This window comes from Myiozetetes cayanensis, unplaced genomic scaffold (genome assembly GCF_022539395.1).
Source record: "Myiozetetes cayanensis isolate MyiCay16 unplaced genomic scaffold, myiCay2020 scf4, whole genome shotgun sequence".
Lineage (NCBI taxonomy): Eukaryota > Metazoa > Chordata > Aves > Passeriformes > Tyrannidae > Myiozetetes > Myiozetetes cayanensis.
In genome coordinates this window covers 11950672-12087308 of record NW_026087631.1, presented here as the reverse complement: position 1 = coordinate 12087308, position 136637 = coordinate 11950672, and the positions used below count along the sequence as shown (strand labels likewise).

Sequence of the window (136637 nt, the reverse complement as noted above, 5' to 3'; positions counted from 1 at the left end):
ATGCTAGTACAAGGCATTAACCATGGTGCGAGCTAGACCTCCACCCAAAAGATTTAGAAAATGTCTCCTTGGCAAAATCCCAGCTTTCACAAGATGTAGGTCACACCAGGCACCAGGCTGAACCATTTGCTGCTGTTGCAGATGGAGCAGCATATATGGGGAAAGAGGTGAGAGGAGAGAAGGCACTACTATTTCCAAGTTCTCCAAGCCCTGAAAACCTATACTAAGAAAAATCTATCTGGCAAAAAAAACCCAAAATAAAACCAAACCAATCCAAACCAAAATACAGCAAAACCCAGCGTGGAAGCTAGTGGTCTCATATATGCCATGATTTCCAGGTGATGGTCCATTAAAAGCCCATGGACTGAAGGGTGATATGTGACCCCTTGGGGCTGCAGGAAGTGCACAGGGACAATGTGAAGCCAACATGTCATAGGCTAAATTTTCAAGGTCAGGATGCCCAAAGTGTGCAGCTGTGGATCATGAGTGACACACAGTGGAGGGATTTGTGAGCAGAGAGGGGATGAAAAACAGGGTGCAACTGAAAAAAAAAAAAAAACAAAACAGTGCCATGGTGTATGCAGAACTTGAGAAGATGGTGTGCAGCTGCAGGACCACTCCACAGCGATGCCCCCACCCAATGCTCCTGAGCTCTCCCAAATGGGACTGTAAACAAAGGGGAGAGAAACAGAAGGGAAAGAAAATCCAACATCTTTCTCAAGAGAAATTTAGCTAAGAAAAAGCAATATAGCAAAACAAGAGCTCCTCTCTTCAGCCTACAGCTGATCACAAGTTGGAGGAAAAGCCCTTCTCTTTCATGCTCCCCAGAATCCAACAAGAATACTTCTCCTCCTGATTTTCAGCCCTCATACCAACCTTTGCTATTAATCCCTCCCTTGTCACAGTGGGTCTCTGAAGGTCCTCACTGGCCAGCTGGATCCTTGGTACTTTGCTGTGATAATTCAGGATGGTTAGTCCTTAAAAAGTTGTAGTGCACCCAGCTGTGTGGAAAAAAAGTTGGAAACTAGTTTACCCCTAAACACCTCTTCGTGAGGTTTCCACAGAGTGTTTTCTAATAATCTGATGTGCAGAAAATCTGACTTTCTAATTGGGTGATGGGGTTTTTCCTACCTTTGTGAGCCAAATTATTAAAACTACCTTGTTGCCTTCTTTTATGTTCTTTCCCTCTGTAACAGTGAACAGGCTGCTTTTACTTTACTGCAGATCAGTGAGGACAAGGCAGGGTAGGTTTAACGAGTTAGTCAGAGTACAGATGCATTTTCCAAGGCCAAGGCAGGTGGTTTTGTCATCTGGAGAAGTGTATATCTGCTGCTGCCTATGTGCTTGGCAGGCATAATGCCTCACCCATCCTGGCTCTGACTTCTGCATTGCAACTGTCTGAAAACATCTCATACTTGCTATCTCCCCATGAATCTGCAGCCAAGTTTCCCCTTCTTTATTAAAAAAAAAAAATCCTTTTTTTAGCATAACAGGGATTGTGAGATAGATTTTGCCTTCCTTCGTCAGTGTAAGTTTTATTTTACTTGGAGAAAGATTCCTTTGAAATCAGTGAATCATGCCATGAGCAATTATTTGTTGCAAAACCAGGGCTTTTGCAGATTAAGAAGGCTTAGAAATGAAACACTTGTCGTAGTTTTCATGGAGGCTTTTATACAAATAACCAAAAAAAGTTTATTAATTGGTGCTTAATAGGTTGCCTTAGTGATGGCTAATCAATTTTTAAGGACCCCAAAGGGCAATCAGTTGTCTCTAGCCATAATTTATTTCAGAGTTACTTGAAATCCTTCATGACACACATTAACCATGAAACATCTGAAATCTTCCATTAACCTATAATAAATCTTTTTCAGCATAACTTCCATGCAAGTTATGACTGAAATTGTTCTGAAGTGCATGGTGCCCCTCCTGTCTGGTTAGGTGTTTAGAGAGACCTGTAGAATAGATCTATGCTATTAGGATGACAAAGGATAAGATGACTTGCCTTTCCTGTGGTCTTCTCCAGGACAGAATCTCAGGTTTCAGAAACTGAAGAGTGACTTTGATGGGGCTGTGCTGATTAATAGGAATTGTGGTTGTAGCTCTGCAGCAGTTTTTCATTAAAAGTAATAGGGGTTATTACCAAACCTGCTAATGATTTCCTATAGTTTTAATTTCAAGGCATGTGACTGTAAGGACTGACTTGGTATGAGGTAATTTTACTTTTTCCCTTATTTAGAGTCACTTTGGGAAAAAGTTTTCATCTTTGCATATGTTTGTACCGCTGCAATGTGATAAAATTCCCATACCAGTTCTTTGCTCAGGAAATTTATTTCTGACTAAAGGGCCTCTGTGACTAGCCAAAAATTCATCCCAGAACAGTTTCATGGAAAACAGTTACTAGCTCAGAGTTTTGATTCATTAACCAGACTGCTGATAGGAAGTGGGCTGGGATTAGTCTTGAATGAATTTTATGAAGTAATCCTCAGACTTTCCCTCTTATTTGAACAGTCACTGTGTGCACACAGCCACTCTTCTGCCTTTGATTACAGGAGTGACTCCACCCTTACAGCAGGGACTAGCTGCAAGTCCTTGCCCAGGTCTTTCAATTGTTCTTATTGAACTTAGCTGTTCTTGCAGTTCCAGTACAACTGGCTGACACAGACAGTCAAATGAATCTGATAAATGGGGGATATTTATATTATCATTTATGCAGATATTTATTCTGAGGCTGCAGCATCTTTGTTAGTAGCATACAGCTACAGAAGAGGAAAGCTTAAGCAATACAAAAGGGAAAAATTCTAATGTGCACAAACAAAATGAACAGACCACTGTGGGGAAAAAATGTCCAGGAAATGCACATCTATAATCTATCTTCCCAAACTCAACATTACCTGCTCCCCACAGTCCTGACTTAGTTTTTTCCAGCAAGATTATTTCAAGTTGTGGAATCCAGAGAGCATCAGGAAACATCTTGCCTTACTCATATATTCACTGATCCAAAAGACAGTTTTATAATTGAATCAGAGTCCTTGGAGGAGTAACTGTCTATTTGTTCAAAAGCATTTTAAAGAGCTTAGCAACTCCACATGTGACACTCCAAACCACTGAGTACACAGCTCACGAGTTTAGTGTGCCATTTCTCTGACAGCAGAATTTTTGTCTCACTTTCATATGCAAGGACAGGCATACAAGAGGCTTCCAGATACTCCTTTCTGTAAAGTGGGCTTATTTAGGATAAAAAAGGGCATAATTTTGCTATGATCATTACACATGTGCAAAACTCCAATATTTTATTTCTTCCTGCTGGAACAAATCCTCAAAACATATCCTTTTGCCCTAACTTAAGAGATACATATTTGCTGCAAAAATCTCAGTGGTATCCAAGGGCTCTCTGTAAAATTAGGACTTCGTGGTGCTAGGTGCTGCAGAAGCATTCAGGAAACAGGATATTTTTGCCCTGTATCTATGACAACATGCAACAGATGGGGGAAACAAGATGCCAGGGAGAGAGAGAAGAGAGTAAGATAGCAGTATAAGCATGTTTTCAGATAGACAAGAACAGCTAATTTGTTGAGAGCTGTCATGGGAAGTCAGCCTTCTGCAGCTGTGTTTCTTCCTAGATGGTGTAAACTGCTTCTGCTCTTCTCACAACACTTGGACACAAAGAAATGCTGAGACTGAATGTTCCTGAAGAATTGTGCTTGGGACATCCAGAGCTACAGCTGATTTTTTTTTTCCACAAGACTAAGAGTTGACCTCAAAATGGAGAAATGTGTCCCTTAAGTGAAAGTTCTGAAAGTCAGAAATATTGAGTATTGCTTCATCTTCAGGTCCTGCTTTTGCACGCGGTATTACCCAGAAATAGAAAAAAATTGCTAATGGAAAGTAACCTGAAGGAGCACTGGTCAAAGCAGGTAATGTAACAGGGAGCATCACTGAGTCAGGAAGCATTTGGAAAATGGGGAGTATGGTCAAAGAAAGAGCAGTGGAGAGGGAAGAGCCCTGTTTTGTGGCAACAGAGCTGAAGCAATCAGCATCTCCAGCTGGTGGAAAATGAGGAATTCTCTGTTTTTAAGGAAGACACTTCTGCAGTGATCAGGCTAAGTTGTAGCCCAGAGTTCTTCCAGGCATTTAGATTTTTCCAGACCACCTCTAGATTTTTATGAGAGAAAGGTCACTTAATAACACCCCTTCTTGCAAGAATCCATCCCACAAGAATTTCCAATAATCCCTTGGCCATCACATTGCTGAAATATGTATTTTCCAGCTGCAGGAAGAGACTTGTTAATGCAAGGAGTCACAAATACTGGGATAGCTTTTTACAACACAGCTCTCATGCCTGTAGTGCTTTGTGCAGTTTCCTCAGAAGCACATGCTTTGATTCACTTTAAGATAATTTAGACTAGGTGATTAATCTGCCTGTTCTGGACAGAGAGCTAAGGTATGCAATGTCAATGGGTTTCCATATTGCTGTTTCACCAGAGAGACATCAGCTGTGGATCCTCCTACACACAAGGCTTGGTATGTTTCTTCCAACATTGGGGGGGGGTGGTTTTTGGCATTCAGGCAAATGGTTTGTAAAGGGCTTTAGAGTCCTCTGGGTTGCAAAGACTTCTCAGTAGAAGATGGTGACATTTTCTACTTGCTGCATTGTTGTTTCTTTTTATCTCTCAGGTGCCTCAGGACAGATGCCTTTCTGCTTTTTCCCCTCTTAGGTCTGCTGGAAGCTCAGATTTCAGTTGAGTTCAGAAGCATTTCAGGGCCACTAGTGTTTCGGTTGTGTCAGCATAGGAGTTAAAAGCTATTTCCATCCTATTGTAGTGATGAATGCTACTCTAAACAAACAAACAAAAATCCTTTGTGCTGGTTTTGCTGTTTTTCTCACTTGTAGTGGAATTTTAGCACCTATTTTAGAGATAGGGTAGTGCAAAGTCCTGTGGAAAAAGACACCTGTGAAATCATGAGGAAGTTGTTTTAAACAACTGTGAGAGACGTTGGCTTCGGTGCAAATAGTGTGTGCACTGGATTGAAATGTCCAAAGCAATATTTCTCAAACCATTTTATAGAGACACCATGGCCTGTACCAGAGAGAAAAATCCTCCATCTATGTGGGCTCTGCTTTCACTTTCCATTTCTTCCTTAGAGGTTCCCGCACTTCTTTTTCCCAGGAATTTCCCCTTCCTGCCATTAACACCTCTCCATACTGTGGATGTTGTAATGACATCCCTTGCCCAGAGTCATCATTCAGTTCATTTCTGCTCTTACCACATCAACTACTAGTGCTTATTCACAAAATAATAGGAAATGCAGTCAGCTCTCCTGATGTGTCTGTGCTAATGTATGATGGATCATTCCTGGAAGGACCTCCAGCAGCCCACCGTCATTCAACTGTGTTATTTCTGTTTAATCTGTCAGAGTTTGCTGTTTTTTGCTTCAGAGTTTTCTGCAGGCAAGTCATCACAGAGTGGGTCTGTCTCCTCAGCCCTCCTGCTGCAGCTGGAGATGGGAGAGGCATTTTTTGGGATTTTGTAAGGGCTAGTGGTATACTGGGACCTTCCTTCTAACTCCCAGAATTAATTCTTGGAGGTCAGAAATTCTAGATATTTTCTAAAGACAGCTTGTCTTCATGCCTTGAGCTGTGAGCATTCTTCATCTGATTAACTTCATCCCTTTGGCCGAAAGAGCACATGCCAAAAGCATCCTTCAGCCAGTCTCCTGTACATTCCCTAAGCTTTCCTCTCTCTGCACCATCCCATGACCTCATGGGATGGACCCAGTGAGGATGTTTGCACAAGGGAGTGAGTTGCCCCTCAGCAGATGTACAGACTTTGGAAACGCCTCCTGAGAGGTCATTCCATAGTCAAACTGGAGGTGGAGAAGGAACTTACATGCCAAATACTGCACTTGTATTTCTGGTAGTCCTTTTTTCCCCTTTACTTTTGAACATCAACTTATTCACTGAAAATAAATACTCCAAAGAAAACCACTGTATACCAGTATAAAATTTATTGTAGCTGGATACCTGACCATGTAGGATGTAAAAAGGGTGAATATCAAACTAAATGGTATTAGTATTGTCCTCAGCTATTCTTTTGATTTCCAAAAGAATAATGGATAGTGAAACACCTTTGAAAAACTGAAAAGTAAATGCATTTCAGTATTTAGCTTCCAGGAACACGAATTTTTAAATGTTGACAATGTTTAAAAACAATTGCAGGAAAAGCAAGTTGATCCACTCACTCTGAAACCTACCTTTGATAATATTGACAACCCTTCTGTCTCTTGCCAAGGGTGCTACCATACTACTGGGTTAGGATTCTGACTGGTTGTGAACAAGTACAATTTTTCTCCATCATTAACACTAATTCTGTCTAAAATAATGTGGAAAGCTTTTCTTTGAAAATCTCAGCCACTGCATCAGTATGATTTCAAACTACAAACTTCACCTTTATGTTAAAAAACACCCCAAAAACCTAAAAAAAAGCAGAAGTATTATGAGGATAATGATTACGACAATAGGAAATTAAGGTTCCAGGCTAACGTTTACCCAACTATTATCTGTGACCCACAGCCATGTTTTCAGCCTTCTATGCCCTGATCACTTGCTGTCGTAGAGATAGCTCAGAGACTTAATACCACTCCTTGGCACAGGAGAACTTTGCTGAATATTAGTATGGACTTTAGCCTTCATTTCTATTTTCATGAGTTTTCAGAGATTACATCAAAGACAGGTTTAACTCCCACTTGAAAAAGAGTAGAAGCAGTGCCCAAGCTTTGATCTTGGTCTTACAGACACACATCTGGAGTTGATTTTCTGATTGCAGTAGGATCGTCTGGCATTTACAGAGAAATGAGACAAGAGATACCAACACCACTTTCTGTATTTCATCAAGTGTGGTTCTGTAAACATTTTAGAGGATCTATTTTAGTAAGAATTGAAACCTGTGACAATTGATTTTTTCAGAGTATGCCATCTGCAAAACTGTACAAACAAGTAAATGATCCTATTACAGAAGCAGTTCCCACCAGTGCACCAAACATTGCAGCAAACCTGATGGAGACTTCATGAAAGAGAAATACTGCTTCCTTCCTAAGAATGGCCACTGGCCTATCTGAAGAGCATTTGTTTGCTCTAATGGACAAGTGCTCTTATAAAGTTGACACAAATGGCTGGCATTGTGCACTCCAGTTAAACACCTGGTGTGGCACCTTGTTTTCTGCTTCTAAGGAAATGTCCAAGGACTGAGTGGGTATTGACATCTGGTACATCCTGAACATCCCATGTGGAGGCATGGTGTTGAACCCTGTGGGAAACTCTGTGCTGGCTTCAGCCCCTGGGACCATTTGTGAGACTCATGCTTCCCCTCATGGCAGGGATGTTCCCACCCAAAAGTCTCTGAAGTCAGCAGGACTTCCTTTCCATCACCTTTAGTGGCCTGGGAGAAGGCAGCAAGCCCCTGAACTCAATGACCTTGTAAAACAAATGTGCCCTTGCTTTTATGTGCTCTGAGACCATTAAAACTCTGTATCTTGAGTTTTGCTGGGAGGCAGTGCCTTCCAATAGTACCAACCTTGTCTCTCTTGGATGCCCCATTCCTATTCAGTTATGTTTGCACTTTCGGAGGAGATCCACTCTGTCTCTACAGAGAGACATGAGCAGTCTGTCATGAAAGCTGATTTTGAGGGACTATTCTACCTTCTTTCTGATCTTGATTGTTACAACAAAATTCAACAGGAGAGTGTCGGGTTGAGTGTTTCAGCAAAACATAGCTGTGGCCATGGCCTTGGCTCTGGTGATGGAAGCAAGGAACACATTTCCATCTGTCACAAAGGGGAGGAAACAAATAAGTCCAACTGAACTCAACACAACAGGAAACAGAGGGTCTGGCAGCTGGATGGCTTGGGTTCCATCCTGCACACAGTGTGATGGATATTAGCCCCAGTGAGCTTGCAGCTGGCCCACAGAGGGTCAGTTCAACATGCTCACCAGAGTTCTTCTCTTCCCTGGATTAGACATTTCACCTCCATATTTATGAATGAAAATTCTTAGTTGCCCCTGGAGAATTACCATGTCTGAAAGGACTGTAAACCCTGGAGAGAAAACCAGGGAAAATTCAGGTCCTATTTTTCCATAGAGCGTTGCAGATTCACACTCCCATCCAACAGCCATCTCACCCACTAGTGAGTTTGATGTTGTGGGTTCCAGCCAAGATCCTCCATAATGGATTGCTTGTTAACTAAGTCTGCTCCAACAAATGCTGATCTGTGTTTCACTTATATTTGAAGTTGAATGGCTCTGCTCCCTGTTTTTCTGGCAAAGCCCATTCCCTCCTCTCTCCTCCCAAGCACCACAGGCTTCACTTTAACACCACTCCACAGGACCTCAAGGTCCCACTGATTTTCCATAACCCTCCTCAGCAGCTGTTGGGGTCTGGGTTTGTTTAAGTAATAAACCTGCTGACTAACTCAAGCCTTCCAGATTTTCAGGAAGCATAGCTGTTTCCTGATGGACACTACTTTAGCATCCTACTTTTCAGCAGGTCCTTTGATCGCTTCCTCGTCTCCAGTCCTGCAGAAGATAAAGCCTTGCAGCCCATTAGTTTTCTGGATGTGGTTCAGCAAAGCTTAACCACGAGGAGTTTTTTTCCCCTTTACATTTAATCTGTTACTTTTACCTTTTTTCTACAATTCTCCTCTTAGTTTATAATCATTGAACATACATTTTGCTTTCTTCCTTCATTACTAGTTTTTGTTCTCCAGCTGCATTCATATGTAATTCCCTCTTTCCTGTCTAAACTCTTCTAGAAGAATGAGGTAAATAGATTACTAACCAGTTCACGCCTGAGTTGACACCCACTCAGCTAAGTGACTGAGTTGTTCAACTGAGTGACTCTTGGAGATCTGATCCAGAAATGGCCTCATTTGCTGGTGTAAATGCATTCCCATGAACATGTTCATTTATTTCTCTGGGTTCTGCAAAAACACATTACAAAGTGGTATTTCCCATATTGTGGAATTCATGGTGGAAAGGAAGCAGAGAGCACAAACGCCTCACTGTAATGGAAAACTTAGATATTGAGGGCTAATTGCCTAGTTGTATACAACCTGTGGTAGAGTAAGGCATAACTTCTATCTCTGGAGTCTTTGCACAATATTTTATTTGGCTGGCTGTATTTTCTCTCTCTCTCTCTCTTTTTTTTTTTTTTTTTTTAAATATTTTCTTTATATTATTATTCCTTGTATTTGTTAACTGTGTCCAGGGTCTCTGGGTTAGAGGCAGCACCAGAAAGGAAGGTGCAGGATGGTACAGTGACTCCATTGCATCATCATGTGATGGCCTTGTGCCCCTAAGAGAGGGGCATGCACCCAGACCACAGCCATAGCCCTTCTCAGCACAGTGCTCCACTGCTGACTCTGGGGGCAAATCCAACTGTGAATGGGCTGGGCATGGTTAGGGAAGAAGAAGGAGGCAGAAGACCACCCAGACTGGCAGTGTGACTGCAAAGGTTCATGTATATTTATTGATGAACAGTTCTTTGATGAATGACTGGATCTGCTTTGTTTTTCATTGTATGCTTGACTTACACACAGTGTTAACTAATGAAATCATGGTTTTCTTTATTAAAATCACACGTATGTCACTGTTAGTTCATAGGAAACAACATGGCTTCATAGTAAATTTATATGCTGTGTAATTTTTTTCTACTCTTAATGGAAAACACACTGTTTTGTTTGGACCATCTCCAGACTTTTCAGTTATGGAGTTACTCACTGAAGGTGAAGCGTGTGGGAGGTTGCATTAAGGAACATTACTAGCAAAGCCACTTACTCCGAATATTGGCTGCTCTTTTACTTTATTTGGATGAAGAGCAATATTTTCAAAAGTGTCTGAGCTACGTAGGAGTCCATGGCCTACACCAGAAAAATTTCACTGGTGCATGCTGGACTGGATGTGATGTTTTTCCTTCAATGGTTGCACCTTCAGACAGAAATACAAGACACAGCAACAAAGGTGCCTTTTACTGGTGCAATTTCTTTTAGTTCCTGAACCAGATTAAACTGGACTAGCACAAGCAATGGTAGACTAGCACAGATATCTTGACACAAGCTGAGTTGTGTCTCTTAAGTTAAGTTGTAACTTAGCAAAATGAACGCAGCCACATTTGTGAGTGATTTAGGACTTGTGAAAAAAAGTCTTATTGACTTTCAGCCAAATTATTCTAACAAAACTTCATGCTTCTTCAGCTATGCAAGTGCTTTGGGGAAATGCTAGCCTTGCAAGTAAAGGAACAGAGCACTGACATTCAGAGAAAAAAACCCCAACTGTGTTACAAAGACTTCCTTTTATACCAGTGTTCTCACTGGAACATGAATAGAAAAAGCAAGAATTTGAATTTTGCATAGATGGCTTAGATTTTTTTTTTCCCCACTGCTTGGTGTCTGCTCACTAATAAAACATCTAGCTTGGCTATAGCTGTACTGCAAGAAACTTTCAAAATGCTATTCAAATACTAGAGAGAAAGAAAATCACACACCCTTCTATGTGCAGGATACACACATCCTGATACACACCATCTCCCATGGAATGGATTCTGCTGCCACAGTCAACCTTCTGGCCAGGCAATGCAATCCAGACATGTCCACTGTTTGGGAGCTACTGGAGAAGCAAGAGGGCCAATCAGGCTGCCATTTTTTCCACACTCTTGGGAAGACTCTCTCAATGCTGTCACAGCCATATACATGTGTAATTTGACACATCCTTTTTAGCTGAGTTATAACCACAGAGCATAATTTAAGGACAGTGCAGAGGAGCCCATCCTGAGTTCATTGTGGAGCACCATGCTGCCTACTGACAAGAAGCCTCATCCCAGACAACATTTATGTCCTTGCTCTCTGGACCAGGTCTGCAATCCTTATAATCCACTTTATGGGTTCATTATAACCATATAATTCTTTCAGCCACAATTTAGCGGTGTTCCACTGTATCCCCACAGAGATTTCACCTCTTTGTAAAGTGCTAGAGGCAGGAAAGAGTGTAGTCCAGCCTGGCTCTATTTCATATAACTGCTTGCAAAGATTTTTTTTCATGTTCCTCCCGCAGCATGGCCCTGTGGCTCACCTGTGGCTGCTCCTCCTGGCAAGGCTCCCTGACACAGCTGCCCACCTGGGCTGACTTCACACCCCAGAAAGACAAGAGCTCCTCCTCCTTCCCAAAGTCCGTTTGGTCCTTGCTTCCCTCTACACCTGCAGAGCCATGGCAAGGCAGAAATTCATGAGGGTGAACAAAACCTCCCTGAGCTCAGAGGGTGCAAGTCAGGTTCAGAAGCTGGCAGTTTTCAAGGACAGTAACCCTTCTGTAGCAGCTAAGTTGACATGGTTGGTTCCAAAAAAGGAAGCTGTTATCTGTGGATGGTGATACAAAAAAAAAAATAAAATCATAATTTCTCCCTTTGTAGTTGCTCTTTGTGCTTTATCAGGATTTGGGAACACTTAGATTCAGGGTATGTTCTGCTTAGAAAAAAATAAAGTAATGCTACCCAGTATTTGTCAGTTTTATGTGCTGAAATATAAAATAGAAACCCCTTTAAAGTGAAAGTCTTCTAATCCTGCAAGTTTTCATGGAGTTTGTCTAAGTAAAATCATTGCCTGTGTCGCAACTGGGCTTTATGTGTGCACTTAGAATAAATCATTAAACGTGTCTGATGTTTTCAGACCAATATATAGACATTGTAACACAGACTATGCATGTGTCCAGCTGACAAGAAAGAAGGTCTTAACAGTCAAGGGCCCCAGTTGCTGCTTTACTTTGCTGTGCACTCCCTCTGGAAGATCAACTGTGAATGGCTTGTGCTTTTAAGCATTTGGAATGAAAATCAGGTTTTCCACTGTATAGAAAATATGGAGGCTTTTTCTTTTTTTCCCTACCCCCTATACCCCACCCCCTAGTTATGTTTTTGAGGAATGAATCCACAAGAAACACTGGTGCTTCTGAACCACCAGCACCTACCATTTCCAGCAAACTCCCCCACTGGACAAGTCTGTGCCAGCTTGATGTGGTCATGCCCAGCTGCCCCAGCCTGGCCACCCCTCCCATGCCAGAAGGCTGCCCTCCATTGCAGGTGTTCCTGAAGAGCTATCAGCCCACCTGAAGCAACTCTGCCAAGCTGCACCTGTGGTATCAGAATGACCTTTCCTCCTCCAAAACATGAAAGATCTCCCTCTCCCCTGAACAAGGAAGGAAAAAGGCATAGGCATGTCAGGTTGCTGTTTCTCAGCCTGTCACCATCACAATTCCTGCTTCTGAGCATAAGATGCTTTGACCAACAACCCAAAAAATCTCAGTTTGCTGCTGGGCCCCTTTGGGCCTGGTACCTTTTATCCCCGGAGGGCTGTCCCCACCTGGACATTTGAGGTAAAATAAATGATGTGGGAAGAAAAAAAGAGAAACAAGTAAAAGTAATGCGAAGAATAAGATGTCTGCAGATGTCCACAGGAGCACAATTTCACCTTCACTTCCTTAAGCATGGGCTGGGAACTTCCTTGTCCTTCCCAGTGTGTTGGTCACCTCCAAAATGAGTGGTTGGCACTGCCCCACTCGGGGGTCAGGAGCCCACAGGGCATTGCTGACACCAGTCAGTCAGTGCAAATCTGTGCTGGCGAGAGTTGGACCATTACTGAGTATTTTGACAGACCTCTGCTCCTTCTGCCCCTGCACCTGTTCCATGCTGAGCACTTCTCATCTCAGCCCTGTTGCCACTGACAGTTCTGGGGGTATCAGGGCCACAGATGAGCGTGCGCATCTCTGAACAGTAGGAGAAAGGGTAGATGATCTGGAGACTAAACAACAGCTCACCCCTAAGCATGTTCATGCAAAGATGTAGGAATGATGTTTCAAAAACAAAAGAAAGGTCAGTCACCTTTTTCAAACCCTTAACCCAGTCCAGCTCAGTAAAGTCTGTTTTTCTGATGTGTCTGTTGAAGAAACACCATGGGGCAGCCAGCTTGCCTGCAGCACATTGAATTAGCTGTAGGGACAGATACACATTATTGACGTTTCCTCTGAGACAAGAATTTCTAAACAAAATAATTGTCACTTGCTAGCATCTAGCTGTGGCTCAAAATTAGACCTCACTGTGAGCAAACAAGAGAGAGGTCTGGAAGGCTGCAGCAGCTGGACTAGCTCAAACCAGGCACATTTTTGAGTAATTCCCTAGAACTAAGGAGTGTTTACATATTTTGAAGAAGCATGATTGCAAAGAGACACTTGAGGACAAGAATAATGTGCAAACTTCAAAATCTGTGGCAGAATAGGCTGTAAAATATCCAGATATCATGAACTTTGGAAAAACAGAAGTTAAAAAACCCCAATCTGTATCATGCCTTGAAGCATCCTTCAGTCTTTGAGTGGTAAAACACCATTTATATAAAAACAGTTTAATTTTGTGCTGAGTGTGGGTGGTAAATGAGAAGCTTTTCCTTGTTTCAGCTGATCTTTTGAATTCTTAATAAATTAAATACACCTAAACCAACAATCAGACAAAAAAAAAAAAGTAATGCTGTGGAAGAGGCATTATTCTTTCCTTTTGAAAAAGACCAACAACCCAAAATTCTTTCCTGAACTTGCGAGAAAGTCTTTGAAAAGATCATAAACCAAATCCTGCATGAAAGGTAGGGGAGTCTCTTCTGTGTGGTCCCTTCCTCCCCACAATTATTCACTTCCTTGTTCTCTATATATTGTATATATTTATTTATTTATTTCCCTTGCAATCGTCAAATTGTTTGGGTTATAAAAGGTCTTTAAGATCATGGAGTATAACCATTAACCTAGCACTAAGCCCACTAGTAATCCATGTCCCTAAAGGCCACATCTACACATCTTTTAGATATCTCTAAGGATGGTGACACCCACCAGACATCATTGATAAAGATATTAAACTGAACTGACTCCAATACCGTGCCCTGCGAACACCACTTGTGACCAGCTGCCAACTGGATTTAACTCCATTCCTACCTTGTCCTCCAAAGGATTTGCATCTGTGGTTAAAGCAATTGGCATTTACCTTGCAGTTTGACACAAAGCTGGTTCAGGATGCCTGGGGGAGGCACAGAGAAAGGCAACGAAAATGAGACGCTGGACAGACTCTTTGAGGGGTGACAAGAATTTTAAGCAAGAGGTTGAGCTTGCAAGGACTAGAGGTGGGAGCAGCAGATCCACAACTGTGTGAAGCCTAAGCAGTTAAGAGGAGAAATGCTTTGGACTTGCATCTGCTTCTGCTGGGACCAGCTCATGTGCAGCAGACCTGTCCACCCAGGCATGCCTGGCCTGAAGGGGCACAAAAAGGCACAAAGCAGAATGGGACTTCTGGCCCATGCAATGCAGGGAAGTGCACTGCAGGCTCTGAGCATTGTGATCTCAAATGTGCTGGCTCTCTGCTCTCAGACCTCCTGCTCTGTGTGCTGCCTACTGCGTGCTGAGGCTGCGGTTGCGTCGCTGCACGTGCTGTGTATTTAATGTTAACAGATCGCCATATAAACAGTCGGACTTTCCCAGCAAATGGTGATCCAGGGCTTAAACAGAAAATCCCAGAGGCACTGCAGTGCATTTTCATGAGGCATGATTTATTTAGCAATTGTGTATTTTGGCTTTCTGATCATTATGTCCAGCACTCAAGCTATACGGGGCTGCCTTACATTGCACATGATGTGCCACAGAAAGCCCAGCACCAGGGCATTAGTCATGAATCACCAGGATCTGGGAGATGAAAAAAATTGAACTCTCCTCTTTTTTTCATTTTTGTACTTAATAATGCCCCAAGCCATTAGGAACACCAACTTTATTTTCTTTCATTTGCTGAAGCAGACACTTGGCTTCTATCAGTGTGTAAGTGATCGGCTTCTCTAACAAAAGGCAGGGGGTTAATGAACACTTTATGTAACTCCTCTTGCCTTCAAAATGTGAAATAGGAGTTAGCATGTAAATGGCTTTAAATGAGCTATACTTTAGCGGCACTGAAATAATGCTTTTTATTTAATTTCTGCCTCCTTCCTATGGCTTTGCAGATGTGTGTGTGGACACATTCATTTCTATATATACGCCAACCAGCTTTGGTTTAGTCAATGAATGACCTTCTATGGTTAAAACTGTGGACACATTATAGGACAAAGATGTCTATGTATAGCAAAAAAGGAAAGTAAGGTAAAGGATGAAAGGAAGAGGAAGAAAACTGAGGAAGAGAGGAAAGAAGAGGGAAAGGGAAAAGAAGCAGCAGGTTTGTTTTCTCTACGCAGGAAATTTTTCTATATAGCAACTAGAGGAGGCCTGATGTTAATTGGTGTAAATATGGGCTTGAAAGGAAGGTGGGCAGGTAAGAATCAGAAACAGAATGTATTATTAAGTGATTTACTGGAAATAACCTGTCCCTTCCTTGTCCCTGTGTGTCAGCCCTCTGCCGTCTCTTGAAAGAGACCTGTGTCTCAGTCATGTTTTTTGAATAATTCCTCTCCACCTCCAAAATACCAGCTCTCCCAACAAAGGGTATTTCTTTCACACTCCATATTACACATGCCAAATACTTTATTGTACTAGATATAACCTCTAAACATTTACAGTAAGTGCACTTATAACAAAATTGTTTGCCAAGCCTTATTGGCTCTCTCTATACTTGTGAGTTACAAACACATCTTTATTTAAACAGGAAAACAAATGAACAGATTCCTGAGTCTCCCACATACACTTCTGGTTATCAGAAGTTTATCACAGGCAAACGGGAACATTTCATGGAGGCTCTTGTAAAAATGTTGGCAGCTATCAGTGGGTTGGATTTCTATGTACTGCAGGAGACAGCAGCATTGTTGAATATTGTTGTATTGTGTTTTGTTGTAGTTTTTAATTTTTGTTTGTTTTGTAGGGTTTCTGTTTGTTGACACTTTGTTTTATTTTGGTTTGGTTTGTTTTTTAGTATCAACCGCCTTTTTTCTCCTTGATAAACTTAAAAAACAGGAGCTGGGTAAACAGCTTCTTGGAAAATCCTCTATGACAGGAAAATGGGAGAAAAGATATGGGCACTTTTTTTTGAGGCACTGGACAGATGTGGGAGTTAGTGCTCTTTAAGCTATATGTCTTTTGGAAGTGGCCTTTCCAATCAAATGGTAAAGCCCAAGCAATTTATCTGAACAAATGAGATTGCAAGTTGCAAATCCCTTCCATACAGACATCAGTGTACAGTACAGACCAATGGCTAACAGCAAGAACTGGTTGGAAAGGACAAGATAGTACACTTGCAATAACAAGAAAGCCTTAAAGAGAACCAGAAAAAGGAAAAGCCTGTATTTGATTTGTGTTACTTCTGCACCAAGTGGAAAAAAAGCCAGTTCACTAAGGCTCACCTCTGTCGGCTCCATCCGGTCTTGTGGTCAGAAGGGACCCAAAAGGATGACAGGTACAACAGGGATGGAGTCATGCCTCTGCATGGGATGGGGACAATACCCTAGAGAAATGCCTTTGCCTGCTCTGCTTTGCATTGCCTTGATTCACACCAACTGAAAGACAGACCACAGGTGTTTGTATTCAAAGCCTCTCCTTCTGGGGGTGACCTTTTTAATTCCACCTGGGAAAAACAATCTGCTGGGTGGGCTTTTATTTATTTCACAGAAAAAGCTGTGTGGTTTCAGTCTGCGGACACCTACTGCAGTGAGAAGAGAGATCTGGCTCTGGTAGTGTCACAGACAGAAACCTCACTTGGCTTTACAGTAGTTAAGTATGGTATCTGGTAGCATACTTCTGGGGAAACACAGACATTCAGAAAAAGCTGCAAAACCTGCTTTAGAAGCGGAGCCCACTTGAGTTTCCCATGAAAAATTGCTCCTAGGATCCAGACTGGCCATGGCCAAATCCCTGGCCACCACAGAGGTGCAAACCAAAAGCCATACTACATGGAGTGACCTGGAAAGTATCATTTCAGTGAAATCCCATACTGGGTGAAATTGATGCTGGTATGGAAAAGTTACTCAGAAGGGGAAGCAGAACCAAGACACTGGACATAAAAACATGTCCTTTCCTGTTTGACATCCAAGTTACCCAGACTTAATTTGCACCATGAAGATAGCAACCATGCCCTTTCCTTTTCACCAAGTGACTACTATGAGTCTTTGTTGCCACATTGTTTAAACAGTGCCACAGCTGTGAATATTTAGGAAGGGCAATGTTGGATCTTGTGGCAACTATTCAAAAAACTCTGCTACTAGTACACTATGGACAGAAAGGTATGCTTAGTTTTAGGAATCACTGAAAAGGTCTTTATTTGGTCTGCCCTTTCTCCTATCTGCTGAGCTTTCAGTATCTCATTTAGAAGCCAGCCTGAAGCTACCATGATATTTCAGAACACACGGAACAAAAAAGGGTGTGACAAGAAAAGCACTGTGTCAAACATACGTAGAATATACTGGGTAAAATAGACTATACTTCCATAGAATATACTTTCAAATTTTACATGAAAGCTGTGCTTTTTTTTGACCAGTGAGTCACCCAGCCTCTTTCTATATAGCAACAGGGAATTAAAATTCTACTTAGTAGTCCTTCATTCAAAGGCCATTCTTTTCAATTAGTTTTCAGACTTGTGCTGCCTCTGAAAGAACGTGAAGTAGAAAAACACATTTTCCTTGACCTGCAAATGATTGCATCAACCATATTCCTTTTAATACACAACTCTCTACCACTACAGTTGCTGACACAAACACCATTACATTTGAACTTCAAGAGGATTTACTTGGACCAGGGGCAGCCAGCAACAGAAGAATTTTAATGACTGTGGGAGGATTGTTGGTATTTTAAGAAGTCTTCTAAAACCTTTTGAAGAATTCGAGATAAGTAAAATTAAGGGGGGCAATTTTTTTCCCTGAAGTAGTTTGTACTATGTTTTCACATAGCAGGAGTGAGTTCTATAACTGCACAATGAAGCTGGAAAGTCTGAACAGAGAAGTAAAACTTAAAAAAATTCGGAGACAAAAACAAATGGCAAGGGAACCATTCTAAAGAAGACAGCAAATGAACCCTTCTATTGCAGGCTCTGGTTTTTATTCTCTTTGCTCACCGCAGCTTTAATTTCACTAGCTTGCAAAGAACCACTCAGTTCACAGATCAGATTTCCCAAGGATATAGAGACAACATGTCAACAACACAAAGCACTAACTAAATTTTTAAAGAGCAGCCAAATGCTCAGTGAGTTCCTCTAGTGCAGTTGTAAAATGTTTGCCTCCTGTAGCCTTTGATCTAAAGCATTGCACTTCACTGTTTAGAAGACAACCACCTGCTGCCAGAAGTGCTCCTGGATTAATATACCTGACAACTGAAATTTAGCTGCTGCTAAGGGGTCAAAGGGTCCGGCTTCTCAAATTGTCCAGTGCCTCCTTGGAGAGGGGCTGATGAATGTACCTGGACAGCAACTGCCATCTGTTGCAATCACAGTGACAACAGAAAAGCCTCCTTGGGCATCCATCTTCACAAGGGGCCTCTGCACCCACCCACAATCTTGAATGATTGCACCCCTGGTTTGAATCATTCACCCATGGCTTCTCAAAACCCACTACACTTTGAGCAGGGTAAACTAGGGTGAATGATTTGCTGCTATTTTTTAACACCATCCCTCCTCAGCAGTATAAAGGACACTTGGAAAGGGCAACAACCTCCACCCAAAAAAAACCCAAAAAAGCTAAAATAAAGTGTCCACTATGTTCTCTTTTTTTTTGTGGGGATGATAGAGACAAGAAAAAGTGCTCTCACTGGATCCAAGAAAGAAAAAAAGTCCAAGCACTCTTGAGAAATAGAAATTGTTTTTCAGTCAGATGTCCCCTGTCTTTGGAGGCAGTCTACCCTCTTCTCTGTTCTGCTTACCTGCACTAGTTCAACCATCAAGCAGGCACTAAGAAAAAATGATGAGTGGATTAGCAAGCAGATGCTTTTTAAAGAATAAATTCATACAGCCTGTTCTTCTCTTTCTCAGTATGGTTATGTGAATAAAACCAAATCAACCTGTACATTCACTTGCTCTAAATACAGTCAGGAAAAAAAGAGCTGTTTTGCTGAAAGCAAGTGTTTATATTAAAAACCTTGGTCAGTTGGCAGATAATGTTATGTTTATCCATTCTGCCTACTCCACCTTGCACAATGTCCACACAAATCAGCTTGACAGTCAGGTGATTTCACTTTTCCTGAAAGCAGCATCAAAAATCTCACTTTATTCAGTGGAGGCAAGTTTTGTTCACTTGTTTCTCTTCCCTCCCTCAGCAAGAAACTGCCTGTTCCAAGCAATTTTATGCATCCTCAAAGCAAGAGATGCTAAAAACACTGGATTTTGCTGGGCTGACTCTCTCCCCTCCATTTCTTCCGTGCCCAAATGGGAGAACATTGTTCCCTAAGTAACGTTTCACTAGGGTACACTGAAGGATATACATCTCTGATTTTGTTGTGTGGTTTTTCTGGGGGGTGTTTATTTTTTTGTTGGGTGTTGGGGGTTTTTTTTTTGTATAGAGGCAAATGACAATGAGGAAAATGGCCCCAGGAATTTACTCTTGATATATTTTACATTGGTAGGAGAACATACAGTTTCACAGAGAAAGGTCCCAAGTTTTTTATCAGCAAGATCCCACCTTTGCTCACATTTAACCCTGTTAAGCAATTTTGTTTCATGTCAGTGATTCTTGGCAACTGATATTCACATGAGTACCATTTCTCTTCAAAACAGTCTGGTATGAAAAAGTCCACCTGTTAACTTAGCTATTTATAGCAATGTGCGTGTGTGCCTATTATCTGTAGCATGGTCCAGTCATTTGCAGTAGATGACTACGTTGTAAAGTCTTGACTTCACAAAATAAAATTGTACCTTGGTTCTTAGTGGCTCACTGCTTTTGAAGTGAAGGGTATATAATTTAAAAGATACCCTACAAATATTTCTCAGTGCAAAAATGCAAAAGGTGTTTAGTTTTCAATTACAAGAAAAGGTCTATAAAAACTTATACTGTTTTTCACATTAAAAATGCTTATGCTTTTTGCCATAAACAAGAAAAACGTTCCAATGCCATAAATACATTTTTTTAATCTACCAACCTGATTGCAGCCCATTAAGAGCCCTAGGGATGTGTTCTACTTTAAGAACTTGTCCATAAAAAACTTGGTACCCCTCACGTTACACATTTCATACTGCATTTCAAAGAAGAATCTTATATACATTGTGACTAAAGTACTGTTTATTTCATAATCTAAACAAACATTGGAATACAGTCTATGCTTTTCTACTTTCCTGCAGACTTTACAAAGAGCTTTTTTTTTCATAATTAAAACAATCTGCATACACACAGAACATGCATTCTCTAACGCCAGTAATGAAGGTAAGAAGAGTCAGTTTCCATCATCTTCCTGTTGCCTGTGTTAGAAAAAATACTTTTGTTTTTACTGAAGTTATGGCAGTGTGGCTACGGATACAAAGACTAGAGCACAGTTTTACTCCCTGCACAGAAAACGTTCATCACAAGCATGCTGATGGTGATACATATTACATGTCTATTAAATGATAGGCATAATTTTATCCCCTTTACTCCCTTTTTAAAAATACTAAGTGGCTACATGTAAATGCAGTGAAGCAGTTATAAGCTTAATTAATCAGAGTTGATTCAGACTGGCACCAAGATGCGCGAAGTCCAACAAAGTCTCAGCAAAGCTTTCCATGGGCTATCAATGACCTCCGCCTCAAGGCATCTACCTTCTACTTTATTTTAAAGTAGAAATCAAAGGCCTTGCAGCCTGGCCAGTCCTGTGGACGGGGTGGTCTGCACTGGTGTGCCAGGCTCCCTGGAAAAGATGCACTTGTAGTCCATTAGTGTTTAAGAAAACGTTGTAAGTGGGTTACCTTCCCTGGGCCCATGCACCCACCCCGCTCTGTGGTGTAGCCTGCTGCTCTTTGTCGGTCACGTGGCTGGCTGTGGTTTTACACCACAGAGTGGTCGTTGCTGTGGACACCAGCCAAGATAGTGTGGTTGAGCGAGGATGCTGACCGATCCGAGCCTTCAGTGGGGCCGTTGGCGCTCTCACTACGCTGGCAGCAGAGGATCTGCTTGAAGGTTGCGCTCATTTCCTTGTCCCGGTAGGAGTAGATGATGGGGTTCATGGCAGAGTTGAACTCGGCCAGGAGCAGGAAGAATTTTTCATAGGCCAGGACGTTGCACTGGGGACAGCAAACATCAAGGAGCAGCAAGACTAATCCTGGGGTCCAGCAGATTATGAAAGCACCTAGGAAGACAAAGAGTGGACAAAACACAACAAACCCCACAAATATACTAATGCACCATTACTCGTCAAAATACCACAAGAAGTACCCAGCTGGAAGTGGCAATGGTTAATTTTCTCTTTCTAGGGCATCTTTCCCACACTCTTTCTTCACTGACCTGATGAGAAGGATGCCTTTCAAAGATCTGTAAATGGTTATGGGAAGCACATCAAAAGAGCAAGGCACACCCCCATGCCCCATCCCCACCCTCCTCACCATCTGAAACTCTTCTTGGCAAATACATTTGCATTTAAAGTTGATAATGAGGAACATTTTTTCCCTTTAGCTAGAGACCTCTGACTAATCAATCTCTTGATCAGGAGAAACAATGCGGCAATTTACTTCTCAAACTAATAACAACAAAGAAAACCTTTCTGTGAGTGCTGTGACTGAAGCATCATTAATAGAAAAAGAGTGCAGGCAGCAATTCTCAAGAAAAAGAAAGCCTGGGTCTTGTTAATCCATTGCAGCCTCACTATGTAATGGAAAGTCCTAAACACACATCCTTCTTGCACTGAAATGCCGTCCTTCAACAGATCTTTTCTTAGGGCTCTATTCAATTGAAATTCAGAGGCTCCTCAGGCTTCAATAGTGTCAAAGCCAAAGAGCCTTACCCCTCCTCCTTTCTCTGTTTTGCAAAGCTGAGGAGAACAAAGCCCAGAATAAAATTTAGAGTTCAATGCAGAAATGAAATCTAATGCCTGGTACTTTATTGGGAATACTGAATTAAAGGAAGGTGCTAACTCCTTCCAAGGTTAGAGGAGTTTTATGTATAAGCACTGCTGGGGAAGTCCTTACACACCAATCATGTCAGAATGAAGATGGGGCTCCTGTGATTTTCCTGGCTGAGATGTTTGACTGAAGTGGAAACCAGTCTTACCACCAGTGAGCAGGATTAGCGCAGGCAGCAGCAATAAGGGCTTCCCAGCACTAACCATTGGGCACTGTTTTCAAACTGGTTCTCCTGTCATTTTTGGTACTTAGTTGTTAACGTACTGCTCCTGTTTTTAATTCAGTTATGTTCTCTGCAGGTCTAGCAGCTCACTCAGGTCATTCCCATAGCATACAGACTTTTCGCCATGCCTGTCAAGAAGGTGCCAGCTATTTTCAGTTTAGGCAGTGATGACTGTAAACTATGCAGACACCTTTATGTTAGGATAACAAATATACATTGATCAAATAGAATAATGTTTTCTGGAGGGCTTTGCAAACATGCAGGGTGTGCCAGGTGACAAGACATTGGCTTTTCCATACCAAAAAGCATCCCCAAGCTGAGCTTGCTCGCAACTATTGGTGCCACAGTGCCACTCTATGCCTGTCAGTTTGCTGACCAACAAAGCGGGCCAAGGGAAAGAAGCTGGGAGGCAAACTACCAGCTTCCAGTGCAAAGCACTGAATCCTTTGACCAAGTGACTGTTAGGGTCTGGTAGCAATCTTACAGCATGGGGAGGATGAAACTCTCCCATGCCGAGGTGCCATTAAACACATGAATCCACCTCACAACTTTTGTCGGCAGCTCTTTTGGATTCCAGCAGCCCTAGAAAAGAGTACCTGAAACCCATGCAAAGGACTAGAGTCTTTTGTCTTTTCATTGTCCCTGCTCCCATAAGCGTAGAAAACTGCATCTCTTTATTTGCAGAACTGTCTGTGTTGATAATGAGTCCACCCTCTGCATGGAGATGCTCTGCTGAGCTGGTTTCTGCAGAAACCAAGCCAATCATTCAAATTCAACCACTCACTGCTGAAACTGTACATGTTGTATTCAGCCTCCTAGCTAGTGAGGCAGCGGTGGACTTTGTTCTAGCTTGAGCATGTATTTTCTTCATTATAGGCTGCCTTGGGAAAACAACATCAGAGGCGGGAACACTGCAAGTCATGCAATCTACATTCAAGGACAAAAGACAATGACAGCATCCTCACCAGGCCTGCAGCAGAAAAGTCCAGTGTGGGAACAATGGAACTGACAGGAAAGCTCTCCTAGTGTTGTTCAAAGTTGCAATTGAAAGCTTCCAATTTTCTGACTTCTTTTTTTTTTTTTTTTAAATCTGTTGTTGAGAAACAACAGAACATTCTATTGACATAATTTCTGATGTATTAAAAACAGCAACAAGAAGCTGTATGGCTGGAATTTGCTCCTGAGAAAGGACCAAAGTTATCATGAAAAATCCACCTGCAACCCACTGCACTGAACACTGGTCTCAAGTGGAGTTTCTGAGCCTTTCTGGGGTATCTCAGATAGGTCTGATAACCTATGTGCCGAGACTTGATTGGCTGCACTCAAGAAAATGTGGACTGTAATTGAGCAAGCAACTAAATGTGTACCTCATGCTACGCTGAAAAATGGTAAAAACAAAAGGGTTGCCTTCCCAGCCAGCTCTGGAAGGAAGTCACTGTTGTGCAAGTTGTCATCTTGCTGCTCATGCCTAGCCTGGAGCTGAGTCAAGAAGTCCATGCTGTCCAGCTCCAGACCTGCTTGGGTAACATGGGCTTTTCCACTGCCCCGGCCCCCATTCTCAGACCAGGCTGACTTTCCAATTCCTTTCCTCCATGAGACAGCAGTGTCTAGTAGGGGAGCACACAACACCCAGGACCACATCTTTGTGCAAGCAGGGCTTCCTTCAAGCTTCTGAACAGACTGCTCACTTGATATTGGGAAGTAAAAGCCATTGAAGCCAGCCCCATTCAGTCTAGTGAGTTTTGGATTACTTTAGCCCCTGGGATTTTCCTAGCAAAACTTCCCACCATGCTAATGGCTCCAGCAGTTTATTAAGTGCTTGCAAATGGTGACACAAAAAATGCCTCAGGTTTGCTCACTTGTTATGTAACTGTTAATACCCTAGAAAATACTGGAAAGCATCACTCATGATAAGGACATTTTTGAGTCAGGTACAATGCAAGGAACACCAAAATGCCATGCTCTTATTACTTCAGATTTAGGAAAGTTCATCTGTTAACCATGGAAAGAAAACAAAGCTTTTTTTCTTTTTTTTTTTCTTCTTACTTGGAATATTTGTCAAAATAAGTTAAAACTGAGGTTAAATTCTTCTCCTCACAAAAATGTGTTGTGCATTGATTTCACCAAGAATGAAGATCTAAAAATATCACATCTAATAAAACAGTGATATCCAAAAGCTTCCTGCTGCCATACTCTGGAAAGCCTTAAGCCTACACCAAAACCTTGACGTATTTTTCTGCTCAGTAACAGAAGTGAGAACAGCCTAAAGAACAGTGTTAGTAATTTTCAGGTACATCTTAACTTTTTACAAACTCGGTCAAACCCAGGTTACAATTACATACAAAGCAGATCTGCTGCAGCTGGTGAACTGAATCTTTGTGGATATGCCACTGTCATAACATGGCACTAGGAGAGTTCAACATGCATGAATCAAAATGCAGATTGTATGTCCTTGGGTGGCTGAAAAGCACTGTTGCCTTGAGAGAGAGCACTCTGGGATCATCTCCAGCTCTGGCAGTCCTTACAAGGCACTGGCACTGCGTGAAGCTGAAGAAGCTGCTCACTTGCAGCTGCACCCTATGGTGCATGGCCAAGGTCTGCCCTGAGGGTCTGGCCACAGAGGGCTGGGTGAGGAAGAAATGCCCATCAGGGTGAGGGTGAATGGCTAGCCATTAGACAGGAAATCTTAAAGGGAACCAGAGAAATGGCACTTAAAATTTTAAGGACACAAGATGAAAAGGATCCTTTTGGACCGAGACCCATGTTTTACAGCAGGAAACATGAGTTACAATAAAGCGTTTATGACACTAATTTAATTTGCTGATGCTGTGTGATACCTCTCACTAAGGATTGAAACTCCAACTCCTTGTGCATTGTCTGTCTTGCAGAGCTGTGGCTGAAATACACTGGGGGCTTTTCAATGACCATGATGTGACTACATCACATCTGTCTTGAGCTTACATCTGGTGCACCAGTGCAGATTGTCTTTCCATGGTAGCTGGATGCTTAGAAACCCCTGGGTAAGACTGACATGGTCCTACAGCAAGATTTGATTGCAAAAGAGTAAAAAATGTTGGAGGCAGTAGGCATACAAAGCCAACCATGATAAATCACACAAAAATGAGTGAGTAGAAGAACAAAAGAGAAAACAACTCCAAAAAAACAGCAGCAGAAAAGAAATAAACTACACAAGCATAAACACTGATGAACCAGTCACTCATTACTAGGATACCAGACTAGATGGCTACTCACGAAACCTCTTGTGTTAGCAGGCGAAGTGTTTCCTAAGCAGCACATTTTTTTTTTTTTTTTTTTTTTTTTTTTTTTTTGGCTTTTGCCTTGGATAGCCTAAGTCTGTGTTTATTCCATGAACATTTATTTTCCTCTAACTCAAAGCAGCAAAATAAAAGAAGCACTTCCACTTCTGCCAAGTCACACACTTTCTGTCCCTCGGAGGATCTGGAAGGATGCAGCTCTTTGTCAATACACACCTATTCTGAAACACCCTTTTTCTCCTGCTTAACCATATAGTGTCCTTTTCATGTGCCCTCTTCTATTCATCTTGTGTGTTAACCCTGACTTAGTGATTTCTGGCATGGGCTCACGTTCCCCTGCAAATTCTGCATGGAGGGGAAAAATATTGAAAGGGCCTCTTTTAGGGAGTGAGAGGAGAGAAGGAAAAAAATATCTCTCTTGTGTTTGCAGTTTTATTAAGATTACAGAAACAGAATGAGGCCCTATCATATCAAAGACAGAAAAAGTCCATTCCAGCTGAACTGCAGGATCACTTATAATCTGCTTCTGTTGCCCACCTGCTCTTGTCCACCTGTTATCCTCTCCAAATCCCCTCCTGCCCTCAGAATGGCACTTGTGGCAGGCAGCTGCACCACCACTTCCTCTGGGAGAATGGTGATTGAGAGAAGAAAGGACACTGAGCATCACTGTTATCAGTGTTACCAACAGGGGGAAGGGTTTTTCTTCAGGCTGAAAGCAATGCTATGGGGGGATGATTTGTTTTATTTAACAAAACCATAGCCAAAAACGGTTACAGAAATGCCCGTCATTTTCCACATCCTGGTGCAATCCCACCCTCATCAGGGAAAGCCATTTGCTATGCTAGCTGAGGAGCAAGCTCATCAGCTGCAACACAACTGCGCTCCTTCATGTCCTAGCCATCTGCAAGCTGTATCAATGACCCTCCTTATCACAGTGAGCATTATGTTGTGAATAGCATGAATAGAGAGAAGTACCGCATGCAATAGATGCAGTAGTGCTTATTTACAACTATGTATTGTTTTCCCTTGACACAAATATTAGAGCATGAAATCTAAAAATGAATCTGAATTATTATATATGCAAACGATCGTGAAGATCATTTATCGTGCTGTAAACATATAGATGTAGGAGTAGTTCTTCTAATTCTGGTCTGACATAATTTTCCCCAGTTTTTCCACAATATTAGTACAATATAGCTGATAGTTCTTGGTGGATGAAAACACAGATGTTGCTGGGTTTTACAGTTTCTGCTGGAAATAATTAAAATTGGCGTAATGTTTTCTTCCACCCATGGAATTTTCATGTGAAGAAATAAAATGTGACTACCACAATATGGATCAGATTAATAAATGTAAAATAATCATATGCTAAACTTGGAAAATTCTGCAGAATTTCATATATGAAAGGCTTGCCTCTCCATCCACAGATGGCAAAACACTTGAGGAGGATGACAGTGACAGAAAGTCCTTGAAAAATTCCCCAGGTGGGAGAGAGCAGCCTACAGGGTACCAGTAAAAATGGCCTTGTTGAAAATGGTGATATCAAAACGGCCTCATTTATTGAAGGTGTCTTTATTCAAGGAAGCTGTATGAATTCTGAATGAGTGAGAGATTCATAGCACTACTCCTGCAGTTTTCATCTGAGTGCAAAATGCTGCCTTCTCTGACAAATGTCTGGAAGACTTTAACACTGTGGGCACCTTTGGGTTTCAAACCAAAAATTTCTCTGGTGGGACTGTTTGTGAAAGAAAGAGGGGATATTTCTAGCAGTGTAAAACAGGATATAAGAAACAAAGCAAAGGTAGATAAAATCTACATTCATATTCATGAAACACATATACTTCTCTAAGATTTGAAGCAGGAGGAGGTGAGCCCATAAGGGAAAATACTCAACTAGGGGGCATATGGGAGGAGCTGGGTGGTATGAGCCATCAGCTTGTCTCTAACCACACTGTACCCCATCTCTGGGGATCCCTGTTCTAGTCTCCAATGAGCTGAGCAGCTTATAGACAAAATCCTGACCTCAGCTTTACCAAGTATCTGAACTCCACATGAAAAGGTTTGTCAGATGTTTGAGCCTACTGCACCCATGATTTGTAAAGGGATTTTAAAAGAAACTGTTTCTGCTAGTATTGCATCCAATCACTGATTTCCTATCTTCTGCACAGCTACACACACATGCACAGTCCATCCTCTTCCTGAATCCTGTTCTGACAATCTGAGCTGTCAAGTTTGGTCAGACTTTGCACAAAATAATGGCTGGACCATGTAGGAACAGAGAAATCATGTCTTGCTCAAAAACATATTTCCTCTTCCCAGCAGGAATACAGAATGTGTCTGCTTCAAACATCTGTCTTCACCTGTCTGCACAGAATTTATTTGGTGTTTTAGGCATGGTTACCTTTATCACCAAATCACCCCTTCTCTGAGGAATCTGTCTGCTTCCAAGTTGAAACATTTATCTGGTTTAAAACATGTAAATGACTGACCATGAAAGCAGCCTTGGAGCTCTGCCTATGCTCTGGCTGGGCTGGGAGAGCAGCAAGACTTGACCACAAAGAGTGATGTCCAATGTGTGTTACCATCACCTCATTCTGGGCCTTAATATTTAGTATTTCACCTGTGTCTGTTCATCTGTCCAATCCTCATTAACTTTATTATTTTCAGACAAAATAAATAAAAAATGCTTCCTAAATGGACATACAGTCTTGACCACAACTGATACTTCTGCTGGCACATAGACCAGGCTACAGATCTGGCTTCTGCTCTACCTGTCCTCTTCTAATGCTCACATCACTTACATTGCTCCTGACAATTTATCATTTAAATACTCACAAATTCTTTGCTGAAATCTTTAGGTCAAAGCCTTTCTTTTAAACCAGACACACTTTGGCATCTACAAGTGCTACACTTGCTACACATAGAGCCAGCTGAAGAGACACCTGAGCCATCGTGGTGTTTCACAGGGTGCTGAGAACAGCCATTAGCCAACAACTCGATTGGCACCACTTGTTGCATGACTACCATCTCTGAGCATAGAGATTCTCAGACTGAAAGTACCTGTGGTCAGTGGGACCACATCTACAGCCATCAGGCCCTCCCTTATCTCCGGGGGACCAATGCCTTTTGTCTTCTCTTCCTGCTTCAGTTTATAAGTCCAGACTAGAGGTGATGAAGAGCAGATTTCCCTCAGCAGGACTTGTAAATAGGCGCTGGGGGTGTCTTTTGTGAGCAGCACTTTGTGGTTACTGCCCTGAGTGCTTGCTGCCATGTGCTGGAGGAAGGCTATGCTGACACTTGGCCTCTGACTTTCCTTCTGAAGATGGTATCTGCTGTGTGTCTTCCTAACTGGGTGCTAAGCAGCCTTTCCCTGGAGCTTGGCACCAGCTGTGGATGTTTACGGTACCACAGGGGTCTCCAAGGACTTGCATATCCCCGTAGTATTTGAGGCTTTTGCAGTTTGAAACAGCAAATAGATAGAAAAGCCTGGGGGGGACTGAACACTAAACAAGACAAACTGGAGAGAAAATGAGACTGGACAGTAGCAAGCTGCCAGAACTGACTGCTTATTTCATGGGTGCTCATCAAACACTAGCCCAGGTTAACGATCTCTTTATGCCATTCCCTGCCTGATGCTCACAGTCCTCCAAAATGTGTTTACTGGTCTGTGGCCAGCTGATCCAGCTGCCCCCAAGTATTCCATAACTGGCATGTCTGAAGGAGAACTCAAGGGCTAAAGGAAATGGAGGAGACCAGGACTGTTTTTCAACCAACACCTGCAAATCAAAGGTGTTTGAATAGTCCCTGTTTCACAAATACACTTGTAATGGTTTTAAAGAATACATTGCAAAGACAGCATGTGCAGAACACTTTCTAAAAGTAAAAGCAAAACCTTGAGCCCATGGCAATTTATCTGCATGTATCTGAATCCCTCAAATCAAGGGAAACTGAACTTATCACTGATCTAGTGGACTGCAGGAGAGAGACGGTGCACTGCTCCCCTGCAAAGGGAGAAACTAAGCCTTTTATCTATAAAAAGCACTTTAGACAAAAACAGGAAATCATTAAATGCCAATGGTCAGGATTCCAACTGATTTCTAAATTCATAAAGATATGTGAAGCTAATTTCTGAATAAAAGCTTAGCTGTTGCCAAAGAAATCTGAGTATTTATCTCTGTGTAAAGACAAACATGGAGTTTCTCTGTTGCCAAAAAACCTGACACACAGAGGAAAACTGGTGTATTTTCAACTTTTGAGCATACTAGACAAGCCCTTATGCCCATTTTGGAACACAAATGCTTCTCTAGTCACCAGTCAGAGCTGCAAGCTTGGTTGGAAAAAGAACACATTATCATAATAATAATAGTAGGCTCCTGGTACTGGTCTTCCTGGGTCATGATGACACAAGACAAAGAAAAGCAGGCAAGAGATGTGTGGGGAAAACTAGAAGCAAGAATCATAGAATCATAGAAAGACTTGGACTGAAAGGGACTTTAAACATCATCTAGTCCTAAACCCTCTGCCACGGGCTTGGATGTCAGAGATCAGGTTGCTCAGGGTCCTGGCCATTGAACACATCCAGGGATGAAGCAGCCACAACTTTTCTGAGCAACCTGTGCCTGTGCCTCGCCACTCTCACAGTAAAGATTTTCTTCCAAACATCTAATCTAAATCTACTCTCTTTCCATTTAAAGCCATTCCCACTTTTCCTATCACTCCATGCCCTGGTTAAAAAATCCCTCTCCCAGCATTCTTGTAGGCCCCCCTCAGATGCTATAAGTTCTGCCCAGAAACTTCAGGCTGAATAAACCCAATGCCCTCAGCCTCTGCTTCAGCCTTTTGATCATCTTTGTGGCCTTTCTCTGGATCTACTCCAACAAGTCCAAGAAACTACCTTCAGTCCATACCTGGCAATGTATTTTCATTCCCTAGTCCAAACTCAGTCTTTAGGGGCACTAATTGCTCATGGTCATGACTTGGGACTTCAAGTGGGGGACAGACCCATCCTGGGACAGCCAGAGGACCCTGTCCTGTGAGCTCTGGACAAGGCTTTCAGGTCCCAGATGTCCCAAATCTGATGGCAATGTCAACATGCCTATGCCAAGGTGAAGGCTCACCGCAAGAGGTCATCTGAGGCAGGAGCAGGACAGCTGGCACCCCATAGGCAGGACTCACAGGACTCTGTTCTGCCTGCTTCTGCTTGGGACTTGGGTGTTTTGCTGCTTCTCTAGTAGCTGCAGTCTCCAATCACAGAAAAATTATTCACAGCCATGCTAAAAAAGCCCTGTTCTGCCCACTTTTCCAACAGAAATCTGTATGCCCCCTGTGGTACTCTGGTACTTTCCCAGGCATTGTCACAATGCTATGCTCAAACAATACAGTTTGTTTAGCAGATTTCAAACAACTTTGGTACACAAGATTGTTTAACTGTATTTTCTTTTGTTGTTAAGGACATTAAGTGTTTCTGGTATTATGTTTGGATAAGCTCCAGTTGCAACAGAAGATTCCAAGTGAAGCATGGGTGGATGCAACTTAATATGTAAAGGATTGCTTTGATTCTTACATGAAAAGGAAATTAATAATATTAGCAGAAAAATATTAGCTTCTGTTTCCTTAATAGGAATAAAATTTGTTTCTCCCATGCTAATACCATACTGCAAATAGGAGAAAGTGTTACCAAAGCGTAGAGATACTGAAAACTACTGCATTAAATACCAGCTCTGTCTCAATGGCAGGAAAACTGTGTGTGCTTTTATCTTTACGTAGCCATACTGGCATTTATCTGATTATAGCTACCTGGTGAAGCTGCAGTAGACAACCCTTGATGGAACAGCATTAAGACCAGTTACACAAAATGGTTTTAAGAAGGAGAATCCACTGTGATAGCTGTGCCTTTCTGGGAAAATGAAGAGCACAAGCTCTGGAGTGAAGCAGACAGAAGGGGAAAAGCCCTCATAGATAAGAAGATGTCACTCTAGGATAAATCTTCTTGGAAAAATCTGCCTGTCTTAGGACATGTTAGGATAGCCTCTTCCCCTAAAAAACTTTCTACTCCTCATCTGTTAACAAATGAAACTACTGTCTTGGGCCAGAATCAGCCTTGGACAGACTGTACATGAACAACAGCACTGTACTAAGTTGCTTGTACACCTCACCACCCAAGCAGTGTCAAGGTCATAGGGACATTACTCAGGCTACCAGTGAAGCACCTACAAATATCAGTGACAGAACCAAAGGATAGCAGACAGACATTGCACTTCTCAAGAAAAGCACTGAGTGAAGAACTATCCCCATTTTGATTAAGTATATCCTTAAAGGTTATCAGAAGGGTAAATTCCAGGTTTTGCCACTTAATTCTGTATGTGCTTGTTTAAAGCTATCTAGATGAGGCTGGAAGTGTATTTGGGCAGAAAATATAATTTTTGGTCTGTATTTCCACACTGAAGAGGAGACATGGTTTAAAGAGATGCAGCTACCTCTTGGCTCTCATAGGTGCCTCTGGACTTCTCTGGAACATCTGATTTTCCCTTTCTGGACATAGATGCCCTCATTCTGGAACTTTGGTCTTAGGTGTCAGGGAGAAGGAAATTCATTGTTTCATCAAATTTTGCGACGCTAGTCTCTGAGAGAGAAGCACTGCAAAAGTGTACAACAGGTGTTTGCTGTCCTGCAGCATATAATTTTACTGTGGTAACAACAGTATTTCCCATACTTCAAATGGGAAATTCAGTGAACAGGACTGGAAATGTTTCATTGATGGTGGTAGATAGACAGATTCCAGTGGCAGCTTCTCTGTGATTTCCCCTTTTATCTACCATTACAGAATCTGTGGTTTTAAAGTTTTCAGGCAAACACAGAAGACAGCACTAAAAAAATTTAGCCTCTATTTCAACACATATAATCAAGAATCACATTTCCAAATTGTGCATTATACTGGGGAAAAAAAGGTGCATCTTCAGCTAGCTCTTTCTCTCACCAGTACACACCTGTGTGGGCCCTGGGAATGCAGCTACATTCTCATCACTACAAATGAGGGAATCCCAGTCTCACCCACTTAGAGGGTTAGCCATTAAAACTGCTTCTGGTTTAGATGAGTGATGTGTCCTCTCCCTGTGACTTAGCTTACCCAAAATCACTGCATTTATTAGAGATGTGAGCTTGATTTGGCATACTGAAGTGATCCTTGTGTTTCTATTGGCTTACAGGAACAGCTCTCTACCTTTGGCAGTCTCCTCTCCTGTTCTAAATTTAACCCTCCTAAGAAAAGTATGGCACCTAAAAGCATCCAAGAATAGTGCTTGCACTGTGTTAGCACCACTGGCTTAAAGATTCCTATATAAATAGCCTCTGAAACCACAAAAAAAGAGCACTATCATGCTATTTTGAAGGTTGCCCAGTCTGCATGTTTCTGAGGATGTGACTCCCTTGACCTCTGGCAGACAGTTTGTTCCAGTGTCTCTATAAAACACTGTAGATTTTGGCTATGATAAAAAGGAACAACAACGATGAAATAATAAAAAAAAAAGCACTAAGTCTTCTCTTTCACTTAATACCATCTACACATGAAGGAGCAAATATATAGCAGCAGAATACTGAAATAACTGTCTATGCCAAAATTGGGCTGATTCCCAGCCACCTTCATCTCTTTCAGGGGTGTTCATGAGAAGTGCCAGACAAAAGTCATTTAAATCCAGCCCCTATCTACCCATGCAAAGAAGGCAGAGGTGATAACATTGCTCCTTTCTCTGTAGCATGCCATGCCTGCAGCTCAGCTTTGTCCTGGGTCCTCTGTTGCTGGGCATGAGTGAGCTGTCTCTGTTCCCACTGAACTCTTGGCCTCTCTAATGAGACTGTCAAAGATGACAGTAACAATTTTCTCCTGTCACCTGTCTTCAGACTAAGGGCTTGTATCTCACAGTGACACGAAGCAAGCAAGCTGCTGCCAGGGCAGACCTTGTGGCTGTGCTCATGAAAGGGCTCCCCACGGACTGCCAGTGAACGTGTAGCTTCTGGAGGGAAAGAGCTTGAAAATTCTTCCCTTTTAGCACTCTCTGCTTGCCAGGGACTTCAATCCTCAAGGGATAAGGGATTTAAATACCATCCAATGTAAAATCTTTGCCAGTTGAAAGTGAAACCATCTAGAAGTTTTCAAAATACAAAAGACAGTTTAAACAATTCTCTAAGATGCAGACTGAGGTGATCTGCTAAAAATGCACATCACCATTATGTACAGTGGGACAGAACTTTTTAAAATAACCATTAATAACAGTTCTATCAGATGTGACAGATCTGCTACATACAGTGCAATCACACCAATGGCTGCCAGAGACAGAAGATACCTGTGAAAGCATTTACTTCACACTTGGAATGTCTGAGACTACATGCAGACAATGACAAAGCACTGGCATCCAAGAAGCAAGCCTAATTTGTGCTGTGTAATCTGATGGCCCTTATAGCTGTCCAGTCATCTCTGACTGATCCTGCATGCTATGCCCTCCATCAGCCACACCTGTGCACACCTGATCGCTCTGTGGGAACAGGTTCTAGGGGCAGGGCTGGGATGTGTGGTCCAAGAGAGGGGACAGCAAGCAAGGAGACAGACGTCAAAGAAACTGTAACTCCACTGACTCTCACTAGCAGTTGTGAAAACAAACAGTTGCAAATGGTACAGCTGCATTGAAAGCCAGCCTCTAAAAGGAAAACAAAAGGCTTTTCCATACTCTGTGAAAAACAAGAAGTTCTGGCAAGGTTATCAGTCCTGAAAAGAAGGTCTTAATATGTCTAGGCCATCTACTGTATTGCATCCTTTCACTTTAAACAATACAGGGTTGTGATCAGAGATGCAGGGTTGTGAAACAGAAAACCAAACAACATCAATTGCCTCCCAATAGAAGAGAGCTGTCCCCCAAAGGACCAAGACTGGTACCAAACCACAAAGGCAATTTCCAGTCGCATTGCCTTCAGCAGCTGCATATGTCTGCAGCTCAGCTATGGGGCTGAGGAGGCAGTAAATTGACATACTAGCAGAAGGGGTGAAAACAGGGCCAAGAGCATCAAAAAACCCAACCTCCTCAAATTCCAGCTTTTGTACTGCTCCATGTTAAAAAAACATACAGCACTGAGCAGACAAGCTGACAAGCTGTGCTAGCAGTGCTCAATGGTACCAGCACAAGTCCAGGTAGAATCTGGGGACACAGGAAATATGTTTTATTCCAATACCAGCTAAACAAAGCACCTACACTGAGTACTCCTCCTCCAACACACCCCCCCAATAGTACCTGTGGGATCATTCTGATTGATTTAATTCAGCATTTCTCAAATAGTTCAAGTTAGATTATTTCAGAACACACAAGCTGATGTATGAATTTGCAAGACTTCTGTTTGTTGGGTTTTTTTTTGCAGATAGTTGAAGGCTTGCACCTAAAGCAAACAGGAAGCTGCATGCGATAATCTGAGACCTTCCAGGAAAAAAGTCACTCCACTGAGGAGTTTCTGGGTTTAAAAAAAAAAAAAAAAAAAAGGAGATAAAAAAGCTATTATTACATTGTAAGAAAATTTCTTGTAAAATCCTTCTACTCAGTAAATTAATTGCTTCTAAGAAGTACCTCTGATGTTCTAAATGAAATACACAGCTTTTTTCCCTTCTTCAGATAAAAAATAAAATCCCTCTAATTATTCTACAATGTACTGAAGGTGCTAATCAGAGGTGACTTTATTTAAAAAAAAAAAATGTTTAACAATGGAAAGAATATTGAGGCAACACTGAGCTAAACTCCAACACAGGACCAGTGCATAAGGGAGATGCACAAAGGAAAAGCCCTGATGCAAACTCACATCAGCCTTTGCTGAACTTCATTGCTGAAGCTCCTGATGGTACTTGCTGGCTTCTCCTCATTTTTCTAGAGAGCTCTGAGCAGTGGCCATAACAAAGTCAAGCTAGCAAAATTAGGGACGAATGCAGCAAGGCAGAGGAGCCATTTCAGTGCTGCAGGAAAAGGCCATGCCTCCAGCTGCTTGTCTTTAAGAGGCAGGCTTTGTAGCCTGGAGAATGATCACAGCTGTGCCTCAAATAATAAGGAGCCAAACCAACCAGCACTGCAAGCTTCAGATCTGCTGTGCTCTTATAAGCTGTTCTCCAAACTATGAAGAGAGAAGAAGAATGCAGATTCTTCTGTTTCTGGTATCTTCTAGGAGAGGCAAGCAAAAAGGGATGTGTCCACTTACTTGCCCTTCAAAATTAATCAACATTCCTTGATTAATTCCTTAGCCATCCAGTGACACCACAAGGATCTTCACTGGCATCAGTGTTCTTGCTCTTGTCCTGCCATCCAAACCCTGATACTGTATCTGTATTCATTGATACTCTATCTACGCACATAAGAAGACAGTGCAGTGAACAGGAACGTCAAGAAGAACTTTGAGACTGACATACTGCAAATCTGGTCATTTCATGGTATTTTCAGCACACATTTTTCTGAAAACAAGCATTAGCAAAATAAGCACTCACTGTTTATTTTTATCATTGTCTGCCCTCTTGCCTTAAACTGTGGCTCTTGGGGATAGTCCTGTGTAGGGCTAAGAGTTGGACTTGATGATCCTTGTGGGTCCCTTCCAACTCCACATTTCTGTGATTCTGTGATCTCTTCACCCATAGAGATGCCTACTGGGTAAGACTTGAACACTCAGCTCTCAGCTATACCAAATGCTTCTTTGGGAAATTCAGAAAGCTGGCTTGTGTCTGCCATCATACTCTTAGCATGTTATACTCATCTCACAATTTAATGCATTTGTTGCCATCTGTATTATTCATATTTTAAGTATACAAGTGTGCTTCCACAGAGAGTGTATTTATCATGAGTAAGCCAACAAGAACCTGCATCTCTGTTGCTAGTTTGCACCTGGCTATGAGAGTTATGGAATGCCACCAGGCTTCTAGTCTTGCCATAAGGGCTCACTGGGAGTGCCCAGGCTTATAGTGTGTCACACAGTATGTCACATAGTATCGTACTACTTGTGAGTCTGTAATCGTGGTAGTTCTTGTTGAAAACAACTGGACTTCGGAGTGCTGCATTGGCTCTGTATTTCTGTTGCTTAGTGTTGAATTGGCTACGACCCAGAAACTCAGCCCAGCCGTCGACATCCCCTTTGATATCTGAGGACCAGCTGGAACACAAGGGGGTTTATTTTCTGCCACATTTCCTTAGTCTTGACGTGTCAGAAAAATTTGCCTTACTCTTAACATAACAGCATCACTTAGTACTCATGAACTCTAAGCAAGTCCTCTTTGTGGAAGTGGGCAGCTGTGCTCACAACAATGAGGGATCCCTTGGAAAAACCTCACTCTAAGGACACAAACTGCAATATGCACAGACACCTTTCAATCAAAAAGGATGACAATATTCTAATACAATTTTTCCACTTAAATTAAAGAACAATTCATACATGAAGTGAGCTACCAAATCACTAAATATTTTCAGATATTTTTGTTATTGATATCTCTTGTGTTGGTTCATGAAATGTCCAGAGCTATCTCTAGCCTAGAAAATCTTTTCTCACAGCTCTTTAAAATGCTGGCAATGTGTCTATTGTTTCCAAGCACTTTGTGTTTTATTTTCCTGGGGCATGAAAGATAGAAGTGTTTAAACAAAGAAAATAACCTACCCACCTACCCAAGCATGTGGACTTTTGACTTTTCTGGTCTATTTTTGAAAGTGGCCAGTCTGTGTCACAGAAGTGGAGGAGATGGTTTCAAGATGTGGCAACATCTATCTCTTCTTATCACAGATTTCAGCACACACAGAATTCCACTATATCACACTACTGCAAAATGCTGCCTGCAAAATTGCATAGCTGTAGCTTTACAGGCAATTCTATCAGGATACTAGTGCCTTTTCTATGCACTTTACTAACAGTACTTTTGATTAAAAAAGCCCAATTTAACTCTTTACAACACTACCAGAAGCTTTCTGCTTGGGCTGACTTTTTTATTTGTTGTCCTTTCTGCTTTCTAACATGTATTTGCAGAAATATTGAATGAAATGTCTAATGCTGCATCCATTAGACATTTCTCTCTTCTGCCTGAAAGCATTCACAGCAAAAAGAGGCAGTGAACTTAAACTTCAAATGGAAAGAAGGATATCAAACTTCCTAGTAAAACCTCTGGCAAGTATAATATTTTCTTCGACAATTTTTGTTATTTTTGGGGAAATCTGCGCTCAACAGTCCAATGTACCATGGAGACATCCCACAACTGACACTTTGCAAGATTCCCTCTACTGTGTGAGTTAAGGGTAACTCTTAATAGTCAGCCTGTGGATGCAGGAGACCACTCTGCAAACTTTCAGGGAAAAAGCATATTTTTTCAAAGTGAAGTGCATAAAAGACAAAGTTTATGAATGGATAACAGTCAGAGTCCTAGTACATTTCATCACTGTTTTTAAGGTCAAGGTCAGGTTTGAAAATCTGGTTCGTGTCCCTGCTAAGATTTCAACAATGTTTGCAGTGAAATCCTTGTGTTTACAAAGACAAACGCAGAACTTGTGCTTCAGCCAGCTTTCTCCACTCATTTTAAATGGAGGAGGTGTTAGAAACGTGAGACACTGTTGTATGCACTGTGTACTGGAAAATTGCTATATCTGTGGGTGAGCATCCCTTCTGACAGTAAATATTCAAACAGGAGCAATTTCTTTATGGGTCAAGCCTTAACCAGCCATTATTTCTGTACAATCTACTTTTTCAATTACTAATGATCAGTTAGGTCCTGAACTTAGGAACTGGAAGTATGAGACAACAAACTTGAAATAAAATAATATTTAAAATTTTGTTGTTGACTTTCCCAGAACACTGAGGAGAAGTTATAGTCTTCATAAAACAATGAAAATTTTGGGGAACTTTGAAAGACATGCGACATTAACCAGAGGATATGTCCCAGCCCTGGTTGGTTTCTGTGGACTCTGGTGGACCCAGTGGGAGCTACCCTAAGCAGGAAACCCAGTCCTTAGCCCCCCAAAATCTCAGCAGTAACAGTAAATTGACCTATGCTGTCCAGTGGCCAAGGGCAGCAGGCTCTTTTGCATCTTGGTGCCCCTCTCTCTTGGACCATCACAGCCAGGGACGCTGGGAAGCAAATGCCTGCCTACCCAGCAGGCCAGGTAGCCAGTACTCCTCCTGCTGAGGCACCTCTCTCCTTCAATCAGAGAGATATATCAATGAGAGACTTTAATGGTCAATATCTAATTGTACTATTTTCTAAACTTTTCATGGGAAAAAATTAAAGTTCCATATCTAAAATTAATGGGGGACTCTTACTGATTTCTCTTTTTTCCCCAATTCCTAGCATTTCAAAGTTCTTAAGGAATTCAGAATTTGTTGTAAATATAACCAACATGCAGTTGGGCTGCCGGGTATGAAACAGGCAATTTCGGCAAAACAAATGAAGAAACAAAAGACTTAAAGCATTTCAAAAGCTAGAAAAAAACCTGAACAATTCAGCAAAACCATAGTGAATTAAAAGCACTCTGTTAATTAAACCTAGTTGGTTTGTAAAATCAACATCAGTCTCCATAAAAGAAATGTAAGAGGTCAAATCCTCAAAGCATATTTTCAAGGACAGTTTGACTAGATCTACTGTTATGGTTTAAATATGTCTATTTTTTAATGCACACTGAAAAAAACCCCATGGTATTTCTATGGGCAGGTAAAAATGGAACAGATACTTCTGCCATTTCACAACCTGGTTACAAAAGCTCATGAAAAAAAGATTTCTCTTCTTACAGGAGTAAATTTCCATATACTGGATATTTATGCCTGTGACAAGGATTTGCAGGAAGGTGTCTACACTTTATTTTCTGGAAACAGGCCTGGAATTGCTTTTCTCTGCCAGGAGAATTTGGCAGCCTGATTCAGCTCAGAGGCACGTGAGATGGGGCCCCCAGTGCTGCAGGACAGGGCGGTCTTGACTGTGATGGTCCCACAGTCCTCCCACAGCTCAGGCTCCCACATCTTATCCTGGTGGTTGGGCTGGTTTTCAGAGGTGCTGCTCCTGCCTGCCAGCTGTACTGGGGCAAGGCCACGGAGATAAAGTTATAAAGAAAGAAAGGGAGTGGAAAGACAGGAGCAGAGGGAGGAGAGAGAGAGGAGAGTGAAGAACCAAAAAAAAAATTAAATAAAAGAAAAATCTCACAGGAAACAGGATCAATCAGTACCGTGTTCTCTGGAATGTGTTTAAAAGCTCCTATTTCTGGAGTGCATACAGCTTTATCCGCATCTCTCACACTACTGGGTGGGGCAAGCAAGGCCAATGCTGAGCACCTGAAAGCCTTCAGCTCTTTAACAGTACTACACAGCAGCACAGGGTGAATGCAGCAGTGAGGCATTTGATGGCTGAATAGGCTGAACGCTGAAGTGTTCATCCAAAGAATGCTACATTACTTATTGCAAGTTAAGTACTTCGCTTTGTTTGTTTACTTAAATTGACCCCTCCTCCCTCTAGAGAAAAGCTCTTCTGCTGGCAAGATAGAAACCCAAACAACTCATTTTGTGCAGAACAGTGCCTAAACAGCCAAGGATCAGATGCAGATTACCCTCAATGAAGGACCATTTTCAATTTCCTTGTTCTTTAGAAGCCAGATAGCCTATAAGCAATATGCATTCCCTTTACTTTTGTGTGTGTGTATGTGTGACAGCAACAGGAAGGAAACTGAGCTGTCACATACTCTGATAGTACTCTCTCCTTGCTGAAGAAGAGTAAATCCAAAATGCAGTTGGAAGGCCATGTATCCACAAGGCTGACCATCAGGTAGGAAGTGAGAAGCAAAGAATTATCCCTTGGTGCCTACAGCCGTGTCCCACAACATTCCTTCTATCCCGGGCAAGGGCTCTCTAGAAAAGAGGTTGCTAAATGCAAAAATGCACAACAGGGACACGCAGAACAATGTCAGCCCCATCAGGGATGTTATCCAATAGCCTTTTCATGTACCTCCTGTCCCTGAGGCACAGGGGTGAGCACCCTCCCTGAGGATGAAATTGGTTCAGGCAGGAGGCCCTGTAGAAACCTATGGAGGAGGGAGCAGAGACAGCTGTGGGACTGAGAGCTGTCTTGGGGAGTTTCTATCTTCTCTATTCACCTGGGGCAGACAGATTTTTTCAGCACAGATCTCATTAATCCCTTAGTGTACCTGAGAAAGAAAAAGGAAAAGAGCCCTAGATCTTCATGACTTCAGAGCTAAATTCTGCAGACCACCCTATATTCTTCCACCAGAACAAATGCAGAGCAAGCAAAAAGACAATTTGATTCCATTTTACTACATAACAAGCATATTTATTGAAATAGTAATAGAAATCCAACTGTGATCTCTTTGAGGAACAATGAATACATTCCACTGCTATATACCACAAAAGATACTTCCAAAAGATGTGTTGTGGAAATAAATTTTTCTGTCTTCATGGAGCACTCACATAAGTTCCAGAAACGAACAGAAATGTCAATTTCTTCCATATTTTACCACGTACACATTGTGTATCAGCTTTAGTGGCCAAGGCACTGCATCTCTTCTACTCTCTCCTCACACACAGTTGTCTCTGTTTCTCAAATAGTAATCACTAACTCATCAGACTCAAAATAAGAACTTTAGTGAGTCCATTTTCTTGGTAAATGGTTCTTCAGTTTCCTTAATGTCACTTTGAATGAACTGGCACATGGGGTAGGGTGGGGGAAGGAGGAGAATATAAGTCTGTTCTTCCTGTCACTGTCAACCTTAAAGACTTTTTTTGGTCTTCCAAACTTGTGCACCACCCTCCCATGTCCATCCTGCACACTAAGATGGCAAATCCTTTCAGTGATTCAGTGGCATCTCTGTGGCTTCTGGCAGCACAATTCACTGTTCAAGTGATTTCTGTCAAGTCAGGTTGAAGACCTTCTTCAAAAAGTATCTTCCTTAGCCCTGAAAGGTGAATCCATGCCAATGCAAACTTCTTCTGTTTTCAACACTGACACCTGCAACTGTGGTAACTTTAAAGTCTCATTTGTAGCTACTGCAATTACTGAATGGAGGTTGTGCCTTTGATATGGTATGTGCTCGAGAGGCTACAACAGCAGAGCAGCTGACCAAGCAAGACTTTTGCTATACCAAAATGATACAAAGTCCCTCCAAAGCCAGGTGACAAACCATATGCTTGAAGTGAAGCAGCAGATGGAAAAATGGAGGCTTAATTCTGAACTATCTAAAGTGCAGATCATGACCTCTCCATCTTCTTCACAGATGGAAAACATACAGATTTCTTAGTCTCACACAAAGGATGACACTGAAACACCTGAGGATGTTGCAGGATCACAAGATGTTGCATTCACCTGTTGTCTTCAGGTAAAAGACTAGCTTGGGTCTCCTCAGATGCACTCTACCACTCCTCCAGGGAGCAGGAGGGACAAACTATTAATAGATGTTTGGACAGCTCAAAAGGTGGTTGAAAAGAGAACTCTCAGAAATACACAGCAGTTGCTTCTGTGCAGCAGCAGTAAATGAGAGAGGTATTGGGGAGCGAAGACTGAATGACATCAGAAGGAAACCCAGACAGAACAAAGGTTTTGGACTCAGAAATTAAAAAGCCAGTACCTCTCTGCTTTGACATTACTTCAGAAATCATCCACTGGAAATAAAATATGCTACTTTTTCATAGGGTGGAAGGGCCTTCTTTTTCTTTACTCTTCTTTTTTTTTTTTTGAACATTAAACACTAGGCAGACAAGCTTTACAGGTCTGCCATCTAAAGAAAAACAAATTTGCTACCACAAAACTCTGTTTTGATCTATACAGGCAGGAGTTAGAAATACCCACACAGCACTCCCACCCTGCTTCCTACAGCATGGTACAAGCAGATGGGAGTTGTTACGCTTTTGTATTTGCAGAGAAGGTGTTTACTAAAAGTAAAGAGGACTTTACTCCTTCGGCTTGTGCCTTTCCCCATTGTCAGGGTTTAGGAACGGTACTCCCCAACTCAATGCTGACATGAGGTGGCACTAAACAACCTCTAGGTTGTAGCCATGTCCCCTCCTGTCTACTGCAAAAATGAATCCTGCCCTGGCCAGAACCAGGATACCCATCCACAAGGCTCATCACAGCTTGGGGTTAAGTTATTCTTTGTAGCCACTTTGCCAACTGAGTGCAAGAGGCCATCTTACACATCACATAAAGTCCAGTTTCTTATGATGTATTGAAAGACATATATTTCCCCATTAAATGGTTGTAACCTGAAGGTAGACACCTCATAGCTTAAAGTTCACACCCAAACTCATGTCTGTGCTAGTAAATGTTTAAATGTAACCTGTGCATATCAAAAGTAGACCTTGTAGCACCAACTGATACTCTGTCTTTCTAATACTGTTATTCACTGAATTGGTCACTCTATTGGCTAGATGAACGGAATAAAAAAACCAGTTTGCTCCTCATATGCTTAAGGTGTGACATTATAGATTTTTTTTTTTTTAATTATGCAGAATTTTTTCCTCTCTGTTTATGGAAGCTAACAGCGATGCATGTGCTATAGCACCAGCACCAAAGAAGACAGAATGGGAAGACAAGCATGTCTCATGTGGGAATCCTCAGGTCCCTGGTGTGGTGGCCTGGTCTGTTTTGAGGTATTAGCACAACTGTTCCAAGTTGGGAAAGGTGAGCACAGTTTCAGGTGCATCCTTTTCTCTTACATAAGCAGGACACAGTAATAATAAAAAAGATCTCATTAAATATGTTTATTTTGATACTTACTGAAGATAACCAACTTTGTAAAAAAATCCAACACGTAGTCAAGGAAATCCTTGATTTAAAAAACATTTAATATATTCCAAAAATTTTCCTTGAGCTTTCCTTTTCTTAAGTACAGTTTTCAGTGTTAGTCTGTTTAAAAGAAGAAACTGGCAGCCATTCTACAAATATGCAATAGTTTTACACAGGTTTTTTTTACTCTCTATACACTCAAGCTTTTGCTTAGAAAATTCATCTCTAAGTTACTCCTTGTACTTCTGTATAAAAGTAAAAAGTGGGCACCTTAAAGTAACTTCAAACAAGGGAAGATGAGAATTATCAATGCCATATGTCAGAACAAGTTCTTTCTGAGGTTATATCAATACCAGAAGATGGGAAATAGCTCCCTCAAAACTGCTTTTAGAAGAACAAGGAAGGTACTGAGTCCAGGGGAGCTTGGCAGCTTTTCCTCCGTGTAACAGCTAAATTCCCCCCCTCTTCTTCTTTACGAGACGATGACTTCTTTCATGAAGGAAGACATTTCAAAAATCTTAACCGTTCTTGCTTATCTGTAGTTATGTTAACAAACTTGCAATCTGATACCAAGTATTTTATTAAAATGGAATGACCCAAGCAGATTGCTCTTATTCCGATACAAAGGCATGCAACAGACTTGCACTCTGTCTCTCCCCTAAAACTTGTCTGAACTTTTTTTTTTTTTTTTTTTTTTACAGTGACCTCGAGGCTTTTAATGCCAACATGAAGGAATTACTGTTTCAGCCTTTGCAACACACAGAGGCTGCTCTCCTAACATCAGACCCCAGCAGCACATGACCATCCCCATGGCAGGTATGTCTGGGACAGTTTTTCAGACCAAATTCTCACTTTCCCAGTTGCAGAACGTAAGGTCACCCTATCCCCAACTTCAAAGCACTTATCCCTGGGTGTTCAAACACCTCCTGTTCACTGGTGGGTCTGGAAACCAAGCATTTTCACTTACAGCAGTCCTTCCTTCTCCAATATGTCATTAAGGAGCACAGAATGATAACACTAGAACATGGAAATCAAATGCCTCTGATTTACAAATTATGTCATAGCTTCTGAAGTGTCATGACCTTTCAAACAAGCTCTGAGCCCTTTTAGCTGTTTCCTAGGTGCCGATGGGAAAGGATACCTGTCTACCTCCGGATCTGCCACATTACACTAGGAAGCACACTTGGACATAATATCAGCATTTCTCCATGTGGATACAGGAAAATGAACTTCAGAGACTTTTTTTTTTTTTTTTTTTTTAGATTGAGCAAAGTTGAAGGGTGACACAAAGTCTTCCCGAATGAGAACTACAGAAGACACTGGGATTTTCTGCTGTTGTTGCTTCCAACTTTAAAGAAGTGCATCAAATTGTGTGTCAGAGAAACAAACTTGTGGAAGGACTGAAAAAAAAATAAAATTGAAAAGATCTTTTGTCTGACAGAAAACAAAAAAAAAGGAAAGAGAAAGCAGTCCACCTGTGAGCAGAGTGACAGCATCCCCACCAGTATGAAACATGAAAATTAGAAGCTGTTCTGCCAGCACCAGAATCATATTTCCCTTTCACATTCGGATTCAAACTACATTTGTTAAAAAAACCGCACAAACTAAGCCTTTTCACTGAACAGTCTTTTCATGCTGGGACTAGAAGGAGGGAGGCACAAAGGCTGCTGTCTGAAAGCTATCATTCACTGCTGACCACTTCCCATCGCACTGCCTGGCTGCTGCACCTCAGATGTCTCAGCAAGCTTTTCTCTCCACAGTAACTTCATGTTTTGATGTTAAAAGCCATAGTTTCCTTGAAACCATAGAGGCAAAAATAATTTGATATTTAAAACTGTTATTCTTCTGTTTTCATGGATTATCCCACAAAAAAACCAAACAACCCAGAATGCTTGACCACACTGCTCATGTGCAATGATGCAATGCAGAAGGAGCACCACTGCTCCTCTTCCACAGAACAGTCTCTTGTTGTCAGAGTTTTCCACTGGTGGAAACAAACAACAGTTCAGTGCCTCACTGAATGCAGTTTTACAATGCAACTAGCTAACAGCTGGCATTTTTGTTCACAAAATTTCTGAAGCTGAGGTCTAGCTATAAGTTTGGCTTTGCATTTGAACAGTTTTGGCTGAAACACAGGAAAGACAAATGGTATCACAAGTGAAAACAGAAGCAAGCGGCTAGACATGGACCTTACACCCCATACTTTCCAGACTGCAAATGCTTTGCTTTAACAGTTATAAAGGATGTCTCAGGTTTAGCTGAGGGTGCAAGAAATGTAACCATGAAAGTCACTGTAGAAAATAAGCAAAACATTTAGAACCAAATCCCAGTGTAAATATGTGCTTTCTACAGGACAAAAATGTTATCTTGTGAGCAGCTATTTTGTAAATGACTTATTGTTGCCTATTCTAAGGGGGGATTCCCATCTTCTGTTTCAAAAAATTCAGCTCAAAACCCCTGAGATTAGTAGGGCTTGGTCATGGGCTGGCATTTTACATATAAGTCTTTCTGGACATACTGATTTTCAAAATTGCTCTTTAATAACAATTTCTACCACGGGTCTTCAGCTTTTCTACAAGTTTACCAAGACCTTTGCTTTAGAGCAAATGTTCTATAACCCATCCCTACCTCCGCTGTTTAAGAGAAGCCCAGGTTGATGAATGCGCCCTCGTGGATGTAGCTAAGTGGAGTGTAATGGCAGAGCAAGATATGTTACTAATTAACTTTGATTTGGCCTGTATTTTCAATAAGAGAATATCACTCCTTCGTCAGCAGTTTGTTATTCTACCTGGATCCAACAGAAAATGTTAAATTCTATTTTTTTGGGTAAAGGTATGATTTCCAATCCTATTATTAATAAAGGAAAATAAAAATCAATTCCCTAGGCCTGTTGAGAAATATACCTAGTTTTACCATCATAATTAATTTTTAGAAGCTTCTTGGAAACAAGACAAAACTTATGAGAGCAATTAGAATTTATTTTTTGTTTTTAATATTTTTTTTAATCAAAAGGTGAACAGAAGTGCAAGAACTACTTCAGGTTTACCCCTTTCTGACCATTCTCGGAAAAATGAAGAGAGCTTTCATTTGCCCTTTAAATTTATTTCTTCCCTGAAAAGGTAATAAATTATACTGAAGTCAGGGGAAAGACTTTTATTAAACAAGGCCTCATTTTCATCATACTTAAAGGAGTGTATTTACTAGAGGGATTTTCCCCCCTCAAAAATAAAATAAAATGAAACCACATTCCTGCCTTGGGAAATGATGGAAGTTCCTCAGAGCATGGTTTCAAAGGATCCTAAATGAAAACAAATAATTCTTATTCTTAACTGAAAGGGGAAAGAAGGGGGAACCTTCCACATGCTTCACCCCAGGGTGAAGCAATGAATTCCACTGGGATACCTGGAATACTTTAGAGAAAAGACAGTTAACCAGGCTTGTATCAGCTTTAGCTGTGGATGCAATAAATTTAATTGAGTCAGTGAAGAAATTAAGCAAAACATTTAGAACGAGACTCTCTACACACCCAACCATGCTCTGTGTTCAGAGAAAGAGCTGCCCCGATGCAAGGCATCAATAACCTCCGCTTTATCCAGTGGAGCTTGCACAAGCTTGTTTTGGAAAAGAAAGTCACTTATGAAACAAACTGACCACAGTGTCAGTGCTTCCTTATGCTTCCTTATTCTTTTCCTTTTCAGTATCCTCAATAGCCAAGCAGTAATGGGAAGAGATTTGGTTTGGGGCTGCTAGACAAAATTCAAAGCAATCCACCAGAATTCATTTGCAGGACTATAAGTGACAATAAAAATGATCAGTGAGTGAGATTTAGAGAGACAGATCAGGTGTCAGAGAGCACACATAGTACCCCTTTTACCAGCAGCATGAAAACCATCAAGCAGTCAAGAAACATCTGACGAAAGTCCAAAGGGTCTTAAATTTAAGACACATTACTATCACTGCATAATTATGTACAGATTACAGCTTAGATCCTTGGCAAGTTTTCGTGCCTCCATTATTTTAACTGAAAGCAGAAATCCTAACTGATATTTAATAGTTCCTTGTGAAAGTTTGTCTTCCTTTTACCAAACAGTGCTAGACCCATCTAATATAGCAATCAAGCTGTATTTAGCATGAAAATAGGAATATAGAAATTTACATTTACTAACATAAAAATGTTACTCCACGTGTTATGAATCATTGACTAAAAATCCAATTTTTTTGTTATGAAATCTGAATAATTTCACAATGAAATCTTCTAACAAATACATGCAATAATATAAAGACTTCAATTCCACTTCATCTACTTGCAAGTCGAAACTACCCTGTTCTTTAAGTCAATATCAAAATGTCATTAAGATGCACAGGGGAAAAAAACCCCAACAACAAAACCAAAAACATAATACTTAATACATTACAATAGAAACAGCAAGCAATGGAAACCACCCACCACCCAAAACTGTATGTGTTATTTTCCTCCAAGGAAGCTTCTGAGGGGCAATTGGAACTACTCTTAAGGACTTCCACTAAAAGAAGAGAAAGAAACCCAAGCCATCAAAAATCCTGTAGCATGGATAATGTGTGCTATTAAAAAAATAATTTTAATTAAGATTTCACTTTTTCATGCTAATATTAGATGATACAGCTTGAAAGTATTGCTGTCACACTGCAGCTCTAAAAACATAATGACAAACCTTCCCTCTCCATACAATACTAATATAAGAATTTATTTTATAAGCTCTATGAGCTCTCCATTTAGACTACAGTCAGGAGCAACATTTCCCAGTTTACTCGACTGTGGGTTTAAATTCACAGTTTATGCACTTTTAAAATATACTTATCTAAAAACACTGGGACTGCACATAACTGCACCCTGTGTGCTAGAACAGAAAATCATTGATGCTCAGACTTGTATTGCCTGCACCAGTTCTAGAGTTTATTGCCTTGTTTTTCTGCCAGCACTAAATCAATACACAAGTGACGTTACTATGATGCAGGGGTGAGGCAGGGTTGGCGACTCTGAACTGGCCCCCCTGTGCTGACCACAGGGTAACACAGTATTTACGGCTTCACACTGCCCCACTTCCAGAGAAGAAGCTGCAAAAAATGCTGCTCTCATATGATCTCCAGCCTGATCTCACTGCTCAGCATGGCTTTCTAAGGAAAAGGTAATAAAGTCGAGGAAAAAAAAAACAACTGGATGCTACTCTGATCCCCCAGAGGGGCACTGCAACCTGATGGAAGGACATCTCCAAGATGACAATCTCAATTTCAGTCATCTCTGGAAAAACAATGCTGGAGAGCTCATCTCTCCTGACACCAGCAGGACTCCTCAGGGAGGAGGTGAACAGGTGAAGTGGTCTTCTTCCAGTCACTGGGATCACAGTTAAACCTTGGCTTCTCCAGAAGATCCTTTCATAAGCTGCATTGTGCTACCAGGGCTGGTGCTTGCTCTGGTCTACAAGAATAACTTTCCATGGGTAGGGAAGGTCTGACAAATTTTGAGTGACACCATAACCAAACAAGATCATCTCCATTCCAGTCCAGGACCACATACTGGGTAACTGATGAAATATATTTCATAAGGCTCAGGAAGGAAGGTCAAGGCCTTATGATTCAGAGGCCAACAAAGATAAGCCATTCCATTTAACCACTGGACAGCACACGATGGGTGTGGAAATAAAGACATTAGACATGCCTCTGTCAAGACCTGATGTGCTGTCAATCAGATTATAGCACTATTTCATAGTCTTTTTATTTTCTACTGATAATCAAGTGTTTTTACTCACTTTCCTTTCCCCCTCATGCAGTAAAGATCCAGACCCTACATCAAAAGAGACAATGCATTGAAAACATCTTTTAAGAAATGTGCTTTCATAGAACTTCAATTTTTTTGACCCTGAAATGAAATGCTGCATATCAATCATTCGGAAAGGTTAAATTTATAAAAAATGTGCTTTATTTGCTTTAACTGTCTAGCTACAGCATGTGTGAGCATTCTTGTGCTTTAACATAGTTATTTGCTGCTTTCCAACCCCATTTGGTGCCTAGATGTGAAAGAAAAGCTATAAAAATAAGTCTCATGCAATTCATAACTGAAGCAGAGAGGGCAAGAAAAAAGCTGTTGCTGAGCAGTTCTGCCCTTCCAGATGTTTATACTGAACTTCCAGATGTTCTTCTTGCATTTATTCCTTTGTTATAAGAAGTAAGGAACTGTCTTCAAACACAGTGAGTCTCCTTTAAACAAAAAGAGTTTATACAAAAAGAACCTTTATTTTTTCATGTGTGCCCACATTAGTTTCCCAGTCTTACAGAGTTAACCTCATTCCTGTAAGCAAAGGGGATGATGTTACAGGCGCGTGTCTTTTTACTTCCCAGGAACATAAAGGGTAAGCAATCACGAATCTACTGTTTGCTCTCCATACATCCTGGGGGTTAGCTATGATGCTTGAGTCAACAGGCATGCCTAATTTTGCCCAAACACCATTGAGAACTCACACAGCACAGAAGGCTAATAGTCAAGATTAGTAAAATACACACAAGAAGGTTTGTTGCTATTATTGTTATTTAAAATTCAGTTACAAAACCTCAGTATCACAATCTCACAGCCTAAATTCTAAATAAAGGAGAATGCCCAAAGATGCATATGGAGGTCCATGGCAGAGTTATCCACATTATAACACCACGAGGTGACAAACTAAGGTTGGATGTTTCATCAGCATTTAGGTAGGAGAAATACAGGCTAGTTTTCCAGCATTAGAGAGACCCTAGCTTTTCCTGCCTTATTCCAGGCCAAGGAAATCCAGATCAGAGCTAGTTTTTCCAGGCCTAAGCTCTGAAATCCTTCATTTGCGGCTTTCGCTGCTTCTTAAAACAATAGTTAGATATTGTCATTCATTTTTTGGCCAAACCTGCATCTGGCCCAGCCAAATGCATTCAGTGTCTAACTGTGACCTCCACCAGAAAAACAGTTTAGCTTTGTCTTTAAATGTAACACGAGAAAAAGTAGAGTACAGAAGAGAGAATGCCAAGTTTCAGCTGATGTATCTGCTCAGTTTCTGCCTGTTCCCCGATTGCTCATTTAAAGGGAACACATGGTGGTGGTGAAAGGCAAAGTGTCATTGAGCTGCAAGCCAGACCAGACATGATTTTATAGCTATGTGCAGTCCACAGATCAGTCCCTCCTTAGTCCCAGTGCAAAGGAAAGACATGGTCTAGAGAAAGAGCTTTATGTTTTTTGTTACTTTTGAAGGATTTCAAAAGCAGCCTTGTTAAACGAAAAAAGGGCTCAGCTATGAAATCACTTCCTTCTGTTTAAAATCTTTTACTCAAGCAAAAAAAACACAAAAGAACATGGAAAAAAAAAAATCTGTTCTCTGCTTTTGCCTTGTTCCTAGGATCCAGCATGCCACCCGCTCTGTGGGATGACACAGTGTGCCAGATCCCGACCGCTCCAGCCAGCACGTCAAGCTGCCACAGCCCTCCCCACACAATCACCCTCTTGTCAGAGGCGGCTGGCATCCTCCATGCACATGCTGACAGCATCACCGCCTGGAGGACTGCACCCCCTCTAGGGCAGCTCTTCTCCTTTTGGACAAGGCAGCAAGGCAGGGGAGGGCAGGCCATGTTAAGCAGCTAATGAACAAGAAACTCTTGTATTAATTCCCTCCCCTCCTGTCCCCAAAACACAGCAGGATAGGGACAGGGGAAAAGATGCTCTTCTGCATGCAGGAGCAGCGTGGCTTGGGAGTACAGCCAGGAGGATAGTTCCAGGACACCCGTTTATGGAAGTTTAAAAGTCAAATGAACAGTTCATTGCTGCCCAATTCACAAGGGCGTTACTTACGGCTGAGCAGCTTTTCAACAAAGATTCTAAGAGGAGGAATGGTTTGCCTTCCTCTGCCAATGCTCATACGTTTACCCAGACTCCCAGTTCTGTTTTCTCTTGGATGCCTGGGCACCATACCTCTCCTCCAAAATGAATTGTCTTCTCCTGTGTAAAGTAGGATGACACACAGCAGCTCCCTTCCCCACTCAGCTATGAGGCAGGAGAGGAGGGAGAAGGATCTTCAGAATAAACTGAAACACTTCCTTTCCCATCTTCAACTCCTGCAAAAAGTTGGTCTCTGCCCCAAACAGCAATGTATTATTACCCTAATCTGCACCATTAAGAAAGGCAGGGGTTCTTCTTTTCCTCTGTGTTACTGAGGTTCATTGATGCAGAAAAAGCCAGATTGCATGAGATAAATGTTCAGTAAGTTTCTCCATGCAGCCTAAGCCACTCACCTTTTCTGCCCTTCCCAAGATGAACTTGCAGCACTACCTTTTGGAGAAGGCATTCAGGAAGTATGACACTTGAAACAAAATCTTCTGCTTATGAAAACTTTAGGCCAGACTTACAAGGAGACTGCAAATAGTGACAGCACCAGTTCACCCACCTGATCAACAGGCTGACCACACTGCCTGCTCCACACTGAGATATGTCACCCAATTAGCACTCTGAAGTGATGTTTAGCTTTTTTCTTTAGAACCAGGAAACAATCCTCCACTGGAAATGCAAATTCAGCAATATAGGATGGCACTTCTTAGCTAATGGCAACTAATGAACATTTCTTAACACCCTGATGCACAAACATTTAATTCACCAAAAGTCTCTGTACTTGCCCCCAAGCCTAATGCTTGGCTTCAGTCTATTATTTATTAAATTAAAAAAGCCACCAACACAACTTTACACAAAACCCCCACAGCTTTTTCCCAGCTATCTTTGTCTTGCAACTGTCTCACAGGTGGTGAGGATGTGGAAGCATTGCTGCTTCTTCACACTTAGAGCTTTACACAGCTCTAAGACTGACCTCAGCCAGACAAAGAAATCACACTACTGAAAAAACAAAAAACCAAACCAAATTAAAATCCAATCCCTTTGTAAAATACTATCAAGGTGGGAGCTGCAAGTACAGGGTGAATAGTGTCACGGCCTACGAGTTCCTTGTTTCTGTCAAACAGATTTAATAAAATACTATGTTATCACTCTTTGTAAACAGTGTTTTATGCAGATTAGAAGAGGTGCTAAAGTACAGTGCAAAGCACTGAATGAAGTGCAGCAGTAACAAGAAATAAGTTCCTATTTGAATTTTGAGGAAAGCTTCAACATCTGCTACCTGCAGTCCTGAAAAATCTTCCCTCTATGAGGAATCACAGGTATTACTGAACTACATCTGCAGCTAAACTGGAGTCACATTCAGTTTAGCTAATGTCACTTAACACCAGGAATTGTTTTACTATTCCAGAACAATACCTGAAAAACATATGGTACTTATTAAGGAAAAAAAAAGGGTCACTTTATGTTCCCTGTGCACCTGTACTGTTGTAGTCACAGTGGGAGGCCTGTACATCTTCCCTCTGACCTGTGCTCATAAGGAGAACAAAAGACAGTCACTGTGTACCCTTCCAGCTGCATATATACCTCTAGTCTCATACGTGCTTGGGATTAGCTGACATCTGATATTTATTCAGTGACTATTTATTCCTAGAACTCTGCATTGCACTGGTGTAAGTGCTTACTATCCGCCCACTTTTTTTTTTTTTTTCAAGTCTGAGTTGGTCTGTCACCTCACAGGAAATGCTGTATGAATAGTAATTCCTTCAGGAGGGAAAACAAGGATCTATTTACCAAAAAGAAGACTGCAAAACCTGAATTTTCCTTTTGTTCTTAACTTCATTTTGCCTTCTGCCAGGAGGGTCATTGAGGTGGGGAGGGACAGACTTCCAAAACACCAGGAAGTCAAGAGAGGTTTTACCCATCGCTACAATCTCCCTTTCAAACCTCATAGATATTCTTTCCCTGAAGAGTAAGACATGTAGGAATACATCTTATCAATGGCTGAATAGGTTAGTTCAATGCACAATTCATATGCTGGTTACAAAACTAATCACTAAATCAAAGCGCAACACGTAAATTCTTACACTAACATGTGAGTTGACACAGTGACTCACACCAAATCTCTGCAACTATTCTGTCATGTTTGTGGTGGAAAGCACAAGTCACTGTGTAAAGCTATGGGAATCATGATGTCAAACTGAGAAACAGGGCTAAGTTTTGGGCCTTGTGGACCAACTACTGTTGCATTTATGGGCTATTAGGGCAACCTTTTGATGCAACAGGGTACTGGAATCTCAGAAGACCGATGTACTGTGCTGGAAGACCTAATAGGTGGGAACACATGCTGGAATAAGGAGACAACCCATACCATCACTGACACCTTCAGCTCACTGTCATCTGCAGCAACAAAAAAGAAACTGCAAAGAACATCACCATGCAACGTTACTCAGTAGTCAGGTGTGCTTCTGCATAAGCAAACAGAGCCCAAGACAAAACACAAATAGTCATTCACAAAATGACAGGAACCTCCTGGCTCCAAAGTGTTACAGTATTTCCCTTGCATTTCCCTGTTTTCCAAGCCCTGATGCTTAGGTACCTTCTGAGCAGTGTGCTGGAGAACATCAGGGCCTTATGTTACAGATATCGAGATATGCCAAACGTTACAGACCTAAGTGAATGGTATTTGCACTTCTGCTTAACATAAAATCTTTTCATGAATAGCCTGTAGCCCCTCACCGTTCTCTAGATATCAGAGCTTTGCATGAATACACACAACACCTTTTGGGCGGCAAAAAAGAAGACCAGAGGTACTTCGGTGAGGTTTCTTGTACTATTTTAAGTTTTCAGCCATTTGGCACCTTCAAAGGCAAAAGGGCAAACAGTGCATATAATAGGCTGCTGCAATAGGTTTTAACTTGCGTTGCTGCAAAACCACATTACATCTTGGGGTCCTGGATTTTCATCAGTTTCATACTACAGGGCTGAGTGACTAAGTTACTTATACCAACTTCAATAAATAAGCTTGCTAGTGCCAACACAGTAATGAACGCTGGAGGTTCTTATTGTCTGCACCTCTTCTAGAGTCTTCTAAATGCTGATGACCTCCCAGAAGACAGACATGCATTACTGAAATCACCTGATAAGAAACAGAGCGAAGAGAACAGGGTGGGCAAAGTGAGCACTTACCAAGCACAATGACCACAGTCTTCAGGAGGCTCATCATGGTGTCCCGATTTCTGCGGGGTCCAGAACTGTGTCTGGACATTCTCATAGTCCTTTGGCGAACGTACCCAAAGATATGAGCATATAGGATCACCATGACCACAAAAGTGACCAGGTTGAAAATAGCCCAGAAGACCAGGTAGGAGTCACTATAGAGCGGTGCCATGTTGGAGCAGTGAGTGATATCACAAATACAGTTCCATCCGACACTGGGTATGGCACCCATGACGATGGCCATAGTCCAGATAACAACAATTACGACGACCACTCGCCGGTTGCTCATCCGAGTGTGCAGCTGCATTCGGAAAACCGTAATATGCCGCTCAATAGCGATGGCCAACAAATTGGCTACAGAGGCTGTCAGACTAGTATCAATGAGACCCTGACGGAGAAGCCAGGTGCTTACAGTCAATCTTCTAGTGTTGGGTCCCGTGTTGAACATTAAGTAAAAGTAGGCCAGCCCTGCAAAAAAGTCCGCAGCGGCTAAGTTGGCCATTAAGTAATAAATAGGAAAGTGGAATCGGCGGTTGACATAAATAGCCACCATTACCAAGAGGTTGGCCAGCATTATGAAGATGCAGACGGTAATCCCCAGTCCCATTACAAGCTTGCTGACAGTGTTCCATTCAGTGGCTAGATATTTTCCACTTCGGTTATAAAAGAAGGCAATGGTTTCATTGTAGTAGCACTGTGGTTCGCTCATGGCTGTGGACTAAAAGAAGAGGGGAAAAAAGAGGAAAAAAAAAAAAACAACAAAAAGAGAATGACATCAGAACTGAAAACATGTGATTGCCTCCATGGATGAGACATGCATGAAGAACAGGGAGGGGGTCAGGAAGGGAACACGCTTCAGAACAAATTTATTTTTTCAGACCAAACGGCATTCCACAACTTGCAAACAATTGCTCTGAGGAGTCTAGTAACAGCAACCAGATTAGAAGCAACCAGAAATGCTTCCATCTGCTCTGGGAGCCAGCAGGACTTCTGATGTAGCTGTAAATTGCATAGAAAATGAGCTTCTGGCCAAGCAGACAAGCTGAAATATTCACTTAAAGGGAAAGGCATGCAATTTGTAAATAAGAAAGGTTAACTCTGCTACAGGATACCTTATTTATGTTAAGAGTGCACAAAACTGTTGTTTGACAGTAATGGTGTTAAAAAAAGAGCTTCTCAAAGCGGAGAAAAAGTGGATTACATTTATGAGCAGGTTTTAAATCCTTCAGTTTTCCATCGGGGTATTCCTTCTTGTCCTGTCTCAAGGAGTGGGAAGAACACCCTAAATTAATATTGCCAATATCTAGGAGACTGTGAATTATCAGGGGCTGTGTTTGTCCATAGAGCATGAAAGGCTTGTATGAAAAATAAAAAAAGCTTGACACTGCATTTCTATGAGCATCAGCCCTGCTTCTAAGCAGGGTTTGAAATACAGCACGCTTTTAAATATAACTCATCAGAATTGACTTATTCCAATTTGAAGCAGGAGTGAGCCAAAAAATAAGAAAAGCAATATTTGGCTTAACTAGTGTTAAAAGCATCCAACCTTATTTCCTGCATTAAATATTGTTATGGCTATGTCAAGCAACACATGATTAATTTTCCTTGCAGAGTACTCTGCCAAGAACAGCTATGGGTGAAACAAACAAGCCCCATACCTCACCAGAATGTGGAAGTTTTGCATAAAACTGCTGGTTCACAAGAAAATGCTTAATGAATTTCCTTTCTCAGTTTCAATCAATTACTTGAGGTGCAATTCCCAAAAGGCAAACCTTAGAAAAAGAAACACCTGTGAATAACAACCTGGTTCCTTGTTTAGCACATGTATACAATGAGGATGTAAAAATAAGAATTAAAAAAAATCAAACCAAGAAACTCATGTAAAAAAAATCTCTTTCTACACCAGACTTGGGAGACCTGCCTGTGACTCCTTGCTTTTATGGATCTGAAACTCTGCTGACTAAACTTGAATTTTTACAAAAAGAGGACAAGTTTTAGCAAGAAAACAGGTAATTAGCCCAATCAAAGAACAAATCAGCAATACTAAAAGATAAGAATTTCTTCCCATTAAAACATGCAAACTAAACTATATGTTTTGGACAGTTCCAGTCACTCTGTAGGAAACGCTACAGCTAAACTAACTTTTATGCTGGAAACAAAAATGTACAGAATTGGGAAACAGAATTAGTAACTGGACTCAAATGAAAATAGTATCTAATAGAGATTTCCCTAGAATTACCCAAAGCTATTTCTGTTTCTTTTAATTTCTACATTTGCCAACATAATTAAGCCAATTCCAACTAAACAACATACAAAACTTTCCACCTATATCCCAAATGCACTGCATGACATTTAAATTTATGATAAAGAAAAAGGTCTTTTTAGAAAGATTTTACTTCCAACCTCAACATCAATCAAAACCATTTGCAGGAATAAAAAAAAAACTAGAGTAAATACTATTTCTCAACACAGTGAGAATAAAACTTTTATTGTTCCTTTAGGATACATTAAATCTTAAGCTTGAAGCCTTTCAGCCTTAATTATTAAGAATTTTTAAAAGTTCTCATGTAGGATCTCTCTGCTGCATAGAAAAAAAAATGATTTACAAGGGATATTTAACAAAAGGAGACCTAGCTACAAGACATCTGGCTTTAATTCTTTGGTTAAAGACCTTGTAGTAATAACAGGTCAAGTATAAGAACCCTTGAGGGAGGGAGGAAGTCATATGAATGAATTAGTGGCCCTTATAAAAGCTTGCCAACATCTGCATTAATTACATGACGACACTGGGTTTTTGCTTTCTGTAGGAATATCTGGATGCAGGATCTAGTGGATTTTTGCAGTCCTGAATAAATTGTCTTTCCCTATATGTTTGTCAATCTAATTTTTTCTCTCAGATATCTGCTGCCCATATAAAATGATTTCTGCTCCACTGTTGCTTCTTTGGAAAGAGGCCTGCTACACCTGAAGAACACATATCTTTAGTTCAGAAATTTAAAATGTGGTAGGTATCATGTTTTTACTTATTTTTTCCCCTTCTTTTTTCTTTGTGTCTTTATTTTGCACAGAGGTTTAGAACGTGAATTATTCTCTGATTTTGTAATATCCTCCCTAACATTTGCATATATAATCTGAAACAAGATATGATAAAAAAACCCTTCACTTATTCACAAAATGCCAAGACAGGGCTCAGTTTATGCAACACACATAAGATCATGTAAAATGTTACAGAGTCAGACTTGTTAAATTTAAAGGCATAACAGCACTTGAGCAATCGCAGAGAAGTTAGCAAGAGGTTTAATTGCTGCTTCTCTCACTTTGAAGACAGAAAAACAAAATGCTGTTCATATAAGGGATTTTGGAGAAGCTTCGGTTTTAGTGCATTCTGATCCAAAACCTGGGATCTCCTTTAAAAGTAATCTTTTCAATCCCAAGGGAAAGAAGAGCACAAGAAGAGACAGCTTTCTGGCAAAAGTTCAAACAGGGGACTTCCAGATGATCCGCTTTCTCGGATGCCAGCATATATCATAACGGAAGGTTTTGACCTCCCAGGTCACAAACATAAAAATCCCAAGGCATCACATTTGGCCATGACGCTGACTGGAAAGGCTCCAGTAGGAGGCAAATGCAACATATCTCTCAGTACTGAAAGTGTTAACATACCACAAAGGCATATGCAAGCAGGCAGCCCCATCCCCTCTCCTGCCTCTGCAGGAAAAGGGGCAGGGAAGTTTATATTTTAATTTCCTGAAGTTTCACTCAGTGTGTTTCATTGCCTGTGTAAGCCAGATGTGTGGTGCCCTGAGACTTACCTCATCCATTCAGTATATCTCAACAGAAGTTTAAAACAAACTGAGCTGCAAATTGCCCATGTTAACTAAAGCCTCTAGAACACAACTGTGTAGAAAAAGAAAATGTCTGAGTTATAAACCAGCAAGACATATAAAGTAAGATGGAGTAAAAGCAGGCTAAGAGCAAAGTCCCCTCTCACCACCTGCAGCTGACCCAAGCCACAGTTGTCCCAAAATACAGAACAAGAAAATACCAAGAGTACGTAGTATTAAATCTCTTAGTATCATGAGGTGTAGTTATAATCTCAACACAGTACACACAGACCAGGAAATTTGGCACCAGGACAACAAAACTCACTCTTCTTCTACAGTCAGCAAGTAGCCATCCAATGGCTAGAACCTCACCTTGGCCTTTTCAGCCACCATTTGCTGTACTTGTCTGTTTTCTCCTTTCCTCTGGTTGTATGGGATTACACCACTGGGGTAGCAGTGGGGAGACTGGGAAGAACAGCCATTGTAAGCAACTTTCCCATGTTTTGTGCTCGACTCATCTTGCTGCTGCCCCCCCTCTACACCATAGCCTAAACTGGATTTGGATCCACAACATGGGGCAGCTCGACAATGGGATGCCCTTGGGTGACCAGCCCATTACTCCCTGCCCCTCCTGGGGAAGAGACCAGACTGGAGAAGGCACTGGTTGCCTGGAGCAGGAAGGTGTGAGGAGATCTCTGGATCCTGCCAGCTCAGTTGTGAGTGACAGTCCATTGGGTAAGGGCTGTGTATGGAGAGATACTTAGGGTAGAAAACAAACACCAATAAGTTTGCAACCACCACTGATTGATACTGTCTAAATGAAGCATTAGTTAGCACAAGGTGCCTGAGGAGCAAATGATCAGTTTAAAAATCCCTCTGATATCTGAGGGTTTGCAGAGTTCCTCAGTCCACCTAACAGGGAAGTTAAGAAAAAAAAAAAAAAAAAAGAAAAGAAAAGAAGGGCCCCTATCTCCCCACCCTCTGTATGCCTGGGTGCAATTATTTCTTGCAGAGAGAAACAGACCTGAACATTCTTTGAATACTAAGATCTGACTCTTACAGAGTTTTGCAAACTTGTAAGCCACAAAAATGAATCCATATCCAGGAAAACTCTTAAAAATGTCTTAACCCTAAGCTCTCCAAACACAATCCGCTCCTCTTTTCTTTTTTTTTTTTCTTTACTGAATTAGCCTTGACATGCTGGTTTTTTCTTACCCAGAACACAGAGGAGATGGAAAAACAATTTATTTGGCTAATATGGGAATGGCAAACTAAGACTAGAGATAACTGTCTTACACCTTTACATTAAGTGCAGCAGTGAACGGAAAATCAGTAGCACTGCTTTCAGCTGAGGTAAATACTCTTAAGCTTACAACATACCAGAAAGGTTAGAGCTGAAAAACTTCAGGGAACTTCCAACTTCAAAATCCCCAAAGAAACGTATAAATTAATATCTTTAAAATAAGGATAAGCAAGTAAGTATAGGAATAATTGAACCAATATATAAATACTTTCTCAACCCACAACTGCTAAACATGGCCTTTATGGAAGTAAAGTTGTAACAGATGAGGAAAAAAAATCCAATTTGGGAAAAATTTCTCTATTACCTAATGAAAAGCATAAACTATTTTTCAAACTGCAGAACAAAAAAGAAACAACAGCTTTTAAGTAAAGGGCAAAAGAAGTGTTTCCTTTAAAGATAAGGTAGAAGTTAAAAAAATTATGAAGTCACAAGGGGCCTGACTCATTATAGCCTTATGCCTACTATGCCTTATGTACAGACCTATTTTCATCTGCACAATGAAAGCATAAAACTCTACCACCAACATACAACAGCTCCTCCTCTTCATAATTGCATCTTCCAAAGTAATTCACTCAATGGACTTAAAGGAAAACCCTTATGATAAGATATGGTGGTTTGGTCCCAGCAGGCTATTTCATTTCAGTAGGCTAATTTTGCCCTTCACATAGCTGAAAAGACAGGAGGAAATTAATCTCTCTGTAAGGGGATCTCTTTAACTCTGTTACAACATGATAAAGCATGAAGTAACTTAAGGATTGTGTGGCAACACTTAGCATCTCCAGTAATTTTTAGGATGTTCTTATAGCAGGCTTTGTTACTTCAGAGTCTTAGAGCTCACAAAGATCCCAACTACTAGAAAATGAACTGAGAATTTCTTTGTATCCTACAGCTTATACATGGAAAGGGCAGCTTAACATATCTAGGCACTCAGTGTAGCAAAGAGACCCAGGCACCAGCAACACTGGGAAAAGAGGCAATTTTACTGTTGGAAGGTTTAGTTCACAAGTGACACAGATCCTGTTGGAAACTATGATTACAACCTCCACAGACTGGCTATAAAACCAGGGAGGTTGTTGACCTTCCACAGTCCTTATTCACTGCTGACTACTACAAAAGCAAGTTCAAAAAAGCTTCCGTGAGTTAAAAAAGGAATGTGTGAGTTCAGGAAGTCCAGCTAACTCTAAAAATGCCTTTCTTTTGGAAGATGACAGGGTCTCTAACTATCAGGTCTGAAATCAGCCCTACATCTTTTGAGGATAGATAAATTAGGAGCCATGCAATTCCCTATTCAAACACAAGAGCATTAGTGAAGAGCAGTAATGGTCAGGAGCATACTGAGCTGTCCCAACAGAGCCCCAGATTGCCAGCTCTGTGGTTTCAACTTCTCCATTCTCTACTGCTGCAGAAAGGGAACCTGCATGCACCTGCACACACCTGCACACACACCTGCACATGAAGCTTCTTTCATTGCAGAATTCTGCAAGCAAAAGGACATTTAAGACATTGAAAGCTAGAAGAACTTAAAAAAAACCCCAAACAACAACAACAAAGAGACAGTAAACTCACCTATTTGCAAACTACCCAGTAATTCAGACACTCTTTTATTGTTGCTCCCTTTAAAGAGATCCAGCACGTTCAGATGGGCTCTGTCCCTCACAAGTACTACCTACATCTGATGAATATTTTCTAGTTGAGGAGGAAATGAAGACTGTTTGAATCAGGGCACAGTTCCACATCATCACACCCTCCCCCTACATTGCTAGGATGACTTATATACTTTGATAAATAAAGATTTGTTTTTGGTCTACCACCCCTCTCTGCCTTCCAAGCTTCTCTCAAGAGAGACCACCACTGTAACGTGGAGGTATTGTAAAAATAAGCTAATGTGCTTTGCCACACGCAAAGCATATTGACCCCAGACTGGCTACTTGCACTCAAGTATCCCACTCAGAATATAGAAATGGGTTTCTGCAAAGCTCTTCAAGATCTATTTCCTTCTGGGGGAGCTTACATGACAAGCTGAGCTTCACAAACAGTAGCCAAACACAGGTACAAGCTCAACCCCTCGCAGCTTTGTGGGAGACAAGGAAGAAAATTATATTGCCTCATCTCATTTAGTGAATAAAATATTTCACCTCTTATGGCTTCAAAAAGAGTCTATGTCATGATTCTGGCTGGGCTTCACTATCTTGCCCAGTTCACTCCCCAGCTGCCTACCTGCATTACCCTCAACCTGAACATCACAAACAGACATCCAACCATCAGTGAGTCCCTGAAAGCTGCTGTAAGGATGAGTGCAGTGCAGGACAGCTCTTTGTCAAAGACCCCAGCCCTAGTAAGAGCTTTGTGGAGGAAGGTGCAGAACACAGCCTCTTATCTGTGCACTTCAGACGCCAGAGTGGAAGTAATGGGAGGGAATAAAAAAATCTACACCTACAACAACCCAAGTGAGCTTCCATGCATAATAATTTACAACATCCATCCTTCAGGCCCAGTTAGGTGATCAGTAAGCCCAGCTGGGAATTAATTAATGACTACAGCAGCTGAAAAACTGCCATTTTATGCTGAAAAAATGCTGTAGGCTATCGGGGCTTCTTCCATCTCCAGGGCACACCTTCCATCACTCCTCACCAAGTAAACCAGCAAGGTGAGCACTGGGGAGACTTTAGCCTAAAAGCAAAATGCTTATGTTAATCAACATAGCAAATTTCCTTTTAGGGCTGGAAATTGAGATATACAAATGGAAACAAGAAGACTATCCTGTGTTTACCATAGCAAATACATTTTTTTCCTGAAATTCACATTAGACAATGTGGGTTTCTTTGCTTTGATGTACTGACATATTTGTGAAATACATGAACTGAAAGTAGAAAAATCTCTCTTTCTGAGCTTTAGCAACCATGGTGTTTCTATAAGTAACTTGTTCACACAGTATTGAGCAGCTACCTATAAGGCAGTATTGGTCAGCTTAAACAAAACTGAGATGCATTTTGCACCCCCAGTAATCTCATCTAGTATAAGAATAAAAAAACCTCCCAAAACATACTGGTATTTTCGTTTCCCCTATGATGTCTGTAAACAGGTGGATATACTTCTATCCTGGTATGTATTTCTAATCTAATTCTAAACTGTTTCTACCAGTCTTACCGCTTCCTTTCACTCCCTCATCTACCTTATTCATCACCACCATAGACCTGCTTTGGTAAAGAGGCTTATTTGTTTATTCAGCTTAAAGGGGAGAAAGAAATCTGCACATTTGCTGACTGCAAAAATTTGGGCACCAGATCCAAAACACAAATCTTATTGGAACTTTGTTAGGGAAAACAACATAGCAGAACAGCTGTGCCATCCCACAGCAGTCTATTCTCAAGCATATTATAAAAAGAATGACCATTCTGTGGCAATGCTAGTTTAAATCTCTTCCACTCCAATTCAAAAAAAAAGAGGAGAAAATAGAAAGTATTCAGTGGCACAGAGTGGAAGAAGTGTTTTCTGGCTCTGGCCATGAAAGGCCACTATAATGGAAAGTGCTCTGGATTTCTCTTCAGAACAGCTGCGAGGCATTTATTTAAATGTACTCATTTACTTCTAGTATTTGGCTGGTAGGATCCACTGCTGGCAAAAGCAAAGAAAGACTGATGAATTTTTGTTATTTTCTTGTTTAAATACTTCTGAAGCACTGTTGGAAGTCCCTGATTCATTAAGCAACTGGAGCTCAAATCATTTCTTCTTCAAAGCTTTTACTGCAGAATTCATCTCATGCCACTCACAAAGAGAGAAGACACTAATCACTCCACAGAGTACTTTCATCAGTTCTGATCAGCACTTGCCATGTTTCTTTTTTGCAAACAGCAAAGCACTCTGGGATGCTAATGCTTCTTACAGAATTATTTAACTTTCTGATTACTACATTATCAGACTAGTCAGGTTTCTATGAGATCATTTTGCTTATACATAGCTGAGGTATGAAGTCATAACATGTACCACAAAATATCTTCACTTCAAAATCAAAAAGGTCAGTTAACATTTTATTTCTCTCTCTTTAAGAGTAAAATGCCTTATCTAATCAGAAATCTGTATAAATCACAGATTGTGATTTATTGTGATTTATTTGAGATAATTTATTGCCTTACAATAAAAGCCTGTTGCCAAAAACTCAAAGCATATTTGGAAAATTTTTTGTTTCGTTGACTTCTTTGACATATTGGGAATGCTGTCCCACAAGTATTTTCTATTTCAGATCTCAGGTATGGACAGATAAACTATCCTGACTTCACCTTTACACATGATCAAGATGCCTATGCTCTTAGTCACCACTTGTGTCTGGTAACAAGATGTTGGGGGGCGGGGAAAGAAGATGAGAGCTTTGGATAGGTCTCCACATGGGGAGGGGATGAAGAGACATGACTGCGGCAAACCCATTGCTTCAATACAGGGTTGTAGAGAGCACCAGAGGCAGTTCCTATGTTGATACACTAGCAACGAGAATATTTTAAGACAGTAATAGCAATTTCAGACCTGGTATTGAGAAGCAATCTTCAAAAACTTTTTCAAAGGGTGAATCTTCTGACACCTGACTCAGAAGACAAATCTTGGGAAAAGAACCATTTGCAACTACATTAGCAGGAACTTCCCTTATTGTGGTGCCACCACGAGCATCTGCAGGATTGACGCTCAAGCAAAAACCCTGTCAGGGTGGGCTCTGGACTGCAAAACATCCTGCTGAGGTCTCTGGAAGGCTCTCCCATGGTAAATAAGCATCTGTTCTTGTTTGCTCAGTGCAGTGAAACAACTGATGATAGGCAGAGGAGTATTTATTAGTGCAACGTATACACACATGCACATGTACATACATGGGTACACAAAATAGATAATATTTATTTCTGAGTCTAAATTGACTAAATGTGAAGAAAGCCAATTATGCTGGCAAAACCAAAGGAAAGTTTAAAGACAAAATATTAAAAAAAAAAGATTAAAAATAAAGAAAGAAAGTTTAAAGTAATGTAGCAAAACACTTCTTTTTGTAACTAAGATGCCATCTAGCTCATGCAAAAAGCATGCAAGGTTACTTCCAAGTTTTAAAAAAAATCCTTCCTTAAAACATTAGTCTCTAAATGTCTTCTGCAGCATCTGCTCAGTTTTAAAAGGCAAAATAATGTCCTCTGGGGGGAAAAAAAAAGTAATTTAATCAATGCTGTTTTCTAAACTATATCCAAAAATTCATTTGTATGTCAACACAAACATGAACGGCAAACCTGTAGTCCCATTATGAAAAGCACTTTAACTTAGTACTTCCACCCAACTGTTTTCTCTTAACATGTGCCTCACTGTGTTCTTGTCTCTTAAAAAGGTCTTCCTTATTTTCAGAAATATACACATGGTTCCCAGCTGATTCTTTGGACATATCAGTCTTCTACATACAATTGAAGACTTGTATCAGCCATCAGATCCGCAATGATTTACTGAAATCTGAGGGAATTCATGCAAGCATGTAACTCTTTAATTACAGATATCAATTTTGAGCCTATTTTTACATTTACATTTTGAGCCTATTCATTTACATTCGTGTTTTTACAACATGATATTTTTTCCTACCATAATCTTTCCTTTGCTTCCTGTTGCCATTTCTTTTTGGCTCCCAAGACAAATCTCATTGAAACACAGACTCTGAAATTCAAGCATGGAGGGAGAGCTGTCTGGATTATTAGCTAATGATCAGAATCATCTATTCATTTCTAGCCTTTGGCCCAGTGATAAAAGTCCAGGTAGAATTTATTCAGCCAAAACTGCCTGCAGACCCAGGACGTGTGCATTTATTCAACACAACAGAATGGTGACTGTGCTAACATCAAGTCCTTTACAAGTGACAGCTTTTCTTCCACTCCTTCTCATACCATAGCTGATCTTATTTTCCCTTTGAGAAGGCATTTGTGCTGAACAACAATCCTTAAATACACAAATTTCTCATACATAAAGAAGGCTCTGAAGGAGTGCAAACGTCTTGCAGAGCACGTGCAGAGATGGTCGGGGAGAGCCTTTCCCCAGAAAGGGAGAAGAGTCTGGCAGTACCTAGGCAGCCTGGAACACAAGCATTCACCATCCACCTCCTACCAGGTATTCTGTTAATCAGTTGTGGGGCCCTCTTCAGAAAATACACATCCTGAAAAGTTTTAAATTGTAACAGGTACTTGGGTCTCTATGAAGTCAAGGGGACTTTGAAAATACTTTTCTGAGATGAAATTTTCACTGTTATGAAAATCTCCTTTTCAGTTTATAGTTTTTACTTTATCAGAATACACAAGTACTTGCTGTTCAGTACATGGAGCTAAATAAATCCCTTAGGTATTTATAAATATGAAGTCTGAAAGACACACTTGGATTCATGAAAGCAAGATTAGTGTGTTAGTAATTCTAAGTTCATTATCAATTTTATTGCTACTTTTAACTTAAAACTTTTTTGATAAGAACATTAAACCTGACTTTTTCTTTGGTATTATTCCAATTTATCCATATTACAGCCTTCTACTTTGTATTTATTAGGCACAGCAAAAATCAAACTGTAGCAGAGTGATCACCTCCATGCAGCCAATAAAGATCATATTTTGCCATATGTTTTCTTTTACAAATAGCAGTATAACACAGCAATGTCATGTGTCAAAGTATAACAACATTCTTAGTAAATGACCTGTGTCTTTAATAAAATATTTCAGGAAAAATTCCCCTGACACTCAGAAATGAGAAAGGAGAAAAAGCTAGGATTCAGTGAGGAAATAAGAAAGAGGTTCAGTCAGTTCACCTGCCAGAGTTCCATTGTGGCCTACTCACCTCAATCACCTCAGGCTGGGACATCATGGAGGACGGCACCAAATCGGTGGGGATATCCATGGTTGCTTAAAATGCCCCTGTTGTGCTTGTGCTGTTCCTCTGCACCCGCAAACTCTTGGTAGGAACAAAGCAGCCCTTCCTCAGACTCTAGTCATGCTGATATTTTCTCCTATTAGGAAGGAAAAAAAAAACCTGTTGAGAGTTAACAAGAGAATTGCATGTGCAGTCAACAACCAAGCTCTTTGGCTGCTGCAATACCAGTCTTTGAGTTTGTACAGCCCCACTTCTCACACGACCATTCTTACACAACAGATTTCCACAAGTTTCAAAGGGCACATTAGAATTTGGTCCAGAACAGCAAAAAAAGTCACCTGACCACACAAACTAGAACCCACACAAAGTGAATTCAGCAAGAAGGCTAATACATAGATCATGACCAGATTTGAAAGGAAATATGGTCACCTGTAGAGCCACTGGAACTGTGTTAACTTTTCCCCCCAATAAAAGAAAAAAGAACACCCTTTCCTCCCACCAAAAAAAGAGTGCTCATAGAATCACTTATTGGAATTTAGGATACATTTATTCCCTCAACAACTGCTGTTCTACAGTTCAGTGATCACATGAACTTGTCTTCTTTATTAAGAAAAGCAACTTAAAATGTTATGACATCCTTTTTTCCAGGTAGTCACAGATTTGCAGTACATGAATATATTGAATTGACATGCAAAGTTTGACCAGCTGATCCAACAGAATGAAGGTATTTCCATAGGTATCATGTTTATGGAGGTCCACCCAGCTTTTGCATATATATTCTATTATTTTCTTTTTCTGTTCTTTCGTGCAAAGAAAACCAACCAACTAACAAACAAATAAGGTGTGGGGGTGGGCAGGAAACACTGTAAATACCATTAAAAATTCTGCACTAAAAAACTGCATAGTTTTTTTCCCCCCAGTCAGGCTAGACATATACAACACAACTTACAAATTAGTCACCACAGAAAGGATTTTGGAGCGAGACCTATTGCTCCCCATATTTACCACTTCCTATTCCGCAAGTCATAGCAGAAATCTACTCATGCTAAGTGTAATCAGCATTCAACAAACATTCCAGAAATTACTCCAAACTTAACTGGTATTTTTCAAACTAAGGCCATGGTGTAATTACACAGACAATCCCAGTAACTTTCCTGGCAACCAGTTCATTTTTTCAAAGGCAACACTTACCAAGCCAAGAAAGTACAGATAAGTGCTGTAGAAAAGTTACGCTCTGCATGCTTTTCTGATTCAGTTATGTCTTTTTTTTTTTTCTTTTGGTCTTGTTCATTTAAACTTAGCCTTTGCATGCCACTGTGTAAATTATTCCTGCTTCTTAAAAAGCATCATCTTGAAATGCCTGCTTCACATTTCAACACATCCCCACATGCTTTACGTCACATGTAGCTGTCTCATCTTCCAAGCTCTAGGATCACTTTTTCCATCTTTATATAGCTTTCCAGTGACCCCTGTTCTTTCCTACTTAGTTCTTGCTAGTAACCTTTCATTCTTTCCACTCCTTGCCCCAAATTCCTACTACTATACTCACGGAAGAGGACAGAAAATGGAGACTTAGCCTCTCTCCAAGATAGCCTTCACAAAGCCAAAGAAACAACACAACCCCCAGGATTCCTGTTTCCTTTTAAAAAATGAGAGTTTTGCTAATTTTCTATTTTTTCTCTGTATCTGACAAATGAAGGGTACAGACAACATCAACTCAAAATTCTGACTTTAGGAAGCTTTTGCTACTTGACAAAGAAAAGAGTGATTTTCAGCAAAACTCCATCAACAGCCTCAAAATCCTCAAACAGCACATCTCATCAATATCTTGTGAGCTGTTGCAATTCTAACTTAAGGTCTGAAAAGACCTCTGTTTCTGTTCTTCTCAAAACATGTATAAGAGCAGCAGTTTCACTGCACTGACTTTACAGCTAGTCATTGTTAGTTTCTTTTTAAAATCTTTTCTCTTTTCTTAATCCTAAAATGCCGCCACTCTTCCATAATGAAGCTTGAGAAGAATTTACAGGTGAAGGAGACTTTAAGGAATACTATCTAAACCAAAACCAGAGGTAGGTTTAGAATCCTGTTTGCCACACAAAAAGAAGAGAAAATGAACAATTTTACTATGGAGCACAATAAAGCAGAAAAGAAAAACTAAGAACCTCCCCCACCCATAGTCTGTCCAGCCTTTAGTTAGCTCTGTGTACTCTAAATAGAACACAAATGTCAGAAAAAGCTTAACCCACAAAATTCAACAAGCATTTAATACAGATGATAGAAGATAAATGCCTGTAGTCATTTTTCATCAGTTCTCCAAGAAATAGAAAATACAGTATTAGTAAAAAATTCCTAAGCCCATGGCCATTTCATGTGTCCCCTTCTACACCTATCTGTATTTTCATTACTTGTACTTCACTGATCCCTCAATTTGGCTAGGAAAAGGACAGCTCTTAGGCAAACACCTTGCTTCTGTACCTCCTGAGCATGATGTACACAATGATAAAGACTTTCTGCCACTGGTTAGGCTCATAAAAGCCTCCCAGCTGAAAGCAGGTTGTACTGTACAAAAGGACTGTCTCCCCACTCCCAACCTGCCTCCTCTTCTTCAGCAATAATGAAGTACAGAGGGAACTGTGCTTTCACAGCAGTGCTAAAACAGGCAGACTCCATTCAAGAAAACAAAGGTGGCTCCTAACTTAATACTCGTGTGAGTTCATGGTGCAGCCCTGTGTTTTCAAGAACTGCAAATAAAGGGAACAGGATCCTCAAATGAACTTCACTAAAAGACATCATGACAGAAAATGTAATCTCTTTCAAAAAAGAAAGTCTGAAACACCAAACCTCAAGACTTGCTTCTTACTAATGAGATTTTGATTGCTTGCTGCACTACAAAGCGTTGAAAAAAAAAAATACACAGATTTGGAAGCATATTCACACACCTCATTCTTAACCCCTGGAACTACGGGTGGCATAGGCAAATACCACTCTGTGGTATCTTCTCTTGATAGACACTGCTATCTTTACTGAGTACATCCAGAGAACTGCAAACCAGGGTTTGGTTTGCAAATTAATATGTTAGGTTGGCATCTAAAACTTGTAAAATGAAAATTATAAAGTTTTTTATCTTCTGTGAAGCAAGACATCCTGACTATAAAACATACTGTTCTCTGAAATTCCATGATTAAGCATCATGCCTTGTTGATCAGCTGTCTGACAGCACAGAAAAGAGGAACAATGCAGTTTTGTCATTACTTAGAGTACTTAGGAGAAATGCAATTGTGTATCACAATAGCATCATCTTGAAGGAACTGCTTTTGGAAAATCCATTACAAATCCAGTGACAAAAACTATTACCCTTATTCCTCCCTGGTTTCTTGCACAGTACACTGTGATCTGCAAGTCTGCAGCGATACAGCAATGCCAACAACTTCTGCATCACTGAGTATCTCATCTGGGTCCACAAATTTGCAGTGCCTCTGCTATGTTAGGGTCCTGGGAATGAAAGGCAAATTGAGTTTTCACATGCTCTGGTTGTCTCCTGTGTCAGACCACATCAGATGTCCTGCACTGTTGCCTTCTTCCAGCTTTGCTTTCCTGCACCCCTACCAGATCACCTTTTGGTACCACTTTAGTTGGCTTCACAGACTTCCAAGTTTCTGGATTACGTGACTCTGAAGACAATGATACTGTATGACCTTGAAGCTATTAAATGGGACTTAGCTGAGTAAAGCTTAAGAACTACAGAGCTATAGCTTCTTGCCCACTTACAAGCTCTTCATAAGAATGAATAAATTCACTATGAAAATGGATTTGCGAGGTTTTACTGAGGGGTCATGGTAGTCTGGAAGGGGAGTGCCAAAATCAAGCGACAAGCTCAGTGTTTCCTGTGCTGGCTGTATCATCACCCCCCTGGAAACAGCTCCTGCCAGTAAACCCAGACATTTCTTGAAGTCTAAAACTTCACTGTCTAGAAAAACAGAACGGAATTTGCTAACATATGAAAAGGTTCAGACACAACAATAGGAAATCTCCACCTTGCAAATACTGAAATAAAAAACAAAACAAAACCAAAAATAAAACCCAGAGTAAAACATTCTTGAGGTCTCTGCCCTTTCACACTAGCAGAAGTGAATACTGCAAAAGTTACAATCAGCCCTAAGAAACTGGTCAGATTTTTCAGTCCAAGAATAAAGATCAAGGACAGACTGAAGGTGCAATGAAACTGAGCTACTCATTCACGTCTGCAGAAGAAACTGAGATCCTCACAGGAAACAAGGGGAGTTTTTCATGTCCCTGTTAGGCTAGCACACTATATAGGGGCAAAAGGATTTTTTGTATGCACCAAGACAGGAAAGAACTACTCAGAGTAAAATGTGCTAATATAAAAAATACCTCATTCCCAAAACACAGCACACATAGGTGCCCAAACCACAACTGGAAATCAATCCTTATCCAGAAACATTTTTGCATCAGATTCCTGTACCTGCAGAGAAATTATCTAGTCATTTCTTTGCAGTAATCAATGGCTAATTTACTTTGACATAAAATGTCAATTCTTTGCAGATACTGTTTAAGAGATCAGAACTCTTCTTTCACAGAGGGAGTAGGTTAATCCAGTAGCATCAATTTCTATCCATGCCATTTCTGCTTTCAGAACTTCATTTTGGTGAAGTACTGCACCATTTGAGCACAAACATTTCCAGAGCAATTATTAAAATAAAAAAGGACCATTTTCCAGCCTGGCACAATAGATGAACAACAAAGAAACTAGCAAAACAAAATATCATTATGGCTTAGAAGGGAGGGAGGAGAAAGTGAGGGAGACTTGCAACAAGGATAATGCAATGTTTTAAATGTTTCACTGTCACAAAAAAATGACTTAATAAGAAATAAACTGGCAAATACAATGGACAGTTGAGTTGGTTGGCCCAAAACCCAGATTCAGTTGGTACTAAGCCCTCTCTCCTGCCATCACTGTTTGGCTGTACGGTAGCACAATGAGATTTTGTAGTGGAGCTGCAGAAGCACTGGCAGTACTGCATTTACAGGATGTCCTGTAAGATGGGGAAGGCTTACAAAAGGGCTATCAGGGAGACAGGCTGAGACAGCCTCCTGCCTAGGCACTGAGAGAGCATGAGAACAGCCTCCAGCAAGACCACTGGACAGCAAGTGACATCCTTACCTGCCATTTATCTCCAGTACGCTGCCTGACCCACCTCAAAATCTCTGGGGAGACCAGGATAAAAGAACATTGATACCCCAGCAGAGTAGATTACATGAAGTTCCCCTCTACAGGCTGTTGAAAAACATCCTCTTTTCATCCTCAGTTTGTTTGTTTGGGGGTTTTGCGTGTTTTGTGGGCCTTTTTTCCTTTGTTTTGTTTGTTTGTAACAGTCTGAGCACTCATGACTTCGACAACCCAAAAAGCAGAAGGACAAAAAACTTTTTCAAGTTCAGATCGAACCCAGCCACTGAACATGTCAAAACAGGTACTGCCTACTACTGCTGACCCTTCAGAGCACCAGTGCCCTAAACAACTGCCTTGGAAATGATTCAGTGGCACTAAGATGTACAAGATACTCAAGGGTTTTATTACTGCTATGATTCCACATAAGTGATAGATCTACTTCTACATTTGTATGATGCCTGCATTGATTGCAATTTGTCAGCCAAAGCACACATTGGACATAATATTTAGTGCAACCAACTCTTTAGTCACTAACAGCATCAAAAGCAAGACAGCAGCATGTTTAACTCTGTATCAGCTTGTAGACTGCTTTACTGAAACACCAACAGCTGGCCAGAGCACTCAGCTTTTATTTAAGCCAAATCAAAACAAAATAACAACACCTTGGGAAATTTAAGCTCAAATTGCCCAGGCTCCCAAAAAGCATCTTACAAAAAAATAAAAAATCAGGAATTAGGAAAGTCACTTTAAGACTAAATTAAAATACAGAAGTTCCATAGTGTATTACTAATGCAAAAACCAAACAAACTAAAACCAACCCCCCTCCACTAAAGACTACGAAAGGAACTCATCTTTCCTACTTTCCCATCTGTCTTCCATCAACTCACACCTCAACACGTCAAAGCGTTTTTAAAAGCTGCTCCACAGAAGTCTGCAACTTTCTGAAGCTAAAAGAGACATATAGTTTCCACTTACAGGAGCATAATACAGCTGTTGGTTTGCCTTATGTAAGGAAAAAAAGATTAAATTTTCAGTAATGATTCGAGGCTAGAAACAAATCTATTTATGTATATATTTAACAACTGCCTTTGAATTCAGTAGGACTATTCCACAATACAATGGTCAACAGAGGATCTCAAATCTATGTCATTTGCATTCACAGTGCAGTCTGTGCTTAGAAAAAAAAAAAATTACATCAGTCAAACCTCTTTGAATAGGAGCTTTGTGGCTCATCTGGGAAAGACGATTGTTCTAGCCTCAATAATTAATATTATGAGTAGTATGAGACTGCTGCTAAAGCTTTTCATGACAAAATACAGCCTGCAAAGTGTTCAGCAAAGAAGCATCAGGTAGAGCTTCTTTATCCAAGCTAAATAGTCCCATGAACTCTACAGAGGCAGCGTTGTGTGAAACTGTCCCCCTTCCCCACTGTAAGATTAGGGAGACATTTTATCACCTTAATCATTTACCATGCACTGAACTAATTTACAACAATAAAATAGTATTGCTGTGCAGTTGCAGTACCTCAGAAAAATCATTTTCTGTTACAAAGAACACATGGGTCAGCAGTGATATCTTCTCAGTCATCCCATCAGGGCAAGGTAAGAGCCCCTGTCCATACCCCCAGATAAAAGCAGAAGATAAATCTGAATGTATAAAAGAAAAAAAAAATCCCTCTCTTCAGAGATTTTCAAGGAAAAAAACCCCAACAACAGTAGATAGTATAATATCATGCAGCATTTATCTTGCAGGGAAATCTTTTCCATATGCCACTCTAATTTGCTTGTCACCATGCCTCATACCCCTTCTGAGGATGACAAAAGCGGACTGACCACAGGCATGCTCTGGGTTCCACCACAGGGCAGACAGTTGAAGAGCCTGTAATTAACCTATGCATGTCTGCTGTTCTCCTTTACCTGCTCTGGTGTTCAGCTCCAGAAGGGACCTTCAGATGCTTAACTGTGACCACCACTAATGATCTTCAGTGAGCAGATTCTCCCACAATTACAAGCTGGTCATTCTTTCAGGAATTGTTTTTGTCTTGGAGTTGTGTATCTTGTTGGTTTGGGTTTCTTTAGGGGGAGAGGAAAATGTCACATTTCAGTACTACTAGACAGTAGACATATTTTGAAAGGACACACCCGTAGTATTTAGCATTGTAACATGTGAAATCATGAACACAGTCTAAGTCATGTCAATTATGATATAAACTGGACTTACATCCCCACAAGGGATGCAGCAGCACAACAGGTTTCTTTGCATACAGATGAAATTTATCAAAACAAAGAGAAACCCACCTAATTTTCTATTCATATCTTAACTGGTTTTGCCAGAAGTGTCACCACTGTGCTCTCCACAACTGAATCATGCTCCTTTCCCCTGTTAAACACAGAATACTTTTTCTCTGCTCCACATTGAGGCACTTGAAATCTTATTTTCCATCAGACAAAACTTCAATTTATTTTATGTAGTCATCCTTTTTAAGAATTCTTTCTGTGCTTCCCTGACTTAGGTCAGTTTGCACCATCCAGTGCAATTCTCTCACTTGCTCAACCTCATTTCCTGATTATTTCCATATTGTGTCTATTCCACACCCATCTCTTGGGGAGCATTTTCTTGCTGTTTTTTAAATCCAGAATGATACCTCATCTTTCCTTGAAGCCTTCTACTTCTCCGAAAAGCTTCTTCTGAGTTTTGTTTGAGAAGTCAAAAAAATTCTGCATGGCTTCTTCAGAATCTTCATTTTCCTGCAGTTCAGTCTTTAAAGCCAACATATCATGTTGCCTTCCCGTTACTATCTGGCACCTCCAGACTTATTTCAGTTATTATCTACCATTACCCCCTAATGACTTCCATTAATCTTCACCTATTAAGAATTGCTTGAAGCTGATAATTCCTTTGCCACTCATTAAAGCTGGAGAACCTCTTCCCACTCTAACTGGAGGAAAGAGTGAGCATCTGCCTTAATGCAAGAGATGCTGGCTGGTAGATGCATGTTTCTTTAGATGTATTAGGAGCTTCTACAACAGAAGGATCCGGTCAGTGGAAAATAACCAAACCATACAGACACAAAATTGCTTTAAACCATCTCTGCTAACCACAGCACTATCTTCAAAAAACAACTGCAGCAGCAGCGTCTCCACTGTGATTTTTTAATTGGTGAGTACAGGAACAACAAGATACCCCTGAAAGTGAATTTCTAATTTCCCCGTTTCAAGTAAAAGCAATATGAATCAGGAAGACTCCAGAGTAATAATTCATGCAAGCATGTAATTTCAACATTATGTCACTGCTTTAAATTTTAAGAAAGAATCACCAGAAATTAAAGAGGAAAAACACAGCTAGACACCAAGTGCTGGAAAATAACACTAATCTGTTAGGCTTATGTAAACAAGTTACTACAAAGTGGATGGTCTCTCATACCACAACCACAATGAAGCTGCTGTCATATGACTGTTTTTAAAATACACTTTCATGGTACTAACTTCTATAGTACTAAATACTTCTAAAAGAAGTAATTTCAAAACAGTTTCTGAAACTCTTTTAAAATTGTTTATTTCTACTGACAGACGTGAAATTTGAAGAAGTTAAGTAAAAGGGAGAAAAGTCCAAAGTCACCATGGAGAGCTTATAATTTAAAATGCAAATCATTAACTGTTGCCAGCATCATGCGTGTATATGTGCATAAAAGAAGCAAGTACGGTGCATGATTTTGTCCTCTTCCATTGTTTTAGAGAAAAAGAAAAAGAGAGAGAGAGCAAGAAGCTGCTCATTAAAGTTATTCTGAACACTGGGATTGCAAGAAGCATTTTTCACAACACTAAGCCAAGACAGAGGCATTGTATTGCACTGGTAGTTGACAGAATTTAACTCCTAGTACATTCGCATCACTGTTTTCTCACTAATCAATATCACTAAAGAAGACAACAGTGGGCAAAGCCTCTTGTCTCATTTTCATTAATGATGCAGATGAAGGGATCAAGGGCACCTTCAGTGAATTTGCTGATGACACCAAGCTATGATGCAGTTGACACACCTGAAGGATGGGATGCCACCCAGAGGGACCTGGACAAGCTCAAGAAGTGGGGCCACGGGAATCCCACAAGATTTAACAAGACCAAGTGCAATGTGCTTCACCTAAGTCAGGGCAAGCCCTGGTATCAATACAGGCTGTGGGATGAACAGATCAAGAGCTGCATTGCCAAGAAGGACCTGGGGCTGTTGGTGGATGAGAGGCTGGACATGATCCGGCAATATGCATTTGCAGCTCAGAAAGCCAATTCTATCCTGGGCTGCACAAAAAACTGTGGCCAGCAGGATGGGGTGATTCTGCCCCTGTACTCTGGTGAGACCCCACCTGCAGTGCTGCATCCAGCTATGTGCACCCAGCACAGGAAGGACATTGACCTGGTGGAGCAAGTCCAGAGGAGGGCCACCAAAATGATCAGTGGGATATAACCTCTCCTCATAGGAGAGGGGCTGAGAGAATTGTTAAGCCTGGAAAAGAGAAAGCTTTAGGGTGACTTAATTGAGGCCTTCCAGTACTTGAAGAGAACCTACAAGAAAGATGGAGAGGGACTTTTTACAGGAGCATGTAGTTACAAAAACTGGAATGGCTTCAAACTGAAAGAGCACAGATTTAGATAAGATATTAGGAAGAAATTCTTTACTGTGAAAGTGGTGAGGCATTGGCAGAGGTTGCCCACAGAAGTTGTGGATGCCCCATCCCTGGACACGTTTAGGGCTAGGATGGATGGAGCTCTGAGCAACGTGGTCTAGGGAAAGGTATCTCTGTCCACGGCAGGGGGCTTGGAATTAAATGAGCTTGAACCCACCATTCTATAATTATGATTCTATCAAGGTATGAATCACCATGTAAGGTGTCAGGATGCTTTTCTCCAGCTATCACTCCGCAGTAGGAAAAGCAACAAGAAGTTGTCTGTCAACAACTTACAAACAGATTTTTAATATTTGTTTCCACGAAGAAATAAAGTGATACAATACTTCCATGACTCCACAACAGAAACTCCATTTTTCAACTCTACCTTTTGTTTAGAACTCAGAAAAGTAGTAGTATGCTGGCATTCTTCTGAAACAAGTTTGTATTTAAACATTCAAGCAATATCCTTTCACTAGATATAAAGAAAAACATCTGGATGATAACAAAATGTCAGAATTCTCTAAACAGCATTGAGGGGGGCCAGCCCTAAAGCAAATACTTCCTTCTTCCCCCAGTATCCACAAAGCAGATGTTCATCTTCAGGAAGAATGAACCACCACAAAACACAATAATCTGGAAATGCTGAAGCCAAGGAAGTCCACAATTAAGCTTGCCAAACCCCAAATTACAAATGTACTACCCCAATATCTACATGCACCATGGTGCACAAACAGGAGTTTAATTTAGTTTATCTCAAATAGAAATTTGCCAACCACTCCCCCCACCCCTGCCAAAAATACGCTGAAGACTGCAAAGCAATAGCTTGACATGGTTCAGGCCAGCACCAGTGCAGACACAGTAATTGTTTATCAACCCCTCAAACCAGAAAAAACAGTCATGCTCCTTCAGAAATATTTATGGAACATCTGCATTGTTTCAACTGACTGTTCTCCAGGCAATTTCTGCTGTGCTGTATTTTGCATAGTTAACCTGAATGAAGTTTAAAAGAACTTAGAATTGACAATAAGAAAGAATTATCTTAACAACAGGGTTTAAATTCCCTATTCTCACATCACTGCTTTTCCCAAGGCCACAAACAAACTTATCTGATGGACAGCAGTGACCCAGAAATAAGTTCTTACGTTTGATCTTGTCACGATGGAGGGGGAGTAAACCCAGTAGCTCAAGATAACAAAACTCTTAATGCTGACAAATGAAAGGGAATTACTTCTTGCCCATCGTGCAAATCTCTGATGCGCTCAGAACAATACAGCCAGAATTTGTGAGTCCATGCTATAAAATCAGGGTTGGTTACTAGTTTCTTGGCAAAGGTTCAGAGACAGGGCTTCCTGCTCCTCACAGTCTGCACCATATTCCCTACTGCCTACAGCATCTCAACTCAACCAGGTGGACATTTTGTGGAACAGCTAGTATGGATGATCAGGAAGTAGCACACTCCCCAAAATATTCTGGGAATAGCCGTAGCTGTCAGGGATGCTTAGCAGAGAACTGCAGCAGAGCACTGGGTTTTGGCCTCAGATAGCTCATGCTGATATTCCATGAATTCAAGATTTATAAATGCAAAGCAGTACTGAAATATGCCCTGAAAGGAGACCAATGAAGAAAACATCAAGACTTCATTACCTTCCCTTTGACCCTTCCCCTTTCAATTATCAAGTGAAGTTTAAAGCAACTTAGGCTGCTGCCTATCTCAATAAGCAGGTAAACACAGAGGATTAGCACACAGCTTGACTAATTCACTTTAAGAATTGACTTGGATTAACTCTGAGTTGTGTTTAGCAGACAAGCTCTTAGTGCGTACAAGAAGTCACATGAATTAAGTAGGCTGTTGTAAATTCACACCATACTTTAGTGATTATTCAACTTCTCTGGCTGGCTTCTCAACATATGCAATGCCAAACAGAAAAAGCAAATATTTCAATCAGAATATTTGGAAGATGCCACAAGTTCAAGGGGAAAACAAAAAGCCAGGAGGCAGAATGCAGATGATGTAAAAACAGAACAAAACCAAAAGAAACTATCTTCTAACACATATGATGACAGAAAGATTAGTGTCCAAGCACTATCTAGTCTGTCTCACCACTTTTCAGATATACGCCCCTTGCACCTCTTTAGAAGAGTTAAGAAAGGAGAAAAAGCAATCCTATTGGACAAAAGTGCAACTGGGATTATTCTTAAAGAAAAAAAGAAAACAAAAACTAAATAGTAGTTTGCCTCCAGCTCTCCCCTTGGAACTTTGTGCACATTAGCATGGGTACAAACATTAAACACACACACACACTTCAAAGCCTCCTTAAGACAGTTTGTAACAAAAGCATAAGCCATAAAGCATTACTTGGGAACCACTAAGATCTTTCTTTGTGACCACACAAATAAACTAAGAAGTTCAAGGGATCCAGGCCACAAAAAGGAGAACATACTGAAATCCACACACAAAACAGATTTTTTAGGCATCCCATAATTGCACACGCCAGCTGTGTCCATGACACCAACGCTTGAAGTCCATGCACAGCTACTCTCACCCCTGACAAGGCCCACTTAGACATGCTGGGTCTGATTTTCGCTCTCCCAGCAGTGAGCAGCCTCTCTTAGGTGTGCCAACCTTATACTCCCACTCTACTCCGCCTCTGGGAGACCCCCAGCCAGAGTACTATGCCCAGCTCTGGAACACCCAACGTAAGAAAGATGTAGGCTTTCCTGTGAAGACTGGTGGAGACAGCTGGGGCTGTTCAGCCTGAAGAAGAGAAGGCTCTGGGGAGACCTTATAGCACCTTCCTGTACCTAAAGAGAGCATGTAAAAAAGATGGAAAGGGACTTTTTAGAAGGGTTATGTAGTGCTAGGACAAGGGTTAATTGACCTTGAAAAAGGGTAGATTTAGATTACGTTTTAAGAATAAATTCTATACTGTGAGGGTAGTGAGGACAGGAACAGGTTGCCCCATACCTGCGATGGTTCAAGGTTATGTGGCATGGTGCTTTGGTGTTTCTGTCTGTGGCAGGGGACTGGGAACTAGATGATCCCTAAGGTCTCTTCCAACCCATACCATTCTCTGATTCTATACAAAAATGCATGATGGCAGGCTAGCAGAACTGACAATGTTTTGGGGAAACCTAGTGCCTACTACTTGGTCAGCTGCTGCCTTCAGTCCTGCAGCAGCCTTCAAGGATATTCCGCTTACCAACAGAAAACAGTGCCAGCCAGGAGGAAGAGTAAAGCATTAAAACTTTTCAAATCCTCCAAGTGTCCCAGTATGGCTTTACTGGCATCCCCCTCTAGTGGAGATATAGCTTATACCAGCAGGAGACCCCACTTGGAGGGTCTTGAGGGGAAAAAGTTAATCAAACCACAAGAGGAACAGTCAGGGGGACATATAGGGCACAGAATGACTTCTGCACAATTGCAGGAGGCAGATGTACAGCACATTTGAATTTGCTACCAACCAAGAAATGTCATCTCATCTTGGTAGCTCCGAGGAAAGTCAACATTTTCTCTCCTTCCTTTTCCACATGCCTGGCAATGATGAAACACAAAGGAGCAGGATGCAGCTTCATTGCCAAAGACTTTCCTGCAGTTCCGTGCTACTCTTCTGAAGAAAAAAGCGACTGTTTTCCCATAAAAATTATACCAAGTGTCCCTTCGCAGAGCCTTCATAGCATATTAAGAACAATTTAGAAAAAAGAACTGAAAAAGCTTTTAACAAGTCTCTCAAATGGAACCTTGTCATTAAAATCAGGGCAACTGGCTTCTATTTGTATGAAATTTTATGGAGGAGATGCTGAGGATGGAAATATGCAGGATCACAACAGAAGTGTTTGTTCAGGCATATTAGTTTTAAGTCATTTATGTGTTCTACAATCATGTAATTCCCACCTGTCATCAGGCTGTCATCAGCTTGCACATCTCCCCCTGAATTTTTTCCTTTAGGCTGAACCTCTTAGGATGCTTTTGCATGTGAAACTTAAGCAACCCATGGCAGGGAACAGAAAACATACTGTACTTCTTGGAGAACCAGGCACTAAACTATGCTACTTCTATCAAGTATTTGAAAAATTGCAATAATTCTAGAGACCGAAGGTCAATGCTTTGCTCCTTGACAGAATCTAATGATTACATGGATAGTTAACATATGCTCAAATATGACTCCTACATCCTGGGTGTTACTGTCTTACTACCTTGGCTAGTTTGTCCTGACAAGACAGGAATGTCTGGGGACATTCTCAGCATCAACTGAGGGAAAATTCAAGTTATTCTCCTGTACCAAAAATTTTCCAGTTAGACACTTCAGCAGAGCTGTGTACTCATTTACAAACACTTTTCCCAAGTGCAATAGTCAGTGACATGCAACACAGTATTAACACAGAATTTACTGTGCTTCATGCTCCTTTGGGATTGACAAGCTTATGATTATTAATCTGAATCTATTCTGGTCTATCTCACATTTCCCTACCAATTTCACAAATGCTTTTGTACTTCAATAATTCGTTTGATATGTTCAAAACTAGAAAGCAATTATAGAAATGTGCTACGAAGTTTAATCCTGTGAGTACAACCTGAGGCAAAGTAGACAAATTTCCCCTTTACATCATACATTACAGCTTCACTACCACATGAAAGCAATACCTTTCCACTGCAACTCATCTCATGACTATGAATACCTTGTAAAACTACTGATCCAGTCTCTAGAGGGAATCACTGAAAACACACCTGTCACAATAGGCATGGAAACAGCAACTCAATTATGCACAAAAAGTTCACAATTTACTTTTATTAGCAGGAAAGTCAATGAAAGAGCTCAGAAGCGTCCAAATAGAACTGGGAACCCACCAGCCTTTGCTACTACTTCATGTTTGGTTACAAGTAACTGTGAAAATCGTTAGTAACATAAAGACAAAACCTTGAAACCTCTAGGACCCAAGAAGTGAGGTCACTGCTGTAGCAAGATATTGGAAAAAACACAGTAACCACAAGAAAACAGATTCCACCAAGAACGTCAGTGAGCACCTGATGAAGGCTCACGAACCAGAAAAAGACTGTCTCGACCACAACAGTGGCCACCACATTTCCTCCCAGTACAAAGCAACCTCTTCAAGGGGCAAGGTGACCTTCTACTGACAGAGCCACTGGCTTGAGGTACTAACCTACAGCCCTCCACCAAGGTCTCCTGCCACCAGCTAGCCAGTCAAGGGCCAGCAGCCGCAGCTGCTGCCACTGCTTGACCATTTGCTGCTCCATGCCCCAAAGCAGCTGGAGACTGGAGGTGCTCACCGCACACTGGGCTTCTGCACTGTGGCTGAAGGGACAGGGACTCTTGCACAAGTGGCATCCCCAGAGCCAGGATCAGTCCTTTCACCTCACTTAGTACCAGCAAAGCTGATTTGGAAATGGGCAGCAAACAAACATGGGCTTTCTTCTGCACCAGCATCCCGGTTGTGAACACACACAGCCTGGCTAGGTTAGGGAATGTGGAGGCACACTGCCCTTGACACACTGCAGCTACATAATGCCATCCCACTTCCCTCACTCTGTTACCAGTGGTAGCTCAAAGCTTCAGGACACTGTCCTGCAGGTCTGACAACCACAACAGGTCAAAAGCAGACTGTACTATCAGTGACTAAACATTTAGTGAAATCCAGTGGCTACAGACCCTTTATCAAAACCTCTTTGCACCAGACAAAACAACACTTGCCACACTTGCAAGCTCTGTAGCTATTTCCTCCTGATAGTTTATCAGTCTTTCTTCTTTTCCTGCAATCACAATCCAAAGTATAACCACCTAACAAATAGGTGCGACCTGTACATCATCTGTCTTGACTGCTCAGATACCAGTATGTCTTTGTGGGAGTTCATGTTAAGCCCATTTCTCTTAAATAATCACTTGCCTACTGAAAGAAGATTCAAATTTCTCTATGCAATATGCATTCAATACTCATCCAACTATGGTTGTGGGTTTTTTTGTTTGTTTTGGGGTTTTTTTGGTTTGTTTTTTTTTTTTAATAATTTAAGCTGCAGCTAACTTCTTCCCAATAAAGGGATACTGTTTTAGTTATAAATATATCTTTCCATCCAGGGTGAAAAGAATCATCACCAAGTGGCAAAAGAATGTCTAAGAAAAATTACTGCTCCCATAAGTAATGTAGTGGCACCATTTCATATTTGACGTACACATCCTTAAAAAAGGGAGGGAAGGAGGGAAAAGGGGCTTACAATGAAAAACAGCACGCATTTCCTTTGCCAGATTTTTACCACTCAGAATCTTCAGCATTTAGTGCAGAAAGATCTTGCCTTTGATGTCAATCCAATGTTTCTCTGCTTGCTCCTGCAAGCACTGCAGTATGCAATACATTTTCTCGCTGAAGACAAGAAACGATATACTGCATAGAGTGCCTCTGAAATTCACCCTATTCAGAAGGTCACTGTGGCATGTAAATTCCTACAAAAAAGGCTAAGTGGTCTGTAATACAACAGCATGAGGCTTACGCACAACTGAAATTCATCATATACGACTATTAAACTCACTGGCATTTTCTCCAGTAGCTTCAACAATCCTCTTCAGAAGGTGTTCATAGTCACAATCAGAAGCAAAAGCAGAAAGATAATATTAGACTTGCATACTTGGCACATTTGTAATTTTAAAGATAAAGGGAAAGCACGTCTAAATTTTATCTAGAGTATGCCACATAGAAGCCAAAAAAAAACCCTCAAAAAAAACAAAGCAGTTCCAACCTCTCAAATTACAACAATCTAAAATAAAGATAATGCAGTTGGTACAAAAGTTTATATACAGTTGTCAACAATGGAGTACCGGTGTTCCCAAAATACATTTCCTTCTAAAAGGGATCCAGCCTTCCCACTTTTGCAGCTGAAGGCATTTCTCATGCCAGTGATCCATGCTATTTACCATCATCTTGGCAGAGACCACACTGCAATATGTGAGTGGGAAAGAGCAAGGCACAACACTTTCCTCCCATTTCCCCAGCAGGAACAACAGCCAGGTCATAATCCACCCCAAAGTGCACCAGTACCCATCTTCAAGCCATTTGGAAAGCAGAGCACTCTCCACACATCCCAGCTCAGGACCCTGTCCAGGCTATTTATCTTCAGAGTAGCTTGAGGAAGAGGGATGTGGTTCCCCCTCTCCAGCTGTGCTTCTGGCAAGGGTAGGCATGCCTTACCCACACTCCCTGAACCACAGCAGCCACATAAGTCTGTGGCTGTTTTCGTCTGTCAGAAACAGAGGGGGAAGATTTGCTTTCTTTTTAAGAAGAAATGCTTCTTTGCCCTCGGGTAAATGCACCAGTGCTCCCCTCCCTATGTGCACTAACATAACTGCCTACAAGATCTGGGTCAAGAAGGAGACAGATCAAGTAGGAAGTAGATACAGAACTGAGAAAAACACGTTTAACAAATTCCCTCAGGCTGTCCCTGTCACGAAATTCTGGATACTTTGCACTGATCCAAGCAAAGTTACTGCTTCTCTGTATAGAAATATAATGCCTTTACCACCTCAAAAGGTTTCCATCAAAAGCTTCTTAGAGAAACACAATGATCATGGAGTTGCCATGTGGGATCGGGACACACATATACTATCCGAACCAGCACACAAGCTCTTTTCCTTACTGGTGCTCAATGTTGTACAAATAGAAACTATATTTTCAAGAGCAAGACATACTAGCCATTAAAAAATGAAATCTGATCCTAAAGTGCAACCTTCAGCCAAACAATGACCAAGATTTTGCAAGCCAAGTGGACTGTTAATCAGCCTGAGAGTATGGGAACAGTGTCAGGCAGCCAAGAAACAATGAATGAGAGAAGGAAAAGTTTGGATGCACAAACACAGGTACTTATCAGAAATCTCATTTATCTTCAATAAAAATCAAAACAAGGCACTAGATGTTCAGATGTTCACTGTCATTTGTTTCAGCACATCAATGAAGGTGCAAGAACATACAGGCAATGCTTCTACTTGTTTTAAAGGAACTAAGCTTGAAATACAAATGAAGAAAAACCAAACTTAAATTCCCTGAAATGTAAGCAGAACAGCAGCTCTTATTCCTTTGATAGAGCTTTCCTCTGCTCTGGAAATAATTTTGTACTTCTGTAAAAACAATACATCGGCCTTGCACCTGATTCAAAGTTGTTCAGTGACAATACAGATTTTACTATTGACATCTATAGGTCATGGATGAAACCTTAAGTTTCTTTGTTAGTTAAGAAGAAAAGCCCCTGAGAGGAAAACATAAAACATGTAAGTTCAGCCCTAATGCTGCACTACTGAGGACTGCCCCATTTCTACAGTAACACCTTGCAACACATGGAAAAACAAAAGCAAAAAACACACACTGGATGCTACATAACCACTGCCAGTTTAAGCCACTGCTGGCTCAAGTCTCTCATGATCAAGTATTTCTTGTAGACCAGTGTTCTTCTTTCAAATTATAAAAAATCCTAAGGCCACAAATGAGGACCTTTCCTAAGGGGGGGACACAGGATGATGGAAAAGAAAAAAAATAAAAGAAAGAAAAAAGAGTGTTTTCATAATGCCTTCATTTTTGCTTATTTTTTTTTACAACCACACTGTTTACATTCTTGAAAGTTTGTTTCCTTTTTTCCCCACTACTAAACTGATAAAAAAATTAATAAAACCCATTGTGAAAGATGAAGCAGCAAAATACAGAACATATAAAGAACTACTCCACAAACTGAAGATGCTGAAGGGATCAACTATTGACTGCTCTATCCTCTTTTCAGTAAAACAAATATATACATCTTTCCCCTAGCATTACTTTTAGCAGCTGCTGTTCAAATACACTATTTAGACGATTTAAACCGAATTTAAACTGAATTTAAGTGTCCCTTTAATTGTATGCACTTTTCTTTCTGAAAGGGAGGAAATCCCACTAAATGTAGCAAATTTCAATTTTGGGAGAAAAGTGATAGTGGAGAGGGCAACTGCCTCACAGTGCAACCTCTCCCCACAGTCAAATTCTTCCACATGTCCTTGGACATCACCAAGACCATGAGTGACGGCTGTGAGAGAGTTCCCCATCCAGCCTGATGGCAAAAGAGCTGCACTCAGTTTTCACCTACATCCATATGATAAAAAAGCCAGATACACACCAAATGGCACAGCAAGAGTGCTCAGCAAGTGCTGGCAGGTCACCACATAGAGGTGCTCAAAGCCAGCTCTTCTGACATCTGGAGGAATGCAGCTCACCTCCGAGAGCCAGTGCTCAAACTGCTGGGTACTCAAAGAGAATATGGTGGTACTCTCGCAAAGGAATAAGCTGCTCAGAAGAAACACTTAACTTTTGATTTAAACCTCTGAATATCAGAAAAACCAAGCTCCTTATGGAGAGGCTACTGAGAAAGCACAAACTATTCATTAAGGTGTTATTAAGGGTTCGTCACAGTGATGTAAAAGTGAATCCCATTTAAATACTTCCTAAGTTTCTGCTCCAGAGCAAAGCACTTTCTTCAACTCTCAAACCTTTCTTGGATTCCCCACATAGTTTCACTGTGTGACACTACAAGACCAAGTTATAGACAGATTATTTTCTCCATTTTTAAGCAGAGAAGGAATTATGTTGCAGTTTTGGGGGGGTGTAGCAGAGTTACCGCAACAGAATTATATTTTAGTTTCAATCTTACAGAATTACTGACAAAAACCATAAGTGTTTTTGTACACAGTGATAGGATTGTCTGTTACTCACATGTGGAGTTCATATATTAAAGGGGCGTACACAGTGTAGCATTACTTTAATTTTGCATTTTCCATGTGTTTTGTCTCAAAAGCTTTTTAACCTTTCTACCCTCAATATTTGTTTTGAAGACTGAAGGAAGAGAAAGCAGACTCCAGCCAGTGTTTTCCTCTCTCCAACCAGCACTGTTCCTACTAAGTTCTCAGAACAAGCAGATCCAGCAGCCAAAGGTCTAACTAGTGCAATCTGTATTAAGGAGTGATAAGGACAACACCACACTGATCACAAAACAGTGCTTCTCAATATCTCTAAATTACTCCCTGGTTATTTGCACACAAAAGGGAAGACAACCACAGTTCATGTACAACTGCATAGGATGAGACAGTGTCAGTCTATTTTGGTGCAAGACAGCATTTGATTTTGTGTGTTAATATTTAATAAAAAAAAACAGTAAAACACAGGCCTATCAAGTTACTTTGTAAGTTGGAGCACATATCAGTTAAGGAGAAACATGCAGCACGCCTATAGCCAGTAACAGTGAGCTGCGGGGCAGAGCTTCACTTATGTCTGTGCTCACAGAGTATCACTTCAGCTCACTGCTGAAATTACCAGAAATATTTTTTTAAGTGCTATAGTATACCCCATCCTTGCACAAGAGTAACAGGCTGCATGGCACACAGCCCTGGCTGTCAAACTGAAACATAACTCTCAGACCTGAGATTGATTCCTTTTAGACCAAATGGTACACACACCAAACCTGACTTAGCACGAAAAAGACTTTCTTTGAAAATATGAGTTGCAGTAGTTTTTAGTAGTAAAAGGATGCAGCTACCTCGATTTCCCCATAGTTTGGGAACACAAGTTGCCTACAGAGGCTCCCCCAGGTTATCCTATCTTGAAACTTGAATTAAAAAAAAAAACAACAACCAACAAACCAACAGAAACCTCCCCACTCCAAAAAAAACCCAAATCCACAAACCCCCACCAGCCAAAAAAACAACCAAAAAACCAACCCAAACCTACAGCAAATAAGGATGGGGAGAAAACAAAAGAAGAAAGGAGAGATTTGAGCAGCTTTTAACTTATTCATAGACAACTGAAATCATGAAGGTGTGAGCTTGTTCCACAGAGGAATCCACAAGAAAATAAAATTTAGACATTCTAACATTTTTCTGATAACAAAAACTTTTCATATATTTCTGTAGGAAGTAGTTTCTTGAGATGGTTCCCGCTGTGGAGCTATTTAAAAAGAACACAGAGAAAGAAGCTAGAGGAAGAAACTTGGTCCCTCTGGTTCCACCTCCGTCTTCTCACTTCAGTTCGCTAACGGCTTTTGTCCTCTAGCTTCCCTCCTGCTCCCCACCCTCCCGGTCTTTAATGCTCCATAACCTTCTGCTTGTCATTCATCTTCTCCCTGTCCTTTACCTTTGTAAACACCATGGACACACCAACACTGCTCCCATCGGACTTTAGCTGGCTCGTCGTCCGAAGGACTGAGGAAGTCAGGAGAGAGAGGTGGCAACCATTTTTTAACAAGGACTTTTTCCACTGCCTTAATCGGTATAAATCAATCCAAAGAGACTTCACAGAGGAAGGGGGAGGGGAAGGGGAATAAATCAGGACAGACTCTACTGTTAGTGTCCCTTAATCAAACAAGTGCTCATCACTTAGTCCAGGCAAACCCTAGAAGCGTTAGTCCAGCAGGAACAGCAGCCTGACCCGACGCCAGCAGCCCACTCGAGCCCATCCCGAAGGACCTCTTCGCCGGAGGAGCCGCCGCCAAGGCGCGCCGTCCCGCGCACCGCTGCGCGCCACAGGAGTCGGACGGGGCTCAAGAACACGAAAGGGGAAAAAAAAATCTCAAAGCGGGGGCGGGGTGGGGGGGAAAGATCCGTGGGCGCGGAGCCCTCGGGGAATGGGGAGCGGGCACCTCTTCGCGGGCGGGGACGGTGGACCCCCCGCCCCGCTCCGCCCCTCCGCGCCGCGCTGCGCTTACCTGCGGGAGGGAGTGCGCGGTGCGGGGAGCGCGGCGCCGCCGCCGCCGGCGCGCACGGACGGGCGGACGGAGGGAGGGAGGGAAGGAGGGAGGGGTGAGGGGTGGGACGGGGAGGGACAGAGCGGGACGGGACGGGACGGGCTCCCTCCGCCCCCGCTCCGCCCGCGCTCCCTCGCCGGGCGGGGGCCCAGGTGTGCCCGCTCCGCCCCACCGAGCCCCGCTCCCGCTCCGCAGGCCGCCCCCGGCGCCGCGGGCGGGGGGATCAGCGCCGGGAGGAGCGGAGGAGTCCCCGCTCTCCGCCCACTCTCCGCGGCAGGCGCTGGGCAGTCGCGGAGGCTGCCTCGGGAAGGGGCCCTGGGGCTGCGGGGAGAGGCTGCGTGGCAGTGGTATGCAGGTGTTTCTGGAGCAGCCGCATTTCTCGTCCTACGAAAGTTTCGGATCCCTTACCGATATCGGCAAGGAACGTTTAGGAGTAGTCAATGTGCAGGTCCACCAAACCCTTAACGATGGAATCGGAGAGGGTTGTGCAACAGACAGTGTTCCAGATTTAGAAGAGTTTTTTAATGGTGCGGGGGGGTTTTTAACACTTTTTTATATTTTAATATACAAAACCAGGTTCAAGTTACTTCTTCCCCACCCTCCATCAGTTTCTACTGTGAAACATTCTGATTTCTTTGGAGTGCAGGAGCATCTAGAGGCCACTTTTGCACGTACATGCATCAAGTGAAAAGACAGCATGTTGCACAGCACTTAGCGCTCAGTGGCTGAAATGGCTAAGCGTTTCTAACCCCTGTAGAGAGGTTTCTAGGCAGAGTACCTGCGGCTACACGAGCCATCAATGCCTCCAGCAGCACAAAAGCCGATAATGAAACACCAAGCCCAATTAAAGTACTCGTGTTTCCCAAGAACCAGAAAGCAGCAGAGACAGTTCTCCTTAAGTCAGATCTTTGTCTGTGTACCATCAACACAGCGATGACACTGCTTTCTGTAGCTCCTGACAATATCTGCTTCATCACAGGTATTGTTATTATAAAGGTTTTTGGCATCGATATGAGCAAATCTTTTGCTGCCATGCTGTGGAAGAGCTCTTTGCCTTTAGGAAGCTTTTCTTTTGATTGACCCCACACTACACCAGACCTTGTTTTTGTGCTCAGCACTGTAATTTAGCACTGAGACCACACTTCAACGTGCTGAAAAGCCTTGTTGAGTATTCATCAGGCCATTAACTTCAGAAAATGCTTGATTTTATCTTCCAGTTATTCAAAACAAGCTACCAAGTATTTGCAAGAAGTGACCAAGAAGAATGTTCTGTTACAAGTTCTAATACCTGGTTAGCATCCATACACTAAGTAAGGTGACAGGGTTTAATAGTTTCTTGTCTAGGCACAGTCTACATCCAGATTGGACAACTGCAGGCTTGAAACAGTGTTGAAACAGTGTGCTCCCCTGGTGGTAGAAATGAGATGAAAAACATGAACCACTGATAAGAGAGCAGGTCTTCAGAATGCAAAAATGATTCCTCCAGTGCTATGGAAATACTGCTTATGCAGCTTCATTATAAATCAGATTTCATTGAAATGAAATCTTTTTAAAACAGGATCTCAGCCAAGTTGCCCAGATACCTCACTGTAAGGATCAAGAATAATTTAGCCATCAAAACTTCAGACAAAGGGTGATCTGACAGGACTTACATCTCTGTGGTGAGACCTACAACCTCAAGCACGCAGGAGTTCTTCAGTGCAGGTATACAGATGCTTGATGGTAAGAGCTTTTGCATTTGCAAATTGGAAATTGCCATTTTTTTGCAACCTTAAGGTTACTCAGAAATTGCTGGTTAGGACCTTAGTAACTCTAGCTACTGACTCTTGAAGGAAAACAGCAAGGAAACAGCAAGAAAACAGCAAGGAAAGGCTGATTTGAGTATGAGGTGGAATAATATGAGGTAAAATTATGACATATATTTTAAAGAAAAGTAATTCTAAGTCCACTTTCTGTGAACAGAGGAAGTTAAAGCAGCACTGTTTTTCCAGTTCTTGTGTTTTCTGTTAGTGACTTCAGGCATGCTTGCTTAGCCCTGAAACAGTGACTTATCATTTATTCAAGGGTATTGTGATTAATTCTCAGTGAACTACTCTTACTCTAAATAAGAAAATATAGGGAATATTCAGTAAATCTTAGAAACAGGCAAATATCAAAGGTCCAGGGGAGATCACATGGTCTGACAAAGTTTAATGAATGTAACTGCTACGAGACCTGGCTGTGCTGCTCTGTGGTCTGAGACATGTTTATGTAATCACACACAGATGTACTGAATCGTATCTGATAAGTAGTTTTCACATTCTTCAGTGTGGAAAAAAGTCTGCTTCCAGAACGAACCACGTAAGTTCCATGTGCTCAATTTAGTGAATCGATTCACATCAAAAGTATGCCTAATGTGTGTAGACATTAATATATTTATATTTAATTCTCAGCATTCATACAGTTTCTATTGAGTGCCTGAAACATTAGTCATACAAACCGAGAAAAGTTAGACATCTAATTCCTTTTCAATCTGGACCTGGAAAGTATCTCTGCCGTTTTTAATTAAAAATAAAATTAGGGGAATTTACACTCAAGTCCCTTGTATCTCTTCACTTCTGTCACTTCTCTCTTCAGAATACTGTGGTGTTTATTTAGCAATGGACAATATTTTGATTGGAAATGTGCTGAAACTTTTGGTGTAGTGGATGTGCTAAAGGAAACTTTAGATGAGATCACAACTAATAGTGCCTTAGTGTGGAAAAAAATGGCATGCTTCAGCATTATCTGAAATAGGAGTATTTAGAGACCTTTAGAGAACCTTTTAGAGAACAGTATTTTCAGAGTACACCTTTTATTGATCAGTTTGTAAGTACATTTTTTTAACAGTGTCCTAAACCCCCACCATTCTTAGTGGATTGCTAACGCATGTGTCACATTACAAAGACAGTTCCAGCAATGCACACAAAATAAACACAAACTCTCTGGAGTTTGACTTCTTGCTCATTTGTTATATACATACTGTCTGAAGCCCAGGGCTCACATGTAGGGGTTCTGTTTAGAACAGGATGCAGAGGGATCTGAGCAAAAAACAACATTATCCCTAGTCAGAAAACATGCTGTTTCCCAGAGCAACTTCAGACACATCAGAAATCTCACTGAAAGAAAGCAGCCTTATCCATAAAGCCACATCATCTTTGTTCCATTGCAGTGCTTCTGTCCTTGTTCAGTCTCCTCTGGCCTCCTGCTATGATGCAGCATCAGTGCATGACATTCTATGAACCAAAACTCTTCTACAACCTGTAAAGTTCTCAAGGCAAAAAAGCAGCTCTTTCCATGGAGAGTCTCTCCCTGGCTCAGCTTCCTATTACCTGGACCTGAGCATGTCCTAATCCTTCTGCAGTGTATCTGGTTGCTGAAAAGCTAATATGACTGGAGTGCTCCTGGAAGCCAAGTTTTGGCTCTTCATGGCTTTCTGCCCATGCCCAGCTGCTAACAGGAGGATTGCAAGGCCTGGAGATTGAAGAAAAAATGGGTGCCCATGGGTGCCAGAGCACACTGAGGTTTAGGAATGTAGTCTCTGTGGTAAGATCTAGGTCAGATCAGGCTGTTCAGAAGAGCCCACTGATGGAAATGAGAGCAGCATCTGTGCAAGATACCAGTGCATCAGCTCTTTGTAAAAGAAGGTTTGGGTTTGTCCTGGCAGTCATACTGTCCATGTTGCCCTGAGATGTTGCCATGGTATGGGAGGAGAGACAGTGAGGGGAGCTATGGTTTTGAGGTAAGGACAGGGACAAGGATGGCTGCAGGTTCCATGTAGGGAAGGCAGCAGGGTGAAGGCTGGGGACATGCACCTCCTGTGGGAGGGCAGGGTGGAACAGTCCCATGTGTCCTTCAGCTCCAAGGAGCTGGAGACTGTGTCTGGGTCACCAGTGCTGTTTCAGGGAAGCTGTGCATCTATGGAAAATACATAGAAGACCAAGTAGTTGCCTGGACACTGCAGCTCATGTAGCATTCTGTTTTCCAGGTTGTCTAGAAACAACACTTGTTTGTAGGGTGTTGAGGAAAGACTGGTGAATATTGTTCTGACTCTTCATCAAGCATATGGTCCTGGTCTGCCATGAAATGACTGAAATCCCCCTTCTCCTGAGAATACAGGGAAACAAGGGAAAGCTTTACCCCAGGCAACCGCAGCAGATGCTGTTGGGTGCACTGCTCCAGCACTTGCCCTTTTGGTTCTGGCTGTGAGGTCCAGTGAATACAAAATCCTGCACCAACAGATATCCTCAGTCAATAGACAGCATCTCAAATCCATGATTTATCCTGCTTTTCACCTGAAACAAAGTGGTATTTTCCCACCAATAAATTGAATGCCATACTGCTTCACAGGATTAAAAAATAAAATTGCTCAGAAACAGTCAGATTTGTATACTCTGTACTGTATATAACTTTGCACATAAGTTTGTTCTGTTTAAATGCCATATCTTATACGGAGCTCCTGGAGTAGATCCAGCAGAAGACAACACAGTTGATTGGAACACCTCTCTTATGAGGAAATGCTGAGGGAGCTGGGCCTATTCAGCATCGAGGATTGATGACTGAGAGGGGATCTCTTTAATGTCTATAAATATCTGAAGGGAAGGTGCCAGGAGAAGGAAGCCAGGCTCTTCTCAGTGGCTCCAAGCAATAGGACAAGAGGCAATGGGCAGAAACTGATGCACAGGAAATTGCACTTGAATATGAGGAAGAACTTTACTGTGTGAGTGACAAAGCACTGGAACAGATTGCCCAGAGAGGTTGTGGAGTCTCCCTCACTGGAAATATTCAAGAACCCTCTGGACACAGTTCTGTGCCATGTGCTGTAGGATGACCCTGCATGAGCAGGGGCCTTAGACCAGATGACCCCCTGTGGTTCTTTCCAGTCTTACCCATTCTATTAATCTGTGGTCTTAGAAAAACTGCTGGAGCTATCATTTGAAAAAATTAAGTAGTGGCAAGTAAAAGCTCAGTTCTACATTAGAATTGTGTTTCCTTCAAGAGACAGTATTTATCATTAATGTCTAAGTGTTGTATTTTTACTGAAATAATAATTAGCCCCTTCTCTCTCTTCTAGAACTTCAGCACTATGAGTCACTAAAACTTTCCCAGAAGGTGCTGAGTCCACAGTGGGGTGGGGAATACACATATCCCCAAAGCAGAAGTACTGTGGGACTGAAGCTTTAACTGCCCAAAACTGAAAAAAAAAAAAAGCCCCTTACAAAACACAGGATAGGGCCTGTAATATTAGCTGAACAATAAAAAATTTGGATATATTTAGTTAATGAAAGCTCTTGCTGGAAGGTAAGATTGGGTCATTTATATCTGCACAATAACAGCCCCAGTGCAGAACATATGAATACCAGATGGCTGGAACTGTTCCATTAATGAACTGATGCTTTCATTGTTCTGAATTTGATTTTGTAGCTTTTTGCTTATAATGATTTGATTGCACCATTAAAAACCTTCAATAATCTCGGAATTCCTCAGAATGCAAAAGAGGGCATGCCTCTGTCCTCACTTTCCACTGACCTTAAATAGGATCTGCAGGTGTGCAACACCTCTGTAAGTCAGGCTGATGAATGTATTTCATGGTGTGTTCTCAGTTCTTCCATTTAAATAATGTATGCAGGATCCATGAGAATATATTCTTCCAAGGCATAGGAAAATTCATTCCAGGTGTCCAGGTGACACTCTCTAGAGTCAATGGGGTTATCCAGCGATGAATATTTAGGACAAAAGAAAATCATAGCTGTGTGTACGTAGGGAGAAATTCCTTCCAGATACGTGCAAATACAGGAACAATGTCAGGTACTAGGAGATACACTACTCCTCCAAAGCAGATGCCTCCTTAATTAAACATAATTTCTATTGCAGTGATCTTCCCAGTCTCCAGGCTTCATTAATGAACGGTCTAGGAATCCACTTCTTGTGTATGTTTCTCAGCCAGATTCATTTTTCTGGCTTACACATCTCCTGTGTAAGCTTGTTCTGCGCTCCAATATTTAACTCCAACACTGACAGTATTTTCATTGTGGCTCTGCAGGCACCCTTTGTCACAATAGTCCTAGTGCAGTTAGCTGACAAACATGTCTCTGTCCTTTGTGGCTTGTCTCTGATATTCACGTCTGAACAGACCTTATGGACAGGGAAAAAGAAAAAAAAAAAATCCTAAATATTGGTTAGCAGTGAGCAAAGACTTTCTACCAGAGCTGGGCTTCTGCTATACACCTATCTTTGAGATGCCTTGAGATCTGCAGCGAGGAGAATCCATGATAGGATTCATACCACTGTCTCATTGTGATTTATATCTGTTCCACAGGCACTGTAGGGTGTCTAACACCCATCCCACAGGTGTTGGGTACACAGGGAAGCTGCAGGAACCCTGGAATACGGGGAGAGGAGGCACCTCAGACAGAAAGAGGTGTGTAAGTTTGGATTCAGTTCTCCACTCAGAGAGAGTAAACCAGGAAGACAGAGACACCTCAAGGCCTTGCTCAGCCCCAGAGGAGCAAAGCCCACGTAATCCAGAAACACAGTTGCCACACCCTTAGGAGTGCTCTGCTGGCTGGCTGCCACAGCACTGCTTTTCCGATCAGGCTGATGCTGTGCACTCACTGAAATCCCCCTGCTCTGTCTCATAAGCATGGAGAAAAACCTTGGGGTCAGCCCAGCCTTGTTAGTTAATAATTGAAGGCCTGGTTGCCTGCTACTCCCTGCTGCCATTTAGGGTTGAATCACTGCTTGTGTTTATAAACCCACCAACAGTTTGCAGCATTTGTTTGCAAATGTTCTCTTAGTTCCTTTGTGCTGTGTTCACAGGGCAGGCACGGTAAGGGCTACAACTTAAAACAAGCAGAAAGCTATTTGTTTAATGGCAATGCAATGGAGGGACAGACTCCTAGACTTCATCAACTACAGCCACTTTAAACCTGAGAAAAGTCTAACCCCATATTTTTAACAGATTAGCACACCTTCCCTGATGGCACATCTGCTTTATTGAGGAGCTTCCAGAAGTTGGCTGGCTCTGACTGTAGTTTTCCAAGATTTCTAGATCACCACTTTTCCATTATTCAAGTAGGAAAAAGGTGTCCAAAGTGCCGAGGGAGGTCTGGTAATTTCCATGGTAACCTGTTAAAGACACACTTGCCCTGATGGTGACCCCCTCAGCACTGAAAGAAACAAAAAGTAGCTCCAGGTCTGGCTTTTGAGTCATGCCATAAAACAAACCTGGGGCCCCATCAGATTTTGGGGTTTAACTTTTGCTTTCAGGACCCTCTCAGAGTCACACCATGAGGCAGGGAGGAGGCCTAGGAGGGCATACAGCTCTGAGGGGACACCAGCCTGTGGTGCTGAGGCAGTGAAATATCAGAAATGAGAAAAGCAAAGGAACAACAATGCATCAGCCAAGTCCTCTGTGTCACCAGCCACATCTATGAACACGCTGAGTGCAGCAAAGACAGCAAAAAGGGTGGAGGAGAGGTGTCAGGAGCAAAGCTGAGATGTTAATGTATTTGTTCACTTGTTGTAATTCTCAATACAAAATCAGTAACTAGAAGCTTGTTAATTGGCAATAGATTGAATTGGCTGAAATTTCCTGTCACAGAACTGGGGCTTGCAGCCCATGACAGAAAGAAGTTGTCTGGTGGGCAAAAAAAATATGTGTTGCTGATTCCTATAGTTTTTTTGATGGAAGTAATGGATATCAGGTTGTTCAGGACTAGAAATACTTGAATTCATATCCTTGCTCTGCTATGGTTTAAGATCTCCAAGCCAAGAGTATGTATATGTTTTTATGGAAAACGTGCTTTATCAGTCATCAATTTTGCACATAAAGGATAAGTAGCCAAGGCAATGCCTGTGGCAGCTTTTACACTCATGGTCAGACTTAAATACTTTTCCCTGAGCTTTCAAATACATAAGCTGAATGAAAAGGGCTAGCCTGATTCTCAGAGTCTATGCAAGAAACATCCTGCCTTCCAGAAAGTAATAACTGTTAAATGGAAGGGAAAAAAGTGTGCTGCATTACAGGACTGAGGCACTGACCTTTTCAGAGGTTAACAGGCAATGCATAAAATAGAGATTTTTTTGTTCATTAGGAGGAAACATGAGAGTGTAATTAGAAACAGGCCATGCTGTATGGTTTTGTCCACTACTACTATTCAACACAGTAGAATAGAGGAAGGCACTCACTAGTTTGCCGGTTGAATTAACAATTGGAAATTTAACAGTGAATGTTTAAAAAAGGCTTTTTTTTTTTTTCATAGGCATTAGAGATGAACCTGCAATTGAGTGCTTGAGCTTAAAATCTGTAAAAAAAGGTAATTTTTTAAAAACATTATTAAAAAAATTATTTTATACTATAATTAATAAAGAGAAACATGCACCATGTAAATAATCATTAGATGGATGCAATAATAAGAGGCAATAAGAAAACTATAAGCATACATCTGAGACAGATCTCTTCAAATTGTTCTGAAACCTATTCACAGAAGACCCTGACCCCAAATAAAGTCTCTAGCTCATGAGCTGTGCATGAAGTCTGAAAACAAAGACTTTTTCTTCCTTTAAGTTAGGTCCGTATGCCCTGTGAAGGTTAATGGGAACTGCAGAAGTGTTTGTCCTACAGGAAGATGGAGTTGAAAACTGACATTATTAAATTGCTTGACCAGAAATTTAGTCTTTAGCACCAACACCCTATATATTAATATATATTAAGACTATTTGTTTTTTTCTCTTCTCAGCAAAAATTCTCATTAAAGTTGCAAAATGTTGAGGTTGATCAGGAACAAGTAGGTCAGGGTGCAAGGCAGTTCAACTTTATATAGTGGGAGCCTTACCACCAAATTGCACACACTTGTGGCCACATACTTAAAATACATAACATAAAGTCTTTACAATCTGCACTGTTTGGGCTGTTTTCTGTTGAAGGTTATGGATTTGTTCTAGCTGGGAAGAACTTCTTAAGCCAGGGATTTGACCCAGTCTCTTGGTCATAGAAAGGACTCCTGACTCAGGTGGAGTAATGTTTGAATCACTGGAAACAGCAATATCACTGTGCCTCTTTCCGTTTAGCTGGCATCTATAGGACGAGATTCACAGCCTGAAAAAGACCAGAGATCCACTCCTTTTCAGACAAAATCCTCCAGGTACATTTTGAGCCACTTGTTTCATGGTCACTGATCCATCATCCCAGCAGTGTATCTTACTTTTTGAGACACAGTAAAAAATATGTGTTTGAAAATACCAGATTGCAAGGACAAGAAAGAATGATTCCCTTCATGTGAATACAAAGAATCTACCTTTCTTCTTCAAGGCACGTTTGAGGACTATGAGCAGCTGGATGAGTGAAATCCACTCCTCAGTCTTGGTTCTTCCTAGACAAGAGTAAACACAGGTACATGGTAGTGAATCTTCTTGCAACTTAGATGAGGTGAGTTTATGTGTAAACACTGAATAAGTGAAGTAACCTGTTGTGTGAGAAATCTGGAAAATCCTGATGCAAAATGAATTTAAAAAATATTTATGAGGGGAATGGCATTGTGTATAGTCTATACATTTTAAATTACAATCTATATTATGTGCTGAGCTAGCCTTTCTAATACCATGTTATGTATTACAACTTTATGAACTTTGCTGGAATAGCTTTTAAATTTGTAAGATTAAAGGATGTATTCTCAGCCAGACTCTTCTGGACCCTATTATACTCTTTTGCCTTTTGAACTGTGACCCATTCTTTGTGCCTAGTGGGATTCAGCTAAGCTTTTACTTACTGCAGTAAGTGAAAGATTACACTTTGTGGACATGTAGTAGCTAACAAGAAGAAGACCATGAAGTCATTCACACATGTAACTTCTGTGAACTCCAGAAATAAGCTACTGCCACAAAATAACAGGTCATATAGTCAATGATGAGTCAATGGTTGAAGTTAAAATCAAGTTCTCAGTGTCAGGAAGGAGGTAACGTAATCTAAGTGGCTTTATATGTAGGTGTCCATACCACTGTCTGCACACCTAAGTAGGCTGGCCTGTGACTCTCATTAGTACTTGAAAGGAGTGCAACACAACAATATCCCTCATCTCCAAAACAGGAATACAGCCTTGTATTTCAGCACATCCCTGGGAAGCCTGGAGCAAAGCACTCCTTGTGACTCAGGATGAGTGGTTTCCAGATGCTCTTTTGGTCAGCCAGTCAAGCAAGGATTGCACGCAGTGCCGCTCCTCAAATTGCAAACCTCCTCACGCTGCTCATTCAGCAGAACAAATACCCGTTCTCCCTGGCAAGAAGTCTAAGAATAAAAGGCAGCAGGACTTCCCTATTCTGCTTCCCACTGAGTCAGGAGCTTGGGCTTTGTTATGCTGAAGATTTATTGGCTTTATATTGCTGGAAGTACAAAACACTCTGGGTACAAGAAAGAGCAGATATTTCTTGGAGTAAGTACACTGCCTGTGCAGAGCAGGAAGAGCTCCTTTCATCATCCTTGGCATGATGAGAATATACCTCTCTGTGTACCATCCCATTCTATTTTCCACTCTGCCTCCAAGGGTCTACCAAGAACAATAAATTGGCTTCTCTGCTTCTCACGCAAGGATTTTATCTGGAAGACGATTATCTTCAAGCAGACAATGAATGGTCACCTGTGAAAAAAGAGCTGTCTTCTAAGAAGTCACCATCCTTAGAAACTCCCATCAACATGGAGTTGTGGAAATTAGGCTGGAGGGAGGAAAAGTGGGGGAGGAGCATGAAGTTTGCAGCTCTGTGGTCCATCTCTGAGCTGGGCACCTGCTGCAATCCAGAACAGTTTCCAGGATTTCTGGAGCATGCCAGATTTCAAGAAGAGTGAAACTGAGAACAAAGTCCCTCAGGGTATGGAGCCTTGAAAACTCTTCAATTAATAACTGTAGTCAAAAAATATGTAGTGACTTTTATTCTCATTTCAAATGCTACATTTAAATGCAACAATAGGGATTGTAAACTTTCTGGGGCAGAGTCTAGGTTTTGACAGTTTCCAACAGAGTGAAACATCAGGTTTGAGTGGAACCCTTAAGTTTAAAAATAATAACAAAAATGCTGTTGATGCACACCATATATCTTTGGCTGTTGGAAACACGTGACTCCTGGTTTTGAGCTTCAAATGACATAAAAGGTATGCTGGCATAGAGCATCATTGCTACTAATCACATGCCTTGCTACCTACCCCTACTGATTCAGGCACTGTCCTGGTTTCATCCTGTGCTGCACACTTTCAGCCTTGTGTAAACTAGAATTTCACTGTCATAATGACACAGACATGAACTAGCGGTCCTTGGTGACGTTGCAGCCATGAGACTTGCCTCACTTTGTTAACTGGCAGTGGAATGTCACATCTGACTCTCAGCAATGCAAAAGACAGTATGTGCAGTGCAGAGGCACAGAACTTGGAGGTGAAACAGGGCCTTCTGTGACAAAAGGAGGCCAATCTCCAAAAGTGAAATGAAGCCCCTGCTGGGATTTTTAAATGATCATGTCACAGCTTGGAGCTGCTCAGTAAAAGTCCCATCCACCACTGTGCGATGGCAGACTTGATGGCTTATGGGTGGCAGAACTGTAAAAAGCCATCAGATAAGCACAGCTCTGACCCATAAAGCTGCCATTCTACACTGCAGCAAATCTGAACATAAGTCTAAACGTTCTTCCTTGTCTTGTCCACAAAACACATGAGATATGGATAGCTTGGTATCAGGGACAACAACAATAATGCAAACCTGGCTGTGAAACCCTCTTCTATCTCCACACCATCAGTTTGACTGCTGCCATTCAGAAAAACTGTGCTAAGGAGACACATTTGGTTGAATCACATGGGTGAAATGACTGAGCAGAAATCTTGGAAGGCTGTATAATGTTCTGAGATTACAGAGCAGAGATTAATTAAAAAGACAGGAAGAAGACTGAATTTGGCAGAGCCAAACGTCTAGCATAATGCAATAATAATAAATTGCCTTTTGTCTTCAATATCATCCCATGAGTTTCGTTGTTTCCTCTTGCAAAAAACATTATCTGGAGAACAGACAAAATTTCCATTTAGTCCAAGGACTGTGGCTGTCTCCAGTCATCTATACGCTACAGCAGTAAGGCAGAAGCACAAATTATTTGTGCTTTAAAAAAAAAAAAATGGCGACACCTGAATACCTCACCAAAAATTATTGTTTTAAAAGCAAGCATATTTCTCTTCCAATTTTATTAAGACTGGAGTCATCAGTGATGTCATAGATTTGTAAAAGAACCTCCCATCTCTCATGCCAGCAATAAAAGACATGTTTTGTCCTATAGACATGACTGATTTTAGATTTCATTTTAAGATTTGATCAACACATACTTATTATATCTGAACATTCCAGTGAAAAAAGGCAGGCTGGCATTCAAAGGCTGAGGCACCTGCCTGAAGCAGGAATATATTTGCCAAAGGACACATATTCCTTCTTCTCATTCATGTCTCCTCTTTTCAAAGTACATATAGCCACTGACCTCCTTTGTCTCTTCATCTGTGTCTACTTTTTTGTCTCCTCATCTGTGTCTGCTTTAAAATGCCAGTCAGTTTAGTCTGTGTAAAAGACTTCTAGGCTGAGTCTGATAAACATCTCTATCTTACTGAATGTCTCTTGTAATAAGTTATTCAGGGCTGTTTACAGACAAGACCACCTTCTTGTTTTGAGAGCTGTGCTCTGGCAGAAGCGACTGGTACTGACCTTGGTAGAGGGATCATTATTAGCGTGAGTGCAAAAGTCATCATTCCTTTATAACAAATAAATGTATAAATAAAACCAAGCCATACCAGTGTTAAAAGGCTTATGTCTACATTGGAAAAAAATCCCAAACAACCAAATCCAAGCCCACCAAGAAGTAATTACACATCTCTGTGGGTTTTTTGGGGGTTTTTTTTGTTTGTTTTTGTTTTTTTTTTTTTTATTTTTTTTTTTTTTATTTTAATCTTAAACTGTGTAGCACTTGCCTTGTGCTGAAGTGATAGATTGCATGAAAGCTCTTGTGACTCAGGGCTACTAAAGTGCTTGTTTCTTGCCCTCCTGCTTGCTTATCCTTCACTGCATCTAAATCCTTTGCTGGTGGATCTGGAAACTGTTTCTAATGCAACACCGCCTCTCCTGCCCTTGAGGCTCCATCCATGGGGATTGGGATGTACTGTGCCAGATATGAACAGCAAGTCATACTTTCTGTCACTTTCATTCTAAACAAGCAAGACACACAGACAGCATGAGACTAGGAAGAATTATATTCTCTATTAAGAAATGAGGGGATTTAGTGCTTTGCTCAAAGCTCTGCATGTAACTGCTGTCAGAGCTAGCAACTGAAAACAGGACTCTGGAGGTCCCAAGCGCCAGAATGAAGAACCTAGACTTGTGCAAAGTTTGGTCAGCACTGGTTAAAAAAAATAAAAATACACCTTAAAAAAATAAACCCAAAGATTTTATGTTTGATACTTAACTAAATATGCATAAGTAAAATCCCTTCTTTCTCAAACCCAGATTCTGTTTACAGACACACATGGTGATGAAGTCAGAGTTTAAGTGGGTGAAGTTTGGTTTATTCCTCTAGAGCTGTGCCTGTTTACATAGGACTGAACTAGAGGCATTATGTCTTTGACAACGTATTCCATTAATATTTTTGCACATACGCATCTGCACCACAATCTCCAACTGCTGCCTGTTACTCTGTTTTTCAATTGTTTAAACTTTTCACCTTCCTGCTGAGTTTCTAATGGAACAGATTCCTAATGCTCTGGTTTCTGGTTTGCAAAGGTTGTCCAGCACTTTGAGCAAAAGCTTTAGTAATAAATATGTAACACTGGGACCAATACTTTTGCTCTTCCTCATTCTGAGGTTCCTCTTTTGGTTTGAAGCACAGAATCTGCTGAGCAAGACACTACTCAGCACAAATAACATTGGCAGGAGGTCCCACTAAGCAGAAACAGAACTCTGTCCTTCAGCCAGAAAGCATTATAATTTCTGTGATGAAGAAGATCATGTTGCACTTTTGTTCCTACAGTCATAAGAGGAACAGTCAGTTCTCAGAAATACATGATTTTATTTTAAGCAGTTTTTCATAGTAGAGGGAGCTGAGCTAACACTGCAGCTAAGAAAAACCAGGAAAAAACCCGCTTGAGTGTCAGATCCTCTTGCCCCTTCTGGTCTTTAAAAACACAGCTAGAGGGGTCTGGGAGTAGTACACCAGCCAGCTGTGTTTGTGTGAGGGTTGCACATGCACAGAGTAGTCTGAAATCAACATCCAAAAATGCCTCCACAGGACACAGCCATGGAAAGTGCTTCAAGTATCAACATTCAGATTTATTCTGTTACACCTTCTTCTTCGTACAACATAAAGGGCCTAGCTTAACCTGCTTGGTACAGTGACATAGCAGGTGCTAGCAGATCAGTGCTCTGCTAACCACCTCCTTGTGACTGCAGCTTTTTTTTTCAGAAGCGGGGTCTGTTCTTTTAAAGACCAGAGGAAAATACCACGGAAAATACAGAGTACACATAGTAACATAAGGCAGACCATGTACTGGAAAAGAAAGACAGTGCTACAAGAAGCTCCTACTTTACTGAGGAATGGATTTGAGAGAAAGGAGAAAAGGCACACTGGAAGAATAAATTGCATTATCCAGAGACAGCATAAATGAAGCTGCACGTGGAACAACTGGATATTATTCCAGTGAGCAAGAACTGGAGAAGCTGAGAGATGTGGAGTACTTCTCAGGAAATAAAAAAACCCACAATGAAAACTCTTGCAAAGCTCACTGAAAATCTGCAGGCTGGGGAGTGAAGTGCCCAAGGGAGCAGACAGAGCAAGGAAAAACAATGCAAAAAAAAGTAAGTGAAGACCTAAGGATTGAAACAGAAACTACAGTGAAGCGGGGAAATGCAGGGCCTTCTCCCAGCGACAATCTGCAAAAGTACAAAGGGACTAATTGAAAGCAAACATGATAAACATCTTCAGATTTGGGTAGAGCAACACAGAAAAGATTAAAAAAAAAATCATTAGGACACACAGGACTTCCAAACAGTGTTAGTTCCACCTTAATAAAACATCCAATGAAATATGGGAACTTAGCCAAGATATCATTAATATCACTCCAATAGAAATGTCAGCAATACAAGCTGCAATTGAGAAGATGAAAAACAACAGATCAGCAGCGAAAAAAGTCCTAGCAGTAATGCTAAGGATATGTGACATCCGCAACTTAAAGGAAACCATGGCAGAGCTTGGCAGCAATGCCTGAGAAAGAAAAGAGATCCCCCCAGCACCCTGAAAACACAAGATTACTGTCAAAATGCTCCAAAATAGGATTGAAAGAACCATGGTGTCTGGGAACAAGTTTTGAACTGTATCAAATCAGGAAAGTTTTCTGCAAGTGCATGAAATAAAAGGAGCAGTGGATGGAAAATTTTTGGAACAGTTGGAATATAGGCTCAGCCCTGTACAGACCAGATACATCTACTTAGCCCATTGTAGCTATATGAAAAACAAATCACAGGCTTTCAAAGCTCCCAAAATAGCTTGAAGAAATCTTTGCTATTGTCTTTTGACTCCGGAGAAACTTTCCTTATTGTTATTCATAACAATAAGGAAGTGAAAAGAGAAGTGTTGCTGAGAAAAAGGTGATTTAGCATGAACACTCGTCAAAAATTTGGCTGACCCTTCCATTTGTAATGGATGGGCTGTGTCAGTGTGCATTGACAATACAAATGCTATATAAGTTTGGACGCTGCCTCCATACTTTTTATAGCACAAATGTCCCTAGGTACAACTCATTGCCACAATGTATCACAATGTCCAGGTTCTCAGGAGTGATCAAAAAGAAAGAAAGGCTAGATTATGGAATTATAGAATCATTAGGGCTGGAGAAAGAGACCTTTAAGATCATCAAGTCCAACTTTCAATGTAGCACTACCACCATTTTTACCACTAAACCATGTCCTCAATGCCAAAACCACACATTTTTGGAACATTTCTAGGGGTGATGACTCCACCACTTTACTGGGCCATGTTTTCCAATGGTTTTAAAGCATATGAAGAAATTTTCATAATATCTAATCTACACCTTGAGCAACTTGAGGCCATTTCCTCACTCCCTGTCACTTGCTACCTGGGAGACGGAACTGACCCTCCTCTCACTACAATCTCCTTTTGGTAGTCGTAGAGAGGGATAAAGTTACCACTGAGCCTCTGGTTTTCCAGGCTAAACAACCTCAGCTCCCCCAACTGCTCCTTTTATGACTTACTTTCCAGACCCTTTACCAGCTTTACCAGTTGACCTTCTCTGGACACACTCCAGCACCTCGAGGTCATTCTCGTAGTGAGGGGCCCAGAACTGCACACAGGATTCACGGTGTGGCCCCACCAGTGCCACAGGGGGACAGTCACTGTCCTGCTCCTGCTGGACACACCACTGCAGTCCTTTTCCTCCAGGCAGCTTCGCAGCCACTCTTCCCCCAGCCTGTAGGGCTGCCTGGAGTTGTTGTGACAAAAATGGAGAACCTGGCTCTTGGCCTTATTGAATCTCATACAATTGGTCTCAGCCCATAGATACAGCCTGTGTTTGCATGGCTGCTTAGAGAACATGCACTCCAAATAGTTCGTTCTTCAGAATGATACACACAAAATAACCACCCTAAAGTTTCCAGTGTTTCTGGCCAAGTGATTGGAGGCAGTTGTTATGCCAGGGCTGTGACCTGTGATCACTGCTATTTTATGTGCTCAACACGTCTAGTCATTTCTTGAAGGCTGAGAATCACTGTGCAGCCTCAAGTTATCTATGCTGCACATTTGCAGAGCTAAGTTCCTGAATACTCTGGGAAAAGCTCCTGAAAGCCTCTGGAAAAGCTAAGGGGCAGACAACCACCAGAATAGCACATGCAAGTTACCCCTTGTTGTCATCTTCTTCTCTATACACCTGATAGTTGGCTGGATGTATTTATCTTGCAGCAGCAGCACACTTTAAGTTGCTACCTCTACAGGGAGTGCTGTAGCTCCTCCTTTTTGACGTGACAGACTCATTTTCTGGCTCTAAAATACTACCAGATCCAAATAAGAATTAATTTGCAGCTATTGTTAGTTGAGTGTGTTGTTTGCACTACTGTACCAGAAACAACGGGAGTCTGCTGATTCTCCTGGAACACAGTGTCATAAATACACCTCCTGATTTCTTTGCCTCAAGCAGGTGAGCTGCCATAGCTTCTCAGTGACTCTTCAGCCTCTCCTTTGCTACCTTTTAGCCAGTTAGACTACAGAGCACTGTTGTCCTGGGTGCACCTCCTTTGCATCCCTGACACGCCTTTTCCCTTTCATTTTGGAAGGTGTCATTTCTGAGTAATTTTTTGATAAATTCACAGAACAGGTTTAGGATGTGATGATCAGCTTCTCATTTTTATTTTGCAATCACTTCAGTACACTAGGTTATGTAACTCCTTATTAACACACTGGCATTTGTAACAAGCTCCATAGTTTTGGAGAAAGGCTATCTCAGCCCTTCTACTGGTGCTGTTTACTACTGGAGGTCTAAGTCAGTAGCAGGTTGAGATTCTTGCAGAGTTTGCAGTGTTTGACTCAAGGACGTGAGAATTCACTGCCTCCTCCAATATGGACAGGAAACATTTACAGATGCTCCCAGCAGAGTCTTCAAAGGGTGAGGCAGGAAAACATGTGGTGAACATGTGGACTTCAGGGGGAGGTGGTTCTGCTTGATGGATATTTTTCCTCTGTCAGCTTGTTTTGATACAGACAGCAGACCCTGAGGGAATAGTGGGGTCATGCCTAGGACTCAAAGGTCTACTTGTGCTGAAGCAACAGGCAAAGCTGCCATTGCAACCAGTCTGGTCACCAGCTATAAACCACAGATTGGGTTTAGTGATTGGTATCACAAGGAAAGGTAAGCATGTTTTAAACAGACATTTCCTTGACCTTGAGTTTTTTCACTTTGTGGAAACTTATGCAGCAGAAGGAAAAAGAAAGGGAACTGCTTCACTTCATTGCTTTTTTACTGAGGCTAATTATCACTTATATGTTGCAGTTGTATAACTGATTATCCCAAAGTTAATTAAATCCTTCCAATCCTTGAACCCTAAGCAGTTGGGTTGCTGTATTTAACCATTGTATTTATTCAGTCTGTAGTGGAAGGAAACTTGTTTAGAACAGAAAATACTCTGAATTGTTCAGACTCTCCTTGTATCTTCACCCAGTTTCTTAAAGAGAAATCTGTTTGCAAGCTGAAGCATACAAAGACACCCTCTGCTTGTCCTTCAGGCAAACAACACTGCAAGAGTCCACACTCTTCACTACTCATGACCCTGCACTGAACATAATGTGTACACAGGATAATTCTATGTCTCTGGCTCTTCCCGTGCTTGAAGTAGCAAGGTATTCTTTCTGGTTTTCTCCTTGATCTTCAGCTCAAAGAGCAAAGCTTTGCCTACTGCGTGCATGCAGAACTATTTCTAATACACTGGCATGACCTCAGCTGCTTCTGCACCACTCAATTTTGCAAGGAAGCTCTGTACCACCACTGTGTCAAAACAAAATTCCAGGACACCAGGAAAATGTGAAAACTGCTCAAGTGCCTTAGCAGTATTTTCTATATTTGACTAAAAACTGAGAAGGTTAAGAAAAGGCTACCACTTGTTAACATGAAGAACTGCCACTATTTAGCATGAAGAAGTGCTGTATCCAGTGGAGTGTTGTACATCCTGCTTTATGACTTGTCATTTTCCTCCAGCAAAGTCATCATTTTTTCTTCCTTTCATTAGCTAAGAAGGGTAGTATTTTAAAGAGCATGTGAATTAGCCAAAATTGTCTCAGTACTCTCAGAAGTGAGAGGAGGAAAACAAGCCCAGTTGTTTTCATGCACAAAGCTAGAAGTTTGTTTCAGTGGATACTGTTTGTCTTTATGATGCAGCCACTTTAGTATGAGTCTGATTGATTTAATGAACAAAGTAACAAGCTGTTGGCTAATGTACCCTACTTCTATCATGCAGCAAAATACATAAAATAGCTGAATATGGCTCCTTCTCTGTTACCCTGGGTGTCTCTTGAGTGCTGGCTGGAATGAAAGCCAATGCAAAATAATAATTTTATCACCAAACATCCCAATATGACTCTTAAGTTCAGGCAAGGGACAGAACAGGGAGGAATGGAGATGACATTTTTTTCATGTTCCAGAGTAAAGCCACCCATGAAGCAAAGAAAGGTTGTGATAATCTTCAAACTCAGATTCCTCAGTAAGGGATGAGATGTCTTGTAGGAACTGTGATGTTCCAATATTTTGCAACTGGTCATAGAATCATAGAATCATAAAATCATAGAATCATAGAATCATAGAATCAATCAACCACATTGGAAAGGACCTCTGAGATCATCAAGTCCAACCACCATTATTACTAGACCATGGCACAACAATATTTTTGAAATATGGGGAAAATCAGAGATGTGTGCAAATAAAACACAGGGCAGAGGAGACTCTTGCCATGTGGAAGGGTCATGAGTAAGAGTGAGTTGTATGCCTTCAGCACCAAATTATGAGCAGGTCAGAGATAACGAGTGTAACAGATCACAATTCCATGAATGCTTTTCATGCCATTTAACATCCTTCTGCTGCATAGTTCCATCAGGACATGGAAAAATTGCACAACAGGTGAATACAGCAGGTTTCCCTCTGACTTCAGCAGCAATTTATGTATGTCCTGGTGTAATCTGCAGCCTTAATACCTTTGAGTTTGAAAAAGCAGTAAAACACTGTGATGCCTAATTGAATCTCATTCTACGAAATTAGGATAAAGGTGATGCAAACAAATCCTTCCTTGTTGGGCTTTTCTCTAAGACTAACTTGTCTGGAATCACAAATTGCTTCTATCTAATGGAAACAATTCCTTTCTCCATTTTTATATCCCCATCTTGAAGTTACTCATAAGATTAGGAAAACCCTGAGAGAATTCTAGAATTTCAGCATGGGAGGTTTCTGAATTTAGTTTCTTCTTCCTGTTAGAAGTCTAAATCCTTCTCTTTGCTTGGGTCCTCTTCCTCCAAAATTAATTTAAAATCTTTCAGAGCCTGAGGCACTGTAGAAACATGCAATTGCAGCATCTATCTAAGAAACACTTCAGAGAAAATGTGCTGAGAAAACTTTTAGTATGAAAAGAAGAACATCAGGAATCCTCACAATCCACAACTGAGCAGCTTCATGAACAATATATTCTAGACTATCCTTTACTCCCCATTAAGCCTTAAAAGTTCATATCCAGAGTTCCAGTCACATGAGATGCTTTTGCAAAAAACAATGGTGCCTTTTTTTAGAAAATAAAAATCTGTTCCATCCAAATTCTCTTGCCTTGTGTGTATAGCAAGAACTTTTTCAACAGAAATAGCTTCTACAACAGCAAACCCCCTTTGGACTTGTCTGGACTCAAGTGAATTCTAGATGCAAGCTTTTAGGGGTACTCTGCATTAATCTCTAGATTAAAATTTTTCCTCAATACCAAGAAAAAATTCACATTGCCCATGTCAAGAGGAGAATAAACAACAAGAAAAATCTCTATTGTGCTTAATAAGAGCATTTGTTAAATAGAAAGGGTCAGTTTCACAGTGCTGATGTTGATAAGGTGTTAAAATTTTAGCTTTTGCTGGAGTGGAGCTGTGAGAGAAAAAAATGGGCTTCAGGAATTAAAAAATGAGGGCTTTTAAACTGCTGTGTCGCATGGTAAAGATCGTGATTGTTTGCAGAGTTGCTGAGAGTGTAAGAGTGGCTCCAAGTGCAATGGAGCTTCCACATCTTAGAAAATATAAAGATAAGGTAACATTCTGAAGTCACAGATTGGCAGAGAGGCAATTAAGAGCAGTTTTCTCTGCAAATTGCATGCATACACAACATAACCATCTTAATCATATTTGGTTTGGAATCGGAAGACAGCTTCAGGAAACATGAAGCAAATACTTGGGCCAGTTCTTTTGGGAATTTCAATATTTTTTTCCATTAGGAAGCTGTGTAGCTTTTTCAGCTACTGAGGTTATACTTCACTAAGAGCAAGTTTTGTCCTTGTTGAGATTGACGTTGCCATCCATCTGGCTACACTCTAAAATTACTGCTTTAAGTCCTAGAAAAGTGATGTGGGAGTTCTTTATGGGGAGTACACAGTGTGTCCATGTGGTGCTCCACAGTAATCCATGTGAATAATCCTTGTGTCCCAGATGTGTTTTTAAAAAGGGATTTTTGCCACTTTGTGAGTTTTTATTTTCCTGGCTCTCTCATGGCAAATATCTCATTCTCAGACACAAATGCACTATCCTGGAAGATGCCACAGGTTAACTTTTGTGGCCTTCTTAGAATTTCTTATTTAATTTTTTATAACCCCAATGGAAATGAAGATTTAAACATATGATATCAAGAAACAACTGACTTAAATGTAGCTTGAGGATTAGTCATCCAGTTTGACAGGGTCTTCGCTATAGGTGACTTTTATCTCTCAACCCAAACCCTTAAGCCAAGGCATCCTTACTACTGTTATTCTGACTCTTCTTTAATGTACCTGGACTAACACAAGAATTAGACTTAGCTCAGTGATACTTAATGGACTTTGTGTTTCTGTCTCTTGGAAGCTGAAATCGGGTGTCCTGAATATACTGCTGCCATCCACTGAATGGCATTAATTCATTAATTCATTGCCGCTGTTATTCTTTAAATAACACTGGATCAAAGTGAGAGAATTTACCTATGCCTTGTAGAGCCCACTGATAGACCTTTCATCTGTGAATTTGCCCCAATCCCTTTTCAAAAGTAACCTTTCAATATTTTAAATACTATGTTTTCCTTTTCAAAGCTTCTCAACTCCTAAAGACTATGAACTACGAAGGGTTTGGTTTGCTTGGGTTTTTTTTGAGCTGTGGTACACAATTTACTTTGGCTTCTAGCACAGTATTTTTTAAAAGCTCCCTGGCTGCTTGTAGACTTCTTTTTTTTGTTATTTTTCTTTTTTTTTTCCTTCTTATTTCTCTTTTTTTTTTTCTTTCCTTTTTCTTTCTGCCTTAAATGTGTTCCTTTGCTTTACAGTTTGCTTCATTTTATGCAGTTCCTTTCTTAAAATTATGCAGCTTTGTACTACACTTATTTGGCAGCTCTTCTTCTATAAACTTAATGTTGAACCATTGAAATGGAGCTCCTACTGTAGTTCCCAATTGTATTATGGTAAGAACTAAGTTCTCATTCTATGAAGTCTACTGGCTGGCATACTGGTTGCTGCTTCCTGAACTCTATTTCTAAATTTATGCTTGTTCTGGGGACAGAGACACAAAAGCTTTAATTTTTTCACTGCATAAAAATGAAACTTATAAACCTAATGTGGATCTTATAAAAATAAGATCCACTTATAAACCTAATGTAGATCTGCTTTGAAATGGCCCACTTTATGTTGCTCTACAGCCGTGACCTTCGTGAATAGCAAATCTTAATTCCAGCCATATCTTTCTCAGTGATGCCCTCATTATTTCACTGATAAACCCAATTTTCCTTGTCCCAAAAATACTCTATGATCAATTTATAAAGAATTGACTTTGAAATATCTTGACTGAAAAATATAATTGGGTAACTTAACAGAATGATTACAGTTATTAAATACTGATATTTAATGAAAAAAATAGCCAGGAAATATAATTTTATGTACAAAAGGAAATGAATCTTAGTAATTAAACTATGAGAGGATTTTAAATATGAAGAAAGATGACTATTCTACTTACAGTTTCATCTTTCTCTTCCTCTGAAAGGAAACAGGGGTCTCAGTGTACCTGCTGGTGAGAAGCTCAGCATGTAGTGAGCCTGAGGTCAGGGGAATATTTTTCCAGATGAGAGGAGGTTTTCCACTGTCTAGTCACTATTACTGATTTGTGTTATCATAAGTAGCTGCACTTAATGTGTTACTTCTTTTTTTTTTTTTTTTTTTTTTTTTCCCCTTGGAAGGATCTGTGTATGTTTACCCCCATTTTTGTGTTTTGTGGTAATCCTCACAAATGCAATTTTGTTCTGTGATCAGTTGTAGCTGGGCAACTCTTCCTCTGTCACCAAGCCTCAGCCTCCTGGGTGCTATCTACACACCTGGTGACACAATAATTCTCATTTTCTCCCTAAGAAACATGCATACAGTTCTCAGTGCATGTGAGGTCTGTTATCCAATTGCAGTCCCATTCTAACCATATAGCTTTTACCTCACTAAGCTGTAAGTATATTGTTTTATTCAGAAACAGTGCTCTTGTGGAGATAATACCTGAGGCAGATTTTGGAAATGTTCTTGTTAACATCTTCAGGGATTACTATGTCTAAAACTACATTGGGATTTGCTACTGCCCCCTTATTTTACCCAGACCTGCCATACTTTGGTGGCATTGTTCTCATGGGTGGTGGTCATTCCTGTTGCAACTCCATTTCCACTGCTGGAGCACCTAAGTATCTGGTGAACTTATTTTCCTGCACTCTTATGAGATCCTACACTGCCTGAGGAAAGAAAGAACTATGTGCTGGCAAGTCTGGTTTGGGGGATGTAAGAGGAGAATTTTGCAGCTCAAGACCAATAAAGCCCCCTTATCCCTGTTTTCTTGTTTTGGTTTCTTTTGTTCTATTTTTTTTTTTCAAAATTCTGGACTACTTAGAGGATGTATGACCCAAATTTCTTCCATCAGTGTTCTTTTTCCTCCCATCACAGTTTGAAGATATTCGTCACAATAAAATGCTTAAGGACAATTAAATGTCTTTCCAAAGAAGATAGCAGCCAGAGGCAAAGTTCCATATTTTCCAGCTCCAGTGTGATCTTTCACACTGGAGAAGTCTCTTTTTCTCTCTGAAACTTTGAGTTCCTTCAGGGTCAGATTTGGAACATTGAGAATTTTTTTTTTTTTCACAGGAGTGTTTAGTCCCTAATAAGCAAGCCATACTATGTTTACACAGTGAGATGCAACAGCCATGACGGAAAAACTGGAAACCCCTATCATAAGGGACCTGACCAGTGCTTTCAACACATTATTTAAAAGCAATCTTTGTTGGTTTTGTAGCTTTTGGCTATGCAGACAAAACAGAGCCAGTTAAAAAAATAAAATTAAATAAAATCCTAAGAATGTCTGACATGGCTTAGGTGCTTTCCCTTCCATGCCTTATTTCTGGCTGACAGGACTAACTAACAAAGCACATGGTATCATTTCTGATCTGGACACCACAAGCTGCACCAATGACAAACTATCTCTGGGGGTTTTCTAAACCTCCAAACACATCACCACAGTTGTTCTGCAGTAAACTTAATTTGTTCCAAACTGGGATCCTACTCTTAGTCCTACTCTTTTACTTTGTTTTACTTTCTGCTTTTGTCATTACTATACTCAGAAACCTTCAGGTTTACAATAGTAGAGCCACTTTCCTCTACAGATTCTATAATTTCTTTGGCCACATGAAATGTTAATGTTATTTCATCTGTCTCCTTCAATATAACAAATGGTACTCAAATTCCATAGCAACCCTACAAGAACACTTGTTAAACCAGAAAAAGATATTTAAACAAATGAAGCAATCAACAAACAAATAAATAAAAAAAATCTGTTATGGGATCCCACAAATAATTAGAGGAAAAACAACTTAAGTGTTTTTTTTTAAATAAAGACTTGCTGGTGCTTAGTCCAGCAGTTATCGTTCATTGACTATTCAGTGGACAGGCACAAATGCACTCACACAGCCAGCAAAAAATACATGAAATCACATGCGTTATGCGTGAAACCTTTTTGTCGTTGTTTTCACGTATTCCATCTTGGTAGGTTCCATAATGTGGCATTTGGGGGTATTTTATGCTCTGGAGTATTTCAGTGATCTGCAGAGCTGTTCTGTCAGTTTATACTCTTGTAAATATCTCCCTGAAATGGTGGAAAGCTAGCTAAAATGAAAATCATATGTCTTTCTAGTTGTAGCCAGTAAATGAGGATAAAGGCATACCTGTACCCCATTAGAGGATCCCTGAGGTATTTCAGACATCTTGAGGTTGCTGTCATCACACTTGTCACTTCTGAAGATCACTCCAGCCCTGTAAGAAGCTCACCATTACCACTGTCATTACTGCAGCACTAATTGCCCTAGGAGGTGGGCAGTCATAACAGAAGGGCTCTCTCTTCTTGCTCCTGCAACCATGGAACAAAGGCTGCTCTCCTGTAAACAATCTGTTCTGGAAGACTCCTAGAGCTGGGTAGGCAGCCCTGCTCAAGTGGAGGCTGTGATGAACTCAGTCCTGTGTTCAGGAGAAATCTCCAAGGATGGGTAAAACTCATCAATTGGGAGAGAGAAGCAAGAGGAGCAGGCATTTGGACAGAGCAGTGTACACGTGGCGTGAACAAGGCAAGTAACTATGCACAGGATATTAAGAATATATAACCTCATATAGTAATAGTCACCACAAGAGAGGTGGGAAGGACGGAGGGAGGGACGGAGGAAGGAAGGAAAGAATGAAGAAAGGAAGGAAGGAAGGAGGGAAGGAAGGAGGGAGGGAAGGACGGAGAGAAGGAAGGAGGGAAAGAAGAAGGGAGACTTTGAGTGCAGTAGATAGAGGCACATAATGTCATAAAACTGCTTCCTTTAGCCCCATTCCATAAAATCTGTAAATTTTCGCTGACTTTATAAGCTATTTCAAGTTTCTAAATGTGCTAACTTTATCTGCTAAATCACCTGCCATCTCATCTGCTTACTAACACAAACAGTTTGTGAGAGAACAAAAACGGTTTTCATTTGCAAAATGAGGTGTGACCAAGCAATTGCTTATGGTTATTACAAGGCCACTGTGGACTCCCCACACAGAGAACTATGTTGCAGCATGAGTCTTTGCACCACAAAAGGTAGTTTTGTGTATCTGAGACCTCAACAGCTAGAGTCACGTTTGCTATCAGTTCCTCTACCAGAGTTGTTGCTTCTGTGGTTCTTACTCTCAGGGCAGGAATGCTTGCAGCTTCCTCTATATTTTATTTGAGGAATATAGTGTATATTCTAGGGAAAAAAAATATCAAATATACATTACAATTGTTTGGTGGTGTGGGGTTTTTTATTTGTTTGTTTGTGGGGCTTTTTTTGTTTGTTTTTGTGTTTACACCTGTCTGAAGACATTTTCTTCCCTCATCTGTTAAAAGTATCCAGCTATCGATTTTTTTCATTAGCCACCATTACTACAGACAAACAGTTGCCATTAGGACTTTCATAAAATTGAAGTAGCAAAGCAAGTGCATAGGTTCACCTTTCATAACATATTTTGCCAAGCCTAAGAAAGAGAGTGCTCCTGTGAAGGGAAGCCTGAAAGCTGAGGTCACAGAGGAGGTAAAACCAAGAGCCACAGGGGATCTAGATTACTCACAGTATTAAGGACAACAACCGTACTTTTAGGAAATGATAATAATCCTTAAGAATATAGTTTACTTACAGACTTATTCTTTTTGAGGTGATACAAGTGACTTGTTACCCTTTCTGCATATTTTTCAAACACATTATAGAAGAAATGTTTTTCAGGGAGCAGGGTGAGAGAATTTGCAACCTTATGAGGATCTTGGCCCTCACTGAGGTAGAAATAACACCTTCTGTGGGGCTTTTTTATCTTTATGGTGCAAGGCTGACAGGGTCAGCATTAGTAGACAGGAGATGATAGCAAAGATATATGGGAAAAACGTCTCATAGGAAAAGGAGAGGAAAAAGAGGGGTTTTAAAATACAGCTCATTCCCAAACTGCAGTTTCTCACATATGTATTGGAACTTTGCTTTCTGGTTGATGTTTGCATGAAAAATGCTTGTACCCTCGTATCACTTGCTTTGCACAGAGGCTATTTACCAAAACATAATTCCTCCTTTGTGTTCTGACTCCTGCTATGATCTAGATGCTACAAGTGTCATATTCCTCAAAGGTGGCATTGAACAGTATGCTATGCAGACCATATAATGGCATGATGTCTAAGACCTAAAAGTACATTAAATATAATGTGCTTTAAAAAATAATGGCTCTTCACATCTCTGAAAACAAGGAACTGTACAGCTGAGAGAGACTTGGAAGACAGAGATCAAGTTCAAACTAGACTGCAATATCCCCAAAGGCTGGTGGTGTTTGGATGAAGAATTTTTCATTAGAACATTGCTACAATTGCAATGAACATTGAATTTAATTCCATATACAACACTGAACTTTCTCAAATCTCCTTTATATGCAAAATCTTAGTCTGGGAACACCTCTATTGCTCATCTCTGGCAAAACCTAAGGATACCAAATTTGTGCTTGGTGAACCTCGTGTTGATTTCTGCCCTCTACTGAAAGTGAACCCAGAGGCACTCACACAGACAACAAACTGGAAATGTGGTTGCTGACAGAAAAATATTTCCTTGCACGCATACATGGGTGATGCCACTTACTTTCTGCTTTTCTGACAGCTGAACAGTTTTCCCTGTTGAACTGCTATTTTAGATGATGATACAGGAGCTGAAATGCTTGTGAAATTGTAGGTCTGAAGTGATCTTGCAAACATGGTAAGGATTTTAAGACTATGGGTAAAAAATAAAGAGCAACCTATCACACTGGACCATTTTTACATTCTGTAGTTCAGTGTAAATTTGTTTTTTCTGGCCCTAAATAAGTGGTGTGGTAGTCACACATGCGTCACAGAAACAAGTACCTATCCTTTTGTGCTGGACTGGCATTCAGGGGACAGCTGGTCAGTGATTGCCAGATTTTTTCTAAGTTATGACTACTGTTATATGGCTATACTGGCTTGTGAGTATGTTGTTCTGCTTGTGAATGGAAGACAGTGATTTGTTAGAGAGCTCTGGGAAAAAGGGAAGTAAGGGAATAAATAACTGTGAGAGTGTAAATGCAATTATGACTGACATAAAGTTTGACATGAGAGAATGGAGCTGTTACAAAGAGAAGAAACATAGCAAAGGACAAGAAAGCATAGTATGGTCCAATCTGTTTTCATAGTCTAGTCAACTCAAGTGAGAATCCCAGTCCCTTTCAAGATCTCACTGATGAGGCCACTTCTTTGACTATTAAAGGGCTTTGTATTGTAGTATGTCTATTTAGAGACTAGCAGTTGTGTCTTTTGTTCTTCCTCCCTCCTTTTTGTAGGTTTCGTCCACACAGAAACCTGTGTCAGTGTTGCTTGGTAGGTGTTTTAAAGTAAACAGGGTTAAATCAATATAGATCTTTTGTGAATGCCCAAATAAAAAGAATGGATAGTCTTTACTTTTAGGGATTCCAATTCTCCCTTCACTGCTTAGAATACCTTGAAAAGAAGAGATGGAGCAAAATCCAGCTCTTCTGGACTAACCTTTGTGTTTGACTCTTGCTTATACTCTGCTCTTTTGCCTTTCTTTTCTTGTGCCATTCTTCCCCCAAAGCCTAAGGAAGCATCATATACTCAGAACAAGAGTGTATGATCCGAGAACAAGTATTCAGTGGGAGCAAAAGCTTTAGTCCCAGCCTAAAGAGCTGCTGAAAGAATAAAGAGCTGTGATAAAGTCTCCTATGTAGCTTCTAAATCAGCATTATGGCTTTTTACATACATTATACTTTTTGTCCTGTTAAAAATGTAATATGCCGTCAACAGAAGAAAGTAGTCCGGGTTTGCCTCTGAAAGTTTGAGCTGATATTTTTGGGGGTTTATGTAACTTTAAGGATCTCCTGTTAATTACCATATTCTGCCTTGCACAAGTTACAAAATGGGCTTTACCCACTTTGTTGTTTTAAAAGGAACTTAGTCTGCCTTTCATTCTTTTTTGGCTCCTCACACTTCTTTCTAACAACCCTTGCAGAGCTGAATTCTCTTGCAAGGAGAATGTAGAATTTCAAAGCAATTAGGAGGTGGGTGGTTAATCTTCATGAGGCTTCACAACGGGTGTCACTTAACATTACTCTAAACAGCTTCAGCTTAATTAAGCCACTCCTTCTGTCTTTCTGGTTTGGCTTCTGCTGTAGGTTTAAAATCTTTGTTGGAAGCTTTACATTTCCTGATCTGGTAGCAGAATATGTATTCAAGCTGATGTCTGCAGTGAGCAGGCTGGTGGAAGTAGGCAGCAGGGAAGCTGTTGAGATGGCTTGTGGAAAAAACTTAAAGCCTAACAGAAACCCACAGCATACTTTCCAAAAGCAAAACCCTAATAAAATATCATTGGATTCGTGGTCTGATTTAATTTCTTCCCCTGCAAGCTTCATGAAACACAGGGGAGAAGGTGACTCAGTCTACCACTGCCTGCTGAGCTGTCCTGCAGCCCTAACGGTGGTGCTGGGGAGGGGGAGACGTGTGTGAGTCAGCTCTGAGCTGCAGTATCAAGCTGTGTTTCAGGAGGAGCCTTGTGCATTTCAGCTTAATTTCAAATGGCGTGCTCTCATCATTTGCAGTTGTGTCAAATGCCTTGTAAGAGCTGTAATTCTTATACCCTGTTCCCAGGGAGGGAGGGAAGTGACTGCATTACTACACCCAAACACAGCTTCACCACCTGTAGTAAACGCAAACAAAGGGTCAGTCACAGTTTATGTGAAACACCAGGGTATTTCTCTCTGTCCCCCTTCTTTCGTGCAAGGAGGGCATGTGTGCATTTCACAGACCTTTGCCCAAACCTTTGGTCAGCAGTCAACTCCCTTCTCACCAAACTGCTGAACATTTCTAGTTTATGCTCCCCACACTTCAGCTGCTGTTCCGCCAGTCCGGTATTGACGCAAGTGTCAACTTATCTCTGAAGAGGTGACATTGCTTTGTTTAACTTCAGCTTATTTCACTTTATCTAGAATAAGCACTGTCCTTGCCAGATTTTTTTTTTTTTCTCTCTCCACTCTTTACCCCATCCCCAAGAGGATTGGAGAGGGATTCGTTTCTAGCAGTGCAAGAAAGGGAAAAGAGCAAAACAATTCACAGTGCAGCCAAATTTCAACTGAAAGATGACATTGCATTTACTGAGCTGTAAATGCAGATGACATGATGCTCTTTCACAAAGGAATGGAGAAAGAAAAATCTTAACTCCATAAATATGAGTAAAGATATCTGCAATATCATGAATTTAACTGCATTTTGCACTACACTATGGAGAATACTTAACCCAAGATTTAGAAGATGAAAGGGCTGGATTAGGAGGAAATTGCCTCCACATCAGAAAAGATCATTGCATTCTTACTAGACTCACTCCTAGGCAAAAGCTTCTTTTTTGCATTGAAGTCACAAGAAATCCAGTCTTACAAAGATAGGATTCACAGGCAGTGACCCAGGAAACAGAGTATCACAGCAAAAGAGACCTGATGTTCATCAATAAGTGAGGCAACACTGCAGAGAACTGCTCTGCACTTACAGTTGTAATTTGTCCCTGAATAAATGTAGAGCCTATTAATTCTGATTTATACTGACCTCTGCCTGACGTAAAACTGGTGCCTTTTTCTCTTTTTCTAAGTTTTAAAGCATGAAAACATCAGGAAAGTCAGAGTACATACAGCCTTCATTTCAACCAGGCATTTGTTTCCACTCCTTGGTTAGGATCTACCCTAACAGAGAGGGTAGGATTTACATGTCAAGTGGGGATTTGACCATCACTTGAAGCTCAAGTTCCCAGTCTGTAATTCAAGTCTACATGCAGGACTTGGAGCGATATCATTTCAGTCAAAGCATTTCCTTCCCATCCCTAAACTGGGACAATCATTTTTCACCTTCTTGCTTTTTGCTACTCTCATCCTATTGCTCCATGCGCTTTTTAGGAACCTCTGTATTGCTTGGGTATGGAGACTTCTCCATTACTCTGATTATTCATAAGAATTATTCATAATTTTTTTATGCCTAGATCAGTGTGCAAATGCAGGCAGGCCCAAATGGTCACAATTTGACTGAGTGCATGGAAGCCAGTGCATGGCTCTGCCACACCAACTCTGAGGGCCACCCTGCCTTCGGTCGGAAATCCCTATGCGGATGGATCTAAGTCTCTGCTTCCAGACCTGCTTCCTCGTTTGTAAGACAGCAACTGTTGCCAGAAAACTGCATGTGACTGTGGCTGAAATACCAGGAGTGTGATTCTGTCTCAGGGACTTGCTGCCTTCACACTGTGCTCCAGCTGTGCCTTCGTGGCAGATGACATCAGCAGCACTCTCAAGCCCAGCATATAAAATTCTCAAAGCAATGCAGAAACTAATTAATTCCAAGTGTGCCCTTAATCTCCTAACACAGCTTGTATCTGCCTTTACTTTTTGCACATGCAGGAACCAAGCCTTCTTCTTTCTCCTCGTCCATAGTGGTCTTGAAGTAAGTAACATTAAATAAACATGCAAGGCTGTATATATTCCCTGCAGACTGCATGGCGTTTCTGTAATGTGGGTCTCATTAAGATCAAATGGGCTAAGGGAATAGCAAACCTGGCACTGAGTAATGAAACAATCATGATAGTCCTTGTGCAAGCCGAAGCTTTTAGAGAAATTTACCACTATATTCAGCATTACAAAAAATGTCCTTTATTTTCACTTGTGCAGCTACAGCACTCCATTGACTCACAGCCTGGCTATCTCACACTTAATACAAACTAATACAGGCACCACAAAATCAAGAGACTTCGGTCTCGTGTCAGTCCTGTAACTTTTTGATCAAAACTCAACAGAGTCAGTAAAAAATATTTTCAGAAAATTCATCAGTTCCTAGATCACATCATAAAAAGAAACCCCAACCACATCTCTTTTAGGGCTCATTTTAGATTCAAATCCATTTGAACCACTCTGAAGAGAAGTTAAGTATATCAAAAAGATGTTATACCTGTCTTGACACAATAAGAAATGGAATTGATTTAATTGGTATAATTTTACCAAAAGTACTCTGTGGCACTGTGACCCTGAGTTGATTGCCCGTCACCATAAAAGGTGAGTTGTCACCTTTTCTACAGCACAGTACATAGTTCTGAACCTGTCTCTGCCCATTAAGTTGTTTCTTGAACGTCATGGGTAGCTGTAGCACAAGACTATGCATTGCTGCTACCATTGCAGCCTCTGTAAAGATGTGCATTAGTGGGCAAAAATTGTTAATAAATGTACTACAAAATTCAAATTGGAAATGAAAAGTAAAAATTTGACATTGTTGTTGTTTTTTCCCCCCTTCTGTGTTTTTTTTCTACCAAATATTTGTATTTTTCTTGTTCATCCTGTGTGTGTCTCATGCAGCTGTTTGCTTGAGGCTATACTGAATGAATGAACAGGAATGAAGCTCCAGGAACTGCATTTTTACAAAGTTTTTACTATTCACTGTGGTGAAGAAAAGCTTAAAAAGGTGAGCAAAGTGCTACAGGGCTAACAACTGTAAAATAAAGAGAAGGAATGTTACTACATAGTACCAGAAGTTGTTGAGGGTGTGTGTTTTCTCCTAACCTAGCTGTCCTGAGGCTCTTGCTCAGGATTTTGTGGTGATTTGGAATAATGTCTACTGCAGGAGGTTGGATGGGGTGTCACTTGAAAAATCTTGGGAGACAAAAGGAACACATCAACTGATATCTCCTTTACCTGCCTTCTAGTCTCCCTGATTGTAATAATTCATAATTCAGAGGGTCCTCTCCGTGAGGCCACAGCACACTCCTATACAGATCAATCTGTAGAAAATGCATTTTGTGGCGTCAGTTTGCAAAAATGCTTAAATTTACGTCCCCCAGCCTGAAACCTGCAGTTTTTTTCCTGCAGTTTTGAGGGATTTCTGATCTCATTATCTGGGATTCCTTTGTAGTTTTTGGGTTCAAACATGGATCCTCCAGTTCCCACAATCACAGTGCCTCCAGTCCAGCTGTGATTTAGGTGAATTATCTCAAGCTATTAGCTGTAGCACGTCTCCTTCCAAGTAATTAGCAAGGAGGAGGGAAGGAACGTTTTCCAGACCCCTGGTGTGAGGTAACAATTGACTCCTCTCCTTTTCAGTGCAGCAATGGCCAGAGAGGTACCTGCCCACGGGAGCCTTGGTTAAGTGATGGGAGTTGTATGCTCCTGGCCTGCTGCACAATTTACACCACGCCACTTGAACAAAAAGGAAAGAAAAGGGGCAGGGGGTAAATGGCCACAGTGGTGGTGTGAGATTGAGATGGTCCCACCACCAGGAAAGGTAACATGCCTTGATGGGAGTCAGTGACTTTTACAAGAAAAGGTATGGGATTGATAACCTCCTCATCCAGCAGTGGTATGGAGTAATGAGCACAGCTTCTAGGAAGCTGTTGCAACTCTTAATTGCATGTTTGTTGTTGGTTTATTTTTAATTCTCAAATTTTGTCATGATGGGCAACATAATTTGCCAAGGACTTGTTCCATGTCTGTATCGGGTTGCAAGTACTCTTGGGCTGGGATTTTCATCTGGTTACAGGGCCAGAAATGCTTTTCCTTGAGTGGGAAACTAGATCAAGCACAGTGAGGTTTGATGTCACAGCTGTGACCATTCCTTGCTAGAAGGATAAACAGTAACCCCAGGCACACCAAAGGCTTCTCTGTGAGGTGGTGAAGAAAGTCTTTCTCCCTTCTACTGGATTTACCAACACCCTTGCAAAGAAAACACTGGCAGATGTTTTAACTACACAGATAGAGCCCAGAATCACCTCTCTCATACCCAGGTAGGTGATGTAACATCTGTTGGCTTTGAATCTGGAAGTGACCTCCCTGCCAGTCACAAGGAAGTCAGCAGCAATGGTGTAAACATCTGGTGGACACAAAACACAAAGTATAGCAGACATTGAGCTGGGTAATTATGTGGAAAATAGGTCAAATATTTTATGTCTGGTGGGTCCCAAACTTGATAAAGAATTTATTACATTCAGCAGTTCATTGCAGAGCTTAGTGATCTCCAAGGGTTTATTCATCTGGGCTTACTCCCTCCTCCCTATTTTTTTTTTCCCTGATGTTATTAGTTTTGGTTTTCTTTCCCCAGAATCTTATTTTTTTTAATTAAAAAAAAAAGTTTCAAAATATTCTTTCTCAAAGAATGCAGACTGTCTAAAAAATGCTAGAGTAGTTATTTTGATTCACTTCCTTCTAAAACTTCTATTGTAATTGGAGTGTTCTTTGAACAACTTCTGAAATTCCTGTCTGGTGCTTTCTCGTTTGAATATTTTGCAATATTTATTTCATTGTTTCCTTCCTCATGTGCTATCAGGCAGACTTTTTGAGTTATACATTACTGTGGATGAAATGGCTTGATGAGTCTCTCAAGGAAGAGTGTCTTATGTGTTATGATTGTTCTGCCCTTGTCTTTGGAGCACACCTGCAGTATCAGCAAGTACCCAAAGGATCTGCTGTGGTGGGACGCATCATAGAGCTGAGACCAGGCTGAAGACTCTTCCTCCCATTAACATACATTTACAGTATCAAAATGCTGCTGGCATAGATATTTTAGGTCAAAAGGTATCCACATATTTTTCTTCAAAGAAAGAGACATACCTACAAGGCACCACAGAAAATATACTGATACAGCTCACATTAGTTAGCCTGACAGATACTTTAAGTGATTCCTTTGGGCATTGCTCATGCCCAGACTTCTATTTCTTGGTAATACCATTAACTCGGTAATAACACATGAGTTCCATTTCAGCATCTCTTGGCACATTGACCACTGTTTACAGTAACCCCTTCCTGGCTCTAAGCTCTTTGCAAACCCCTATACTTCAGTTCAGTATCATTGCCTACGGTTTCGTGTTCTTTTGCAGGGCAACTGTGGACAAACGCTGATGCTATTTGGGCCATCTAGAAACTGTAATAATTCCTTTATTTACTCCGTGCTTAGATTGCAGACAGTATTAACAGGCCTCTACCCTTCTGTACCAGCATGATCTTCTACCTTTTCCATAAGGATGAATTATTGTATCCAAGGCATGCACTGTTTTCATCTCTGCTAACCAACCCCTATGCAAAACACACAAAAGCAACAGAGGAGTTCCAAAACGTTGCACAGTTCATTTGCGGAGTGATATAAAAAGGTGAAGCTTGGGTAAGAAAGAAGTGCTTAAGGGAAAAAGCCGAGAAGATACAAAAATATCCTGACTTCAGGCTGACACAGAATCTAAAACCGATGAATGCTTTTGCTGAAGTACAGAAACAGCATCTGAATTGCATCAAACCCAGGCCTGTTGGGGGAAGCATAGCTCATGGTCTTTCCAAAGCCCAAGTTCTTGCTTGCATTGCTGAGATGAAAAAAAAGAAGTATGGCTTAGTGTCTAAAAAACTTTCCTATGAGATTTTGTGCTTGTCTAAAGCTGAATTTGAGGTGAAACTCACGGAAACTCTGGCCAGGTAAGGATCATAAGGCTGAAGTAACTGCTAATTGCAACTTGATAAAAATGCCAAGGAGAGAGGTTTTTGAAGTTACTAGCAGCATTCAACCATTTTATAATTCCACATGAGTGAAAGTTTTATTCAGGAGCTTCTTGAAGATTTCTGAACAGATGTCATAACATTAAGAACACTGATAATACCATATAATTTTAAAGTAATCTGCCCACTAGTGGTGCTTCTTCATTAAAGCATGGAATTGCTTGTAGGAACAGGAGGTGAGCTGCTTAAAAAAAAGGAGGCCACCACATTGAGCTACCAATTGAAGTGACCAGTCATTTTCAAAGAGTGCCTGTCAGGATGCAACCCAGCAACAATCCAACTCTGGAAAACATCATTGTTTATACTGCAAGCATTTCATAACGCTAACCAAAACTTCATGGCTTCAGAAGTAGACAAATACCACTCTCAGCTCTTAGACAGTCTACAGGTTCCTAGTCCAGTCCCGACCAACAGTGACACAACCTGATGTTCAAGGGCTGCATGAGGTTCATTGTGCTCTCCTCTGTATAGGCAAGGCAATGTTGGCTGCCTCTCTCTCTTCTGCTTTGCCATGGCAGTTCAGGTTGTATCTACTCACAGGCATTTCTTCCCCACTCCCTCAGATTCTGGGACTCTCCCCAGCTTTCTGAGATACTGGTTTTCAGCCCAACCAACTGCATCTTTTCTCGCTCTAAACATCCTGGCCTTTGTGACACCCTCTGCAAGTCCCAAGAAGTCACTGCTGAAAACGGTATTGCAGTTCCTTTCCTATGAAGCAGTGAAACCACAGTTTCCTTCCTACTGCCTCTGAAAGCCCCTCCATCAGCTTTGCTAGATCCTGTGTTCTGTCTCCCAGGCAGGTTTCACCTCTCAAGTTTTTGGATGCAAATGAAAATGATTTCTTCCCATCTCATTCACACAAGCACAAAATAACTGATGGTTGCACTATTTGTAACCTGTTTGAAGATTTATAGGCTATTCCACCTTCTCTAAACTAAGTACTCTTAATTGTCTGCAGGAGAAACCAGCTAATATTTTCTAATTGTCTTGTGGCTTTTGTTTGGCTCCATCTTTCACAAAGCGAGGAAGAAAATGTACATTCCTGCCAAGGCTTCCCTAGCTTCCAGTTGGAAATTTGAGGGATTTGTCCTGCAACTGAATGTTTAGTTTGAAGTGTCTTCTTTCACAATTAACTCCATCCTCAACCTTTCCCAAAAAATCTTGCATTTAAAATCAGGCTTCCGAGAGTGTGGTTAAAGTGATTTGCTTTTCTGGAGGGAAAAAAAGTCATTGCTGTTTGCTAAAAAGTGTTTAAATGCACTCACTCACAGAAAAAAGGCCACTAGACCTTATAGCTGTCCAGGAAAAGAAAATAATACAGTAGTTTAAATGACAAATAGGAGTTAAAAGCCATCCCCCTTCTAAAAGGATGTCTCCTCTGGCTGCAAAAATTCAACTTTCATGACCTCTTCCTTCTTGTCCTTTTTTGTAGGCAAGCAGCTGGTTCTGATTAGCCAGTAGGAATGCTGTCACTGGGATGGTGCAGAAGTGAATGTGCCATGTGAAACCTGCAGCCTTGACGAAGAAGGGAAAGGAGTATCCTGCAAAGATCATTGAGTAATGATGACTAATGATTATTTCCTACCTACATGATCTATCCGGAGACATTCTCTGATTGACTTGTATTTTTTCAACTTCCCTTCTAAAACCAATGTGCTTTAGAGCCCAGAAACCACTGGACTGACTCAGGGAGGATGTATGCTACACTATTTTTAATTCTTGAGTCTCTATTAAAATTGTCAACAAAATACAGTCTTTCCCACTTCAGAAATGAATGTCTAGAGGCAGAACTGAATCCCTTCTCCTTTTCTACCCCCTCCCAGGCATTAAGACTCCTATAACCTTGATGACATTGTCCTCTGCCACAGACACAAAATGTCTTTAATTATGGAAATGGAATTATTAAAATAGTTTCCACACACATTTAGCTTCTAATCTGTCATTCCTATTTCAGACATACAGAAAAAGCTTGTGTGCCTGTCGCCTGATCTGGGTTTTGGTCAGTACAGGATGAGTTTGACTTATAAAAGGTGTCATTGCCCCCAGTAAAGCTTGCAATGTTAATTATCAGCAAAGTCACACTGAGGTAATACATATTTAACAGCAGTGACTCCAAACACACACAATTTTGTGAAAGAGAGCTGACATGTGGGACATGCCACACATGTGTTTAATATATATAGGAATGTACTGAACAGCCAAAAAGAAGAATACCAATTTTCTTCTGTCTTACATAGAAAATTCAGATCTTTCAGACATAAGCTGCATTATGAATGGCTAGCTTGAATTTGTCATCAGAGAGGGAGAGTCAGAAGAGGATAAGAGAATCCTTTTTCAAAACTGAATGAGCTAAAAAATTTGCTTAATCATTGTTTGAAAAATGGAAAAAATGTAATGGCTATTTTTTGTCTAAATGTTCATTTTCTCTGTATTAATTCTCATATTTGAAACAATTTTCAGAATAGTTTATGTACATATATATACACATATATATAAAAATATATAAATTGTCTGCAGGCATAAAAGCTACCAAGTCTAAGACTGAAAAAGTGACACAAAAGAAAAAAATACCAGGAGAATTTGTAAGATAAGAAAAGTAAGACAAAAGGAAGATTTCTGTCCTTGCAGATGGTAAATAAGCTAGAGATATTAAATAAGCTGAAACATAGCTGAGAAATCTTTTCTCCTGTTTTTACAAAACATTGATGTTTCCCTTCTGGAAGGCCCAGATGTCTTGTGAAGCTCCTGACTGCCTTTCCCACAGCATGGATTGATTGTGGTGAAGTGTCTGAGCTCTTCAAAGTGCACGAACATCCAGCTCTCCCTTGTAAGGAACTTTAGCAGGAGATCACAGATCACATACAACCTTAATAATAACAACTGACATATTTGATGCATCATCGTTAATCTGCAGCATCATGAAAGCTGGTTTGGAAAGTCATGCTGAGTCTACCCAAAGACAGTTTCTCTGGTTTTGTAACTGTCCTACTAAGGGAAGTGCAATCTAGTCCTAAATGTGCACCTGCTCTAGGAGAGGTACACAGCTCAAAAAAATTAGTTTCAGTGGGTTTCTCCATGTTACCACAGACCATCCTGTAAAAGAAGCTAAGGGGAACAGACCATCTTATTGGACCGCTTGATTTCTATTTTGAGCCTTGACATTTTGTCAGCTACCCAAGAATCTATGCAATGTCAGACAAATGCTATCAGATCCAAACAACTGATGATCAACCTTTCTCCACACCAGTTTTGGAAGAAGACCCTAAAGCTCATAACCATTCTCAGAATCATACTCTGCTGACTGGAGGACAAACTGCAGACAAAATCATTTTCTCCTCTCTTCTCCTAAAAAGGCTGCATTTTGTCTGGAGTGACGGTCCCTGACCAATGTTTGAGCCTCCTTTGCATATGTGAAGTCCATATTCACAGCAGTAATGAAGAGTTATTTTTTTTTTCAGACCCTGTACATTGTAAATCTCAAAATACTAAAACATCACTTTCTGATCCTGCTCCTGTTCATATTAACAGAACTTTCATCGCTGTTCTCTGTGACAGCAAAATCTGCCTGCAAATGTGTGTATTTCAGACACACCTGGACGTACAGGATTTATTCCTAAATTGAAGTGATAGACACTTTTAGAATGGCACAGAGCTCAATAGTTCTGACATCCTGTTCAGAAACAACCAAAGTGAGAGGTGAAACAAACATCTCCATTTTACTCCATCTCCATTTTACTTTCTTACCTATAAAGTATTTTCTCTTCACAATGGCAGGATTGATCATCCCATGAGGACAATAATAGCATGTTTGCTGTTATTTCAAGATGAAACAACATTAAATGTTTGTGTGTGCATATGTGTGTGCATGGGTGTAGTCAGGCATTTGCTCTGAGCAACAACAACAAAAAGATGTATACAATCGTAAGACATTCAGACAGGGGTCTTCGGCCTTGTTAAGATATTCTAGCTATGTTCATGAGGCTGTTTCAATATCATATAAGGGTTTTTTCCCTCCAAAAATCTGTTACTATATTTCAGTTATATATCCAGACTTTCAGTACCCAACACAGGAACTACAGGACAATCTGCAGAACCATTCCCAAGAAGGGTCATGCCCCATATGTAACCCTTGAATGCTTACACACTGGGGTCAGCAGTTGTGATTAATATCTGTGAGATATTCCAAAATGATATTTATGTTATTCATTATGTGTGATGTTATGATATGTATTTTCATGTTTGGAAGATAACCTTTTATCAGATTTCTAAGAAATACACCATGACTTCCTCCAGGATCCTCCATTCTCAGAAAACAAGTTTTTGTTGTCTGTTATTTGAAGCAGGGGAAGATGATCCATGTCATAGATACTGGAAATAAGGAAATAAGGAAAAGGCTCTCTAGTAAGAAAGAGTAGCTGCAGGATGGTCCATCCAACCAGAGGAGTCTCCGAACATTTTCAGTAATGAATGCCAAGTCTATGCAAAGCCCAGTTTTGCAAAACAGGAATTAAATAGTGACAGCAAGGAGTATGTGATTCCCCCATGGTTGCACACATCTATGGCAGAGCCAGAGGAGCAGTCTGACAAATCAGGACTATAGCAGGGATTTTGTGTGCATGCTGTAGCATTGCACTAGCTGCTTGCTTCTCCTTCCAAAGTCATAGAATCATAGAAGGGTTTGGATTTGAAGGGACCTTAAGGATCATCTAGTTCCAACCCCCACGCCACTGGCAGAGACACATTCCACTAGTCCAGGTTATTCAAAGCCCCATCCAGCCTGACCTTGAACACTTCCAGGGATGGGGCACCTGCAGCTTCTCTAGCCAATCTATGCCAGTGATTCATCCCCCTCAGAACAAAGAATTTCTTCTTGATATTTAATCTAAACCTACCCTTCTTCTGCCTAAAACCACTACCACTTATCCTATCACTACATGCCCTTTCAAAAGTCCTTCTCCAGCTTTCTTGTAGGCTCCCATTAGGTACTGGAAGGTGCTATAAGCTTTAAAGTCTTTCTGTAGACTTCTCCTCTCCAGGCTGAACAGCCCCAAGTCTCTCAGCCTGTCTTCATAAGAGAAGTGCTCCAGCCATCATCTTTATGGTCCTCCTTTGGACCCACTCCAGCAAGTCCATGTCCTTCTCATGTTGGGGTCTCCAGAGACGGAGGCAGCACTCCAGGTGGGATCTCAGCAGAGTAGAAGGACAGAATGACCTCCCTCACCCTTCTGGTCATGCTGCTTTAATGCAGGATGCAGTTGGCTTTCTGGGCTGCAAGTGCACATTGCTGCATCATGTTGAACTTCTCATTCATCAACACACCCAAGTGCTTCTCCTCAGGGCTGCTCTCAATCCAGGGAGAGCTAGAAGTCAGGGTAAGCCCAGCCCTGTCAGATGTTTTTCCCCTCAGACTTCTGCCTATCAAAAGAAAGCTATGAAATAATAACCAATGAAAAAATGAAATGTCTTGTATTATCCCTCCAGCCCCAGCAGTCAAATAATACAGGAATATTAGGGGTATTGCTAAAAACACTAACTCGAGTTCATTCCTGGTGTAGCTTCACAACAAATGGAGGCAGAGCTGCAGTAGCTGCAACTAACTGCTTATGTCCAAAACCCAGAGCTAATAATGTATACAAAGTGTCCTAATACATAGATCTCTCAGAGCTTGTGTGCTTATCTTATAAAAGAAAAAATACGTCTGATAGATAGAGCGAAGACAAAAAACATTAATGCTAATTAAAATGGCACTCAGAGCAGACTACTACTCCACTGCACAGACTGAAATGTCTGCTGAACAGCAGCTTCATCTCTCTGGCAGGACCACCAACCCATGCTTCTCCTGTAGAAGCAAAACTAAATTGATGGTGATGTTTTGTCTCTTTATTGGATAATGCCAACTCAGGTTTTCACATGCACCCTTTGGACCCAAGCTAGACCTTCATTTTTTCTGAAGCTGAATCTCTCATCAAAGTTATGCAAAACATCTTCTCGAATTTCAGATAAATTCTGCCTGTGGTTGTGATCCAGCCCAGGTTCATATAAAACAGACAGCTCTGGCTCTCCAGAACCTGCTAACAATGCTGGTCCCAGCAGCCTGGGCATAGTGCCGCAGAACTGAAGGATAAATCACTCATGGCCTCACCTGTTCCTATGTGGTGTTCCTGTTCCATTTGTGCTGCAGAAGATACAACAGACAAGCAGAAAACAGGAAAGGTTTCAATGCTACGCAACAGGCACATATCTGGTAGTGCTAATGTTCTGGACTGTTGCTCTTGAAAGTAGTTTTGTGGTATTATTCACAGTTTGCATGGAAACTGTACATAATAATTCAGAGAAAAGCAGACTGAGAGTTTTACTCCTCTTTTCTTAGGTGGGAAAAACACCACTGGTCCTGATGCCCAGACCCAATGTTCCCATAATACCTCTAGTCTCATAGTCTCTTAATGCGGGATGACAGAGAAACAAAGGGGAAAGCAAAAGTTTTTCTCTTTTTTTATAGCTTTTCTATTTGGTTAACACATGATTTCCCCACAAATGTTAGTGAAATCTAGATCTATACACAGAGATGGCAAGGCTGTGGCTCAGAACAACCTCTGACTTGTCACACTTCTCGCCTTCTGCCCTGTAGGAGGCAATTCTCTACTCTCCCAGCAGTGCTCACATCCAAATTGCCTCACTTTGCCCTAGGCATTGGGATGTAAACTTTTGCTTTTTAACAAAAATATTTCAGCATCATTTTTGCAAGCTGTAATTCCCTGGCTTCTCTGTAAGATTATCCTGCCTCAGGGAATTCATCATTCCATAACCCTTCTTACCTCACTGAACCTGACATGTTTTTCCCAAAAGCCAGCCAGATCTCTGAGTTCAGGAAGGATGTGCAGTTCATGGTAAGGAAGAGGAGCTGGATGTCCTGAGCCTGAAGTCCTGGGTGAATGTTAGCAGTTGGTCAGTTTGACATCTGCTTTGAGTAAATGCTTATTTACTGTCCAATCCCAGGGCTCAGTTCATGTTCAGTCCAGAAGATGAAAAGGAGAGACACTGCTGCACAACACCAATATTCTATATAAAATGGAATTGTCTTTTCACAGGCAGCTTAGCTAGAAGAGATTTAAGTACAGTAAGAAACATCAGCTTGTGCTGGAAATTAAATGTCACATTGAAGAACAGTACTTCAGTATTTCACAAAAGTGTCACTGGATACTAATTTTGTGTTTATTATCTTTATTTCTCAGCACCACAAGTTTTGGAATGGGGGAATGGGGTAAGTTTTTTAGGTTTTTGTTTTTGTTTTGTTTGTTTGTTTGTTTTGTTGGGGGTTTTTTTGGTTGTGGGTTTGTTTGTTTTTTTTAAATTTTGTAATGGATAGAGCTTTAAAAACTCTATTATGATGGCAGGAAAATCCTGGTTTTGGCAAGCCCAATGGCTTGACAGGGCAACACACGTGATCCAACTTTACAGACGGCTTTGTGTCTCTTGTTTAATGGCTTGCAAATGAGTGCACATGAAGAAAAACAGAAGCCAGTGGAGTATGAGTAATCCAGCTGGGAATGCGCTTTGTTATAGGGATGCAGGGGGTTGCAGAGAATGCCTGCTCACAGTAGGCATCACCTATGGCAGAAGCCAATAGTGTGGGACTCCCCTGCCGAGGGAGGACATGAGATAGTGGTCACATGGATAGTGGTGGACTCACTGGTTTTGTTGGACTGAAATAAGAGCAAGGAACAAAACGGCTGAATGACCTGCTACTGCCAGGTTCTCCTCCTTTCCCTCATCTTCTGCACATCTTCTTGGGATGCACCTCAGGGGCTTGGCTTTTTGAGTTGGTTTTTCCCCCTTTGAAGACTTTGAGTTGCCTTTACTTGCCTTGAGGACTTGGAAGATTTATTCCAAGTTACGGAAACAATAATGGCATTTCACTGCTCATGGTTCCCAGGCCTCCACCCTCAGCTGATCCTCCTCTTACATCACTAGTGATGAAAAGAAATCTCACTCTTTACAGCCTTTCTGCAATAGGGGAAGATTCCTTTCAAAATGCAAGTCCCAGACTTTCTCTCCTGCTTTCTATGATCATATAAGCATATTCTGCTAGATAAGCTTGGACCTGGGATCCAACCTTTCATTTCAATAACAATAAATATTGGGCTAAGAAGTTTTAGGAGGCAGCTCCAGCCTAAAGAAGAAATGAGGTAAATATAGAAATGCAGCATTACAGGAAGAGAATAACCAAGAATACTCCAAAACTACTCTGCAGTATCTTGGCAGTAGTGGTCCATTAGTACCATCTTTTTTGAGTGCCACACAGAGGACATGAGTAAAGAGAGATATATTTTGATATATTTTTAGAGTGAACATCTTAGAAGTTAATGCCAGATGGTGTTATTAGTCACATTAGACACTGACTAGTCTTCTGCTGTGAGGATGCAACTTTAGATAACTCATGAAGGGATATATACACTAACCTACTTTGCTGTCAAACCCAGCCTCATGTCTGGTCTCAGTAGCCCTGATCCTCTGCAGGACCTGCATGATTCCTTCAGAGGCTCAGAGTTCTCCAGGACATGGAGGGGCTTTTCTCCAGTCATCAGCAGTTGGCTGTGGGCCCTACACCACTCCCTCATGTTCTCATAGGTGCTCTCCCAGAGAGAGAAATGAGGGCTAATCTTTTGTGGTCTTGAAAAATAGTATTTTTTACTTCATTGTTTTCTGATACAGACTTGTTCCCTAACAGCTTTGCGAATACTGTCACAGAAATGGTAATTTAGCATGGCCACAGGAATCCTATATACCTTTTTCTCATCTTTCAATCTCTGTCCATGCTGGACGTCTCAAGCAGCTGTGGCAACCGTGTGGGTAACATTTAACACCTCACTATCCTATGAGGAAAGGTATCTGTTTGGCTGCAGCAAAGCACACTCGCCCCCTGACATTTGGTAAGGTGATTATGTTGCTACTTACTAGGTAGTCTGCCATGTTGGCTGGTGTTCCCAGTGCAGTAGGCTGAATCTTAGGAGTTGTCTTGGTGTTATGGAGGCTAAACTTCATATTAGATTTAGGAGTCATGCTACAAGAAGTTGGAGTTCTGGTTACTACTGGATAAAAAAAGATGAACTAGGGATCTTTCATATCCATGGACTTTGGTACATGTTTAGCTTTTTTAAGCTCCCAGGTTTTATGTTTAAATGTAGGCTGAGAAAGAAGTCCTCCTTACTAGAAATCCCCAAATTTGGTGACCTGTACAGTACAACACCCATCTTATAAAAAAAAATAGCTTGAAAACCGGTATATGTATTAATTTTTAAACTTAGAGTTTCTGGATATTATTATAATGTGGAAGAAATAAAAAAACCCCTTAGATTGATATTCTGTTTTTCAGAAGTCATTATAATGCAAAGAAATACTAATAATATCCTGGGGGCTGTTTCAAACCAGAGTGCTTACAATAGTTTAACCTTTCTGATCTCTCATGTTATGAGACGCAGATAGGGGCAAATGTTTCCATAAAGTAAGAAGATGTTAAAGGGAAAATCTTGACTGATCATGTCATGGGTCTCAGTTTTAAACCTGTCATTCTTTGGCAAATCTTGAGTCTCTAACCAGCAATCAATTTCAAGAACACTTCTGATGTGGGGGGGAAGTGGGGTGCATGGTGGTGTGGTGTGGTTTTCACAGCATTTATTTAAAATCCTTTTATACATATAGATTTTTGTTTATGTTAATTCAACTCTGATTTTCAGAATGTTCTTCTGCTTACTAAAGGGCTCTGGCAATGAAAAGGTTGTAAGTGGTCTGCATTGAGAATTTGAGGACTGATGTCCAAATGGCTCTGTGTTGTATTTTTAGGCTTAAAATTCCCAGCTGCCTCATGACTAAAGCCATCTCTAGGGGTATTGTGAGAGTTATGTGTTGGTTTAAGACTGTGATAAACTAAAATCCTAAGTGTCATCAGTATCACCCCTAAAGACTATTTAATTAAAATAAAAGCTCCTTCAGCACTCGTCTTTTGGTGTTTTTACATATCTTTGACTTAATGCTGGGCTAGATTTATAGTTAGGATCAAAAGTCAAAGTAAAATGTTGAACTGGAGTTAGAAGTGGAGAATATGTAATTAGGTAAACTTAAAGAACAGTGCAAAAGCTCATCCTTTTTCTACTTTTAATCGATAAATATTTGGGGATCAAGAGACTCATTTAGCAGTTGGGTTATGTTAAGGCTTATGGTTATAGAAAAGAGTCAACTAAAAAGAGACAACTACAAAGTACATGCGCTACCTAGGTGATACCATAGGGCAAGACCAGCTCTCTGGATTCCCAAGGGTCTCCAGGCACAGCAGTGTAAAGCTAAAATGGGGATTAGGAGGGGCCTATAGTCAGGGCCAAGAGATACCCATAAGTGGGTTCAACACAGGTGCCATCCTACCCTGTTGATAATTTCTAGCGTGGATTCCTTATTGCTTTTAAGTCAGATGCCTATAGGAGTTACTTGGTTTTATTTAAGACCCAGGGCTAGCAACAGAATCCAGATTTGAGGAGTGCATTTCTTAAGAGTATACTCAGGGCAGACATCCTAAATGCACAGCTGGTGCGAGAATCACCATTGGGTTGTTTTTAGTCATTAGGGTCAGTGGGTCTACTGAAGGTAAAGTTAAAATACGTCTAGGATTTGGATTGGAATAAACTGAAACTCTGGAGAAGCTGTAGGAGGAGACATTACACAGCTTCAGGAGAAGCGAGGCCCATCTCAAAGTCTGCTTTGAGCTGCAGTTGATAGTGACCGCAGATTCATCCCTGGCCTTGGGAGGGCAGTGACCCCAACACAATTCCCCAAGAGCCCAGAGTCATTCGTGCCTAGGCCACTAGCACCAAGAAGGAGCTGAGAGGAACCATGGGACTACTGGGAGGGTGGTGGATACTCAGGGTGAGGCTTCAGAGTAGGAGAATGCAGCAAGAAGAAAACATTAGCCTGGGTTCAAGCACTGCTTGATTTTGTCTCTTTGTGTTTTCTGATTTTGCTTTTTGTGTTGTCCTTCACTGTCTCACTTTTCATAATAGAGTATCACCAACAATCTAGGGCACAGCCTCACCCACCCCACAAACCTAAGACAAAAAAATATGCAGCAAGCCACATGAGGTCCTAACTTAGACTAGTAGACTATTCTTGGCCCTTTTTTTATTCCCATGTTTTTTCTCCTAGGCTGAACTTCAACCTTAATCACAGCCCTTGTTTTAGCTACAGTTTCAGATTTGGTCTGGTGACAACTGTGAAACCCAAACCTCACCATCATCCTGTGTTGAGGATTTTTAGAAACTAAACTCTAGTTCAGTGGCATTAAAGCAGAACCTAGCACTTCCTTGATGGTTTCTTCCTTCAAACACCATGACACTGCTAATTCCAACACCAGAAATACTCTAAATGTGAACCCTGAGTCATCGACACCTATGAACCTCAGTTCAAAATATCTTGAGCTTAATGGTAATACTAACTTTTGACATATCTAGTGACCTATTTTAAATTTCTTTCTCAATCCAATTATCTATCAGAACCAAGACCTTAGTTCTTAGTCTAAGTCATTCAACACATATGAAACACAGAATTAAAAGTAACTGTGGGACCAAGTGGACTATTACCAGTTTTAAAAAGGATCATCTGTCAATTTTAAATGTCTTTTTTGCTTTAACTTTTTAATGCCCTTTTCTTGACACTAATACATTATAGACATGAAAGAAAAAAAAAAAAGAACTGCAGGATTGCTCTAAACACCTCTGTCTTCTCAGTTATTAAACTTTTTGAAGACTGCCTTCTAATTATAAACCCCAGACTTAACTTATGGACCACTAAAAATGGAAAACCTAAAAGCATCCCTGTAACTGATGCCTATTTCCTTTCAGCTCCATTTGGAAACTTGTTCTGAATGTCCTTATCAGAGGTGACCATTACATTCTAGCTGTCTAAATCACTTTAAGATATTTGGTCGTTGTACTGTAATGCCAGTGATATTTTACAAAATGTGGACCCAGGCTGTTGCTAACTCTCAGCACAGAACAGCTGATCCCTCCTGAATTTCCCATTTCACCCTACATCTAGTTTTCTCTCAGCTCCCTGACTCCTAAAAGTAGCTCCAGGAATCTGTGACAGTACAAAACTCAAAATGGTAATGCAGCCCTATCTGCTCTCAGGTCCTTCCTCCCCCTATATCACATCTATATTTCCCATATTGATCCCTCACTAGAGTTACAACACTTGTCCTAGTTTTCTTCTTAATGCTTTATCTCTGAAGATTGTGAAACTATAAGCTTAACATTCCCACTTTACACAGAGAAAAGCAAAAATTAGGACCCCTGTGAATATTACATGTTGTTTCTTCACCTATTTGCCTCCTTTATATCCCAACACTTATTCCAAATTCTACCCTGAAAATAACCAGAGTTTGACATCCCCTGTAAATGTAAGACAGGTCTGTTTCCCTGAGAAAGATGACTAACCCAGTTAGTCTCATAATTAATCTCTGAGTCTCATAATTAACATCTGAGAACCCCACATCTAAAAGAGCTCAGCAGTGTATTTTTGGTCAGTTGTTTGATGTAGGTATCAATTGTTCTCCCACACTTACACCTTAAATTCTCTAATTCAATATCTTTTCACACAGCTGAGGCTCTATGTAAGATAATATTGTTTATGTTACCCTGTAAAACACTTATGTAAACCACAACACTCCTGGTAGGTGTTCCCTTACAGTACACGAGCTTGCACAAAGGGAGAAGGGGTAGAAAACACCGAGCCATTAACATCCTATTAATCCATACAGAACAAAGGGAAAGCTCTGATGCACATCAGGAAGAAGGTAAGGTAAGAAACGCAGAAATATAAATAGCTCTTAGGTGGATACCACTGGAGAGAGAAATCTGGAGAGGTCTAGCACTGATTTCTGGCTTGCTGGATATAGTCTGCTGCTCCCTTAGAACCCCTGACTCTGAAAACAAAGAGTTTGACATATGGCTTTAACATAACTAAACAGATCATAACTCAAAAGGACTGGAAGCACACAGGAAGTGTTTGACAACTTAAAATGACAAAAAATGAGGTTCTAAATGTATTTTAAAACATATCATAGAACAAAAAAATGGCATCCTCATCTCAAATTTTCAACAACATAGTTAAAGAAGGATAAGGTATTGAACTGCATTAATTGAGCCTTACAGTCCCTGGCAAGAGAAAGATAGGAAATACTTTAAAATTTAGGAGATTAGAAG

At 41.0% G+C, this 136637-nt stretch overlaps 1 protein-coding gene across 3 annotated transcripts; it reads right to left on the bottom strand.

Annotated features, from left to right (window-relative positions):
* Positions 1-15556: 15556 nt before the first annotated feature.
* LPAR1 (lysophosphatidic acid receptor 1) lies at positions 15557-88023 on the bottom strand. 3 transcript variants are annotated; one of them, XM_050329406.1, is made up of 4 exons: positions 87956-88023; positions 66359-66527; positions 54377-55124; positions 15557-21280 (listed from the first exon to the last, which is right to left on the bottom strand). In XM_050329406.1, the coding sequence occupies exons 2-4, from the start codon at positions 66416-66418 to the stop codon at positions 20979-20981; spliced, it is 1110 nt and encodes a 369-aa protein (XP_050185363.1). In that variant the 5' UTR covers positions 66419-66527; positions 87956-88023; the 3' UTR covers positions 15557-20978. The 3 variants fall into 3 exon arrangements, with proteins under 3 accessions (XP_050185363.1, XP_050185361.1, XP_050185362.1); XM_050329404.1 differs by lacking the exon at positions 87956-88023 and adding an exon at positions 87385-87672; XM_050329405.1 differs by lacking the exon at positions 87956-88023 and adding an exon at positions 73496-73642.
* Positions 88024-136637: the final 48614 nt, after the last annotated feature.

Excerpts from the sequence above, each read along its gene's own strand:
- LPAR1 (XM_050329406.1), bottom strand. The coding sequence starts at position 66,418 with ATGGATATCCCCACCGATTTGGTGCCGTCCTCCATGATGTCCCAGCCT. Across the intron at positions 55,125-66,358 it reads CCCAGCCTGAGGTGATTGAG|TCCACAGCCATGAGCGAACC; the intron begins GTGAGTAGGCCA and ends CTCTTCTTTTAG. Across the intron at positions 21,281-54,376 it reads GACTGTGGTCATTGTGCTTG|GTGCTTTCATAATCTGCTGG; the intron begins GTAAGTGCTCAC and ends TTGTCTTCCTAG.